Raw genomic sequence first — 142,487 nt, 5'->3', positions numbered from 1 at the left:
TTTAGGTATCTCCAGCCTCAGCTCTGGCTCTGACAGTCCTGAGTATCAGTGTGATACTTTTTCTCTCATTGGTATTTTGCTCATGCTTTTCCCTTTGTATGGAGTATGTTTGCCTCACAGTCTCTGGAGAACATCTGCTCAGTTCATGTGTAACTTCCTCCACGAAGCCCAATAAAATCAATCTCCTCCTTGTTCTGCTGTCTACTTGGGCAAGATACTGTGGGTAGAAGCATCTGTTATATTTCATCCCATGCATTTGTTGATATCTGTGCTTCCACAAAGTCCCCGAGGGCAGGGACCATGTCTGCTCGAATTTGTGCTCTTACTACCTGATGCACTTACTGTAGGTGCTCAGCATATGTTTGTTGACTGAATTTGCATTTTATGAAGATCAGGGTTTCATTTTCCCCATCAGTTCCCCTTCTGTTCTCTGAGACCTGCTCTCTTCCCTAAAACTGTGCAGCTGCTGGTGATTCCTGCCTCTTCTCCATTAGTTACCAACTTCTGCCCTGCTGGGTCTTCTTCCTTCAGGCTGCCCACTTACCTTTTTTCTCCTTGGGTCCCACTAAATTTTGAAGCAGCTCTCCCTCACGCATGAATCACTATCTGTAAATGGTGGCCTTCCCTTTTGTCCCACTGCAGTCCCTCCTTCCTACCATGCAATGATGATTTCACTGAAATCTATCAGGAAAAATCTTCCCGTGGTCCTTCATTGCTCACAAGACAAACAATAGCTCTACCTGCCAAGTTCTGCATAAATATTAGCTTACAATTATTTTTTTAAGGGAGTGTATTTTAGACTCTTTGTAAGGATAAGGAAACTAAGGCTTAGAAATATTAAGTAGTTTGCTCAAGGTCACTCAGCTACCAAGTAGATCTGGGAATCTAGGTCTTCCATGAGGAGTGTTCTATCTTGTTCCCAACTCCCTTCTCACTCCATCCTCAGGCATGGACAGAAACCCTGGGCCCCAACCTCATGCATCTGTCACTGTCTTCCAGAAAGGCCATGTCACTACTGCCCTGGATCTTTTGTCTTACTGTTTCCCACTCTGGTATGCTACCCTCCTAGCCTCCCATATCTGGCCACTTGCCAAATTTCAGTCCTTTAGTAAAGCCTTATGTAACTGTCACTCCTTCGAGGAAGCCTGTCTGGTTATACCAACAGGGATACAATGGCTCTTCTCTGATGCCTTGTAGAATTTAAAACTATTTAGGCATTTCTCCCTAAAGTTGCCCGTAGCTAACTCAGTGTAAGCCCCTCAAGGACAGCTCCTTTGCATTCTTTTGGCCAGTGCAGGGCCCCAAACACAGTAGATCCTTAAAAATACTTATTGTTGCTGAGGGCTTCACATTGACCTTATACCCAGCTCAGCCACTCGCTTGATCTTTGAGGAAGTCCCAACAAGTACCAAGCATTAGGGAGGTGACCCAGAGATGAGGACGAGGATAAAGGCAATGATCGTGATGATGATGGTGACAGCTATCTTGGTTCTGGGAGATGAAAGATCGTTCAGGGGCACCCAGAGATGAGACTGGGAGTGGAGAGGTTCAGACCAGATTTATTTTATTTTATTTTTATTTATTTATTTATTTATTTTGAGACAGAGTCACCCTGGGTAGAGTGCCATGGTGTCACAGCTCACAGCAACCTCAAACTCTCGGGCTTCAGTGATTCTCTTGCCTCAGCCTCCCGAGTAGCTGGGACTACTGGTGCCTGCCACAACGCCCAGCTATTTTTTGTTTGCAGTTGTCAATGCTGTTTAGCAGGCCTGGGCAGGGCTCAAACTCACCAGCCTTGGTGTATGTGGCTGGCGTCTACTCACTGAACTATTGGCACCAAGCCCAGGCTAGTTTTATTGAAAGGGATAGAGACCTACCTGGGCATCTGCACTGGGGGTAGTTGGAGACTCCTTTTATATGTGGCCATAGGGAGTAGAAAAATTCCACAGTTTGCTGGAGGATTTTGGTGGGCTAGGGTCCTTTTGCATGAATTTCTGGGACAGGGAGGCCCTTTGTGGTCTTTGTTCTGGGTGGGGGGAGAGTTCGTGTAGGGCTGCTTTATGTCCCCCAACAGAAACTGTAACAGAATACTACAGACTGGATGGCTTATAAAGAACAGAGACTTATTTCTCACAGTTCTGGAAGCTGGAAGTCAGGAATCAGGGTACCAGCATGGTTGGGTTCTGGTGAGGGCCCTCTTCTGGGTAGCAGACTGTCGATTTTTGTTGTATCATCACATGACAGAAAGCAAGTAAGAGAGCTCTCTGGGGTTCTTTTTACCAGGGCACTAATCCCATTCATTAGGGCTCCACCCTTAGGACCTAATTACCTCCAAAATGCTCTACCTCCACTACTACCACATTGAGGCAGGGATTAAGATTTCAAGATATAAATTGTAGGGGAACACAAAAATTTAATTTGTTGCAATAACACGCCACAATTGGGTATTCGTTCTATTTTAAACGCTTCATATGATTATAGAATTAAATCCTAACAATAATCCTATGAACGAAACACTATTGTTTGCCTCACTTTACAGAGGAAACTGAGGCACAAAAGGATAAGGAAATTTGCCAAGGTCGTGGCAGAGTAGAAGCCGGGCATCGTGGCTGAGTCCAAACCCAATTCAGCTCAGTAAGTTCTCTTACTTGTGTAGGCTTAACTCATTACAGAATAATAATAATTACCACTTGCTGAGTATTTAATATGTGCAAGTTTCTGTACTTGTTCTGGGTGGTGGGAGAGTTCGTGTAGGGCTGCTTTATGCAATCCTTATCCTATGTAACGATTTCCAAAAAATCCTTACAAAGCCTGTATTGTGATTTACACTTAACAGGTGAGGAAATAGAGACTCAGAGAAAGTTAACTTGCTCAAGATCATGCAGCAAGTAAGATGCTGAGCCCAGGTCGTCCCAGCCTAGGCCTGCCTCCAGTGTGCATTTTCATACCTGTGGCATTCTGCAACATCTGCCATCCATAGATCTCAGATTTGGAAGAGCCACGCTTAGAGTCACCAGGCTCCATCTCCTACTTGATGGGGAAAGCCATACTGAAACTCCCTGAAAGGATTCTCCCAGCCCAGCTTGAATGCTTCTGGAGAGCAAGGAGCTCATTCCCTCCTAAAGTACCACGTCTGTGGCTGGACAGCACTGATAGCTAGAAAAATATTTTTTTCTAAAGAGCCCAAGAAGCCAGCCTTCCCCGGTCCCTAGTGGGTCCACTCTAGAGCTGCTTATATTCCCCTCCTGAGGAACTGCAGCTTTGTCTGTGAAAAGATTGAGTCAAATCCCCTGGGGCAGAGAAGGGGCTGAACTGCCCAAGGCTGTGCACAGGGCAGGAGAAGGGGGGAGGCTGCAGGCATCCCAGGGAAGGGATGCACAGATGTTCTGGGTCTTTCATCCTAAGTGGTTTCTGATCTGTCTGGCTGAGTGATTCCCCAGAGCCACCCCTGTTTAACATTCATGTAGATTCCAGGCTGGGCTATTGCAGGAGTAAATCACCCTGCTTACCCTGGCCCCCTACCCATTCCCCAGTCCCCTAGGACAACTAGCTCCCTGGTCTCCATGGCAACAGGGCCATCTGTTTCACATGGCCTCCCAGGCCAGGGGATGTTCATTCTGTCCCAACTCTGCTAAGTAGTGAGTATTACTACTCACTAGTAAGTGAGGAACTAGGAAGAAGCCTGCAAAGGGGGAGGATAAGGAAAACGAGGGGGTGCCTTTGTGGTTCCTTCTGATCCCACTGCTATTTTGAATAGGGCAGCTGGTCTATGCAGGAAGAGGCCTCAGAGGTCTACTGACCCAACACCCTCATTTTATGTATGGGAAACCAGGTTCCAAAGGAAAGATTGATAGTCTCACAGCACCTTAGCCTCAGAGCTAGGTTTAGAGGACAACTAAAGAGCATTTGTCGAATGAATCATAGAATTGTAAAGTGTTGGAGGCAGTCAACACATTATGCCAAAATTCCCATCTAGTGTGGGAAAGTGTCCAGAACTTATACTCTACAACAGATGGTCACCCAAAGTACGCTTGGATGCTTCTGGTGACAGGGAGATCATTATCTTAATTGCTTCCATTGCTGGACACTTTGAACACAGAAAGCTTTGCTACATTCTACAATCATACATCGTGTGAGGACTGGGACACATTCTGAGAAATGCATTGTTAGGTGATTTCATTGTTGGGTGAACATCTTGGAGTGTACTTACCCAGACCTAGATGGTGTGGCCTACTGCACACCCAGGCTGTGGGGAGTAGCCTATTGCTCCTAGGCATGCCTGGACGGCATGTTACTGTGCTGGATACTGCAGGCAACTGGAACACAGAGCTAAGTATTTGTTCATCTAAATATATCCATACAAAGAAAAGGTACAGTCAAAATACAGTGTTATAATCTTATTGGACCACCGTTACTTATGCCCTCCAATGTGCATTGATATGTGTTACATGCCTGTGTATCTTTCACACATCATCTGCCTCCCTGTAACTTTACCCATCTGTCCTGCTTCTGCCCTGTGGAGCCACAAAGTTTCAAGCCCTTCACGTGTATTGTCTTGTTAGTCTTGGAGAAAATCTGAGACAAGATGGTACTCCATCTTACAGGGGTCCAGAGAGGTAAAGTATTTGGCCAAGGTTCAGAGCTAGGTTAGGAGCCCAGGTGCCAAGGTGTCCTGACCCTTTGCTGGGTGAGGTGGGGGAAAGGCGCTGTCTTATAGCTCCTGGGTGCTTACCAACTCCCCCCATCAGTCACGGCTCAGCCTTTTCTTGCTCTGAGCCATCTGTGGATTTAATTCCTGAGCTGCCCCTTTCTCCAACCCCTCCTCCCCACAGACCATGGCTCTGTCTCCATAAAGCTAGAAAGCAATTCCCCCACCCAACTTCAGGCTCAGGCTTTGTGGGTGGGTGGAGATGGTCCCTGGGTCATGGCTCTCCAGCCAGCCATTGCCTCTCAGCTCCTCCTCTACTGCTAGAACAGCCTGCATGTGGCTGGATGGTGTGACAGCTGGAGAAATGAGGAAGGGTCAAGGTCTCTCTGATGTCTCCACTGGGAGAAATTCTTTCATACAATTTGGAGAAGGCTACTAAGCGTCTTCCTAACACTTCCCTTCTCCCTCCTCAATATCTTGTAGGGAGTCTTATAGTTCCCTGCAAGAAGCCCCAAGCAGAGGAAGGTTTGTAGGGGTGAGCTGTGAGCACAGTACCTAAACTGTGGGCATCTTGGGGTACAGTGACAGAGGAATAGGAGTGGTCAGGGTAGGAGGCAGAATTAGGGCTGAGAAGGGAGCAGTAGAGGATGGCAGGTGGGAGACCGTTCTACCTTCTTCCTTTCCACTCATCTTAAACTCTGCTCCTCACTCATTTTTTTCCAATTAGGCTGAGAAATCCAGAATGGTTTGGGTATACTCAACCGACTAACCTACCTAGTCCGCTTAATGAGCTGACCGCCACTGAGTGGATGGACACCTGGCTTTCCTCCACCTTAACCGGGAACCTGCTTTCTACCTGGGCGTTAGGGGGCGGTGGGGAGGTGGCAGAGATTCAGCCAATCGGTGCAGGGATGCAAATGAGAGACCCCTGAGTAGGCTTTTCCCTGGCTATTCCTCAGCAGTTATATCCTGGCGCTCTGATTGGTCTGTCAGAAGACAGCTTGGGAGTTCAAGCTCAATTATCTTCTTTAATGGGCCAGCGGACAGGGGAAAGAACAAAAGAGTAGATAATTAGAGGAAAACAACAGCATACTTTAAGTTCACTTTGGAATGCATTATATCAAACTTCTGCATTACATTTGATTTCAAATAATGTAACAAGTAGTGGACTTTTGCTGAGTCAGATGGTGTGGGGGTGGGAGAGGTTGTAAAGACCAGGACAAATAAGGTAGTTACTCTACCTTGAAATTGACACTTCCCCAGGCCTTAGCTTGTGTCCTTTTTGATTGGTGTCAGATCCCTCTCGCTGCCCTCTCTCTCAGAGGTGCTCACAAGACCTCTCCAACGTTCAGCATCCAGGCCCCTGGCTGTGCCCAGAGCAGGGTTCTGTGTGCACAGACCAGTCATGAAGGTAGATTGTTCTCTGCAATAAATATCGACTGATTCATAAATCTGGTTGCCAGATTTCATGAAAGTCGCTGCCTGCATAATCCAGGAGCGGGAAGACGTTGGCTAATTCTGTACCAGGCCTGCTAATTCTCAGCGGAAGATGCTGTATAGCAGCTCCTCCTGCAATTTGGGGGGGATTGTGAGATCCCCCAGCTGGGGGCCCAGGTCTCTGAACAATGGCGAGGACCAGCCAAGGGACAGAAGGTTCCAGGGGGCAGGCCTGCTGCCACTTCTGCCTTACCATCCCCTGGTCTCCTGACCCCCAAGCCCACCTCCCAACCACCCAGTCTTCAGCTGCCTCTCCAGCAACCACACTTAGCCTGAACGAGATCATGCTGAACAACTGGATGAAAAGCAGAATCAGCCAGTGCATCATCCAGTTGCTTCTAAAAACCTAGAGCTTTGTACAGAGAAAAGTATAAAACATCCTGACAATAGGGTTTTCCACTTTTATCCAGTTGTTGGCTGTCAGTCTTGGGGCTGTTTATTTGCTCTTTCTTGGAACTCTGTTACTGACTTGGGTCCCTCCAGCCCCTGACAGAAGGGAGAAGGCAGTGGTTCTTGCTGTTGTCTTCTCTGTGGGTGTTTTGGGAGGTTTCATCCTACACTGTGGCCTGCAGTGTGGCTGGAGCAAGTAGGGTTTTGTTTAAGAAGGGAGATAGAGGGAGGCACCTGTGGCTCAAGTGGTAGGGTGCCGGTCCCATATGCCGGAGGTGGCAGGTTCAAACCCAGCCCCGGCCAAAAAAATAAAAAAAAGAAGGGAGATAGGAGGGGCTTCCCCTCACTCCTCCCCGTTTCACCTCCTTAGTTCCTCCCCCACCTGTATTCAACTCCCAACCCTCCTCCCCCTTCTCTCATTTATTTACTCATCATCCTCTCATTTTCCTAGGGAATACTTTCTGAACAGCCGCCTCCTGAAAGCCCTAACCACTTGGTGCTCTTCTAGGCATTTTTTCCAGGCAGGGTCCAGGGTTAACAATCCCAACTGTTCCCTTCTGCAAGAGTGACTCCAGGGAACTTAGACAGAGGCTGGTCTCTCTGTGCCTCCTGACAGAGGAGAGGCAGGGCTAGGAGGGGACAGGCTTGGGGAGGGCCTGCAAGGGGACGCAGCTATTGAGGATGTAGGCTTTGCTTCTGGGTGGTCTGTGGCTTTGGACAGTGTCATGAAACTAGTATCCCTGTCTGTACAATAGTATCTGCTTCAAAAGATTATCGTGGGATGATAGAGGTCAATGCATATAAGAGATTGTGGGTTTTTCCCCTTCATCCAACCAATTCTCTGATTCGCCAACACCGACAATTATATAGGCATGTTCTATATAATGGAATTCAAATCTGATACTGACTACCTGGAGTTAGTGGCAAATGGCACAGGCTAAGAGCTCAATCCCACAAGGCTGCCTGCACTTCAGGTGCCAATTGCAAGTGTTGGGTCTCCAGATTGCCCCTCACTTCTGTCTGACTGGCTACAAAGTTGGGGGCTTCTACAATTCCTCTTCCCAAGGTTTGAAAATTTGCCATGAGGACTCACAGAACTCAAGAAAATGCTGTCCTTACAATTACAATTTACTATAAAGGATACAAATGAACAGCCAGATGAAGAGATACACACGGTGAGATCCTGAAGGGTCCTGAGCACAGGAGTCTCTGTCCCCACGGAGATGGGGTGTACCATCCTCCTGCCATGTGGACGTGTTTACCAATTTGGTGGCTCTCTGGAAATCATTGCTTAGAGCAGCAGTTCTCAAACTGTGGGTTGTGACCCCTTTGTAACAATGAAAATACATTGTGGCATTAGGAAGGTTGAGAACCACTGGCTTAGAGGCTTTTGTGTACACAGAGGTTTCATTATATAGGAATGATTGTGACCTTTGGTGATTTACTCAGGTATCAGACCCTCAAACCTCCCAGGAGGTTGGGGATGGAGCTGAAAGTTCCTAATTTCTATTATCACATGGTTGGTTCCACTGGTTACCAAACTATCCTGAAGCTACCTAGGGGGCCCGGATAGTCACCACATTGGTATAAACTCAGATGTGATTGAAAGATACTCCTATCACTCAGGAAATTCCAAGGGTTTCAGGATCTCCATCTCAGGAATCAAGGACAGAGACCAAATATACCAAACATGTGGACAGTCCTGATTTACGATGGTAGACTCATGATTTTCGACTTTACAATGATGTAAAATTGATAGGCGTTTCATACCCTCCTCAATTCAAGATGGGGTTATGTCTGCTAAGACCATTGTAAGTAAAGGAACACCTGTATTGTGTTTTTAATTGTACACAAAGCTGGAACAGTGCCTGGAATAGCAATGTGCTTTGGTGCTGGTGATTTCTATCCTTGACGGGAGTCCTTGATGTCCCATTTCACTAAAGATATAGAGTACCTAGTGAGTACAGGTCATTGCTGGTGTGTGAAGGGCACAAGGACCAGTCAGAGATAATTCTGGACCCACCCCTCCATGATGTCCATGCAAATGCAGTCAAGGGCAGTGAGCACACCTGGGTCAAATGTTCCAATTGTTTGGAGAGTTATGGAAGGTTTAATGGAGAGAGAGAGAGAGAGGATGTTGCCTTTCCTTGGGTCACTGGAAGATGAACAGAGTTAATACTGGGGCTGGGAGGGCTTTCTGAGAGGGGCACCGGCTGTGCAAAGTCACTGAGATGGGAGAGCTGGGTCTGCAGAAGGGGATGTGAAACAGAGAATGGAGGGAAAGGGAGAGAGGAGGCTGGTGTCGTATAGCGGAGTGCCTTGAATGCCAGGTGAGAGACTGTACCTAAGCCACTAACGGACCTGCAGAAGAGGCAGTGTAATCAAAGCAGAGCTTCAGAGTGGTCTCTCTGGCAGTGATGTGACAATGAGATTGAGGAGGGGTGAGATAAGCAGGGAAGTCTTGGGCCACCCCTGGAGTCTGAGTGAAGCTATATGTAACGGACAATGACCCCATAGAAGGCCAAGGGTTGAGCCCAGAAAGCTGAGATGCACCACCAGGAAAAAGAAGGGGGCGACCTCTGCGGCAAGGCAATGAGGCTGGACACACTGTCTCTCTTTAGCGGCACCTCAGTTTCCTTCTAGGTAAGGAGAGTAGCTGCCTCCATTCAGGAAGTGGCTCACCGATTTGGGAACAAAACTCTCATAAAATCATAGAATATTAGAGTCAGAATCACTCTGAGAGATCGCTTGGTGTGACTGTTGATTTCATGGATGCCAAAGCAAGGTCTGAAAAGGGAGTGTGGCCATTGACACCTTGCCTGCTAAGGGGCAGAGCCTGTCGGGGCCCACCGTTGGCCCCCGTGGGAGCCCCCAGACACAGCGTCCCCTCTCCAGGCCAAGTCAAGGTCAAATCCATTTATCAGAGACCTACTGGGCACCTACTGCACACCAGGCACCGATTAGGCAGAGGAAGTCAGAGTGCATGTAGCGTCATCCCTGCCCTCAGGAGCAGCAGCAGGGGAGAGACCAGCACACCCTAACTACACACAGCGAGGCAGTGCAAGGAGAATTCCATAGCGCGTGTGTGATGCTGTACTTGGGCAACTCTGTGTGATATTCTAGGCAGCTCCGGCTCTTCCTCCCACCCCCTTCCCATTTTCTGTCTGTCTATAGCTGTTGGCTCTGAATATCTTTTTCTAATTTTTTCTTTTCATCACACACACACACACGTATTGGCCTCCACCCTCCTGATTGAATAAAAGCATATGCTGTAGTGGAGAGACGTGCGTGGCTATAATTGCTGCAATAATTAGGGCTACTCAGTGGAAATTTCCTCCCTGGCCTGGCCTGGCCTGGCATCCTGGTTCTCCCTAGGGGGGAGCTGGGGAGTTTTACAGGTGCCTGGATGTGACACCTTCTTGCCACTTTCAAACACCTACCCTGACTGTGGCCCAGGGGGTGCTGGCTCCTGCCTGCAGAGAACTAAAAACTTACCTCATTCAGTGACCGTGCACTTCTGTGCCGGGGTCAGGCACTGTTGGCAAGTCTGGGATAGAGTAGCCAACAAAATGGACAAGATCTTTGCCCTCATGGAGCTTAGGTGGAGAGACAAACAGACACATACGGACAAAAGAGATTGAGCTGGCCAGAGGTATGTATGAAGGACAAAAAAGCAAGGCAGTGGGGGTTAGGCATTGGTGGGGCTGATCGGCAAGTCTCAATTGTGTTGCTGGGTTGGTCTCTCTGGTCTCCAGGAAGAGATTTGAAAAGAGACTGGAAGAAAGTAAACCAGCGCCATGGCACAGGGGGAAGTGCCCTGGCACAGTCTGCTTCCATCTAGCGCTACTTTGATGCCACACGGGGACCAGGGCCACAACCCCTGCTCTGGGAGCTTATAGCTGTTTTGGCCTTCTTCTCATGGGCCAGCCTCGGGGGCAAGTGAGGACGGGCCTGATCCCAACCTAGTGTTTGATCTGGGGGTGCTGCCGACTACGGTCCACCCTGGCTGGCAATAAGGTTGGCTGTCTGACCTGGTGCTCATGATAGATTGCATTTTTTCCCAGAGTATGTAAAAATCTCTCAGTCCCGCTCACCTCCCCACCCGGCTCCTTCCCAACGTGCAGAATTAAAAGCAATCTAATCTGAGGGCAGCATCGGGAGAGGTTGGACTCTGAGGGCAGACAGCTTCTTACCCTAGACCTACTGCATACCTGTCGTGTGATCTGGACAAGTTGCTGAGTTCCTCTGAGCCTAGTGGTAATGGTGCCTAGCTCATGGAGGCTGTTGGGAAGGCTGGGTGTGACATGCAAGGGGCCTGGCATGTAACAAGCACTCAGTGAACATGGGCATCTAGTAACGGCAGCAACCAGCTGATCCCTGCCTCCCCCACAGTGTCAGGGAGGCAGAAGCCCCTACAATTATTTCTCCACACCCAAGGTCCTGCTGGAGGCCCTGGGGGCTCTGGAGATGGCTGTGGTTCTAGTGCTGCTCCTCAAGCCCAGCCCATATCTCTGAGGTAACACAGAGACTGTCCTCGTAATCATGCCAGCCTGTGCTGGAACCAGTTTGGCTTCAGTCTTCTCTAAGGTGCCATTTGTTGGTCCAGTCACTTCCTGTTTTTCTCTTTAAGTGCTGAGTTTCTGCAGATTATACAAAATGGCCATGTGCAGCACTGGGTGCAAACAAGGGGAGCCAGGAAATCGGGGTTCGCGCTCTGCTTATGCCGTGTGACCTTGGCCAGGTCACCTCTCCTTCCTTTGCCAGACAAGGCAGAGCCACCTGCTGCGGCAGTGAAGGACTGTAAGCAGGGAAAGGTGGTGTGCAGCAAGGAGTGAGAGAAGGAAGTGGGGCCAGGTAAAGCCCTGGGCACCCCACACAAGGCTTCTGGTTGGGTCCTCTTGTTAGAGTGAGTGGGTTTATATTCCTGGCACCTAAGGCCCCCAGGCTAAGCCCTCTGGTTTGCTATAGGATGGAGTGTGTGTGCTAGGGAGGTGTCAGGTGTTTGGAAATGAGCCTGAGGAGTTTGGGGCCAGATTGGGCCAGGCTTTGAATGCCAGGTTTCAAGATCGCATTCAAATTTGTAGGTAGCTGAGGTATGGGGACACATGGTAGTCATTGAAATTTTTAAGCAGGTCTGGAAGCTCCAATTCAGTGGAAAGGAAGGAGTCTAACCCTGAATTTTAAGCCCCAAATGTCCCTAGCTAGAGAGCCCCAAGGGCTGGGGGACAGCTCAGGAAAGCTTCAGAGAGCTCTATGCAAAGTGCAAGCCTAGATCCTCACAGACAGAGGAGTCACCTTCTGTCAGGTTCTCTGTGACACCCTCTCCCTCCAGTATTGTCACTTTTGAGTAACCTGCTCACAACCCTGTACCCCAATCACATACCTAATAATCACCATCCATCCCTGCACAGCCCATGAAAAAAGACAAGACCCTTCTCCAGCTCCCAGCCAGGTAGCACCAAAAGGGCCAAGATTCAGATTCTGACAAATGTGGGTTCACATTCCAACTCCCATTTACAGCTTCATGACTTTGAGCAAATCCTTCAACCTCTCCAAGCCCTACAGGGTCCTCATCTGTAAACCATGCACAGTGATGGTTCCTCCTGGAGTTGTCACGAGGATTAAATGGTGTCATGCAAACAAGAGACCTAGCGCGTGCCTAGTGCACTGTGCACACGCAGAGAGTTTACTCCTCACCCCCAGCCCCAGGGGTAGGTCTGGTCAAGTCTACACTCTCTAGGGGCCCAGAGAGCAGGACCCAAGCTTGTCATGGCTACTCTTCAATTTCCAGATGAGGGGTATGCCTGGTACTTTGCATGTGTTTGAGACATGCTCACCGAATGAATGAATGAATGAATTAGTGAATATATGAGTGATTCTGAGTGACCCGCTTCCTGGACTCTAGAAGGTGCTGCCTCTTAGCTAACTTCCCCTGGTTGTTCTCCACTGTGAATGTCTGATCCGTAAAGCCTGCCCTTCCACGTATGTCCTGGGAGCCCAGTTCCTTGTCAAGGTTTTCAGACCCAGCACACTGACCCCAGGCTTTTTCTAGGCTCCCTGGGGCAGGCACAGGTTCCATTAACTCCTCATCTCCCTGCCCTGTGGCCTCTTTCATTAACATCTGGGTATCCCTTCCCCTGTCCCCACTGCAGACCTCTGGCTAAAGCCATCTGCCTCCCTAGTGCTGGGTTCCTCTGAGCCCGTGAATGGCCCTAGGTTTCCCTTCTACCCCTCTGTCTTAATATTCAACTTGCTGACCCTAATTCCCCATCCTTTGCTCTTTCACCCCTCAATAGTCCCTCTCCAGGGATAACCACTGCTCCGAATATAACAGGTGTCCTTCCAGACCTTTTTCTACACATAGCTTAAAATCCTTCCATAACATCCCATTGTTCTTATAAAATCCAAATTGCGTTCCACAGCCGTTGGAGCCTTTTCTGATCTGGTGCCTGTTTTTCCTCTATGATCTTTTCCTCCCCACTCCTATCCCAGTCTTCTGTTTGGTCTTCAAACATAGCAAACTCATTCCTACCTCAGGGCCTTTGCACAGACCATTCTCTTTGCCTCTGCAGTTTTGCCCTGATTGTCACGTGGCTTCTCATCACTCAGGTTTCAACCAAGTGTCACTTCTTGGAGAGCCCTTCCTTGGCCATGCCATTTCATATTACCCCTGAATTTTCCACACTACAACTTGAATTGTCACTTGCTGATTTATTCATTTGTGACCCACATTCTGTGGAGTGCAGGCAAACAGGGCCTCTTCTTTTCCATCACTGTTATCCCCTGGTAACTAGATGAAAAATAGACACTCATAGTTCTCAGTAAATATTTATTGGAAAAAAATGAATCTTTTCATCAATGCACATAGATAGTATTCATTTACCTCAAATGGGGTCAGACTGTAGGGTGGTGTAGTTTCTTCACTGCCCATGTTGGCTTATCTGTCACTGCTTTCTGAGATTTCCTTGAGGGCAAGGCTTGGACATGAAAAAGGGAAGGGTCTGTGTTTTGCACCTGACAGATTTGACTTCCCGTCCTGCCACATGCTGGCTCTAGATGGCTGCAAGCAAGTTCCATGGGAGCCTCTGTTGTCTTGACTGGGATATTAATGGCTCCCATGTATGTCTGCTGAGAATGAATGATGGTGTGTGTTCAGTCCCCTGCCCAGCCAGCTCAGGGCACCAGTGCCACAGATGAGGTATCTAACTGGGCCTGCAGCAGCCAGACCCTAGCTATAAATATCACAGGTGTCCCTGCTCCTCAGCCCCCAAGCCCCTGGCCAGCGTCTTGGAGCTGGGATGGCCTCTGGGCCCCAACCTTTATCCCCTGTAGGGTGACAGGTAGGAAGGGGACTTGAGGGTACAGCTGGGAGACCAGACCAGACAGCATCGAGCAGCCAGCCTGGCCCACTCTCCAACACCCACCTCTTTTCTGGGAAAGAAAAGAACAAAAATAAACCTTGCTGTCATCAAGCAATTAAGTGGAAATCAAATAATCCCAAGGACAGAAAAGCCAATTAATAAAGGAGCAATGAAAACTAACAGAACTGCGGGGGCTGTGAGGAAATGCTAGGCAAACACAGACAGGGACAGGGCGCTGGAGGCTACTGGGAGAGGGGTGGGCTCAGGGCTGCGGCTTCTGAGCATGAGGAGGACGGCTCTGCAGGGCCAGGAGCCACCAGCATGAAAGGGGGACCCCCTAGTCTGATGGGGCAGACACAGCCCAACCCAAGGAGCTCCGGCCGGGCTGAGGAGGCCAGGCCTCCCGCCCTGGAGGATTAGGATGGGGGTGTATCAAGCCACTGTTAAATGTTAGGTCTTGTATTAGGTGTTTTTACACAATATTAACTCCCAAAATGTTTTTATTCTCAACTTGGCCATCTCATTCATGTAAAACCCAAAATCCCCCCCACTGCTCACCAGGCCCTACTTAAGGCCGCCCCCAGTGCCTTCGAAGTCTTTGCCTACAGTTTGCTTCCTCCCACCACCCCATCTCCCTTCTGAGTCTCAAACCCACCAGGCACACTCCTGCTCCAGGGCCCTTGCACTAACTGGTCACCCCTGCCTGAAACATCTTTCCCCTAAACAAACACAGGCTCTGATCCACTTGTTTCCATTTGCTCAATTGTCACCTCTTCAGAGAGGCCTTTCTTGATCACTTTTCCTGAAATAGCAACTTGCCCCTCAGTCTTCACATCGGTTCTCTGCTTATTTTCCTCCATGACGATTATCCCTACCACCTGACATATTATGTGTTGCTTGTTTTTTTTCCATCTCCCTGCACTTAGCATATAGCATATAGTAGGTTTTCCAGGCCTAGTTATCGAATGAATAAAATAACTGAGAACAGAGAGGTTAAGTCACTTGCTTAAGGTCACTCCAGCATTAAGTGACAGAACAAGATGTGGACGCAGGCCTTCTTACCCCCGGGGAAGAAGGCCTGCTTCCCTGGCTTCTGAGGCCTGTGGCATAATGTGCTAGGCAGAATAACAGCCTCCACAGATGTCCATGTCTGTTCCCTGAAACCTGTGATACGTTAGGTCACACAGCAATTGGGAATTGAGTTTGTTAATCTCCCTTTACGACAGGGAGCATGAATGGAGGGATCGGTGGTGACCCACAAAGGGATCAGCCCTGAGGAGCTGGGGAGATAAGAGTCCCCCATCTCCAACAACACCTGAGTGTCCTAGCCATGCTTTGGAGCACAGCCCCCCCACAGGATGAGTAGACGCTGGAAAGGATTGTGCATAAGCCAGATGGCAGAATCTATATCTAAGGGGATCCTGATAGATGGAACGAACTCTAGAATAGAAGATGAAAATTAACAGGAACAAAGGGCAAGTCCTGCCTTGAGGTCCCAAGAGTCACAGCTGGGGCAGCAGGAATGACAAAGAACTGAGGGCTTTAGCAAACAGTCAGATAGCAGACACCAAATAGCAGTTATCTTTTGGAGGGGTGGTGGGCATGGATACCCAAACAGTGAACATTCTCCTCGGCTCCATTAACGAAGAAGCCAAAATAAAGGGGAAGGTAGTTATCTGGGCAAGTCCAGATCTTAGTGTAAGATCTAGGAGGATGTTGACAAAATGGAATGTATCCACGGGCTGGCAGGAGGGTCCCTGAAGCCTACCATATCTAGAAGAAGGGCCTTGGGCCAACTCCTTACCTGTGCAGCTGTCTAGTCTGTTTATAAGCAGCTGAGATGTCAGATGTCTGGTGAGATGTCAGGTGTAAAGGCTGGAGGAAGTGGAAAAGCATGAGAGACTCAGGCTAGGCATGGAGAAGAACTTTCTAAACCCTTAGGAAGACCAGCTGTGGTTTCATTCTCCCTCAGGGGTATGTTAAGAATGAGATTCCCTTTCCCTGGGATTAGGGCAATGACCCAGATGCCCCCAGGGTGCCCCTCCAGGGTAGGAAGTAGGATGAAGGGCACAGGGCTGGCTGGTGCATGCTCTCTTTTCTAATTACCCCTCAGCCTAATTGGTCTTCCAGCCTCCTCTCCTGCGGTTAGGGAGAGGCCTTTGTTTGCTGCCTGCATGTTTACCAAGCAAATGGATTTTAAAAGCTTTCACAGACACAGAGAACCCATTTAGGAGCCTGGGTGGGTAAAGTTATTTATAGAGATTAATGGTTATCATCCCGTGCCTTCAGGACATCAGGAGCCACAAGCTGGTGGGGGCTGGGTGCTGTGCCCTCTGCTCCCTGCAGGCCCCCAGCTGCCTCCGCCCTCCCTGCCCCCTGCCCCCCCCCCTCTTTTTGGAATTCAGCTTTCTCTCTCTCTCCTCGCTCCTTCTCTTTTCCTCTGTTTGTTTCCCTATTTTCTCACCGCCTCTCTACCTCCAGGTCTATATTTGGATTTGTAGATTGTGTCTCCGTTGTTCTCTGGTTTGGGAACTCTCTCTGCTCTCTCTCTGTATCTTTTCCTCTGGTTCTGTCTTGGTAAATCTCCCGTGCTCTGTCTCTCTGCCATTACTCTCTCCCCCATCTCTCTGGCTCCCTCCTGTGTATCCTGTGAACTTTCTGAGGACAACTACCTTGGGCTCAGGCAGCAGTGGGCAGCTCCCGTCCTCCTGGGCCTGTCACACTTGTGTCCAGGCCAAGGGAGTGGCCAGGGAGTGGGTTCCTCAGTGTCCTTGGCCTGGCTGCCCCCATTGGGTGAGGACTCTCATGGCTTGACATGTGCAGGCCCTTGAGAGGGAACCCTCCTCTTCTCTGCAGAAACAAGGTTCACAATGGAAGAGCCTGCAGCCACAGTCGCCCAGCCTGGAGAAGGGGAGCCCGTGCACCCCGCAGGTTGCTCATCCCCCTCCAACTGAGAACCATAGACAGAAGGGAGGTCCCCCGGTGGAGGGGGGGAAGCAGGGATCCCAAGACTCAAGGATTCCAGGGGAAGCTCTTGGGAACAGGGGGTGGAATTTGGAGTTTCTCTGAGATCAGGTCTACCAACCCCACCACCCCCACCACCAGCAAGCCTACAGGGTGTCCCGGAACCCTCTCATCTCTCATGTAGACCTTCCAGGAAAGGAAACACCCTAACTGCCAGCCATTGAGCATTTGTGGACATCTGTGCCAAATAAAATATCCTCTCTACATTGTGCAGACTCCTAGATGGAGACTGCAGAATTTCTGGAAACAGAGAGCCGCTCATTCTGGGAGTGCCTGGTCTGATGGGGAACATGTAGCCTCCCAGGGCATCCTGGAGTATGGAGACAGATAGGCCAAGCTCCAGTCCTGATTAAGGTCATCCTGATTATGGTCCATGTGCCCTGGGCTAGTTATTATACTTCACCCCTTGGAGTCTTGGTTTCTTCCCCTGGAAAATAGGATTGGTGATAATGCACCTTCATTTCAGGGTTGATGGCGATATGTGATGATCGTGTTCTAATTCACACTGCCCTACTTCTAGCTGTGGCCTTCTGCCAATTACTTTCCCTGTAACATGGTGGTACAAATAGTTCCTTATACCATGGAGCTGTGAGAAGAGTTCACTGAGGTCTTGCATGCACAGCGCTTTGCTTGGACAAGTTACTTAACCTCTCTGTGCTTCAGTTTCCTCCTCTGTAAAATGAGATAAGAATAGGACTCTCCTCCGATAGTGGCTGTGAGGATCAAATGAAATGCATTTGGGCCAGTGCCTGGTAAGTGTCACTTGAAGGTCACTTATTAGCATAATGCCTGGCCCAGAATAGGATGTGCTGCGTCTGAGCCCCATGACCCGTGGACTCTGCTCCCCTCCTTTGGGGTCCTTCACCTTCCCTGATCCCTGCCTGGTCTGCCAGGCCTGAAAGGAGAGAGTCTCTCGGTTATAATCAGAAATACCTTCCTTCTCCTTCTCTCTTTCAGAACTACCTAGGGAAAGGTGAGGGCAGAGCCTGTATCACGTCCAGGCCTGGGGGCTGTGGTGTCCTGGGAAGGGTGGCATGGAGCCTCCAGTGGCTCTTCAGTGAGCCTCCGTGGAGTCTTTCCGATTACCTGCTGTTCCCTGCTGGTTAGTGCAGCCCAGAGAGGGTGGTGTGAGGGTGGCAGCCTGGCCCTGCTCCCCCAGGTGATCTGGAGCCTTTGCTGTCTCCCTGGCCCCTTAACTACTCCCAGGTGGGTGCAGCTCACTGGGCACGGAACTCTGGGATCTGGGGTGCCCCTCTCCTCTTTCTGCCCGCCCTGCTTGCTCAGCGCATGGTCCTGTACTTTTATCTTCCCTAGGAATTGGTGAGGGGAATTCAGATCAGTGGTAGCTGTGTGGTAGGGGGAGGTGTCCTCAGGTTCTCATTTTCTGGCCTTGCACTTGACCTTACATGTAGAGACATTTTAAATCTCCTTATCAATTTTCTGGCTTGTAGGTTGAAATTAACAACCCTGACCTTGCTTAGCCCTTTGGGGGGAGGAGATGACTGATTAATAACTACCATAATACCAGCCCACCTTCACTCAGAGCTTACTGTGTGCTGGGCACCGTGCTGAGACTTCCAACGTGCTCCTGGAGAACGCTCACAACCCCAGGAGAACGGCCTGTTATGGCCCCTGTCCTCCATATGGGACTTGGAGAGGTGAAGCCCCGGCACGAAGTCACATGGGTATTGGTGGAGGAGCTGGGGTACCAGCTTCACAGGTCACTGCCCTTCACTCACTGCCCTTTCCAGTAAGCCATGATGTGGGCTCTAGAGACTGGGGGGCTTCATTGTGGAAAAAGTGATGATTTTTCTCCCCGGGGAAGGAGGCCCCACTGTGAGGAGCCTCTGCAGAGCAGGAGTGGCAGGGGAGGCAGGGCGGCCATGGGAACCCTGCTTCCGTGGGACTTTAGGCCAGTTGCTGGGAGGGCAGGGTTGGTTCCTTAATAAGGTCCCCCAAAGTCAGGGTCAATCTGGGCCATGAGTGACAGCAGGGCAAAGGCCACGGGAAGGTGAGAGACCAAAAGGGGAAGCCCTCTTGGCTGACCTCTCGCCTTAGAGCATCCTGCACATAGTAGGAGCTCAGCTAGCGCCGCTCGAATGGGCAGAACTGAAGATCCCAACTCTCCATACTCTGTCCTCACAAAGCCCTCCTTTGTGAGATCCACAGGCTGGGCAGGGCTGGGAAGAGGATGGTGTCCTCTGCTCAGAGTGCAAAGTGGGGCCTCCCTCAGGAGGGCTGCTCAAGTCTTCCCATGCCTCTGTTCCAAAAACCAAAACAAAACAAAACAAAAACTTAGTGGGGCAAAGTGGAGGATGGCCAGGGACCAACTGACAGCAGCAGCAATGCCCGGCCAGCTAGACGCTGGGGTGCACAGCACTGCCACCGGGAGCATCCTGCCCCTGACCCCTGACCTTAGCTTTCAGATGAGACCTGGCTACCATCCTGGGGGTCTTAAAGGATAACTGACTTAAAAAAAACACAATCATGACTCTCAAGAGAAATAAAATGAACATGTGTCGAAGATCATATTTAACTCATTAATTAGTGAGGGACCCCGGGAGGTGTCACAACCAGGTCAGAGACGTCAAGGTACCTCCTCCCCTCTGCAGTCAGGGAGGGATGCGCAAATGAATTTAGAGAGGCAGATGCAAAGCCTGGCGATATAGATCTAGTTCACATCCACCAGACAATGATCAATCCTCTGAAGACAATTTGCTTTTCTGTAGACAGGAATTATTTGCATTATTATAAAGAGAGAACATGAATGGCAGCCGGGAAAGAGGGTGGGATGGGGAGGGAGACCAGAAGGGACCCTGCGTTTTCACTTTTGCTGTGGGCAGCGCCCACCCGGGCTGGGCTTGCCCACTCCCAGCACCTGTACACCGTCCAAAACAGGTCAAATTGCGCAGCCTCTCTGGGACCTGTACTTTACCTGTTGGTGAGCAGTCTGTGGCTTGAGCACTGTACACTGAGTAGTAAAATGGTTCCTGTGACCTCACCCCAGCCGAGGAAGGTGTCCTCTGCATTGTGGACAAAGCTCATGAGAGGTGGTGATGGGAAAATAGATGGTCAGATCTTGGAAAAGCAAGATGGAGAAGGGGGAGGTGGCGGCAGAGCGTTGGGCACCTCCCTGGGTGGTCTGGGAGAGGTTAGGGAGAGGACATAAGGAAGGGCAGGAGAGGGGAGAAGCAAAAAGACAGCCTGATAAGAGAGCAGAGGGCCCAGCCTGGGAACCGGGGGCTGGGATCTGAGGCCCCCCCAGCTCCGGCTGCCTGGTAGATGGAACCCTCCCAGGGCTTAGCCTTTCACTTGTAAAGAGGGGGTGAGACTAGAGGACATATATGGCCCCCTTCAGTTCTGACTTCTCTGTGGGTCTGCCCATGCTTGAGAGCCTGATGTTCCCCCAACCTGCCGTGTACACCCATGCCTCTGTGCCTTTGCCCATGCTGGTCCCTTTGCTGGAATGCCTCTCCTTCCTTGCCTGTCTGACGAAGTCCATTTGTCTCCTGAGGCCCATCCTTGCCTGAAAGTCACTGCCCTCTAGCATGCCCAGACCTTCCCAGGCACATGTTCATCAAGCAGCTGTGGTCGTGGTATAGTGTAGCAGGTGAAGAGCAAGGGACTTGATTCTGTCTCTGCCACCTGTTAGGCATACTGTCTCGAGTGAAGAGTAGCCTCTCTGAGCCTCAGTGTTCGTATCTCTGAAGTGATAATGGAGCCATTTTATTCTAGCAAAGTAGCCCAACTCATACTACGCTGTGATGGTTCTAGAAGATGATGCTCGTAAATACCTCCGCTGTGTCCCTGACTACTATTTTACACCTGTAAGATGGTGCACTGTCCGGGGCCCACTGGGGTCAGTGCTGACCATATGCCCACGAGGCAGGACTAATCTCATTCCCTTGTGTGTCCCTGTTCTAGTCCAGTGTCTGCCATAGCAGGCTCTCAGTGAATCCCTATTAAATGAAATAATTTTGCAAAAAAAATGACAGAGGCGGAGGGACAGGGAAGGAATGACGGGAGAAGCAGAGACCTGGCTGGGCAAGGTGTGAGATTCGAGCTGCCAAAGGGAGCTTGCCAGGGCCAGTGATGACTGGCGTGGGCGGGGGAGCCCAGCTGAGCCTGGCTGCTGGGGAGGAGAGCTGGCATCTGGTTGAGGACTTATCTTTCAGGACAGCAGCCCTCTGGACTTCCTCCAGGATACGAGAACGCTCCTTGGACATCCCTGAAAATGAATGGAGATGGGGGATGGGAACCAGGCTTTGGCTTTCTCTAAGGATTAAAAAGAAAACTAATGCTCATCCCAAGCAGCTTCTGCTAAGAGATGCTGTCTCCTTTCTCTCTGTGATGGGGAAAGTAGACACTGTATTTGCTTCTCTCTTAGTGCTGTCTCATGTGGACTGAGGCGCGTAGAAGGTCACACAGATAGTTGGCCTGTGTGCAGGCCTTTGAGTTGTCATTTTTGCAATCACAGAGTGGTAGGGAAAGAGGACAGAGCTTACTATTTCCATTGTATACATGAGAAAATAGATACTCAGAGAAGGGAAGCACCAGCCAAAAGCATGAGCCAGTAAGCAAGCAGTAAGTTCAGGATTAGGACTTCACCCTTCCCTGTTGGGGACAGAGAGGGGACTTCATTCCAGGACAACTTGTAATCAAATTTCAGGGCCCAGAGCTGGGTGTGGAAATGAATGAGGGGCTTTACTCTCAGGGTGCAGGCAGGGGCAGCTCATTTCTCTGCTGACAGCTTGGCAATGTGCCAGGCTGTTCTGGAAGGGCTTGGGGCCACCAGGCTTGCTGGCAGTGTGATGGCCACACTCTGAGCCTGGAGAGAAGATGAGACTCAGAGAGAGGCCTTGGGTGATGGTCCAGCGTCCTGGGCCTGCTTCTGGCAGTGCCCGTGCCTGGCAGAGCCCACCTGTATCCCAGCTGCTCTGGCCTCACTCTGCCACCACACTAGCAGCTGGCTTCAGGCCTGGATGCTGCTCGGAGTAGCCACCTCTTCCCACCCTTGGCATGTTACATATGGGAGCCAATTCACTCAGTTGCTCTGTCAGCTAGGGAACCCAGGGCCGTGGGCCTCCAGCTTATTACTTCCTCCCCTCTGACTGCCTATCTGCTCTGAAAGCCCTGACAGACGTGGATGCCAAGGCTGCAGTCTAGGTGAGGGTGGTCAACTCCTCTTTCAACAGGGTCCTGGGCCTTCCAAACAAAGAAGGGAGGGATGGGTGTGTGTAAGGACCAGCATTCACGCAGTCTGTGCATACCTGAAGACATCATGAGACCAGGAAGCTGAGACCCAGAGATGGTGATTCACCTGGGCAAGTTCATAGAGTGTTAGGTGGTAGAGCCAGGCCTGCAAGTATATCCCCTCTTTTTTCCCTGCCCCCTCTCACCAGAGACCCCTCGGTGACGTGAGGTGCGGACACAGAGGTGAAGGCACCCATACAACAGGATGCTTGGGATAACAGAAATGAGAGGATGGTGCCTCGGGGACTCAGATGGGAGACACCAGGGAAGGCTTCTCAGGGAGAAGGCATTTGGAGCCGAGCCTTGCTGAGGGAGTACGGACTTCTACAGGTGGAAGAAAGAGCAGGAAACACAGACAGCTGGACAAATAAAGGCTTGGACAGTAGCCAAGGCCATGTGGGCTAGATTTTATCCCTTGTGGATGTGACTATTTGATTAATATCTTTATCTTCTACTAATTTGTAAGCTCCTTGAGGCCAGAGGAGATGTCTTTTTGTTTATTTTTTTCCCTGTTATAATCCTTAATTTTAGCACACCATGAGCAGAAACTAGGTGCTCCATATGTGTTTAGCAATGGGGTTGGTAGTGCCCGCTTCAGCTGGGCACCTAGGGGGCCCTCCTTTGCCCCTTTCCTTAATATCTGACCCTCTTTGACTTTGCATCCTGGCTGCCCTCGGGAGGGACTTTGTCAGTTGAAAATGCTGGGCCGGGCTCCCAGGAAGGTGAGGCTGTTCTGCAGCCCACGGCTCTGTTCTCTCTCCCTCTCGGCTAGCCTAGGCCTACCTGCTGACCGTGGGGCCCAGGGCAAGGTGCAAAAGCGAGGCCCACATCCTCATGTCTGAATACTGCAAAGTCAGTAATTCCGAAGGCAGACAGGTAAGCAAAATATGTTTTCTGTTTCTCCCTTGGCAAGTATGTCTTCATACTGACAAAAATCACCAAGCGTATATAAAGCTATGGTGGCAAATATCAGAGATACCTGAACTGAACTTTTCCTGTTCATGCCCTGCTGTCCTATGGGTGGGCTGCTGATGTTTAGATGAGCAATAACGTAAAGGTATGTGAAAGAAGCCAAATCCAAAAGAGTAGATAATGCATGATTCTGCTTATATGATGTTCAAGGACAGACAAAATGAATCTATGGTGGTAGAAATCAGAAAAGTGGTGGCCTCTGGGAGGTGGATTCTGAGAAGGAGTTCCAAGGCCCTTTCTAGAGTGATGGAGTTGTCTTATACTTAGATTGGGGTGTTGGTAGAATGGGTGGTTATACCAATCCAGAGTCATCCACTTGTATACTTAAAATGGGGGCATTGTACTGTATGTAAATTATACTTCAAGTTCAAGCTAAACCTTAATGACATCAGAATCATGAGAAATATAAAACAAAACTGGGCTAAAACTCACACAAAAATAGATGCGCATAATGCTTCAATTATCACTTATTCCATAAAATTTATTTATTTTTGACATTATGTCAACAAAATCACCATTTTTCTTGTTAAAATTAGGATTCCCACATGATTTGCATTGTCCTGACAATAATCATCTGAAGTAGCCCTGTTCAATAGAAACACGAGGGTCGCAAATATGGCTAGTTGCCACATTATAAAAAGTAAAAAGAAACAGGTAAAATTAATTTTGGTAATATATTTTTCAATGTGCACAAAATATTATTTCAATAGGTAATTGATATAAAAAGTATAAATGAGATATTTTGTTTTTTTCCTTAATACTAGATCTCTGGACTTGAGCATGTATTTTGCACCCACAGCCCATCTCAATAAGGATGAGTCACATTTCAAGTGATTAATTGGCCCATGTAGATAGTGGCTATCATATTGGACAGCTCAGATAAAGGATTAGAAAATAAAATTCAGGTTGCTCCTGTAGCTCAGTACCACATACACCCAGGTTAGTGGGTTCAAACCCGGCCCAAGCCAGCTAAAACAATAATGACAACTGCAACAACAACAATAAAAATAGCCAGGCGTTGTGGCAGGTGCCTATAGTCCCAGCTACCTGGGAGGCTGAGGCAAAAGAATCATTTGAGCCTAGGAGTTTGAGGTTGCTGTGAGCTGTGATGCCACAGCACTCCACCGAGGGCGACATAGTGAGATTCTGTCTCAAAAAAAAAAAAAAAAAAAGAAGAAGAAAATAAAATGCAATTTTATTGTGTCCAAAATCTGAAGGTATAAGTTCAAATAATAGGAAAAAAATTGAAACATTCTTATCTCATGTATGTTTTCAAAAAAGTATTCAAAATGATCTATTAAAATGAAAAGGTGTAATTCACATTGTAACTGATGAATATCAAAATTTTAAATAAAAGCCCTTCAAATACAGCTGAAATTTTATTTAATTGTTTAAAAAGATATTTCCACGCTATTGAACGTTTTTTATAAAGATAAAACTGTTCATTACTCTAGAATTAAATGTCCAACCTTTTGTTAATGCAATGAATCAGCGTTGTACTTTTTATATCTAGATCTACATATATATGTAAATATATATATATACTGTATGATTAATATAACTTGGTAATGTCACAAAATGTCAACTGTAGCAAATGCTACAAATAATCATTTGATAACTTACGAGTATTTTCAGAACCATTAGTGGAACAGGAAGATAGCCAGAGAATGGACACTTGGTATTACTTGGAAACGCTACCTTTTCAAGAATCTATTGCATTCATGCTATCAAAGAGCAAGGATTTGAAAAGCTAATTAATCCATCTTCTTTCTTACCTTAGGGCTTCTGCTGCGCATACCCTCTCCATATTCTGAAGCGGAGCCTGATGTCACCAGCAGCAGATCCCAGAAACCTTCCTAGCATTCTGACTCTGTTATTTTGTATTTTAAGAACACAGAGCAAAAGATGTGGAAAAGCACTTCCCTGGGGCCTGGATGGTGCTGAGCGTGAGAGCAGATGTTTAGGAGTTTGGGCTATACCGTGACAGTGCTGAGCATAAAAGTCCTGAGTGAAAAGAGGCGAAGGGGTGTGTGGATGTGTGTGTGTGTGAGTTCCAGCAGATGGCTGCCTGTTTTTAGCAAGTTGTGTTGGACCACAGCCACGCCCATTTATTCAGACAGTGTCTATGGCTACTTTGGAGCTGTAAGGGCAAAGTTGCTTCAACACAGACTACATGGTCTGCAAACCTGAACTGTTTATTATCTAGTCCTTCAAAAAAGTTTGTCGGTCCCTGGGTAGGGCCCCCTTTTGCCTGGGTCTGAGCGGCTCTCTTCCTTGGGGCTTTTTGAACTGAGACCTCATGTACAATGGAGATTCTGTCCAGATTTCTGCTGTAGTTTCAAGTCCCCTAGGGAGGAGTTCCAGTGGGGTGGGAAGGTTTCCCAAAGCAGGCCCTCCAAATTCATTGAGGGCTTCAGCTATTTTCAGCAGTGAAACAACTGACTTCAAGGCATTTGGGGTAATATTCTCTCACGAAAGCAAGCAAGTAGTGAAGGGCAGACCAGTAGGATAGTTCACTTGGCCTTCCCCCTTTTTGCTGGGCCCTCCCATCTTTTTTTTTTTTACAGGGTCTCACTTTGTCACCCTTGGTAGAGTGCTGTGGCATCATAGCTCACAGCAACCTCAAACTCTTGGGCTTGGGCAATCCTTTTGCTCTTGACTAGTTGGGACTACAGGTGCCCACCCCACCCCGGCTATTTTTAGAGAGGGGGTCTCTCTCTGGCTCAGGCTGGTCTCAAACTCCTGAGTTCAAGCGATCCACCTGCCTCAGCCTGCCGGAGTGCTAGGATTACAGGTGTGAGCTGCTGTGCCTGGCCTTCCTCACCTTTTGTAAGGGCCAACAGGGAATTTCCCACAATCCTCTACTCTCTTTTTAAGGAGCGGAGCTAGCACTATGCTCTTTTCTTTTTTTTTGTAGAGACAGAGTCTCACTGTACCGCCCTCGGGTAGAGTGCCGTGGCGTCACATGGCTCACAGCAACCTCTAACTCTTGGGCTTACGCGATTCTCTTGCCTCAGCCTCCCGAGTAGCTGGGACTACAGGCGCCCGCCACAACGCCCGGCTATTTTTTGGTTGCAGTTTGGCCGGGGCTGGGTTTGAACCTGCCACCCTCGGCATATGGGGCCAGCGCCCTACTCACTGAGCCACAGGCGCCACCCTATGCTCTCTTTTCTGACCCCAATGTTTCCTGGATAGTGGGGAAATCTGGGAGAGCTCAGTCCCTTGTTTGCCTGGGGGAGCCTGACAGCTCCAGAGACTGGCCAGTGTGGCTGGAGATAGGGAGTAAATGGATATGGAGCCTAGTGTGGCATCCTGTTTGTTTCCACTCCTGTCTCCTGGGCCTGTCTCTTGATGCATTGTCCCTGGCCAGTGGACGGCACCTGGTGGGTCCCAGTCAGCCACTGAAGTCAGCTATTTTTGGTATGTGCTGTATGCCAGGCACAGGTAGGGCCTACAAAAATCAATTAGGAGAATCTGTGCTCTGGAGTCACTCACAGCCCGTGGGAAAGACAGAGCAGCTCACCGGGAGGACAGAAGCCTCCAGGAAGTGCTCACTCTGAGGCTACTTCAAGCAGGGGGCCACCGTTCAGCTTGGAGGGATCTGGAGGCTTCAGCCGAGAGGTGACAAACTGAGCTACTTGTTGAATGAGAGCATGAACAAATGAGTCTGATGCTGGGGCTGTGAACTTTAAAGATGTGGGAAGGGATTGCTTTTGAAGTTTTAAATTGAATTCATTTGAGATGTTCCTGGGCTGAAAGTGGGTCTGGAGGAGAGGGCTGCTGACAGCAGGGGGAGGAGGCAGAGAGCCAGGAGGTGGGATCTCTGGGTTCCTGCCCAGGCTCTCACCCAGCACTCCCTGCTGGGAGCAGGCGGGCAAAGTTGTCACTACTTGGGTGAGAGAGATGAGCTGTCCCTGCTGGAGGACAAATCTCTTTTAATTTTGTTCTCCAGAGGAGTGGGTGGGATTGGGCAGGCACTGTAGTAAGAGATTGGCTTGGTGAGTAATGGCCCTGCCGACTCCACTAACACCCCAAGTGAGGGATGAGGGGAGAAGCCCCCCTGCTCTGCCTGTTCTGGGGCTGGCCACCAGGGGACAGGACAGGACTGCTCTCCACTTGGCCTCTCCCGGGATGTGCACCCAGGACTTCCGGAAGTGGCCTCCATGGAACTTTAAGAGGAGTTCTTGCTCAGGGGGTTCTCCATGGGTCAACAACTCCCACGAAACAGCAAATGAAATTTTGTGTAAGTCAGAGTTTTTAAAGAAAAGTGTGAGTTGCAGGCGGGAGATTTGTGGTTTTCACCAGCTTATTTAAAGGGTTACTGTCCAAGCTAAGATCTCCTGGGTTCTTGCAGGTAGGGAAGGGAAGGGCTTGTCCAGTGTCACATAGGGTGGGAGTGGATCCAGGGGACTGTGCTGAGCTCTGAGTAGAGGAACTGTTGAAAGAGGGGAGTTTGAACCCAGGCATCCTGACAGTGAGCTGTGGAGCAGGAGGGTTGGGGATAAGGGGTGGGCAAGACCAGGGTTTCGGCAAAGTCTGGTGCATGTATCCATGAGGATGAGCCATTCTTCCCAGTTCCCCACAGAGTCCTGGCAGTGGGAAGGCTGTGGTGCTTCAGGGGGAAGACTGAGAGGGTCCTGGCCATGGGGTGGCACAAATCTCACCTCTGCACTCCCCCAAAGGACACCTGTGTGGGGTTGGGGAGGGGAGGAAGGCAGCCTCCCTGAGGGGTGACAGGGTCAGAGACAGACTAGAAAGATGATTCTATGGGAGGCCAAGGCAGGTGGATTGCTTGAGCTCAGGAGTTCAAGACCAGCCTGAACAAGAGCGAGGCCCTATCTCTAAATATAGCCAGGTGTGGTGGGCACCTGTAGTTCCAGCTACTCAGGAGGCTGAGGCTAGAGGATTGCTCAAGCCCAAGAGGTTGAGGTTACTATGAGCTATGACTCCACAGCACTGTACCCAGGGTCCCAAAGTGAGGCTCTGTCTAAAAGAAAGAAAGGAAGGAAGGGAGTGAGGGAGTGGGAAGGAAGGAAGAAAGGAAGGAAGGAAGAAAAGAAGGAAAGATTCTAAAACCAAAGGTGGGCAGGAAGGCTGGGGAGGAGGGTGTTCCGAGGGCACAGAGTGAAAGAGCACTGAAGTGGGCTGAAGGAGCCAGCAGGGGCCTCAGGCCACTACTAGGGACTTTAAAAATGTGCAAAGGGACTGCTTCTGAAGTTTTGTTTTGCCTTCTTTCCATTTTGGGAAAGACTCATCTCTGTATTGGCCTCAGTTTCCCCATCTGTTAGGTGGGGAATCACCATAGTAACCTTCCTTAGCCAATGAGGCCTGAAGACAAGAGGGTGGGCATGGGAGTACTTTGATGATGAGGACAAGAGAGCTTGTTGACAAGGACCCGAGAAAGGTAACCCAGGAGGAAATGAGGCTGGGAGAGGGGAGGAGTGGTGGGAGGGTCAGAAGAAGATGACTTGCACCCACTGGAGTGGAAGCACGATGTGTTTGACAGTGCCTTCTAGGAGGTGGCTTTGGATTGGGGAGAGAAATGGTAGACTTTTCAGTATGCTCCAGGCCAGTCCTTGATTGCACTGGAGTGCAGACCACTCACTACCAATGATGTAATGATGTGAAAGGAAGGAGGTTCAGAAATTATGTGGCTGTGGGGATGGAGGTGAGATAAAATCTATTCACCTACCTAAAGGAATTCCATGATGTAATAGCTACTGAGAGTGCTAAGAGAAAGCTGGGAGAATCTTAGAAGGCTTCTTAGAGGAAGCGACTTGTGTGCTGCTGTGGGTATGATTCCAAAGTGAGGAGAGAGGAACGGCCCCCGTGGAGGGGACAGCATGGGCAAAGGTGGGGTTTCAGGAGCCTCAGGGGAACCCAGCTGTTTTTCTCTTGGATCTATCTTAGAAGTAAGAACAGTTAGTATACTGTTCATCACAGTCCATTTGACTTTTTTTTCCTAGAGACAGTGTCTCACTCTGTTGCCCTTGGTAGAGAGCTGTGGCATCACAGCTCACAGCAACCTCCAGCTCTTGGGCTTAGGCGATTCTCTTGCCTCAGCCTCCTGAGTAGCTGGGACTATAGGAGCCTGCCACAACGCTCGGCTACTTTTTGTTGCAGTTTGGTTGGGGCCGGGTTCGAACCCGCCACCCTCGGTATAAGGGGCATGAATCACGCCCACTGAATCACAGGCACTGCCCCCATTTGACTTTCTAACTTTTGTTTCTTGAAGGTGCAAATGACTGTACTGAGGGTCCCAGCCGGTGGCTCTGCCCTGAGGAGTCCTGCCATCGTGGGCGCCCAAGGAAATGGATCCAGGTGCTTTCCCCCAGCCTCCAAGGCCTGTGGGAAGACTGGGAGTTGGGCTCAGCTCAAAGCTGCTCTCTGTGAGCCTCGCCTGTTTACCACTTGGCTGCAGAGCAGATGGATGACACGAAGTCCACATTTTTCTCCAATAGCAGCGGGAAAATGAATCTCGCCAAGTGTTGCCGACACCATCCTCCCAGGTTTCACATCCATCGTGGACTGGGATTGCTGACAAAGCACAGGCCCATCCCTCAACCCTGTGCTGGGGCACCCGGGAGAGACTGGTGACAAGAAGAACATTTAGCATCTCTCCCTTCCTCTCCTCAGCGCCTCCTCTTCCCTCCCCTGGTCCGCCTGCTCCACGAGGCAGCCCCATGCAGCTCTGCACGGCAACTCCGGCTTGGGCCTTGATGACATTGGGAAAGAGATGCTCCAAGACAGGGAGAAGATGGAGATGTGATCTGAAAGAGAATGCACTGGATACAGGCCTGATAACTTCACCGTCTCAATGCACGATGAAGGGTGGCCATTTCACTGAACTGCCTGAAGGCCAAGTCTACCTGGGAGTGAGGCCACTGGAAAGATGGAAGATGGAACAGCCGTCAGAAGACCTGGATTTGAATCTTGGCTCCTTATCAGTGAAACTCTAGGACTTTGAAAGGCCTCTGTACTGATATGAGTCTTCTATCTTTCAGAATTGGAATGGATTCCTTCCAGTGCTAGGGATTAGTGATTCATGCTAATAGCACGTGCTGGAAATTTAAAGACTTGATATGAATGCTCACCATTTATCGAGCACTTACTATGTACCTTAGACTGCGTGGAACAGATCATTGGCCTCCACAAAAGGCTCCAGAGAAAGCCGCTTTGGCCCCATTTTATGGATTACATAACTGAGATACTGATTTAGAGTAATGTGCAAGAAGTGAAATGCAGAACCAAGATTCAAACTTGTCAAACTTCAAAATCCTTTTTTCATGTTAGGTGATGTGACTATCCCAGGACACAGAAGTCTTGGAAGCCTGGGACTTAGAGAATCGTATAGACAAATGAAACAATAATTGAAACAAGAGATTGGGAACCCCAAGAACTGTTTGGAAAAGCATTTCCATTCCTGACTCACGTAGCATAGCTTTGTCCCTGAACCAGTTCCCATCTTTCCTCCTTTGCTTGCATCAAGCCACTCTCCCTTGAAACGTCTCTATTGGAGGCACACTGGGTCAGGATGAAATCCAAATTCTTAGTACCAGGCGCAGACCTGTCAGTCCCAGCTTGCTCACTAAGCTCAGTGGGAGAACTCTTGTGAGTTTCCAAAATCCTCCAGTCCCCACTATGCCTCTGGGTCCTTTCAGGGTCTGGATTATTCCCCCTTGCCAGCATGAACTCTCCTTATGGTGTCCAGAAGGAAGTTTTGAGCCTTACTAATGCATTTCCTATCTGGCCATTGGACTTTGTTCCTTCCCCCACCCCCATGCCACTCACCCCGAGATAGCTGTCTAGAGGAGAAGGTTGAGCCTCTTTTCATAGGTGACTGAGCTGCATGTTGGGGGAGCCTGAGAAATTAAGGGCAGGCTTCTCCTAGGTTGGGCTATGAGCTCAGCTCCTGCCATTCCCATGACTGCAGGCTGTGGGTGGGCTGGTAAGTGCAAGGGGTCAGCTACTGAGATTGTTGGACCTCCTCTAGCCTCTATGGACTCCCAGTGCAGGAGAAATAAAGCTGTTGCTCATTCATTCTCTTCTAGCAGAAGGACTGGGAGTATAGAGTATCCCAAATAGAATCATCATGTTCCAGTTCACATCCATTTTGTCTGGAAATGCATTACAGGCTAGTTGGGGTTAGAGATTTTATTTTATATTGTATTTTATTTTATTTTGATGTGACTTCCTCTCCCTGCTGACATGAGTGATTGTCCTTGTTTACTTTAAAAAGGGATCTTTTCAGGTGTGACTTGGGGAAGGGCTCTGGCTGGGCCCCCAGAGGCTGGAGGAGAGGCAAGGAGGGTCTAGATTGGGACTTAAGCTCTTTTCCATGCCTTACCTTAAATTCTCAATCTTCTTAGAGATTGAGAATTGAATCAATCCCTGGATTGAAGATTTGAATCAAGGCCACTTTGACAATTGAATCAAATTCAGAAAAACCAGGGTGCATATACCCGCATTCCCTTTATACACCATTTCAGGGAGCTGAGGACTCCTGAAAACCCTTCCACAAACCTCTAGTTAGCAGCCCTGCTGGGTACGGTGGTTCATGTCTGTAACCTTGGGTAGAGACACAGACCAGTGGAACATAACAGAAAAGCCAGAAATAAAACCATATAGCTATGACCAACTGATTTTCAACAAAGCAGACAAAAACATACACAGGGAAAAGACATCCTATTCAATAAATGGTGCTAGGAAAGTTGGATATCTACATGCAGAAAAGTGAAACAGGATTCCTATCTCTTGCCATATACAAAAATTAACTCCAGATGGACTAAAGCTTAAATGTAAGACCTGAAGCCATAAAAATTATAGAATAAAATATAGGAAAAACTCTTCTAGACTTCAGCCTATGCAAAGAAATTTATAACTAAGACCCAAATGGCCAATAGAGCAACAACAAAAATAAATAAATTGGACTTAATTAACTTAAAAAGTTTCTGCACAGCAAGGGAAATAATCGACAGAATAAATAGAGAATCTATAGAGTGAGAGAAAATATTCGCAAATGCTACATCCAGTGAAGGGCTAATATCCAGAATCTATAAGGAAATTACCAAATCAGCAAGAAAAAACAAATAACCCCATTAAAAAGTGGGCAAAGACATGAATAGAATTTTTCAGAAGAAGACAGACAGATGGCTAACAGATATATGAAAAAAATATTCAATATTACTCATCATCAGGGACATGCAAATTAAAACCTCAGTGAGATTCTACCTCACCCCTATTGCAATGGCCATTATTAACTAAAATGAAAAACATTGGCAAGTGACATTGTCCCATGGGGAAAAAAATTAAAAGAAATCTTATGGGGGCAAGACATGATTGCAAGAGGGACTTTACCTAACAATTGCAATCAGTGTAACTGGCTTATTGTACCCTCAATGAATCCCCAACAATAAAAAAAAAAAAAAGAAAAAAAAAAATTAAAAGAAATCAAAAGAAAATAGATTTCTGGAATGAATGGAGTGAAAAAGGAACACTTATATCTTGTTGGTGAGAACTGTAAATTAGTACAACCTTTATGGAAAACAGTGCGGAGATTTGTCAAAGAATTAAAAGTAGTCTTTGATCCAGCAATTCTACTACTAGGTATCCACCCAAAGGAAAAAAAGTCATTTTATCAAAAAGACACCTGCACGTGGATGTTTATCGCGGCACAGTTCACAGTTGCAAAGATACAGAATCAACCTAAATGCCCATCAACTGAGGAGTGGATAAAGAAAATGTGGTTTATATGTACCATGGAGTACTACTCAGCTATAAAAAAGGATGAAATAATGTCATGTGCAGCAACTTAGATGGAAGTGGAGAACATTATCCTAAGTGAAGTACCTTGGGAATGGAAAGAGGAATACTACATGCTCTCAGTAGTAAGTGGGAGCTGAACTTTGGGTGTACGTGGTCACACAGTGTTAGAAAGGACCCTGGAAATTACAAGGGGACTCGGGCACCATGTGCACTCTCTGATGAGGACACACTAAAAGCCTTGACTTCAGCATTATACAATTCATCCGTGTAACAAAAGCATTTGTACCCTCTTGATATTTGGAAACAAAAATAACAAAGAAGAAAAGGAAGTTCTGCTGTCAGGCTTGAATTCAGACCCCATACTAGTCCCCTTCTCCCGCCATGTCGTCCCTTCCTAGTCTCTGCCCAGGAGTCCCCCTCACCAGCCAGCCCCAGTGACTGTCCTTATGGGCAGTGAGTGTGGGACCCTCCTGGGAGTACCCTCAGCTGCCTCATAGACCCAGGGCTGCCCAGGGTGGATCTGTGTACTGGGTTGGAGGCTGTGGACCCCAGAAGCTTGCCATGCTGGGCTCCCTTTCCAGCTAGAGAGGAAGATGCTTTCTGACGTTGCACACTGGCTGAGCGCCCCCTCTCTGAGTGGGAGGATGCAGGGCCTCTGCCCCGCTCCCTGCTCCCTCACTGGCTGACTCAGTGTGAGTCTCGTTCGTGTAGCACATGTATGACGTCTCTCCTATATGCCCCCTGTAGGGGGGTACAGTGTTGAGTAAAACAAGGTCCCTGTCCTCACAAAGCTCCTTCATCCTAGCTGGGGAGGCACAGAGCATTAGCGACTGTGATGTCAGGCGGGAGCAGGTGCATGCAGGACACAGACTTGAGCTGGAGGGATGGACAGTGACCTCAGGCTGCTATTTTGGGTAGAGGGGTTGGAGAAGGCCCCTCTGAGGAGGGTAGGCTGAGCAGAGATGGGATCGCTGGGTTTCCCTCCTGGTCCTCAGGTCCTAGGTCAACTCTTTAGGATGTGAGTTTCCACAAAACTGACTTTGGGGCCAATGACATAGGTTGGGTCTGAGAGGGGACACACAGAAGACAGCGTCCAGGACCTGCTTGGGAACCTAGACCAAAGTCTGTACATCTCCTGGAACATATGAGTGGACACCCTTAAGACCAGGGCCTGCAGCCGACTCTCCTGCAGCTCATCCCAGGAGCAAGTGTTTGTGGATGAGGCACTTCGCTCTCAGTGCAATCCGGTGTCCTGCCCGCATTGGTGGTCCCTGATCATTCCTGCTTCTTACAATCTGGTCTCTTCTCTGGGCCTGGCCACCACACCTATAGATACTTCTCCTTGTAGAAGGGGCCCAGGCTGGTGTGTCTGCTACTGTGTCCCATGTGCAGCCCAGCAGAGGGACCAGAAGCAGGCATTGGAGGAGGAGAGGAACAGAGGATGGAGGGGTAGAGGTGGCAGCCAGCTGGCCTGCGAACACAGCCCAGAAAAAGGCCAGCCAGGATGAGCCCTCTGCCGCTACAGATGGTTGTCTCCTCTGGGCTGGTCGTGGAGGCCCAGGGTGGTGCCCGGGGCTCTGTGCCGGGCTGAGGAGCGGGAGTGGCTGTGTGGGGCCTTCTTAGTTAGGGGACTGGTTCTGTGAGCTGAATGTCCAGGGCCTGCCCTCTCCAAGCATTCCTATCCCCAACAGTGTCATCTGTACTAAGAAGATGAATGTGTTCCCTCACTCCACCCCCGTTATTCCAGGAAAGAACCTGTCTTGAAGAATGCTTTAAATGTAGCTGTCCCCGACCCCAGCGTGAATGTCAAACTGATCACCTGAACTCCTCCTTGCCCAAATTAGCAAACCATCAATATCTTTCTTTTGGGAGCTTCCAACATCTCCTCAAAAATTTTAAAGTGCCCCTGAGAGGTGACCCAGTCCTGTCTCTAAACAGCCAGCCTCAAAAATGAAAAATTAAAGAAAAAAATCAGAGGACAATCAGGTCTCACTGTCACATCACTTTAGAAAATTCATCTTTCTTTGGAAAATGATAAACTAAAAACTTGCATTTACTGAGGTGAGGTATGGGCACATACTTTCTGTTATTCACAAGTGATAACTTATTTATTCCTCACAAGAACCCCATGATGGAAGTGCTAATTTTATCCCCATTTCATAGACAGGGAACAGAAGCTCAGGGGGACACCAATCATGCAGTCTTCTGTGGCTGGGCCAGACAAAACCCTAGTCCCCCAAGGTGCCCTTCCCTCCTAGTCACCCACAGGAGGGGTTTTAAGAGTCTCCCCAGGCTCTCTGCCCAGAGAAATGGGGCACCCCTTGAATGAATGCTTCTGTCTCCAGGTTACACCTTACCAGGCACCAGCCCCAAATGAATCATTTCATTAGAGATAATAACACAGTCCCCTTTAAATGAAAAGTGTTTCCAAATAGAGGGCCCTCCTGTCTGCTTTAATGAACAGATAAGAATCTTTGTCATTAACTCAGTGCTGGCTTGCATGCAAATGACCATTCTTCTAGGCTTAGTGAGACTATTTATTTATTGTTTTAAGTACTGGGTAGATAGGCCCCCCGGCCACCCCTCCCTCCCACAAGCTCCTATGCAGGAGCTCCCCTCTGCAGAGACTCCTTGGCTACATTAGAGACTGGAGGGCTGCCTATCCTTACTTCAGCCACTCTCCATTGGGGCCCACCTTTGGCTCGGGGACCTCCCACAGTAAGTGGTGTGTGGAGGGGCTAAGCATTGGCTGTCTCTGCTTATTACGGCACAGAAGCTGTGTGGCTCCAACAGCCATCATACATGTGTGTAGGGGTGAGAGTGTGCACTTGGTGTGCATGTGTGTTTGAGGGGCATGCGCCCTCATGTGCACCCTGCCAGTGCGGCAGATGTGTGAGTAAGCAGGGTGCTCAGAGAGTGTTCGCGTATGATGTGTGCCTTGTGATCGTGCAGGGAGCGTGTATGTGTGAGCCTGTGCCTCCTGCGCCCAGCACCCACAGAGCCCGTTTCCTGTCTTCTGACAAAGCCTGCACTTTGATCACCACATGCGCTTGGTGCTTTGCTGTGTCTTCCTGAGACAGGATCCTCCTGTGGCTCTGGCATCCCTGAAGCTGCTGGAGTATTCTTTCCTCCTCCTGTTCACTTCTCTCCCTAATCCCTGGGGATGTGGTCCTGGCCCAGGGGACTGACCATCCTGCCAAGGATGCATCTGGAGCTGAGTCCAGAGGGGAGGAGACTTTGGAAGGAGGTGTGTGTGAGGAAGGTTGGGCACAGGGACCCTCCCCTGGTCCAGGCTCCCACCGTATTGATGAATTTGATCCCACCAAGGGAAGGGTGGGCTCGGCTCTCTCTGCCTCTTGGAGGAGTGGAGTATGGGGTAAGATGGAGGTGGTGGGTAAATAATAAGGAGGGGAGAGAATGGGCAGGAAAGGGGGTCCTTCTCTTGGTATATCTCACCATCTTCAACTTTCTAAGCTCTCTGCCTGTTTCTGTGGCTGGGTGGGGTCTGTCGGATGGAGTTGGCTCTCAGAGCAGGGATGGGGCAGCATAGCTCTCCTACAGATGAGGCATGGAAGGCGGCGCCTGGGACCACCTCAGTCTCCCTGTGCTCCCTGACAGCCCTCCTGGCTGGCTAGTCCCCTTGACTTTGTGGGAGAAGCTCTAGGACCAGCTCCAATGTCCCTGCCTCAGTAGAATTGCAAGAGGCCCGCTGGAAACATTTGTAATGGAAGAGAAAGAAAGTCATTTTGAAGTTGCAACAGCTCAGGAGGAAAAGGGCCCCTCCAGCGCCATGGTGGGACCTTGGGAGGGCTGGGGGCACTGCCTGAGGTCACCCAGGAAGGCAGTGGCTATCTGAGGCCCAGCCTTGAGGAGCCTCATGGCTGCCTGCCTCACCCTCCAGCTGGGAGCTGCAGGGGGGTGGGGGTGTCTGGAAGTACTGAGGCTCTTTTTGTGCCCGGCAAGGGGTGGTTAGGCACCTGCAACTCGAACCCCCTCTGCAGATGGGGCTATAGTCAGGCTCCTGACTGGGGCACTCAGGTTCAGTCCATGGAAGGCTCTCAGAGAACAACTAATAATCCAGACCCCTGTCTCACAGAAGAGGGCCAGGAAAGGTCACACTGTGAGTTCAGTCCCTGGGGATGGGAAGCCAAGGTCCCAGCCCAACCCAGGCCTCCTCCCTTGCACACCAGGCTACTCTTTCTCCCTGAAGATGAGAAGGGTAGGACCCTTTCCCAGACAGGCTGCTCCAGAGCTCTTGGTCCATTCTCTAACACCTGAGGGAGGGTCATCTCCTCCCCTCCCCACACCCACTCTTCCTCTCAGCCAGGCCACCTGGGCTCCATCCCTCTAGCCAGGCTAAATCCACGTCCCCTCCTAATCCTGTGTGTGTGCCTGATGCCCCAGCCATCTGGTGGGCCTTCCCAGTGCCTCCCCTCACCCCAGCTCCACCATCCTCCAGGCTGCCTCTCTGATGCACTGCCTGCCTTCTGCATGCATAGGTTACTTTTCACCTATATATTTCTCTGGTTGCATGATATCATTTCTTCAAAGGTGGTCAGTCTCCCCATCACACTGGGTATTGCTTATGGGCAGGTGCCTTGATTCTACATCCTCCTCCCTCCTGGGAGCCGCTGCTGTATAGGGCCTATTCCTCTTTGATAGAATGGGATCTGGGCCTCTTGCATCAGACTGGGCGCTTCCAGTGAACAACAGATAGATATCTTGAACTTACAAGCTCTGTCTCAGCCCCCAGATTCACTGCCTCTGGCACGCACAGTGAGGGATCAACCTTTCCAACCTCTGTGCTCCTTCACAAGCCCCCCCACCCAAAACAGCAAACCTCAAACCCATGGGAGCAGCTGCCAATGGCGGCATCAAATAGAGGACGGCACAGCTGGCAAAGCTTGGAGGACAGATGAGGGCCATTGAGGCCTGTTACCTTCCCCCAACCTCCTATCCCACAGCAGCTGTCCATCTAACAGGGTGAAAGGATAGTGGGTATGAACTGGCAGGGCTAAGTGTGTCCAGGGTTCGCACATTGAGTCCCAAGAACTATCAAGAGAGAATGGGCCCAGAGCTCTGAAGGCACTAGAAGGACATCTGTCCTGGGATTCCAGTTGAGAGTCTTGGCTTGCTCCAGATGTGGGCAGCCCCAGGCTCACAACCACACCACAAGCCAATGCCACAGTGAAAACTGTCCCTACCTGGACTCCCAGCCTGGTACTTTTGCCACTTCAAGAAATGATTTTCTGAACTTCCAGTTCCCACTAAGGTGTGAGGCAGCAGGAAGACCATGGGACTTGGAGTCTATGTAAACTGGGTTTGATTCCTGGCTGTGTGATTTATTTACTGGGTGGCATCAAGTAAGACATCTAACTTCACCAAGCCTCAGTTTTGTCATCTATAAAATGGGTATAATAATGGTATCTACCTTATTTGGTTATTATGAAGAGTGAATAAAACAGTGAATATAAGGTGCTTAGCTAGTAAGTGAATTCTCGATTATTTAATAATCCTGCTTCCCCTATTCTTGGCACTCTATGAGATCAATGGCAAGGATTTAATAAACATTCACTGAGCCAATGTAGCAGGAGGAAGGGCCATAGGGGATGGCCTCTGCTTCCCAGTTTCTCTTGCTCAGTTCCAGTAGCTGAAGGGACAGCCAGTATCCCAAGGGAAAGGGCTGGGCATCTCTGCTTATACCACCAGCTTTCCAGATAAGCCCAGCTCTGCATCCTGCTCAGGAAGGCCTGCTGCTTGTCTGCTTTGAGAGGTTGGATGTTTATCTGCTATGACAGTCTGCTGGGGGCAGAGTTCCCAGTGCAAGATGGAGTGTGGTTTGTTTAGCAGCGGCAGAGAGGCCAGCACCTATGGAATATTCATGGTCTTCCATCTGCCCCCAACACTAGCCACCATCTGTGCCTTAAGTGGAGGCCCCACAGCCTTGCCTCCACCACTAAGAACATCAAATCCTTAGAGATCCTTCTCTCCTCCCCTCTCACCTGCAAATCTCCTCAACCTCCTTCCCCTTTGCTTGCCAATGTCATCAGTTGTCTTAGGATGTAGCAAAAAGCAGGTAGAGTTGGAGCTGTCACCAGGTCCCTTCTAACCTGGAGACCGTGGGTGATTACTTGGTCTCTCTGTGTGCTTGTCTCCTCATCTACAAAAGAGCAATAACTCCTACCTTCTAGGACTCTTGCTAGAAATACAAGTGTTGAAGCAGCAAGGCCTCTTCAGGGATGTCAGTGGATACTGCCTAGACATGGTGATTACATGTTTTCACAAATCAGCAAATGAGGGCTCAGAACTAGTGACGGGCTGAAGGCCATCTAGCAAATGCACTGTCAGATGCCAGCAGTCCCTACCAACCTACCTTAGAAAGTTTTGTCCCTTCAAATTAGAGTGAGCTCCTTCCTTCCTTCCTCTTTTTTTTTAAGACTGAGTCTCACTCTGGAGCCCTGGGTAGAGTGCCATGGTGTCATAGCTCACAGCAACCTCAAAATCTTGGCCTCAAGTGATCCTTCTGCCTCAGCCTCCTGAGTAGCTGGGACTACAGGCACCCACCACCATGCCTGGCTAGTTTTTCTATTTTTTGGTAGAGATGGGAGTCTTGCTCTTGCTCAGGCTGGTCTTGAATTCTTGAGCCTCCCGCCTTGGCTTCCCAGAGTGCTAGGATTATAGGTGTGAGCCATGGTTCCTGGCCCTAGAGTTTTCTTTTCTTGCCCATTTATTGTATTTTCAATTTTATCAATTTGGCTCCAACCCTTCCTCTCCCACCTCCCCAAAGCCTTCTCTTAGGGGAGCACAGTGCCTGGGGCATGGTGGGTGCCCTGTCAATATTGGATGAAGGGTTGGCAGAGTGTTCAGGGCTGGTATGGAGAGGCGGTAGGCAGTGGGCAGGCTGGGGTGGGGCATTTGAGCACCTGGCAGTGACAGGCTCCGGGCAGTTCCTCCACATCTCTCACTCTGCCTTCTCTGGCCCTGGCTGTCTGAGCAATCTCATTTTGGTAGCGAACTGATTCATGGGCCTGGCTCCCTGGTGCTCCCTGAGCAGCTCTCTGTCAATAACTATTCTTTACAAGGTCCCTTGATTCGCTTTCGGGGTTGAAGACAAATTTTTAAAGAGGAGTGCAGTGCCAGGGCCATTCCAGAGGGGCTGTTAACTTAATGTCCCGCCTCATTCCCGCCAAGCCTGCTCCCGCTTGAACTCCGCAAGGGTCAGGAGTTGATGCTTCTAGCAATTGCTTTGGTGTTCTTGCATCCGGACAGGGGGTGAGGAATGCAGGGAAAGGGACACAAATTATAGGACAGGGTGGCAGGCATGGCTCTGGCTCTGTTGTGGGGTTTGCTGTGTGACTTTTAGTCAACTGTTCCTCCCCTCCAGGCCCTCACGTGAAAGCCTGGAGGCCTGCTGGCAAACACCATCACTGTAGTATCCACTTCCTCCTGGGGGCCACCTGGTCTCTGAGATTCATTTGGAAAGCGGTCGCTGCCATCAAGCGAGCAGCAACTTCTGTCTCCTTCCCATCATTCCCACTGGGATAAAGCAGTGGGCGTATCCCACAGCTTAATATTGTTTGCACCCAGCTGTCTGTTCCTGCTACTGCCTGGCTCGGAGTCTCATCCTTCCTGCTTGCAGCTTCCTCCTCACTGGTCCGCGAGCCCCTCCATCCTCCTTCCTTTACCCAGGGAGAAGGAAATAGCTGTGCCTCAAGCCTAAGCCTGATTCCCAAGTCTATGCTGAACCTATCACACCCTCACTGGCCTTCATGTCTTTGCATATATTTTTTTTTCCTGTCTCCTCTATCAAAAGGGACTCATATTTCAGGCATACAGAAAGCAAATGCAAAGTCATAGCCGCAAAATAAAGTGCAAAGTGTGGAGTATGTAGCCTCTGGGTCTTCACACCCACTTTCTGGAACAACCTTGGCCTTATCCTCAGCAAACTCAACTTGAAAATGTGTTCTCCCCTCTTTCCCGGTGGCCCTCCAACCCAGGCCCAAGCTCCATTATCAGCCCAGGTGAAAGCTGACTTGTCCATCTTCTGCATGGAGCTGCAGGGTCCTTGAGGGAAGCCCAAGCTTTGCCTCCCAGACTTATAAATAAATGGCAACATGTTCCAAGTTTAATACCAGCAACCCTACCACCACCCTGAACATATCCCCAAGCCAGGATATTCTCCTTTGACTCACATCTATGCCTTCCTCCATCTCTCTTACAAGAACCCCAAGGGGATGACTTGGGTAACATGATTTCCCATAGTGATAAGATGTAAGGTGAAATATACAAAAATCCCAAACATGGGATAATTTGAAAGCCATTTACGATTAAATTTGGTCTTTAATTTGCTAGGCAAACATTCATTGAGTGCTTGCCAATTCCAGGCATCATGTTAGGAAAAATGGGGTTAAGAAAAATGATTGAGACCCCCATACCCCTCTAGGAGCACACAGTGTGTTTTTTGAAGAGCAGTGTGGTGTTCTGGGAACTCAAGAGCCTTCCTGCCTGGCCCCCTACACGTCTTGGGTAGAGCTGTCAGTCTCTAGCTTCCTTTCAGACCCATGCCTTGCCTCAACATTCAAACCTGGTTATAGCGAAGCCTGTTCATTGAGATGTTCTATGTGCTCTCGGATGCCTGGAGCCAGGCAGGGCACTTTGCATACATGATCTCACTGAGTCCTTATACCACCACCAGAGCTCCTCAACCTCCTTCTGATCAGCTCAGCAGATATAGTGGAAGGGCAGGTTTCCTTCCTTGATAGGCAATGGCATATTCATGCAGCCCCAGCTCTACTGCTGGCTGTTTCCCTCTGAAGGCGATTGGTACCACCCCTTGTCCTCAGGCCTGGAGCTCCTGTACTCCCCTGGGTGGTTGACTGGCTGGGGAGTTGTCCAGAAAGTGCTGTGGGTCATCCCATATCCTCCTGGAGTAGAGGTGCACCCCAATATGCTTGTGCTCCCTTCTGCCTGGCTGTCTAACATGGTGACCCCCGAGGCTTTCCCTGGGGGGCATCCTTGAGACGTGGTAATGGGAAGGAACCTCATTTGAGAGCTGGGATGCAGGACTCTGGAGGAACTCAGGTGGGCACATCAGCCTTGCCACCTCTCTCCTTATTTTCTTGTGCCCTCCCCATCCCCCAAGTAATTTCTCCCTAAGTCCTGAGTGTTAGCCTTCCCTCCTCAGAGACAGTCATGGTAGAGACTTAGAGGAGGTACCTCTCTGTAGGGACACATTTCTGGGTCAGCAACTGTTCTATCCTTGGATGTGGGCTTCCCACAGCACCAGAGGGTCTGAAAAGACTTGAATGTAAGGGGAAGAAGGGCAGGACCACAGCCTGGTCAGTCCAGCCCTTTCTGTCTCATGTCACATGGTGTGCCTGTGGGGTGGGGGGAGTGTGTTTGTGCACTCACGGAAGCACTCAAGGAAGAGACAGAGCCAGCCACCAGGTACTGTCTGTGCACGGGAGCTGTTGCCCCCACCTCCAGTCTGATCGCTTCCCTTTATTTAAGAAAAATCCGACACAGTGGTGGGTAGAACCCCAGAGGAGAGTGGCTGTGGGCCAGGGCAGGGGAGACACTTTGTCCACCCTTAAGTCCCTCACAGCACTCCCTGGTGCCACCCCCCACCCCCAGATTATGTCCTGTGGGGCGTGGGTGGCTGCCTGCCCTGCTACACAGAAGGGAGGAGTGGTGGCAGAGCCAGGGGCGGCTAAGGCGTAGTAGTGTGGACCCCGCTGTGGGGGAAGGGGAGGCAGAGGCACCCAGGTCTTACGCCCTGGGGTGTGGCTGGCTACAGAAGGTGGAGGACTCCCCGCTGTAGGTCCCTGCCCTTGGGGCAGAAGAGGGAGTTCTGTGTTCTTGAGAACTCTGGAAAGTGCCTGACTTGGCACCAGACCTCTCTGTACAGTCAGCTCCCAGACCCTGGGAGGCACCCGGAAGCCAGCAGATGCTACAACGGTTCCCCTACCCCCAGATACTTTGTCCACAGCAAGATCCTTGGCAGGGCAGGCAGCCGCCTCCTCCCCACCCTGCAGGACAGAAATCCCTGAATATTGGTGTGAGAAAAGTCTTTGTGCAGCCTGTGACACAAGACCCCCTCCCAGAATAATCCCCCCCCAACACACAGGGGAACGGCAGGGGACATGGGAGGCGGGGCCGGAGCACAGTGTGGGCCCACCCGGTCCCCAGCTTGGCCTCCTCGTCTCACCCTTGGGCAAGGTTTGCCTAAGATTCGAGGAGGGTTGGAAAGGGTGGAAGGAAGGCTGGGATCTTTCCTCCTCCCTGCAAGCCACTGGAGGAAGAGCCCTCCACCTGCAGGGGGCAGAGGAGGGCGACGGTGTGAGGGGCTGGAGGAGCAGACACGGAGGTGCCTGCCCGCACTGAGTGGCACTGAGCTAAGCGGCAGGGGGCGGAGTGTAAAATCAGTTGGCCGCCCCAGTCAGTGAGAGCTGAGGGTCCAGGCTGCGTCCCACCCAGAGCAGACCTGTGGGGGCATCCCCGCCACCCCGGATGGCGCGTCTAGGCGATCTCTTTGATTCTGCGCATGTAATTGTGCAGGTCCGGGGGTGGAGTGGGCCGCGTGGCGCCCGCCACATCCGGGCAGCCCCAACCCAGGTCCTCTTCGTCCTCCTCGTCCTCTTCCCCGGCGGGCACCGAGTCATAGGCCAGATCCTCTGAGGGCAGCGTGGTGAAAGTGGTGAACTTGACCCGCTTGCGCTTGGAGGTGGGCGAGCTGGCGGGGTCCTCGGCCTGGTCCCGGGCCGAGCCGCCCGAGGAACCGTCACCCCGGCCGTGCACCTGGCTCTGGACGCTGGTCTGGGAGCTGCCGCTGCTCTGGTGGTCTCCGTGGCAGCAGGCGGGCACCGTCTCCAGCGGGTTGCCAGGGGGTGGAGAGAGCTCCCCTTGCACCCGCAGCGGCTGCCCGTTGCCCAGGAACACCCAGTGGTGGGAGTGGTCCATGCTGGTCTGGCCCTCGGGCGGGATGCGCTTATGCCGGTAGCGCAGTACAAAGACGATGCAGTTGATGAGGAAGACCAGAATGGCCAGGCAGAAGACGCCCAGCAGCGCGTACATGCCGATCTCCAGGTCGGTCAGCCCCCGTGGCATCTGAAGGAAGCCGGTGGGCAGCGGCAGGAAGTCTTCTGTGGGCGGCGCAGTGGGGCTGGCGGTGCCTGGGCCCGGGGCTTCCGGGGCCGGTGCTGCGGAGCCAGCTCCTCGGGCCTCGTCCTCGCTCCCACCAGGCCCTGGCTGGCTGGGACCCGGGTAGTCGTAAGTAGGGTCCTCCTCGTCCCGCCCAAAGTGCACCCGCAGGCCCACGGGGGTCGTGGCCAGCACACTCTTGCGCTTAGTTTTCTGGCAGCTGTCAGCAATGGTTAGCTCCGCCCGCAGCAGCTCCCCTGCTCCCTCCGCCTCCGCCACCACCAGTGGGAAGGCCCGATCTTGTGTCACAGTGGCCACTCGCTCATCCAGGCTGCTCACCAGCAGCCCGTAGTCCCGGGGGCTGTAGAGGGAAAGTGGAGCCGTGGTGCCATCACTATAGGAGAGCCAGAGGCTCAGGAGGGCTTCCTGGAAGAGGAGAAGGGGTCAGACATCAGCCAGTGGGATCAGCTGGCTTCCCTTTGTTCCTATGTGAACAAAACCTTCTAAGAATTGCTTTTCCTTCAGATGAGAAAGCAGGTCTGAGAGAGAAGCAATTGCCCTGGGGTCATGGAGCAAGTTAGGACAGAGGGCTGCTGTGTCCTGACTCCTGGCTCAGTGATCAATGCCCATTTCATCACTTCTCAGGGCCTCCCACCTGTCACGTATCTACTTTTGTCCTGTGGTCAGTGTCCATGGTGTGTTGTTGGGGATCCAGAGACGGATGGGGGTACTTCCTGGGGGTGGGGCCTTATGTGATTCCAGTAGGAACATCCTCAGTAGAGTGTCTCAGGTGGCAAGGACAGCAAGCATGACCTTGCCCAGATCCCCTGTGCACAGTGGGGCCCTGGAGAGGGACAGGTTTATGGGGCATAGAGGGTGGACATAGCCTCCATTACCTAAAGCCCTAATTTGGGACTTGTGTAATGCAAGGGCAAGGCAGAGCCCCCAAGTCCTCCTTCCACACCCTAGACTCCCTGGCTGGTGGGCTGGGCAGTCAGTTACCTGCTTGAGGAAGCTGAGTGTCTGCTGGGCGGCTGTGGTGGCCAGGATGGTGTGGCTGCTCCCAGGGCTGGGCCGCAGGGAGAGGGCCAGGCTGGCCACCACCTGGGCCTGCAGCTGTGTGATGCTGACCTTCTCCTCTGTCACCGTCAGCAGCGTCTCCCCAAGCACAGCCTCTGTCAGTGGGGACACAACCTGAGACAAAGTGGGGCAGAGGTGGGACAGAGGCAGGACAGTAGCACCCTGCATGCAAGATTCTCAGCCAGGGAGGAAGCCTAGCACTGCGGAAGAGGGGCCCAGATGGGTGGGAGGTGATGGGAGGCAAGACCTGGGTCCGCTTTTGGTCTGCAATCAGGAACCAGGGTCGAGAGGTCAAGAGAGGGCAAGGCAAGAAGACAGAGGAGGGAGGTGGGCTGATTGTAAGGAAATCAGCCTTGGATAATAGTGAATGATGTGCAACCCCCATTGTCACGGAGGGGACTGTGGCAAACAGGAGAACTCATGCTCCTGTGAAGGGGGCACCAGTATGGACTCCAATTGATTGTTGCCTGGTGGGATTGCAGGCTCAGTATTGCTAGGTTATTTTTTAAATTTTTATTTACTTATTTATTTTTGAGACGGAGTCTCACTCTGTTGCCATGGGTAAAATGCTGTGGTGTCATCACAGCTCACAGCAAACTCAAACTCTTGGGTTCAAGCAGTCCTCTTGCCTCAGCTTCCTGAGTAGCTGGAACTACAGGTGACTACAGGTGGAACTACGGCCACCTCACCTAGCTAGTTTTTCTATTTTTAGTAGAGATGGGGTCTTACTCTTGCTCAGGCTGGTTTTGAACTCCTGAGCTCAGGTGATTCACCTGCCTTGGCCTCCCAGAGGGCTGCACCTGGCTGCCAGATTTATTTTTTTATTTTTTAAATTTATTTATTTTTATTGTTAAGTCATAGCTGTGTACATTAATGCAATCAAGGGGTACAATGTGCAGGTTTCATATACAATCTGAAATCTTCTCATCAAACTGTTCAATGTAGCCTTCATGGCATTTTCTTAGTTACTGTATGTAGGCATTTGTATTCTGCATTTAGTAAGTTTCGCCTGTACCCATTCTAAGATGCACCATAGATGTGGCCCCACCCATTACCCTCCCTCCACCAAAACCTCCCCCCTCCCTTCCCCTTCCTTGGCCCTTTCCCACAGATTTATTTTTTGTAAAACCAGAAATCTAAATTTTTTTAAAAACGAGAAAGCCCCCAATGTTTAATCAATCATTTTATAAGCAAAATATGTCTGTAGGCAGATTCTAGTCTATGGGTCACTACTTAAAATTTCTTAGGTGGATGATTTCTACTCAGACATTGAATTGTCTGGGCAGAAATAAATCAGGGAAGGTTAAAGTTGAGTTTCTAGATTCCTGAACTTGCCTTCTTGGCCTGTAGCTTCATTAACTCCCACCTGTCCCCTTCCGTGGTCAAGGGGTGGTCTGCCTGAGTTACCCACACCAAAGGATGGTAAGGCTGGGAGTGACCTTTACCATGATGAAGCTAAAAGGGCTTGACTTTTGATGGTGGAATTTCAGAGAGGGAAAGGTGGGGAAGCATGTTGTGGGGGCCAGCTGTGTTGCTCCCCACGACTGAGGCTCTAAAGACACCTGAGTTCTCCATCCACAGGTAAACAAGGCCCTTAACCTTGCCCCTCTGGACACAGCCCATGCCTACCTTAAAGGGAGTGGTGCCTGGCTCCAGGCCTGCCAGTGTGCTGCTGTCCACCATGTGTGCCACTCGGGGGTCACCCACCCGCATGAAGTCACTGACTAGATCAGTGACCTCCACCAGCCAGTCGGGGCCCAGCATGGTGACCACCTGGTCGGTGCCCTCAGATGATGTCGTGTGGAACTGGGTGAAGACCTGCAGAGTGGCATGCTGGTACTGCAGGGTGCAGCCACGGGTTGTGCTCTGCCGCCGCTCCTCCTCCTCCTCCTCCTCATCCTCACTCTCCCGGGCTGACCTGGGGTGGGAATGTAGGGGTAGTCACACCTGGCCCCATGGAAGCCCCTCCCCCTTGTCCTGTGGCTCCTCCCTGCTCCCTGTGTCTGGGATCTGCAGCCAGCCAGCCTCTTCTCCAGCTCATGCTTCCTCCTCTAAGTTTAGAGCCAGCAGTCCCTGCCTTTCCTCTCTTCAAAAGTTACCTCCTTGAGCCTCCCTTGTCCCTCACTGCCTCTGTTTGGCTTAACCCCTGTCTAGGAATAGCTGGCGTCAAACGCTAACAACTGTCACCTCTTCTTCAACACTAAGCATGTACCTGGCACGGTTCTAAGCTCTAAACTGGAGCAAAGAACGCCAGGAAGTTTAGCTGAGTTAGGTCCTGCAGTTGTGTGGAAAGCATAACCTGTAGGTGATGAACTTGGCTATTTAGTTGAGGAGATACTCAAGCAATGTGTGGAAAGTGCAGCCTGGTTTCCTTTTGTTGCTTTCAGTAAAATGTGAGAGGAGAAACATAAATTAATAAACTGTCAAGCAAAAGGGAACCTGAACTTGATGCTTTGGGAAATTCTCAGGTTATGCAAATTGCAAAAGATGCTAAAATCAGGAGGAAATTCATTGCCAGGAAGGTATGCTCTGGAGAGAAAGTCCAAATTTCTCTGTGATTAGTGCTTTGTTAGTGTTTTGGAAAGATCAAACAACCAGAATGTTCACTCGCACCAAGGGCTCTGTAACTTGTATCATCTAACTGAATCCTCACAACAATCCTGTGAAGTGTGTTATTGGCCCATATCACAGATGAGGAAACTGAGGCACAGTAAGGTTGTATAAGTAGCACAAGTTCACACAGCTATTAAATAGCAGAGTCAGGATCCATCCCAGGCTGTCTGGCTTCAGAATTCATTTACATCCTGGCTACTCAAAGCAGGATCACTAGCCCCGGGAACTGGCCAGAAATGTAGCATCACAGGATTTACCCCAGGTCCCCTCAGTCAGAGTCTGCATTTTAACAGGATCCCTCGGTGACTCATGTGCACATGGCAGTTTAAGCGGCTCTGGCCTCCATTACCTTGCTCTTCCAAATCTCTGCTCAGTTGAACTCAGCCCAAGTCTCCCTTGGCCGCCTGTTTTTCTTACCACCTGCTTCTCTCCAACCCTACCCCTTCCTGCTCTTAGCTGCCTGCCGCTTTTCCTCTCTCTTCCCTGTGGGGCCTTTCTCTCCTGCAGCTCTCAGTGGGTGAGTGGAATGCAGTGAGTACACATGGATATGGCCTGCACCCCTGCAGGAAGCTTAGGGCTGAGTCTCTGTGTGCCTATGCTCAGCACTCACCAGTGTGCCCTTGGTGTGCCCAGGCCGGAACACAGGTGTACGCATGTGTGTGCTCCTGTGTTAGTGCGTCTGCTCCATTCTGTCTGCCTGACTGCTCTCTCACTCTGCCTCCTACATCAACTCCTTTCCGCTGTCCTTTAAAAAACTCAGCTCACACCTGTAATCCCAGCACTCTGGGAGGCTGAGGCGGGTGGATTGCCTGAACTCAGGAGTTTGAGATCAGCCTGAGCCAAGAGTGAGACTCTGTCTCTAAAACTAGCCGGGCATCATGGCAGGCACCTGTAGTCCCATCTACTTGGGAGGCTGAGACAAGAGAATCACTTGAGCCTGAGAGTTTGAGCTTACTGTGACCTAGAATGCCATGGCACTCTACCAAGGGTGGCAAAGTGAGACTCTACCTCAAAAAAAAAAAAAAAAAGACTTAGCTTGGAGTCACTTCTTCCAGGAAGCCTACCATGACTCCTGGAGGAAGAGGGGATTTTCTCCTCATGCCACTTGATTCTCTGCACACAGGGCTTCCCATGCACTGATACTCTGTGCCATGTACATGGCTGCCCCCAACTCCAACTGAACTGAGAGTTTGGCTGGGTCAGGTACTGGCCACCCTCACCCCACCTCTTACATACTTGGTAGTGCCTGGCACATCGTAGCTGCTCAATGAAAGTCTGTTGATTACGTAACTGACCTACAGACTGTATATCACTAGGGCCTTGTGCATATATACAGATCAGACTGTGTGCCACAACAGTGTCCACCCATGAGTATCCCAAATATTTCCCATGTGTTAGGGGCTGTACCTCCGGTCAGGGAGGATAGGTACCCTCCAGCCCTTCACTTGGCTGAGGCGGGCATCTGAAAGCTCAATGTGCAAGGGCAGCTTGGGGACCCAGACTGTCATTTCCAGGGGGGCATTGAGGACATCGTAGCGGAAGGTGACCCTGGCGTTCATGGACCCGCGAGACTCCTTTCCGCTCACAAACACGTAGTCGCAGCTGCTGGATACCTGAGGGAAGGGAGGAATAGTTGGCAGGTCTTGCCCCACGGGTCTTCCCATGGGGCAGTGCAGAGGAGTCCTGGGAGGCTGAAGGGAAGAGGCCAGGTGGGAGGAGGGGCCTGCCTGCCAGCTCCCATTCTGGCTTCTGCTCTCTCTGCAGAGATCACCCCTTGGTGCCCACTGGGGGAGGTTCTGTTACCTGGCAAGGAGCCAAAGGACAAATATTTTTATAAGTGCTGTTTCCACTGGCCAGAACCATACCTTGGAGGAGGACCCAGCATGAAGGGCCTCTCGGGGCTGGGTTTCCTCTCCCAGCATGACTGGAACCAGGTGTTTGGCAGGTGTGGAGTCCTCTCCTCCATGATACAGAAGAGGACATGAGGTGCTGGACTGGGCAGGGAGGAAGCCGCAGTGGAAGAGATGGGGTGAGGGCAGGCCTGGTCTACCACGGCCCCCTGGCATGGCTGCCCCAGGAGAATGGACAGCTGGTGAGGGGGCTGCTCTAGGGGAGGGAATGGGAGAGGAAACCTCAGGACCAGAGAACCCCAAGCACAAGTGAGTGGATGGCTGCCACCAATGGATGTGGCTTTTGTAAAAGCATGCCCACCTGGATACCAACTCGCATTCTTAGAGGTTCCCTGGATAGAAACCACATGGTTGCTAAGTACATCTTGGTGGGCAACTGTGGCCATTCACAGAGGTGTCACTGCAAGTACTTCAGGGCAAATGCAGATGGGTGTTTGTGTTACATGTGCCCACACACATCTGGCACAGATCCAATGTGCATATGCATCTAGCTGTACCTGCCGGTGCCTGGGAGCCTGGGGTGTCTGGGGGAGGCCTGCTGTGCAGAATTGGCTGATGATGCCCTGAAGGCTCTGTGGGTTAGAAGAGAGGCTGGGACCATGGCTTGTCCCTAGAGATGAGCCCTTGAACCATCCTAAACCCTGCCAGTTCCCTTCAGCACCTCAGAGTGGGTGGAGGGATGTGGGGACAGTAGCCCTGCCAGCAATGCTCAGTTCCCACTTCAGAAAGCAGAGAATTCCATCTGGAGGCCCACAAATTCCATTTACAATGTGGCAAACTCCATAAAGAACCTGAATGTATTTCACTGAGATTTGTAACCAATCCCATTTAGAATCTTTGCTAATTCCCCTTTGTATCTAAGCCATCATGATTATTTATTCTGGTCTGGTCCGGGGCTGGGGCACGAGAGCTTGGGTGGCAGAGAAGGTGCTGGCTGACACCCTTGAGAGCAGGCCTTTCTACCTGTCCTACCCTCTGGCAGTAGAAAGCCCCATGGACCTTGGTGAGGCTTCTCTGAAGGAGGTAATGGGATGTCCTGGGCCATCTGCTTTGGCTCCTCGAAGGGCCATCCTTCCTTAGATCAGGGATGGGTGAGGTGAGCCCCAGCACCTCCAGACCTGTAGGACCCACAGGCAGAACATGGAGAGAGAGAATAGCGCAGGGAGCCCAGGTGAGCGGGGGTATACCCGCATCCCCACTGCCAACTGAATAGTTGACAGGAACAGGAAATAAATCTGTTTGCCGAGTCATCTGATTTTGGCACCTGCTGGAGGCTGGCACAGCAGATGTCTGCCAAGCCCACAGGTACCAGGACATCTTCTCCTGTCACTGCCTACTCTACTTCTTTGTCTCTCGAGCTTGCCTCTGACTGCTGTCCAAAGCCAGGGGAGAGAAGAACTCTGGAGCCCCTCTGAGGAGGCGGCAATGTGGGCGCTGAGTCAGACAGATGTCCTGTGTGCCGGGTTGTGGGGGACTGGGACCAGAGCAGTTCCTGGCTGGGAGGGGCCTGCAGGAGCATGTGTGCTGGTAGTGGGGCCGCCAGTGTACAAGCTTCACTCTGGGCCTGACTCACATATTTCTGGGGTTCCCTCCCTGCCTCCACCTTTTTCCTGTGACCACCCACACTGGGGTCAGGGCAGATCTTTGAGGGGCTCACTTCCCCCACCTGGCCCCTGTTGCCTTGCCCCATGTCTGTCACACATCAGGGCTCAATAATGACCTGCTGGGTTGAGTTGAGGTTGTCAACATGGCCTTTTCCCCTCTGGCCTGGCAGACAGTCTCTTTCTTATTCCTATAGGAAGCCCTCTAGGATTGGCCGGAGCAGGACCAGAGGCTGAGAATGGTAGCACCGTAGAAGTCAAGAGAGACTTGGGAATGAGGATTTCAGAAAGGTGTGGTGAAGCTTAGGAGGAGGAAAGCCCATGTTGTGGGAGGAAAAGGGAGGGGCCTTCACTGCAGCAGGGTGATCCCCCGGGCACAGGGAGGTGTGAGTCCAGTCCAAAGATGGGTGAGAGTGAGCCGCCTGGACTCTGGTTGGAGGTTCTGCTCTTCTGAAGGCCCCCACCTCCAGGAAGCCTCACCTTAATGATGTCCTCATTGTCAGACTCGCATTCCACCAGGGCGGAGACATCTAGGACCAGACCAGTCACCTCGATGGCAATGACTTTGACTGGGATGGCCACTGTCCGGCCAGTCAGGATGGCTGTGTTGATGATCTCTGTGTCCTACAGGGAGGAGAGGGTGAGGGGGCTCTTCCTGTGGTCCCTTCTCTCCTGGGGCATACCAGCCAAGGCCCTGGCTCCTCAGATACCCATCCTTCCCCTGAGGATACTAGCACATGTGTTCAAGGATCGCACCCACCTGGCCTCATGCTCCTTCTGAGATGGTCTGCTCACTTGGCCTTCAGAACCTCAGAGCCCACCTCCCTCTGCTGCCAGGACACAGCCCTTCCCCGGGCCTCTGCCTTCTCCTCTCAAGCGGCTTTCATGCTCCTCAGGACTCACACAGTGATGTCCAGCACATTCATGTGGCCCAGGATTGGTCCCAATCACCCTAGCTGGTGCCGGATGATCATTCCAGTGTTGTTACCCCACTACACTCTTTCTAAACCCACTGCTTCTTTGAACAAACCACTCACATTCCTGCCACTGTACCTTTGCTCACATGACCCCAGACTAGGGTACTCCCCTCATCTCTGAGAGCCCTTATTCCCACGTGACCTTCAATTGCAAGGCCACCTCCCACTGCAAACTTCACAACTGGGTGTCCATGTAATTTTTCCCACCTCTGCCTCCCTCGGCATGTGCTGTCCTCCAGGCACCAGGTGCAAATCACCCCCTGCTTCCTGTGACTGCACGCATTCACACCTGGGCGCAGGAGGCAGTCGCGCCCACGTGCACAGACACACACACACAGACACACACACACTTCATCTGTACATACCCCCGGCTGTGCACATCCTGCCACATGCATGCGTAGACACAGGCATCCATGGCCCAGTGACCTGCCCACTCACCATGGCCAGGGGCAGGATGGCCTGCACATCCCGCTGGATGACTGTCAACTCAGTGACTGCCCGCTCCAGGTCAGGCAGGGCACCATGGCCACGGTAGTCGATGTGCCACATGATTCTCCGCTTGACTGACTGGCTGGTGAAGTTCTCCATCTCAAAGTCCAGCTGCAATATTTCCAAGGGCCCCTGACCCTCCCTGCCAGAGTTGAGAAAGGAAGGGGAACAGTTGAGGAAGGGTTGGCAGCAGCTCAGGAGCTCAGAATCCCTCAGTGAGGACATAAGTCCTCCTTGGTCTCTGCTCACTGGGGCCCTCTGAGCCTTCTCTAGCCCACCTGATGTGCTCCAGCCCCAGGATCGTGCTGAAGAGCCCAAACCCCAGAGTCCCCATCAACCAAGTCTCAGCCCTCGGCAAGCCTCTTCCATCAAGAATTTCCCCCACCCCACAGGTGGCTGCCCTGAAAAGAGGTGGGTGGATGCACCACCTCGGGCTCACCAAGAGGGCAGGGGGGTCCCCTGAGCCCAGGCTACGTCCACGGTGGCTGTTGAGTGCTTCGCCCCAGTCAGCAGCTCTGAGGTCACGTGCCACTGGCCACTCCGTGACTTGGTGCCTAGAAGAGTCACTCCCTTCTTGGCCTTCACCCTGGGACAAATTGGGAGGAAGAAGTGGAAGAGGATCAGGCTAGGAGCCAAAAGCTTCCCACCTGGCCACCCCCGCTAGGCTGGGCTTGTTATGGGGGAATGGATGAGCTAAGTTACCCTGAGTCCTACAGTCGATGTTTGAGACTGATTTGAGAAATCTGGTATTGTGGTCAGAACCTCTGACCCTCAGTGGAAGCTGCAATTCTTTCTATCATATCCCTGCCCAGTCTTTGCCTGATTTCTGCTTATGTACCTTAATGAGGAGACTCATTACTTCTGTATATATCACATTCCTTTTTCAGAAAGCCCATCTTCCCTGTATTTAGCGGAAATATAACAGCCATGGGTTCTGCTGGGGCAAGAGAGAACATTCCTCCTCCACCTTAATTGTAACGTTCTTCAGAGAACTGGAGGGGTGTGTAGGTGTTTTCTGAGCCTTCTTTTCTCTAGTTCCTCCGATTATTTTTTGCCATTGTTACAATCACTTGATAGCCTAATGCCCCTCCTCTGCAAAGCTATGAACACACAAAGTGTAATGTCCTACCCTAAATATAACACTTCAGCTGCACTCAATTATAATTAACACTAACTAAAACAGGATGATCATCACCTCTCTAATTCTACAAGCCCACCTCCTATGAATGCAGCCCAAGATCTCTGATGACTGACTTAGTTCATATCTACATTCAGGTATCAACCACTAACGCAGATATGATCCTGTCTCAGAACATTTGAACTTGTAGGTAGTATACTCAGGAGAGAAGGCAATACTTAAGAAGCTGGAGGCTAATGGCAGAGTTCCAGGTCCCATGCATAAAGCCTGGTAATGCATTTTGCTGGAGTCTTTCCTATATCTTACGGAATCACCCAAAATGCCTCAAACCGTTGATTTCTACTGTGAAGTATCATTATGTTTTGTGGGGATGTGATAGTGTTTAAGGCATTTTTGAATCTGTGAACTGTGTCCTTGTCAAGGTGTAGAAAGAGCTGGACTCCCTAAGAATTTTTCTCCCAACTCTAGGATTAGGGAAAATGTCCCAACCCCCTCCCCCCCACACACATTCCTCTTCATCTTTTCGGTCCCAGCCAAGCAGCTAATCTCTGATTTCTATTTGGCCTTGGTTTCCTCATCTGCAAAATGGGAGAGTTGCATCAGCTTGTGTCTAAAGGGCCTTCTAGCCCCGATTCTGTCATTCTAGACATCCAGGCATGTAAAAACTGACATTTCCTCTTTACTATGATGCCATTTCAATGAGATCTGGAAATGGGGCAGGAATGTTCGTTGCCATTAGGCAGGTAAGAACACCAAAGCTCAAATAACTGAGGTGTCTTCCCAGGGTGCTCCAGTGATAAACTGAAGAGCTGGGGTTAGATGCTGGATGGGGATCCAGGTGGGAGGACCGCTTCCCCCAAGAGTCAGGCATGTACTTGATCTGGGAAGATAAGCCAGACCCCTGACTGGGGATTACCTGAGTGTGAAATGTTCCAGGCTGGGGCTGGAGGGCGAGGAGGAGTTGGGGGCCAGGTACAGGAGGATGCTGAGCACCTCCCCGGGCTTGAGGGGTCTGTCAGGCAGGCGGATCATCAGGTTGCTGTCCAGCCTGTGCTCCTGCAGGGTCCTCCTGGGAGGCGGGCGGAACAGGCTGATGCTCCCGATGCGCAAGAGGGGGTGCTGCGTAGGGCTCTCTGCCCGGGCGCCTGCGCCGGGCCCGAACCCCCGACGGGAGCCCCCGCAGCCCCCAGACGCGTCCGGGGCGTGCAGCGTGTAGTAAAGCTCCGCCTGCTGGCTCTCCCCCGCAGCCTCCGGCTCCAGCCCGTCCGACTTGCGTCGGGCCGCGGGCGGTGCAGCTGGGGCCGGGGGCCCGAACCAGGCCAAGGGTAGCTCGGCCCGCACCAGACACGTGGCCAGGCCCCCGCTGAGGCGGCAGGAGCTCTTGACCTCCCGCGCATCCCTGAAGGCGTGCAGGCGGACACAGGGCAGCCGCTCGGAGACGCCGAAGTCATCCCAGTCCCGGCCGGCCACATAGAACAGCACCTGGGCCACGGGCTGCGAGGCGGGCACGCGGGTGCGGACGATGAAGGCCCGCACCTTCCAGTTGACCGTCAGGCGCTCGGGGATGTCCAGGGTGCTGGACGGCTGCAGGAGCTCCCGCGCCACCACCTGGCTGGTGGTGAAGGGCCCCAGGGAGACGTTGAGGACTGGCAGCTCCTTGGTCTGGAACACCACGAAGGGCTCGGAGCGCTGCAGGGAGCCGTTGGTGACTGCAGGTGAGGGAGGCCGTGCCTCCCGCAGGAAGAAGGCCAGCCTCGTGTGTGACAAGCGGTAGCTGACGGGCAGCACCGGGCTGGCTTGCAATCCGGGTGGGCTGGGGCTGGCGGGGTGGGAGCGGCTGGAGGCTGCAGACAGAGGAAAGAGGAGGCCAGAGTAGTGAGGAAGGCTGCACCAGGACCCCAGGTGCAGCCTTCCTCACCAGGGCACCCCAGCTCCCCACCTCCCACCCCCCCCCCCCCAAAGGGCCATCCACTCAGCAAGCTGCAAGGTCTCAGCCTGGCTCTCTGTCCTCTGGTGGGCCCCAAGCCTGGCGCCACCTCTGCTGGTGTGATTACCCTCCTGCCATAGCTTCATTTCGTTATCTGTGACATAGGGGTAAAGCTAATCCCATCACAAAGCCTCGTGAAGCTTCAGCTTGATCCTCCGGTGTCCTCACCTATAAAATGAGTATTAAAATGATTTCCGCCTCAAAGTGCCATTGTGAGGACTTTCAAAGCCGTGTGCACAAAGGGCTGAGAGTGGGCTCCGGTGCCGACAAGAGTTAGCTCTCACTCTGATCGTGGCACCCCTGCATGGTGCTCAGTGCTGGACAAGCGTTAGCTTATTTGATCCACGGATCAATCCTCTGAGATGGGTATTACTGTGATCTCCATTGACTCAACCAGTTTTCTATCAATAACTTCCTTTTTGAGTGCCTACTCTCACATCTTACAGATAAAGGAACTAAGATGCAGGACACTTAAGTAACTTACCCAAGTCACGTGGGCAAAGGGGGCCAGTGGCTGGATTCCAGCCTGGGGCTACCTGACTTGGAACCCATGCCCTTTATTACTACAGGGCCCATCTCTCCTCCTGCTCCCTCTCACTACATGCCACATAAACAGGAAATTTATCCTCAGTTTCTCATACCTAAATATGGGCCTTCTTCCTCCTTGGGCTCCCACACCCCACCCATCCAGGAAGCTTGGTTCTAGCAACTCCATCTCTGACTGTCCCCTGTCTACCATCCCTAGGCCCCTGCCCCAGTTCTGCCCTCACTCCTGTCACTATGACAACCTAACTCTGGCCAACTGGGTTTCCCCTCCCCCACATGACGCCAGAGTAGTCTTTCTCCTGGATAAAAATCAGACCTTGTTGCCCCCTGACCCTCAGCTTCAAACTTGTTGGGCACTGTCAAGGAACGGGAAGGACCCACGATGGAGGTTTAAGGTTTGAGGCTTAAGATCCTATCCTGGATCTTCCTATGAACCTCTCCCCGAGTTTAAAATCAGGACAATAGTTAAGAGTAATGGTGGTCTCAAAGGATGCTGTATTGCCCTTTGTTTTGTTTTTGAGAATCAAACAAGAAAGCATTCTATAAATTGTGCAATACAACATGTTCCCTAAAATCCAAATTCACTTTGCAACTGAGTGTGGCATTCTGGGCCCCTACATATGGCTCCGGGTTTTTTTCTCCTGGGACTCCCCCTACCAAGCCCCCATGGGCAGTGTAAATGGACAGTTCACTGCCATGGCACTCACCCCTGCTCTCCTCTGCTCACAGTGCACCCTCTGCATTGAAATCTCTCCTTTGCTCTCTCTGCACATTCAAGTCTGAATCTCCCTCCAATGTCCAGCTCCAACATCACCCCATCCATGAAGCCCTCCAAGGTGTGCCCTCAACTCCGGAGAATTTCCTCACAGCTTTGTCCTTTTCTAAGGAGAGCTCCTATCCTGCCTTTGTGTGGGAATTAGTTATCTACAGGGCCTTGCCCCAAGCAAGCCATCCACAAATCATAGCCAGACCACATTGGAGTGATTTTCATGGGCCTCTGTCTCAAAGCAGAGACTCCTAGTCAGTACTAGAATGATGCTTCCAACTTATGCATATTTATCATTTTACTACTGTTAATTAAACCTTGACAGTTTCACTAACATTCACACCAGGTTCCTCACAAAGGCAGCAAACCAAAATGTTCCTGCTCTCGGGCGGCGCCTGTGGCTCAGTCCGTAAGGCGCCGGCCCCATATACCCAGGGTGGCGGGTTCAAACCCAGCCCCGGCCAAACTGCAACCAAAAAATAGCCGGGCGTTGTGGCGGGCGCCTGTAGTCCCAGCTGCTCGGGAGGCTGAGGCAGGAGAATCGCTTAAGCCCAGGAGTTGGAGGTTGCTGTGAGCTGTGTGAGGCCACGGCACTCTACAGAGGGCCATAAAGTGAGACTCTGTCTCTACAAAAAAAAAAAAAAAAAAAATGTTCCTGCTCTTGAGGCTTTGTGTCTATATCCTATTTTTTAAAAGTCTGTAGTTTAATGAGAAAAGATTAGTCAATGGGTTTGAGGCACAACAGAGGTCCTTGGGTCAGCTGTTTTAAGAGGTGTGGTACCTGCGGAGCAGCCTATAGGAACAGCTATGGAAACTGCTGGCAAGAAGGCTGGAGCCTGATGATGGGGTGGAGGTGTGCAGGAGAGTCTGAGATGAGGACAGGAGGTTTGCAGTGACAAGGAGAGCCTTCCTGGCTTCTGCCCCATTAGTCCTCCTGGAGTATCTGAGAATGTGTCCCTGCAGCCTGGGGTATACTGGCCCCTTGGCTTGCATGTGGGAATCTAGGTTAATGGCCCGAGCTGGGTATAGCAGCCAACCAATTGCCTTAGAAGCAACATGAAGCAGGCAGAGACTTTGGGACTCACAGTCAAGGCTTCCCCCTGCCTCAGACTCAGCTGGGCAAGTTGCTTCCTACTTTGAGCCTGTTTCCACCTCTAAACTTGTGGTGATGACATCAGTCCCACCTATCATTGGGGATGTTGAAAGAGGGACATGCTCTGTGAACCACTGAATAGCCTGGGGCAGGTGTGGGGTGCTACTTCTCGTGGTGGTGACAGCCAGGGCCTGTGAGAGCCATGGCAGAGATGGAGAGAGGCCTCATGTTTGTCCTGTAAATGCTCGCTATCCAGGTTGGGGGTGGACAGAGTGGAGATGTGGAAGGTCGGTATACTGACCCAGCCCTTGTTATCCATCCCCAGGAGACCCCAGAGCTGCTAAGTGGCACTTAGTCCACTTTGCTCTCTCTCACTTTCCCAACTTTGCCGCTGACCATCTGGACCCCTTGGAGGCACACTGGGGGCAGAGGCCACCAGATGGGCACCAGACTCAGAGGACTGTAAAGGGGGGCTAGGGAGACATAATCACATGCCCCTGCCCTTGGGGGTAAGGAGCTGGTCTGGCAGAATCAAAACTGGGGATCCTTCAGACCATCCTTGGTGTTGTCTGAACAGGAGATTTCTGCCTCAGGGCCTTTACATTTGCTGTTCCTTCTGCCAGAAACTTCCTCCTCTTGAAATTCACATGTTTCTTGCCCCATTTTTCTGCTCACTCACGTTCTCCGCACCCCATTTTTTGTTCAGGAATATCCTCCCTGATCATTGCATTTAAAGCAGCTCTCACCCCCTATCCAATCTCTCTCTGTCCTTTTTCCTGTTTTATTTTCTTCATAGAACTTATCAACACCCAACTGTGTGTTATATGCACATATCTGCTGTCTCTGTCCACTAGAAATTAAGCTTCACTGGGGCACATACATCGCTTTGCCTCTGTTCTGCTGTAGTGCCTGGAACATGGCCTGTACACAGTAGGCCCTCAATGCATTTTTGTTGAAAGAATGAAAATCTCTGAATGCGCTGCCTGACACTGGGGTGCTGTGGGGTAATGAGTTCCTCCTCAATGAGGCATCCAAGAAGGGGCTGGGTGGCCTCTGCGGGTGGGAGAGTCTTGGCCCTGTATATAGGGGCTCTGGACCTTTTCAAGGTTTCCAGATAAGGAAACTTTGCAGGTAAGGAAACAGTTGACATTCAGAAAGGGGAGCCAGAAAACTAACCTTCGGGTACTACAATTTTTAGCTTAAGTCACTGTGACCCATAGCACTCCCAACTCTCACACCATGTGTCATTCTATTAGGGCCCCCCAAACCCCAGGACTAATCTCTGCTCTCCCACTCACTTACTCTGGAGTCGAAAGGATGTCTCCTGACTCTGTGGGCCTCAGCTTCCCTGGAACCTTCTCATGTGGCTGGGGAGTGGTAAGGCCAGATTGCTGGAGTCGGCAGATCCCTTGGTCAGTCGTCTTCAGACACTAATGTGTGCGCACACATGTGTGCATGAACATACACTCTGGCCTACATCTTGGCACAGAGGTCTGACCTCCAGACATACAAGCTGTATGGTATGGGCTTTCTGGAAGGTTCCTTGACCAGATATGGGATAAAGATGCTGGGAGGCGGGGCTGACTGACACAGAGCCTGAGGTGAGGCCAGGTCCAGAGGTGGAGGAGAGGAATTTCAGAGGTGAGGTGCCCACACCCTGCAGTGGACCTGTGTGTGTGTGTGTGCATGTACACATGTACACACACACACACAACACACACACAAAAGCGGTATGCGCCTGCCCCCTACCCGGCAGCGGACAGCCCACGACAGATCTGCAGACCTGGTTCTGAGGCCCCGCCCACTCGGCTCCCAAGCTGCAGGCCCCGCCCTCTGCACTTCCGTTGTGGCCCCAGCTCCCTTTGCAGAGCAGACTTACTACTTTACCCCTGCTGACCGCCTGGGCTCTGCCTCAGGAAGTCGGAGGTCTGGCCCTGAGACACCCCCTGGCTACCACTCCTGACAGAGGGGCTTCTCCAGGTCTTCTCTGGCTCAGGATGGGGTGTTACTGACTAAACTGGGACTGCCCCATTCTTACACTGATGTCTGAACCCCTAGTATCTCAGAATTTGCTGGTATTTGGAGACAGGATCATAAAAGTGATAATTATGTTAAAATAAAGCACCGAGGCTGAGTCCTAACACGACGTGACCAGTGTCCTTAGAAGGAGAAGAGATTAGGACGCAGACACACATACAGGGGCAAGATGATGTGAAAATGCAGGGAGAAGTTAGCCATCCACAAGCGAGGAGGACAGTCCCCATCAGAAGCCCACTGGCGACACTCTGGCCTCAGGTGAGAAAGTGGATTTCTGTTGGTTGAGCCTCCCAGCCTGTGGTACTTCCTCATGGCAGCCCTAGCAAACTAATGCTTGGGGATTGGCTGTTTCTGCCCCTCACAGCCTCAACTTCACCTGTATGAAGTGAAGACCCTATATGGGGGGAAAAGATGGGGCTTATCCAGCTTTTGTCTATGTGGATAATGATGGTGACTGATGTGTTCCCAGCAATGCCCATCATTCCTGGCTCTGCCACACTGTGCCTAGCAAGTGACCTTTCCCACATAAGCTGGGCCAGCTCCATCCTCCCCACAACCAAAAGAGGTAAAGGGATGAATAGAGGCTTCACCAGCCCCACAGAAAGGTGTTGGCCTACCAGGACCTGAGAGAAGATTTGCACATGGGGTGGGGTCTGAGTCCTTCTATGCCCTGCTCAGGCATCACCTCCTCCCTGAAGCCTGCCCTGGTGCCTCATGGGTACCACCTAGGCAGACAGCTCTTCTTTCTCTCTGCTACTGCTTTGCTCCAGCCAGCTCTGGCTGTGATGGATCAGGAGCCTGGCCCTGGTGCCAGTGAGATGCATGTGATTAAGAAACTGCCTCATCAGTCACATCTATGATTGTTCCCCTGGGTGCCCCTGCGAGGCCACCTCCACCACTAGAAGGGGCATACTTATTTTCTCATACCTTTGCCTTTCCAGCTGGACTGGGCTATGCCTGGACATTGCAGTGGGGCCGGCTTTGCATAGTACAAATGTGGCACACAGTGGATGCTTAAAAATGACAATTCTGCCCCCTTATGCGGCTGGGGGTGCCTGGTTACGACAATGGCTGGACAGAGTCCTCTCTCTTTTCATCTCAGGCTTGCCCTAGGTGTCTGGGAGGCGGCAGGGGCCCTCTGGCCACTCAAAGACAACCTTCACTACATATGCAGGGGCCAGTCCCTCACCCTATTAAATGAACGGACGAATTTTCCTTTGTGGAGGCTGGGGTCCAGGCAGGCTGTAAGGCAGACTGCACTTCTAATCAAGATCAGATGCCTCCTGCTTTTACCTCTTAATTGTCTCCGAATTAAAACTAATCACTTGCAAATCAGAAAAAAAAATTTATCATTAGCTTTGGTGAGTTTGGGGCTGAGGGGCACTGTGCCACGCTGGGAGAGGGCCTGCAGGGATCAAGGGCGCTATGCAGTGCTGGGAGAGGGCCTGGCCTGCTCACCTGTGTGTGATGTGTTTGGAGGTCCTTCAGCACTTGGTCCTGAACTTGCCTGAATATATGAATCAGCTGGAGCCAGCAAAACAATTGCAAACAAAGCCTAGCGACAGACCCAGGGTTGTACAATCAGAATTCCCAGGGGAGAGACCTGGTAATCTGTGTGTTTATCAAACATCCCAGGCTTTGTTATGACAGAAGTTTGGAAGACAGCGCTAAGTAGGAAGGAAGAATTGGTGAAGATGCTGAAGAGATTGTGCCAACGTGGTGTCATGTTGGCAATGCTGACAGTTAATGACGACGAGTATCCAGAGGCTAGAACTGTGCCTGGCCCATATAGATGCCAAATAAGTCTTGCTGTCAAATCTATGAATGGAGGAATGAATGAGAGGGAGTGAGAGCCATGACCAGTGCAGGTGGTGAGGATCCTAGGAGTCATATGGTTCGTGATCAAGAGGCTGAGGATGGGCTATGCCCAGTGATCCCTTCCCAGTCCAGACCTTGAGAACCATAGGGGTGGTGCGGTCTAAGAGGGTGGGAGGGATTGACCTTGGGGAAACACCCCTGAGCCAGGAGAGCCTCAGTGGAGGAAGCTGAGGTGGGTAGTGCCTAGAAGGTGGCTCTGGACTGGGAGAAGGGACACATGGGTTCTGGTCCTGTTCTTCCTTGGCTGGTGGGTGCATCTTACCTAACATGTCCCTTCTGCTCCCTGCGGCCCTTTTTCTCCACATGCAAGCAATTAATGAATGAGATCAAACATTTACTGAAGACCAGAGTGTGGTGGTGGTAAAAACTCAGGTCTTGGGAAAATTTTTTGATTTTTTTTAAAGTTGATGATACCTAGTTTAAAGAAATAGGCATTCTGCTGCTCCACTATAGGAGGGTCAACCAAGCAAGCTTTCCAGAAATCAATTGCAAAATATGTTCAAAGGCTATAAAATTGATCATGCTACTTGACCCAGGAAATCCCCCCTTGGGAATCTAATAAGCAGAAATCTGCTCAAAGATTTATATGGAAATATGTTTGCTGCAATGTCACATTTATTAGTAAAAAATTAGAAACAATCTTAAGGTCCAAAAGCAGAGCTGGCTTAAATAAATGAAAATGCATAAACCTGGATATATGCAGCTATTATAGACCAAGTTTTCAAAAAAAATTTACTCAGGAAAATGCTCACAAAATAGTGTGAACTGACAAAGCAGGGTGTCAAACTTAGGGCTATGTGGCATAATACCAATTTTATATAAAAAGATGTAGACATTAGGAAGAAACACATCAAAATGCTAATGGTGGTTATTTCTGGGGGGTGGGGAATTATAGGTGTTTGTTATTTTTTACTTTATGTTTTAATGTATTTTCCAGTTGTCTGCAGTGAACATTGCAGTATTGCTTGTAAAATCAGAAAGAAAATAATAAATGATATTAAAAATAAAGGAAAATGGCCAGTTGCAGTGGCTTATGTGTATCTGTATCATCCTAGCAGGTTGGGAGGCCCAGGTGGGAGGATCCCTTGTAGTGAGGAGTTCAAGACCAGCCTGGGCAAAAGCAAGATCTCGTTTCTACAAAAAGAGAAAAAGCCCAGCCAAATGTGGCAGTTCGTACCTTCAATTCCAGCTACCTGGGAGGCTGAGGCAGGAGGATCACTTGAGCTCAGGAGTTTGAGGTTGCAGTGAGCTATGTCAATGCCACTGCACTCTAGCCTGGTTAACAGAATGAGACTCTATCTCAAACAAAGAAACAAAATAAATAAAGTATCTGAAGCTGTTTCAAGAACTAAAAAAAAAAAAAGCAAGAAAGAATTTGTGTGGAATTTGGATTCACACAAATTCACCCTTAAATCCCAGTTGTTACCCCTTCTTAGCTGTGTGACCTTGGGCAAATTACTTAACCTCTCTGAGCCTTAACTTCCACATTCCTGCAAAACCAGGATCACAGAACCTGTTTCACACAGTTGCCATGATTAAATAAGCAAATTACTTGGTGCAGTTCCTGGTAGAATTGGTGTTCAGTGTCATTTGTTCGTTCATTCATTCAACACCAATAACCCACTGGTTATTTAGCTCTGAGAGGAGGAAAGTGCTGACCTGTTTTTCTCCAGTACTTGGTGCACTGTTTGGCTCCTGGCATACCCTCTGTCTATGTCTGTTAAGTTAAATAAGATAAGCACAGAGATGACAGGCACATGAAGCCATGTCCCAAAGGCCTCAAAAGAGGCACCGAGGTTGGGTGGAGGCCTAGCTGTTGAGGGGCCCCCCAATCTAACCCAGAGACCTCTGCAACTGGCCTGCTGTGTGCTTGGGCAGTTCCCCTCCTTCCTGTGGGCCTCAGCATCTTTATCTGGGAGAAAAGGATAGTTCCTGTGTTGCATGCCACCAGGGTGACCTAGAGGCGGTAGGGGCTATGTCTGCAGGGAGTTGTGGTGGGTTCAGGGGTGCAGGGGTCAGCTGGATAGAGGAGAGGAGCTAGCTGGACCCAGTGAGCCCTGAACCCTGCCCTCTGTACCCACTGTTGAACAGTTTATGTCTTGAGCTCATATTTTTTGCTCAGGGAGTAGGAAGGAGCTAAACCCAGCCCAGTTCTACTCCCAAGCCTGGTGTCTAGTGCGGGGCTGCTTCTGTGTTTTTCTAAGTTGCACAAAGATGCCATCTAGGAGGGTCACATAGGTAAGTCCCCACCAGAAGCTGGAGCTTCAGTAAGCTATACTGGGATGGCCAGCTCAAACCATGCCCACTGTGAAGTGAAGTTGCAGACTCCATCTCTAGGACCATCTGGGTGCTCTTCTAGAGCAGGTTATGTCTCCCCATCAACCTGGGGCCTCCCCTTTCCTCTGACCCTTATGACCCCAACACAGAAGGTCCCTGAGGGGTGCAGCCTGCGCTGGGCTGGGTGGGGGAGGGGACTAGAGCTCCAAGGTCAGGGCCTGTACCAGTGAGTATGTACTAGCTAACTGGTGCATATGGCTACTCCCACTGGGGGTGGGGGGAGGAAGAGCCCCTGATGCCTCCAGCAGCCCCCAGCCCCCAGACGGCTCTCGCTCACCTCCCTGGAAGGCTATAAATCTGGGCAGTAGCTTCTCAGGACTGTCATCAGCCCCACCCCCATGCTGGGCTGGAGTGGAGCCAAGCTGGTACCCAGTGTTGGATAAGTCAGCTGGGGGAGGGCCCAGCAGGAGGGGCACCCCTCCCCCACTCTGTCCTAAATCCCTCCCAGGAGACCTCCTGCCTGCTACTCCAGCAGCTCTGGTTTCCTACCATCTGCCTGGGAATTTCCCACCTCTTAGCTGAGGGAATGTCAGGGCACCTCCCTGACTTTTTTCAGATGAAGAGACAGGGTGAGGAAGGTTTAGGTCAGACTGGCTCTGACACCTGTTAGCTGTGTGATCCTGGGCAAGTGGTTTGCATCCCTCCACCTCAGTTTCCTAAACTGTGGGTTGAAAACAGTCTCTCTTTCACTGGGTTGCTTTGAGAAGTAAATGCCTAAGTCACAGGATTGCCTGTGGAGTAATTAAAGCAGGGCCAGGAACACAGGTGGCCTTCTGTAAACAGCAGTTCTTATTTGAGTGTTATTACCCCCACCATTTAAAGGCTCCCCACACAGCCTCCTGAGTCAGAGTCCAGAAACCCCCAAGATCAAGCGACTGACTCCCCTTTCTCCTACAAAGTCCAACACAAATCCTCTTATGCTTTGAGTGGGGCTCACCCGGCCTTCCCCTAAGGGCAGGTACCCAACCCTGTTTCCTTTATCCTTGGCACCTAGCACAGTCTTGTAGCTGGTCTGTGCTGAGTAGAGGGTTGCAGAATGAATGAATGAATGACTCAGGTGGCCCTAGAAGGCTGTGCCTGCTAAATACACACACGCACACAAGCACAGAGTCTGTACTAGTCTTCCTTGGCAGACACCCTGCCATACCCCTATCCTGGGATATCTATCCTAAACTGGCCATACCTTTCACTCCCTCAGCCTAAAATTTTCCATCAGACCAGAGGCAGCTGGTCAGCTGTGATGCTCTCATCTCTGAGACTAAGGAAGGAAAAAAATCAGAGACCTATGCAGAGGAATGGAGCAAGGGAGGACTCACTGTTGGCCAAATGAAAGAAGAAACCAAGCTCAGCTAACTCGGGGCCAGGATTGCTTCTCAAGAGCTCAAAGAAGGGCCGGGGTACCAGAAGGCCAGGCAGACACAGAACCCCAGGAAGCTGCTGCCAGGACCGTCTCTGCATGTTAGAGCTGGCTATCTAACCTAGTTCCCTGGGGAAACCAAGGCCCAAGAAGAGAAGATTTGCTTTAAGTTCAAAGCAAGGGTAGAAGCCAAGACCCACTGAACACCAGGGTTCTGTTTCCCAGCTCCCTGCCAGTCCCAAGATACCTTCCCACTGGCCCCAGAGCCTTGCCACCTGGTAGTAAGCAACCCCAAGGGGAGACTAAGCCTCCCTGATCCTGGGAGATCAGCTGGGCCAGGTCCTTCCCTTATCCTCCAGCCTCCATTCTCATGGGATCCTGTAAGCCCCACATGGTGTGGAGGGGTAGGTCCTTGAGACCCATGACAGAGAAGGAGGGTGAGAAGGGGTGGCCCAGGATGTGGACCTCTTGAGGGCTGGGCCCAAAGATGTACAACTCAGGCCGTGTTCCTGGGCTGGAGAGTTCTTGAGTTCGGAGGCTCAGTTGCTGGTGGGGAGAGGGGGAAGTCCAGACGGAGGAGGGATGTTAGATATGGGGACAGAAGCCCTGCCCCTTCCAAGTGCACAGTGACCGTGGGCCCTCCCCAGAGCTTGCTCTGTGAGCCTGCCCTGAGTGGTAAGCAGGTGTCTGTCAATCTGTCTGCACCTGTGATCCCAGGATCAGGACCAGAGGCTCCAACAGGCTTGTGAAAAGAGGAGCCTTCGCATTTCCAGTTGAGTGTCCCTCACCCCTAGGTCTTTTATTTCTGAAAATCTGGAAGGGGCCCCATCTTCACCCTTGTCCCCAGTAATAAGCTTCAGGTGAACCCTTGGCACTAGACCTCAGTCGGCCCAGCTGTCATGGGCTCTGGTGTGAGGTCTCTTTTGTGATAGAAAGGTCTTGGTGGTGGTGGTGCCTGTGGCTCAAAGGAGTAGGGCACCGGTCCCATATAGCAGAGGTGGTGGGTTCAAAAACCCAGCCCCGGCCAAAAACGGCAAAAAAAAAAAAAAAAAAAAAAGAAAGGTCTAAGTGGGGGCTCAGGGATGGAGGAATAGGGTAGGGAGGGCGGACTATTTGCAACCAGGTCTGGGGTTGGCTGGTAGATGTGAAGCTAGAGGCAGAAGAAAACTGTTGGAATAGCCTTTTGTTCCTAGAGCCAGGGCAACCGGACAGGTAGCCGCCACAGGTCCCTAAGAAGCTGCTTCAGGACAATCCCTGCACATCAGACCTGGCTATCGTAGGTCTCAGCTGCTACCTTGCTTTGTATTTAAAGGAAGTCTTCTCTCCTTGGGCCTTGGTTTCCAAGGACTGAAGGACAGTACTCACCACCCCACTGGCCCTGCCCAAGCCAGACCACATGAAGTGAGGGCTCTCTGCTCCAGCCAGCAATGTGGGAGCCCCCACCCTCACCCTGAACACCCTAGCCTCCTGGGGGCCCAGTGTGTTGTATCTTAGGGTCACCATGAATGGATTGGGGAACAGGCGATTAACCCACCCTGAAGTGCTTGTGGGATGGGCCTGTTGGAGACGCGGCCTGCTTCTGCTAAGCCTAGTCCTCAGCCAAGAAAAGGAGGGGAGGGGGCCAGGGAGCAGCAAGGAGGGCAGCCTCAGGGGAGCAGGCCTGAGGGACAGGGTCTGGGACCCTCACAGTCACATCACGACTGCCACCAGCCCCCAGGGCCTAGAGCCCAGGCCTGGCCTGCTCCGTGGACCTACCTAACCATGGAGGTCAGGGAGGAATGGGGAGGGAGAGAACCCTCAGAAATAAGGCTAGGATATGGAGGCTGGAGGGAGGGGCTGAAAGCAGGAGAGAGAGACAGCTGGGGGCCAGAGGAACCAGGAGGGGGAGGCAGAGGAAGAAAATGGAAGGTAAGGATAGACGGAGAGAACAGAAGCAGGAAAATCCCATCAGGGCCTAGGGACTGGGCTGGGGGATGGGCAGCCAAAAGGAATGGTGGTGAGGGGAAGAGAGCAGAGGGCAGCAGGCGGGTGTCAAGGGAGGGCCCTGCAAGGAGCCCAGGGAATCTGCAGACCTGCCCAGCCCTGGCCTGGGAACCGAGCCAGCTGAGCAGGAGAGGTGGGGGAGGGGCGTGCGGGGGAGGGGACTGCTCTCCGAGTTACACTAAATGACTAATGTGCATTATCCTAATTATAGCGGAGCAAGCTGAGCCTTCCCACTGGCTCAGCAGCCTGCATCTCCTAATAAACAATTAGCCGCAAACCACAGAAAAAGAAAGTGTGTGTGTGTGTGAGAGAGAGAGAGAGAGAGAGAGAACGCGTGTGTGCACGGGCAGAGCCCTGAAGGAAAGCACAGTGGAGAGTGGGGCGGGTTTGGAGCTGGTCTTGGGAGGGGAAGAGGCTCTGGGGGTAGCTGGGGAGTCATATCACTCCTCTAGCCAGGTCAGCCCAGGGCAGGGGCCTTAGTAGTGGAGGGCATGGAGGTTGGAGGTTGGGTCCAGCAGACACTTAAAGGGCATCTCTGGAGTGCCAGGCTCTGCTGAGTGTGTCACACCATCCTCACAATTACCCCAGGGAAATAACATTCTCGTTTTGCCAGTGAAGGAACAAAAGCTCAGGGAGGCCAAGAGGAGGAGCCTACTGGGGTCAGGTCTGGTGACCCTCCTGATTTCCCCAGCCCTGGGCTCACTTCACTGGAGCACTGGAGCCTGGAAGTCAGGGACCAGGATTGTAGATCTCCTGAACTGAAAAAGTATCTGCCAGACATCTGTCAACCAATCAACACAGTGCCTCTTCCTAGACCTGAGCTGGGCGGTGTCTGTGGCTCAAAGGGGTAGGGCACCAGCCCCATATGCCGGAGGTGGCAGGTTCAAACCCAGGCCTGGCCAAAAAAAACTACAAAAACAAACAAACAAAAAAAACAAACAAACAAAAAAGAAGGTAGAGCTTTGTCACTGGTCCATGGTGCACACGTGATTTATCTCTGATGTTTTGACAACATTTTAACTGAGACTACAGAGAAGAAGATGTTTGTTTAAGGTCCCAGCGGTTGGTGGCAGAGTGGGGTTTGGCACTCAGACTCCTCCCCTGGGTAGTGGCTCTTCCAGGGATCCAGGTCTGTGTTACATAAGCCAGGGCACTGCTCAGGGAATTTCCAGGGAGTCCACTAGCCAGCAGAGCGCATTGCATTCCAAGACAGGAGGAGGGGCCTACTTTCCTCAGGACCCCTAATTAGTGTCCTGAGCTTTGAGTCTTACCTTGCTTTTCATGACTCAGTCACAAGTGCTCTATTTTCCAAATGGCTTTAGTGGTCCCCAACTCGGGGCCAAACCCCAGGACGCCTTGAGAATTGAGTGTCTGGAAGGAGAACCCCCTTTTTGAGCGGGCACACAGGCTGGAGATGTGTGTGCTCTAGGAGTGGAACAGACTGGGGGACTAGGGCACTGTCACCTGCAAGGGCTGACTCAGGCCTCAGTTTGTCACCTGTAGAATGAACAGTGCGACCAGCTTGTCCTGGTTTGCCTGGACAGATTTGTACTCTTACAGATTAATGGTGAAAAGACCCTCAGTGCCAGGCAAACCAGGGTAGCTGGTCACTCTAAGAATGAGGCTAACCATCCCCTCCATTTCTGCCTCACAGGATGGTGACAGAGCCCACAAAGTGCGCGGGGTGACTGGGGCCTGGGCCAGTTTCCCATGGGGGTGGGTGGTGGAGAATGGGAGCCCCCGGAGGATGGGCCCTGTCTGCAGGGTAGGGAAGGACTCAGAAGATCTAGTCAAGACAATCTTTGAGCCTCACCATACCCATCTAAAAAGGCAGGTAACAGAACCTATCCATAGAAGGTTGTTGTAAAGAATGAATCTGGGAATACACATACAGAGCATGTGGAGGTCTGCACATGACGCCCCGCCCCCCAGCTGCCTCATCTCCCTGCCAGAGCCTTCCCTGACTGGCTCTCCCCTGCTCTAACATCCACTGCTCCACACTTAGGCCCTGCTGTGTTAATACCTGGCTTTTCTTGGCACCGTGTTCATTGGTTGACAGATGTCTGGCAGATACTTTTTTAGCATTTTTAACCCAGTGATGCAAAGGGGACTTCAAGACTCTCTGGTTCAAGTTACCCACTTTCCAGATCAGAAGACAAAGGCCCAAGGGAAGAAAAACCCTGCCCAAGTTCTCACAGCTTCCTCCTTTCCCACCCACCATTGCCCATTCTTCCTCCCTGAGGGATGTTGACCTTCCTCCTTCCCAAGACCAATGTCCCCACAAAGGCTTTCTTTGTCCCACAGCGCTCTACATTATCTGCCTCTGCTCTTTAGTTCTCCCTTCCCACTCCCCCACCTACTCCCCTGGGTCTGGGCATCCCCAGCCATATTCTTTCTGCCTCTGTGCCTTTGCAAATACTGTTCCCTTTGTCTGCTATGCTGTTCTGCATATATTCCCCTGGTGAGTATCACCTGTCCTTTGACTTGAGTGTCACGGCCTATGTGAAGCCTTCTTTCTCTGCACTGCAATTGTTGGTTTACCTGTTCTCCTTTCCCTTAGATGGAGGCTTTGCAGAGGACAGGGACTGGGTCTGTCACCATACAGCCTGACTGCCTAGTACAATATTAGGATTTGCAGCTGACACTCAATAAAGTTATTCAACAAATACATACTTATTCAGCCCATTCTCTGAACGAGACCCTGCTGGGGACTGCCAGGGAGACAGAGATAAAGATAGTTTCTGCCCTTAAGGAATTTGCTGGCTAACAGGGAGACCAGACAAGTACATAAATAACCATGCTGAAAGGTAGGAAGTGCCGCCAGGCCTCGGAGAAGTGCAGGCTCCCAGAGTATTCTAAGAACAGCCAGATGCCTGCACGGGGAATGCTTTCAGGGGGAGAGTCATTGGAGCAGTAGGAGCTTGAAGAATGAGTGGAAACCCAACTGCTCATTGGGTGTGGTGGGACCTGGGTAGGAGTAGAGGCCATTCCAGGTAGAGAGAATCGGGTGGCAAATGGGGCAGGGGCTAAAGGCAGGTTTGGACCCAGTGGCATGAGCAGAGAAAGCAGAGTTGAGGCTGGACCAGCAGGCTGGCACCCAAAGGGCAAAGGGCTTTGAATACCAGGCTAACGTGATTGTCCTCTCAAACTGTACTCCTTGGAGACTTGAGGCTCTGTAGAGGGGTTCTAGGTCCCCAGGGTCAGCTTTTGTTGTCAGGATTTTCACAAAGGTTGTCACATGGAATGACACCACGAGGTGGGGCTTGCCCTTGTCTCCACTGTCTCCGCTTCTCACACACACCCCCCACATATGCTCAGAGAGCAGGCCAAAGGCAGGTAGACAGACAAAAATGCCACTCCAAGGGGCTGCACGGGGTGAGAAGCCAGCGCTGTAATTAATTTCCTGAGCTCACTTGTCTCAACAATCTGTCAGGTCCTAGGGAAGAAAGAGCTCCCAGCATCCTGAGGTGAAGGGGCAGAGACCCCGGCAGGCCCTCCTCCTCACTGGTGCCTTCCTCTTTCCCCCTCCTTTTGCTCCACTTCCGTCTCTTTCATCTTCTTTGTCCTTCCACAGGCCTTCCCCTAGCTCCTCCTGTGGGTGAGGATGCTGGAGGCTTCTCCTCCAGGCCATGTGCAGAGCTGAAGGTAGGGGCCCCCCAACGCAGGCACCCTGAATTCCATATTTGGAACAGACTTTCCTCACAACTGCTTAATACCCTTCACCTACCATTTAAGAGGATGCTGAAATCCCACTTCTTCCAGGAAGCCTGACTGCTGGAGAGCCAGGCCAGTGAAGAAATTTTTCTCTCTTATGCCCAGGAGTCTGAGTTGAGAATGACATGGGATCTGAGTCCAACTTAAGGGGAAGAAGAGAGCCTCAAGTGCTTAATGACGCTTAGCCACTCCCAAGTGCTGGGAGTGCCAGATGGGAAGCAGGGGCATCTGTGTTCTGTCTTTACTGCCCTCCCCTGCTGACTCCAAGGATCAGGTGGGGTTCTCTGTGAGGCCATGCAAGGGCAGGTGATATCTTCTGCAATGCTAAGGGCACCTGCTTCTCTGTCTCTGCTAAAAAGATAACTCCTATGTAGTCGCAACAGCCCACTGTTGGGGCTTATGGCCCAGCGCCTACATCCTCTTTTCAGAGAAGAAAAGACAAGAAGGCAGATGACAGAGTCACCTTCCCACCAGTTCTTTGCAGACTGCAAAATGGGGGCAGTGTGCAGTCCCCCCTGGAAAGTCAAAGTTTTAACTTCACGAGCGTGGTGTGCTTACTGCTCATTCCGTCCTGGGATGCAAAATTAACAAAAATAATGACAAACGCATCCACTGGGCTCTTGTATGTGCCAAGTGCTTTATCTAGCTACTTCCATTCTCCAATGAGAGTGTGTGTTCATTATCCCATCTTTACACTGCAGCTTAGCCATACCCAAGATCACAGCTAATAGATGCTGGATCTGGAATTCAAACCCAGGTCTGACTAACACCAAGGGCTTGCAGGGTGCCCTGGGGAAGTGTGATGCTATCATACAGTAAGAAATATATATTCAGTCTTTATCCCTGTTCCTGACACAGAGCTCCTAAAACCCTTGGAATTTTTGAATGATAGGGAAGCAAGGAGCATCTTTTGTTATTCATAATAAGCCCCTTTCAACCATACCTGACTTTATGCTAATGAGGTGACTCCTGGGGATGCTGGCTGGTTGCCAGGGAACCAACTTGTGAATAGAGGATTGGAAACTTGAGCCCCACCCCCTGACCTCTCAGGAAGGGTCAGGGCTGGGAACTGAGTCAATCATCAGTAGCCAATGATTTAATCAATCATGCCCACATAAAGGGGCCTCCATGCAACCCCCAAACTACAGGATTTGGAGAGCTTCTAGGTTGTTGAAGAATGTATCCACATGCCAGGAGGGTGGTGAACCCCAACTTCACAGGGATAGAAGCCTCTGCCCTAAGGGCCCTTGTAGACCAATCCTATGTACCTCTTTTTTTTTTTTTTTTTTTTTTAGAGACAGAGTCTCACCTTATCACCCTCAGTAGAGGTGCCAGTGTTGTCACAGCTCACAGCAACCTCCAACTCCTGGGCTTAGGCAATTCTCTTGCCTCAGCTTCCTGAATAGCTAGGACTACAGGTGTCTGCCACAACACCAGCTACTTTTTTGTTGCAGTTTGGCTGGGGCCAGATTCAAACCCGCCACCCTCAGTATATGGGGCCAGCGCCCTCCCCACTGAGCCATAGGCACCACCCAACCCTATGTACCTCTTCATTCATTAGTGTCATCATAATAACCTTTATAATAAACCAGTAACAGTAAGCAAAATGTTTCCTTGAAGTCTTTGTACCATTACAACAAATTGTGGAGCCTGAGGAGGGTGCTGTGGGAAGCCTCGCTGTGTAGGCAAGTGGGACAGAAGGGTAGTTCCCTGGCACACAACACTTGCAATGGGCATCTGAAAAACCACCTATGCTCAGAGTTCTAGATTTTTTTCTACCACATAGAAAAGCTCTGCTTCTCCTTCACCTCAGGAACTTCTGGGAAGCCCAGTCCCTAGGAAAGGGGTGCCCAGGAGGCACCAGATCTGTCTCATGCTCACAACTTGGTTCCTGCTGGGCTACCAGGGACTGGGGCAGTGGTGGGGGCCAGTCTTGGGGGCCTGAGCTCTTAATCTGTAGGGTCTGTGGTAACTCTGGGCTGTTGGTATCAGAATTGTATTGAATTGCAGGACACTTATTTGGCGTCCACAGAGAACTGGAGAATTGCCTGGTGTGAGGGAAAAACCCACACAGTTGGTGCCCACAGTATTGTGAATAGAAAAACAGGGCTCTCCTTGGGAAGAAATGTGTCTGTTGCCCCAGGAAGGCTAGCAGTACTTCCTGAGACAATCACGGTTTGGTATCCTTCCCTGCCTTAGCACTTGTCACCTTGCCACTTTGCTGAGTGGCTGTGTCCTTGGCTGCCTCCCCTGTGGCTTCTGGGCCCTTTGAAGAAGTGCACAGTGACCCCCATCTCTGTATCCCAGTCTGGAGCTGGCAAATACTGGCTGAACTAAGATCAGTGAATGGAATTTGGGGGGGAGATAGAGTGAGAACTAAAAATGAATTAGCAATTTCTCGGGGTCAGAGCTGCCCAGCAATGGGAGGTGTTACCTTGTAGGCTAGAGGGCTCCTATTCCCCAGAAAGATCCCAGCCACCTGAGGCTGATGAGTTTCCATCTGGGATGCTGCGCAGGGTGCTCCATCTGGGCAGCTAGTTAGCCTGGATGACCTTCCGACAGGGAGATTCTGTGAGTCTGCCATTCATTGGAACTGTTGCCTGCTATGTAGAAGGTGGAGGAGGAAAAGAAGGAGGCCAGAAAAGGAGGAGAGAAGAAGTGGGGCAAGGAGGGAAGGAGGGTCTCTGCCCTGATTTGGGGGGCAGAAGAGGTACAGCCAGAGAGGGCAGATGGGATTGGAGCTGGGGAGACCCAACAGCTACTGGACTCATTAGTGGAGGTCCTGGATTCAGGGATGGCACACCACGACCCCTGCCCCAGTGGCCCAGCAGGAACCAAGGTGTTGAGTATGAGACAGATCTCTGGCCTCTTGGTCACCCCTTTCCTAAGGACTGGGCTTCCCAGAAGTCCCTGAGGGAGAAGGAGAGCCAGAGCTGTGTGGTAGAAAAAAATCTAGAACTCTGAGCATAGCTGGTTTTTCAGTTCAGCCTAGCCCTTGATGTGTGACTTGGGCAAGTCCCCTCCCCTCCCTGAGCCTTGATTTCCATGCCTGTGACCTCTCAGGCCCTTCCCAGTTCTGACCAGTGGACGAATCTCTTCCTGTGTCATCGGCTGAACCACTGGTCTAATTCCTCACTGCCCTAGACCAGTATGACACAGCCACTTCCCTACCATGGCCTCATGGTGGGTGGAATATACCTGCCTACCTCCTGATTTGGGACTTGCTTTAGCTAATGAGATTTTAGTGAATGGGACACACCTAAAGGATGGAAATGTGCTTGTGCAATTGGGCTTTTCCACCTTGAAAAAGAATACATCGGGGGAGGCGGAGACAAGATGGCTGATTGAAGCCAGCTTTCCACAGAGGCTCCCGTCCAGAAGGAGAGTTAAAGGACAGAAATTTAGCAAGTAACCTGGTGGATTAGAGCTGCACCAAGAGAGAAGATTGAAGTACGCACATCAACCCTGCTGAGGTGAGCTGTGACCCCAAGGATACAAACAAAAAGTACAAAATCCATCACCAAGAGGACGGGAGTCCCCTCCCCCATGAGAACAGCATGGAGTGCCCCACAAACAAATGAGCAGAGTTCAAAGTTCCTCCCACTACACTCTACAGGAGAGACCCTCTAAAAACTGGACCAACCTCCCCTACTAGGGTGCCATGGTGTTCTCCCCCAGGCATAAAAGTGTATTAAACTGTTTATATTCTCTACCTGCAACTCTGAGCTCCCAGCACTCCCCTCCACTCTCACTCAGAGTCTGGAGGCCTGTCCCCCAGGAGTTCAGACTCTTGGGTGATTTCTCGAGGGGTGTGGACAGGGCCTAAACTGCAGCTGGTCAGTGCTGACTCTGCGGCACAGGAGTGAGGAGAGGATGGTCAGCTGAGAGGGAACCACACTGGAGCGGTGGTGCTCGAGGCATAGAGCAGCAGCCGTCTTTTGGCAACAATAGGGCTCACTCCCGGATATTCTGAAACCACACCCACTGTCTCCCTGGGTAACCAGAGGAGGCCGGGCATCTACTCAGGTGGCAACCACCATGGAACAGATCTGGGACAGAAACGCAGGCCCCATGAGTAAAGGGTTTGCCTAAGGCAATACCGGCCTGGGTAGAGTGTGGGGACTAGAAATGCATGCACAGAGCCAGGAAATTCCCAGGGTGGGGCTGACCCAGAGGACCACTTTACTGAGCCTAAGATGCACCCAGCCCTCAGGGGATCGTCAGCCTATAGACAAAGGAAGACGGGAGGCTAGAACTGACAGGTAACTGAATACAAACCTGCAGGAGCAAAGACAGGGCCTGAAGTGCAGGCTCTGGGAACTCAAAACAGCTTCTCTTCTGCAGGGGAATTTAGCATGGATAGAAACAAATTCCTGCAAAGTTGTTCTGTTCTGTTCTGTCAGTAACCTCAATCAGGGGCAGGGCTGGAACTGAGTGAACACCCCCCAGCCTCCATCAAGCGCCCAAGGTTGTCAGGCCTCACCTCCCCCTACTAGATAGAGGAAGAGCGCAGCAGCCTGGCTGAGCAGAAATAGATTTTCTTGTGATTCAGGCAGGTGCAACCCCCTGGAGTATCTGTCCAATACAGGCAACTGGGTCAAAGCCCTGCAGGGCTATCAGTGACTGGGTGTGACAGAGGTACAAGGTGGGGAAGGAGGCATCAACCTTCCCAGACTGATCTATTTGCTGGGTGAGTCCTCCTGACTCCACAGAACACTGGAGCAAGCCATATCAGAGTAGTCACCAGACCCCTGCGATCCAGTTGCCAGAGACCTTTTACACTCTCCCACCTGAGACAGGTACTGACTGAGACAATTGATTTGGACCTTTTGAACTGAGCCAATTGCCCGAGGACTATTCAGGTGGTGCCCTGGGTGTGTGGTTGTAGGAAGGTTTGATTCTCCTTTTCCAATTGTCTGTGGCGGGTGGGATGACTTAATTGCTGGCATTTCTCCGCAGCTGAGACTTCAACCCAGAGTAACTGTTTCACTAGGGTTGAACAGAGACGAGCTGAAAACAAGACAGAACCACTTAGTCCCACCACACCAAACAGGTCCCCAGTATCTCAGGCCCTAGCACTGTATGGGACCTCGACAAAGCTCCAGGGGAAAAATCAAGTGGTGTAAAACAATCATGGGGTGGAATCAGTGGAAAAACTCTGGTAACATGAATAACCAGAATAGATCAACCCCCCCCCCCAAGGAAAGATATGGCAGATGTAATTGAAGATCCCATCACAAACAACTGGCCAAGACGTCAGAAATCGAATTCAGAATTTGGATCGCAAACAAGATTAATAAAATGGAGGAAAGTTTAGAATTAGAAATTCAAGGAGGAATTCAAAAGTCAGAATTAGAAATTCGAGGAGAAATTCAAAAGTTGTCTCAAGAATTTAACGAATTTAAAGACAAAACCACCAAAGATTTTGATGCACTGAAGCAAGAATTTGCAGCCCTCAAAGATCTGAAAAATACAGTAGAATCCCTCAGTAACAGAGTGGAGCAAGCAGAAGAAAGGATTTCTGACATTGAAGACAAAGCCTTTGAATGCTCCCAAACTCTCAAAGAGGAAGAGAAATGGAGAGCAAAAACGAATCACTCTCTCAGAGAGCTCTGGGATAATTCGAAGAAGGCTAACATCCGCCTCATTGGAATACCTGAAAGTGATGAAGTGGCCTCGCTAGGCACAGAGGTCCTTCTCCATGAAATTATGAAAGAGAATATTCCAGACATGCCAAGAGATTCTGAAATTCAGATGGCAGACAGTTTCAGAACCCCAGCACGACTCAATCCCAATAAGACATCCCCCAAGCATATCATAATTAACTTCACTAAAGTTAATATGAAGGAGAAAATTCTAAAAGCAGCCAGATGTAAGAAATCCATTACTTACAAAGGGAAGAATATTAGAATAACTGCAGATCTCTCTGCTGAAACTTTTCAAGCCAGAAGAGGGTGGTCATCGATTTTTAATCTCCTAAAGCAAAATAACTTTCAACCCCAGATCTTGTATCCAGCTAAACTGAGTTTCATTTATGATGGAGAAATTAAATACTTTAATGACATTCATTTGTTGAAGAAATTTGCCATAACCAAACCAGCTCTACAGAGTATTCTCAGACCTATCCTCCATAATGACCAGCCCAATCCTCTACCAAAAAAGTAAACTCACTCAGAAACTTTTGATCAAACTCCAACTTCCACACTGGCGAAAGGATTAAAAATGTCCACTGGACTTTTAAAAAACTCGATACCCAAAATTTTACCAGACTTATCAATATTCTCCATTAATGTGAACGGCTTAAACTGTCCTCTAAAGGGGCACAGGTCAGCTGACTGGATACAAAAACTCAGGCCAGATAATTGCTGCATACAAGAGTCACATCTTACCTTAAAAGACAAATATAGACTCAGGGTGAAAGGATGGTCATCCATATTTCAGACAAATGGTAATCAGAAAAAAGCAGGTGTTGCAATTCTATTTGCAGACACAATAGGCTTTAAACCAACAAAAGGAAGGAAGGATAAGAATGGTTACTTCATATTTCTTCAGGGTAATACTCAATATAATGAGATTTCAATTATTAATATCTATGCATCCAACCAGAATGCACCTCAATTTATAAGAGAAACTCTAACAGACATGACCAACTTGATTTCCTCCAGCACCATAATAGTTGGAGATTTCAACACTCTTTGGCAGTGTTGGATCGATGCTCCAATAAGAAGCCGAGCAAAGAAATTTTAGATTTAAACCTAACCATCCAACATTTGGATTTAGCAGACATTTACAGAACATTGCATCCTAACAAAACTGAATACACATACTTCTCATCAGCCCATGGAACATACTCCAAAATCGATCACATCTTAGGTCACAAGTCTAACCTAAGTAAATTTAAAGGAATAGAAATTATTCCTTGCATCTTCTCAGGCCACCATGAAATAAAAGTTGAACTCAGTAACAATAAGAATCTGCATACTCATACAAAAACAGGGAAGTTAAATAACCTTATGCTGAATGATAGCTGGGTCAGAGATGAGATTAAGAAGGAAATTGCCAAATTTTTGGAACAAAACGACAATGAAGACACGAATTATCAGAACCTCTGGGATACCGCAAAAGCAGTCCTAAGAGGGAAATTTATAGCACTGCAAGCCTTCCTCAAGAGAACGGAAAGAGAGGAAGTTAACAACTTAATGGGACATCTCAAGCACCTGGAAAAGGAAGAACATTCCAACCCCAACCCCAGTAGAAGAAAAGAAATAACCAAAATTACAGCAGAATTTAATGAAATTGAAAACAAAAGAATTATACAACAGATCAATAAATCAAAAAATTGGTTTTTTTAAAAAGGTCGATAAAATAGATAAACTTTTGGCTAACCTAACTAGGAAAAAAACAGTAAAATCTCTAATCTCATCAATCAGAAACAACAAAGACGAAATAACAACAGACTCCTCAGAAATTCAAAATTCCTTAATGAATATTACAAGAAACTTTATTCTCAGAAATATGAAAATCTGAAGGAAATTGACCAATACTTGGAAGCACGTCACCTTCCAAGACTTAGCCAGAATCAAGTGGAAATGTTGAACAGGCCAATATCAAGTTCTGAAAAAGCATCAACCATACAAAATCTCCCTAAAAAGAAAAGCCTGGGATCAGATGTTTTCACGTCAGATTTCTAACAAACCTTTAAAGAGGAATTAGTACTTATATTACTCAACCTGTTCCAAAATGTAGAAAAAGAAGGAAGACTACCCAACACATTCTGTGAAGCAAATGTCACCCTGATCCCTAAACCAGGAAAAGATCTGAGAAGAAAAGAAAATTATAGACCGATATCACTAATGAATATAGATGCAAAAATATTCAACAAGATCCTAACAAACAGAATCCAGCAACACATCAAACAAATTATACATCATGACCAAGTCGGTTTTACCCCAGGGTCTCAAGGCTGGTCCAATATACATAAATCTATAAGTATAATTCAGCACATAAACAAATTAAAAAACAAAGACCATATGATTCTCTCAGTTGATGCAGAAAAAACTTTTGATAATATCCAGCATCCCTTCATGATAAGAACACTTAAGAAAATTGTTAAGGAAGGGACATTTCTTAAACTGATAGAGGCCATCTACAGCAAACCCACAGCCAATAGCGTATTCAATGGAGTTAAACTGAAATAATTTCCACTCAGATCAGGAACCAGACAAGGCTGCCCATTGTCTCCACTGCTCTTTAACATTGTAATGGAAGTTTTAGCCACTGCAATTAGGGAAGAAAAGGCGATCAAGGGTATACATATAGGGTGAGAAGAGACCAAACTTTCCCTCTTCGCAGATGATATGATTGTATATCTGGAAAACACCAGGGATTCTACTACAAAACTCTTAGAAATGATCAAGGAATACAGCAGTGTCTCAGGTTACAAAATCAACCTTCATAAATCGATAGCCTTTATATATACCAACAATAGTCAAGCTGAAAAACAGTTAAGGACTCTATTCTATTCACAGTAGTGCCAAAGAAGATGAAATATTTGGGAGTTTATCTAACAAAGGACGTGAAAGATCTCTATAAAGAGAACTATGAAACTCTAAGAAAAGAAATAACTGAAAATGTTAACAAATGGAAAAACATACCATGCTCATGGTTGGGAAGAATCAACATTGTTAAAATGTCCATACTACCCAAAGCAATATACAATTTTAATGCAATCCCTATTAAATCTCCACTGTCATACTTTAAAGATCTTTAAAAATAGTACTTCGTTTTATATGAATCAGAAAAAACCTCGAATAGCCAAGACATTACTCAGAAATAAAAACAAAGCAGGAGGAATCACACTACCAGACCTCAGACTATACTATAAATCGATAGTGATCAAAACAGCATGGTACTGGCACAAAAAAAAACGGAGAAGTAGATGTCTGGAACAGAATAGAGAGCCAAGAAATGAATCTAGCTACTTACCGTTATTTGATCTTTGACAAGCCAATTAAAAACATTCAGTGGGGAAAAGTGTTATTCTTAACAAATGGTGCTGAGTGAACTGGCTGGCAACCTGTAGAAGACTGAAACAGGACCCACACATTTCGCCATTAACTAAGATAGACTCTCACTGGATGAAGATTTAAACTTAAGACGTGAAACTATAAAAATACTAGAAGAGAGTGCAGGGAAATCCTTGAAGAAATTGGTCTGGGCGAGTATTTTATAAGGAGGGCGCGCCCGGGCAATTGAAGCAGCTTCGAAAATACACTACTGGGACCTGATAAAACTAAAAAGCTTCTGCACAGCCGACAACACAGTAAGTAAAGGAAGGAAATAGCCATTAGAATGGGAGAAGATATTTGCAGGTTATGTCTCCGACAAAGGTTTAATAACCAGAATCCACAGAGAATTCAAACGTATAAGCAAGAAAAGAAGAAGTGATCTCATTGCAGGCTGGGCAAGGGATTTGAAGAGAAACTTCTCTGAAGAAGACAGGCGCACGGCCTACAGACATATGAAAAAATGGTCATCATCCTTAATCATCAGAGAAACGCAAATCAAAACTACTTTGCGATATCATCTAACTCCAGTAAGATTAGCCCATATCACAAAATCCCAAGATCAGAGACGCTGGCGTGGATATGGAGAAAAGGGAATACTTCTACACAGCTGTTGGGATTGCAAATTAATATATTCCTTTTGGAAAGATGTTTGGAGAACACTTAGAGATCTAAAAATAGATCTGCCATTCAATCCTATAATTCCTCTACTAGGCATATACCCAGAAGACCAAAAATCACATCATAACAAAGATATTTGTACCAGAATGTTTATTGCAGCCCAATTCATAATTGCTAAGTCATGGAAAAAGCCCAAGGGCCCACCGATCCCCGAATGGATTAATAAATTGTGGTATATGTACACCATGGAATATTATGCAGCCTTAAAGAAAGATGGAGACTTTACCTCTTTCATGTTTACATGGATGGAGCTGGAACATATTCTTCTTAGTAAAGTATCTCAAGAATGGAAGAAAAAGTATCCAATGTACTCAGCCCTACTATGAAACTAATTTATGGCTTTCACATGAAAGCTATAACCCAGTTATAACCTAAAAATAGGGGGAAAGGGGAAAGGAAGGGGAGGGAGGGGGAGGGGTGCGGAGGGAGGGTGATTGGTGGGATTACACCTGCAGTGCATTTTACTAGGTTATATGTGAAACTTAGTAAATGTAGATGTAAATGTCTTAACACAACAACTAAGAAAATGCCAGGAAGGCTATGTTAACCAGTGTGATGAAAATGTGTCAAATAGTCTATAAAACCAGTGTATGGTGCCCCATGATCGCATTAATGTACACAGCTATGATTTAATAATAAATAATTAAAAGAAAAGAAAAAGAATACATCTCCTCTTTTGGACTGGTCCAAAGAGGAGAGAAACAGAGGCAGACTAGGACCTGACTGGCAGCTGGGAGTCCAGGCAGCTGAACCTACAACAGCCAAAGCCCAGACGTCTGGCAGACTCATGAGAAATAGACACTCATTGTTTCAGGCCATGGAATGTTGGGGTGGTTTGTTAGGAGGCATTTTTGCAGCAGTAGCTGACTAATGAATCTTTTCTACACTCATGCAATGCTGGTGCTGACTAGGTGCTTTGGAAGGGTCATCTCAGCCTTTCCTCTGCCTGAGGGAAGGCCATAGCTTAAGAGAGCCAAAGGCCTCTGTCTGTCTGTCTGTAGCCCCAGCAGGGTGGTAGGACCAGTCAGGTTGCTGTGATGCTGGGGGCACTTGCAGAAACTGGATGGAGAGGGCAAGACTTCCATAGGAGCTGGCCAAACAGGGGCTGTCCCCTCTTGCCTGACGCCACTCACTGCACTGAGGGTGCTCAGTGCACCTGGCTCCCTATTCCAAAAAGGAAACATCTTTTCTGGCCCCAGCTTTGAAGCGCTTCATGCTTCTGAAACTGAGCTGAACCTCACTCATAACACAGTTCACGCTCTGAGGGCCACAATTGCCCGTGTGACAGGCAGGGACAAGGGACCTGAATCCACTCACTTAGAATGTCACAGCTGATTATGTCAGGAAATACAAGCAGCTGTGGTGGCAGGAGAGGATAAGCATGTCCCTTTGAGTGCTTGTGGCCTACAGGTCCGCTGGCCCCTCCAGGATCACCCAGCTGTCCCAGACAGCTATGGGTGGTTGGGTATAGGCAGCAGACATCTTCAGCTTACGTTCTGGGCTCTTACCTTCAAATACTAATACTGCCTCTTTCTAACTGTGTGACCTTGAGCAAGTAGCTTAACCTTGCTGAGCCTCAGCCACCTGTCCTTTAAAACGCTGACAACAGTAACATCCAGCTCATGGGGTTGCCATGAGGATGAAATGCAAGTGCTTCACAGGGTGCCTGGCTCAGAACAAGTGCTCGGTAACAAATGTTAGCTGTTGCTACTAATAATAAATCCTTCTCATTAGCTTTGGACTTCATCTTCCTCAAAATGCATTCTTTCCTTTATTCGGTCCTTCAAGGGCTTACTGTGTGCCAGGTGGGGCTTAGAAAGGTCACAAGTAGTCTCTAAGGGGCACAGATCCATAGGCAGCTCAGGGAAATGTGTCAGGAGCAGGCCAGGGAGCTCAGCAGACCCTTCAGCTGGGATAATGAGTAAGAGTTTCCCAGAAAGAGCAAGGGGTGCACAGGGGACCCAAGGGGCTTGGTGAGTTCAGGCATGGATGGTCATCTGAGTAGGGGAACTACAAGGGTGCATGGGTGGAGAGGGGGTTGGTGACACAGGAGAAACGGGAAGGCCGGATCACGGGGACTGTGGATGCAGCCTGGGGAACTGGGAGGACCTCATCCTACATACAGGTGATGGGAGATGGAAGCTGCTGAAGATGGCGGGCTGGTGGTGACATGGCTGGGTTTTCAATTTTGGAAAGAGCTCTCTTGGAGGGTGGCCTGCGGGGGAGGGACTGGGAACAGCAGGAGTACTCAGGATGCAGTTGTCACAGTCCAGGGAGAGACATGGGGGTCTGAGCAAGAAAGTGACACTGAAAAAGAAAAAGACCCTTCCTGAGAAGCCATTCTGAAGAGGACAGGCCGAGGGCTCATCCTGCCTGAGTTTGCTCCAGCTGTGTGGCTGAGCCTGTAAAGTGAAGATAGCGCCAGGACTGCTGTTGTGAGGATTAAACAAGTTAACAAGGGCAGAGTCCTTAGAACAGTGCCTAGCACGAGTGAGCACTCAGTAAGTGGCAGCTACAGCCGGCAGGACTCCAGGCCAGGTGTGGAGCAGAGCAGGTGGCAGAGTGGAGGGTGCGGTACGACTGGCAGGTTTCCTATTCAGATGCCAACTGGAAGAGGGCAGTTCCATGGAGTGAGGCAGGGGACAAAAGGAGGGACAGGGCCTGGCAGGTATGGGGCCTGAGAATGGTGGCCACAGTGAAGAGACCATGGAATGTCTCCACACCAGGGAGATGGGGATGAGTGGCCAGCTGGGGCTCAGGCCTCTGAGTATGGCTGAGATGGGCATGTCCCTGAGGGTGGTGGGTACTGAAGAGGAGCCACAGTGAAGCTGAGGAGACAGGGTTGGGGGCATAGGACACCCGGGGAACAGTGCTAGCCAGAGGACCATCCTGCCGAGCAAGCCAGGGAAGGAACGGCCCCTGAGGGTCCCCTCCAGGGTCCAGATTAAGATGCACTCAGCTTCACTACTTGATGACATCCCTGTGTTCCTGTCTACTAGATCCCATGCAGGAGAGGGAACAGCACATGTCCCCTCTTCCCAGGGAACCTGGCTGGGAGTGGAGGCCTATTAAATATGACCAGCACGGCACTGCTCAGCTGAGCCTGAGAGTCAGATGCTGGCCTCCATGGAGTGTATCTGCAATGTGCTGGCTGGGGGAAGCCATCTGAGCCTGTTTTCCCATCAATAATAATAGGAGAGGGCTTAGCCAGCCCCTTCCTCAGGTACCTTCCATCCTTGACAACCTCCACCCCAGGGGTCCGGGTGGTCTGTGAGTCTGTCACCCTCGACTCTTCCATCCTAGGGCCCAGACCTCCTACTCAGGGAATCTGAGGTCACACACATCTGAGATGAAACATGGGCATGTCCTCTGGAAGAAGATGACTGGGAAGGCAGGGTCTCCTCTGTTCATCACAATCCCACCTCACATTCTAGCAGCCTAGATGCAGCCACAAAGATGACTCCATGCCCGAGATTTAACACCGGCGATGCCCCGGTCCTGTGTAAGGCAAGCCCAGGCTGGGAGGACACAGCTTCCTGTCAGGTCTTGCCTAGAGGCAATGACCTTCTCAGCCCAGCCCCTCACGGCTGGCTTTAGGGTTTAACACCAGCACTTTCAGGAAGATCTCTGCAGAGGTGACTCAGGTCTCTCTTTGTAGTGACAGTCCACTTCCATCTCACTTGGACATGCTTCCCTAGCTTCTGCTCCTTCCCTTTACCCTGCCCTGGGAGAAGCCCTCCCTCCAATGAGCTGAAGCTTTGCAGCCTCCTGTCCTTGCCAGTCTCCCTATGTGATAACACCATATATCCCATCTGCTCTTACCTGGCTAGAGACAGAAGGGGACACTCAATTTCCTAGGCTGGGAGGAGAAAAAGCCTCCTCCAGGTCGACTCTGCAAATGTGAGAGTGTCAGGAGCCTGGCTCAACTGCCTCTTCGGCCCCTGCAGTGCTAGAGATGGGTAAACTGAGGTCCAGAGATGTGCAGGGCCACTGAGCAGACAGAGTTGTGTGTTAGCCTGGTCTCTGACTGGTGTCCAATGTGCTGCCGCCTCAATCTCTATGGGACTGGCAGTCTCGACAGTCCCACAGCCTAAGGCCCAGGGCTGTCTTTAAAGGTCAAGCAGAGGCAGCAGGCTTCTCCCTGGAGACATCAGTTTTTGTCTCTCTCTCTCTCTCCTCTCGTGTGTATGTGTGGAAGGAGGAGCCTGATGGGCTGGGGAAGAGGTTTTCTAACTGTGTTCTGGAACTCCTTGGGGTCCTAGAAGCAGGGGTCCCTCCCATCGGGCCAGACCATGAACCGAGTGCCTTGAGAGACTGGAGAGGTACCAGGAAAGGAGGAGCACTGGACGGTGAGTCCAAATGCTGGGCTCAGATTCTCTCTCTCCCCTGACTTGGAGGAGCCCTAATTGCTCATCTGTGGAATAAGATTAACCCTGGGGCAGCTAAGGGTTTGACAGCTGTGAAGGCCTGGGGGCATGCAATGGGAGAGGTCACAAGGTCGAGGAAGGTCCCTGAGCCTGGGCTTTAGGGCGGGGGTGGGATAGGCTGCCACTCCCACTTTGCTTCCCTCCTGGCCCCAGAGGGACTGGTACCAGTTGAGAAACGGGACTTCAAGTCAACAAAGACAAATTGGTTTAATTGACCCAAATTAGCAGCAGGAAGGGCCCTGATGACCCAGCTGCTGGTGCATTTAATCACTGTCACCCTGTGTGGTCAGGGGTGACCCCCTCCCCCAAGGCCATCAGGGCCATCTCCCCTGTGAATGGCTGGCCTCCCTATAAGTCCTCTATCAGCAGGAAGTAGGGCTGAGACTTCAGGGACAAAGACAGCTAGCCTCCAGCCGGGGGCTGTAGCTCCCTAAAAAGCTGACAGCCTGGCCAAGACAGGGCAGTCAGGGACTCTGTGGGGGAAAACTGATCACAGCACCTCCCCAAGATGCCACCCAGCTCCTGGGCTTTCCAGGGGCTCACAGAAGAGCAGGCTCGGCCCCAGCCCCCTGACCCACCCTGCTTCTCTCTCATTCTTTTCACCGCTTTTCTCACCAGCAGTGGGATGAGAGTTGAATCTGGACCTTCTTGAAACTTTAGAGGGCTGCAAGCGAGAACCCTGGCAGCACTCTTCCCCCAGGATTCCTGTCGGCTGTCACTGCCAAAATCCTCACGGAGCCCCCATGCCCTCCTGGTTTCTGTCTGCTCCCTGGAGGGACCTGCCCTCCTGCTCTCCCATAGCAAACACCAAGAGAGTGCCTGCCGTGACCTCCTGGTCCCCATGGCCTCACGTTCCCCTCTCCTGCTGCATCCATCATGTTCTTGCTGGGAGTCTCTGATCTGCCAGGGCAGCTCTTCCTCATCTGGGCAAAGCCATGGGCTCTGTGTGCTCTGCAGCTCCTCCTTGGGCCCCCAACTATGTGGAGACCACACTCCAATTCCTGGTGCTGTTGACCCAGGGCTCTGCTTGCCCTAGACCTGTCAGGCTTCTCTGGTTTCTCCCAGGTGCTTCTGTGTTCAGTGGCCACTCAGGCCCTCCTCCCTCTGACCACGTTCTACTTTGCCATTTCCATAAAGGCTTCACTGGGGTCAATCCAGGCATTCCCAGTGGGATACTGCAGGGTGGACCCCAAGGGCGGAGACCCTGCTAGGTTCACTGAGAGCAGAACATCTCTCTCTCTCTCTCTCTCTCACACACACACACACGTAATCTACATATACATTTCAACTTATAAATGGACGGCTTATCAAAAGTTTATTGGAAATTGGCTATTTGAGCTTGGGAACGCATGTTAACACTTTTCCCTGTAGAAACAATATTATTGGTAGTCATCAGGAGTAATTCAGTAGTAGCAGTAGTTACCATTGGTTATGTTTCCAGTTTAACCCACCAAACAGATTTTACCCACAACTCCTTTGGTAAGTATTTATTGAGCACCTACTTTGTGTATGAGCCTGAGAGTGGTTCTAAGAATGTTACCTTGCGTTGCGTCCTGGAACAGGGGACCAAGTGAAAGACAGAAAGAGAAGGGGAAAGGAAATGGAAAAAAGTCCCCCTCCGAATCATTTAAATTAGGACAGGCCCATCCTCCACACCTTTTCTATATTCCTCCTCCTTCCTAGGGCTTTAAGCTATGACCCCCAGGGCCTCTAATCCCCCTCCCCAGTAAGGCTCCCAGCATGGGAGGACCCACTCTAGGCCTGTCCCTTTGCAGAGGTTTGGTGCGGTACCTCAGAAAGGGATTCTTCTTCCCACCATCACCACCTCTACCACATTGGAAGCCTCACTCTGCCAGTGAGTCTCAGTCTTGGTTTCCCATTAAAATCACCTGGGAGCCCAGGCTGCACCTCAGATTAGTGAATTCAGAATCTCTAGGGCTAGAACCCTGGTACTGTCACTTTTAAAACGTTCCTCAGTGTGTAGCCAAGATTGAGAACCACTGCCTGCCTTGTTCGTGCTCATAAAGGTGTTCCCTTTCCCTACATCTGAATCCAGATTACCAAAATTCATACCTGCCCGGTGGAAGCAGCAACATCAGCCATTCATTTTGAAAGTGTCGTCAATTGGGTTTTTGTACCCCAAAGGCCCCAGTGCAAAGGCATCAGACCAGCCTGCTCCAAAGGGTGGATGGGATGTATCGTGATGACGCAGCTCACCATGAACCACTGGATGTCGTCAGGTGGTCCGTGGTGAGTGTTCCTTATGTAGGTTTCTAGGATGCTCCCTGGTATGTGTAATTCATCTTCTGTGCTCTGATTCCCCAGATACCCTCTTGCTGGGAAGAAACCCCCATCTCTGATCCTTCAGAAGAGACCCGCTCTGGAACATCACTCCCATTCCATTTTTAAAGTTTTGCCTAAGGCTTGCAATGTTCCCACTGGGTCGCTGCCTCTCTGTTTGTCCTTGGGACCCATGTCCGTGCCTCGGCCATGCCACTTGTTTTCACCTGCCTGGTCTCAGATTGGCTGCTGTGAGCAGGTGTCTGCGAGCTCAGGAAAGGTGAGCCCAGGTCTGGTCTGTAAAGGTTGGCTGAACCTGAATATCTGAGGCTGTGCTCCTGTAGCACCTTGGGTTTGCAGCAGGTGCTGGGCCAGGTCACCTGGGCTCTCTTCTAGGGGCAGAACCAAGAATTCTGCGGGTCAACATCTCCCCAGCCCAGGGGAAACCCCACACTGCTGGGCCAGGGCTACTTTCCAGCCTGAGTCTCACAGGCTCATGCTCAGTGCGGGCTCAAATCCCCAAATCGGTGGAAGGTAATTTCACATTTGTAACAATTATTCACTTAATTGGGTTCCAATTAAATCGGAGAGGAAGCAGAGGGCCGTGTCTGTGTTTGTTCCCTCCCTCCACCTTCTGCACTTCAAAGGGAGTGCAGGGAGGATGACAATCCAGGTATCTCACCTGGAACAATCCAGCCTTGTGTCAGGGGGCCAGCCTGGCACCAGCCTGGGCTGGCCCCACCTGCCACCTTCAAGGCTTCTCTCACACCTGCTTTTCCAAATCAGAGGCTGGATTTATTTCTTGTCCTAGGCGGTGCTAGATGCCCAGGCAAGGGCCAGTTCTTCTCCTGGGTTCCAGCCCATTGGAAAACAGAGGGGTCCCAGGGAATCAGAAGCAGTGCCCCTCAACAGCACCACCCAGACACCCCCCGCCCCCAGTGGCACATGGAAGCAGCCTTAAGGAGGGGTGAAGTGGACTAATGACCCAGCATGGTTCCTTGGAGTCACAGGGGAAGGTGGGACAGAAGGAACCTCAGAGAGCACCTCCACTCTCCTTTCAACCAGCAATTCTGCTTTTATCTGTATCACATCTGCATCATATATTATCTGCATTAATAATATATTGTAATGCATTACATATGGTATATATTGTATATTTTACTGGGTAAAAATGTTTTAGAAAATCACTGATTGAGTTCAATCCTATCATATCCCAGACAGGAAACTGAAGCTCAGACAGGGGAGGTGACTTGTTCAAGGCCACCCCATTGATTTAGGGGCTGGGCTGCTGGGATCGAGGTCTGCGGGCAGGATGTCAGCCCCTGTGGCCAGGAGATGGCAGAGCTCCATGGGCAGGGAGAGGGGTATGGGTGCAGACTGCAGATGAAGGTGGGCCAGGCCAGGGCTGCCTAGAAGGCAACCTCCCTAGAGCTGGTGGGGTCCATCCCTGGCTCACATGGCAAAGGGACTGTAGCCACGAAGGTCATGATGGTGGCTAGGGGCTGAGGCTGGGTTCACATCTGTGGAGGATGCTGCCTCAGTGCCAACTCTCTGGCTAGATGCCCTGTCCCTAGGAGAACTGCATCCATGCTTGGGAGCCTTGGCCCCTCTCAAAGGGGCCAAATCTGCAGAAGGACACATAACAGGCCATGTCTGATACACAGGGGTTATTCAGGAAGGCTCTGCAGGATGAATGAATGAAGGAGCGCTTGACTGAATCAATGAAAAAGTCTAGAAATCTGGACCTAGATTTCTAATCTGGAGTGAAAGAAATGAGACTCTGTAAGGGAACTGGGTCAGACAAGGACATTTAGAATTAGAGAGCCTCCCGAGTACTTCTGGAACCCTGTCTGATAGGGAGGTACAACCTCTCTTGGGGAAGACCCTAGTCAGATGAAGGAGGCACAATCTTCTCCTGAGGAGTCCCTAGACTGACAGGGAGACATAGCTTTCCCCTGGGAGAGTCCCAGTGTGGTGGGTGCTGGGGGAAAGGAAGGCGAAGATACTGCTGCTCATAAGGAACTCTCAATCGGTCAGGTCATTCTGTTATGAGGGAGGAGGCAGGCTCAGGCTCAGAGGGGCTGTGCCTGGTGGGAAGGAGCTGGGAGGTACAGTGCGGCCAGGCAGAAAGAGCCATCGACATTCCGGTCAGGCAGCCAGACTGAGTTATATATTATTTCTTTCTTTCTTTCTTTTTTTTTTTGAGCTACTTAGAGCAATTTACAGAAATCATTTAGGAGCCGTTTAGGGAGAAGAGAAAAGATGAAGACTTTTCAAGTCAGGGCCCAGGGATGGTTTTATGCAGATCAGTTTTGGAGGGACATGGAAGAGAATCTGGATTGCTGGAGTGGGGACATGGGGGAGGAGGAGCTGCAGGGTTCTGTGTCAGGGCGGGGAGACCCCAGGGGGAAGCCAGGAACCTAGGAAAAGTGACAGTGGGAAGAAGATGCTGGACAGGGGCCCAGATACAGGAGGAAGCTGGCTCTGGGGGTCAGTTTCTGCTTTTGTAACTGGGGTGCCTGTGTGGGTGAAGGTGATGGCACTGGGACCAAGCTGAATAGGTGTGACACACCCTCTATGACAATGGGGGGCCAGAGGAAGGACCTTGAGACCTGGACCCCAGAATCAGGTGCTTAGGGCCCCAGGGGAGTGGAAGACACAGTGTCCTACGCTGGAGTCTGCTCTGTGACTTGGCCACTCACGTCTCTTCTCTTAAGTCTCAGCCTCCTCATCTGCATAAGGGGGTCATCGATGCCCATTCCACAGTGACGCTGACACATGATAGGGCATGTGCAGCTGTTTGTAAACCACCAAGGGCTCCACATATCTCAGTCATGGCAGAGAACGGTAGTGAACTCCCAAGGGTGAGAACCTGACCTTCAAATATGTAATCCCACTCCCACACCCCAGACAGGACAGATCACTCTTCTAAGGCTGAACAAGGACACAACTGACTTTAACCAGGCTGGGGTCAGAGGCCTGAACCAGGTGCCTGGGGAACACAGGTCCAGTGTGTGTGCGTGCGTGTGTACACATGTGTGCGATGTGGCAGGGTGGGGGACTTAGGGAGAGGAATGGAGGGAAAAATAAGAAAACTGGTTGCACATTTAGCAAAGCCTCATGCTGTGAGTGATGTGATTATTGGAGATGGAATCTGGTTACCCTGTGTCTACACCATGCCTGCTGAGGCAGGTCCCCCAGATTCGGCCCTGAGGAAGCTGGGGAGTGGAGACCTGCACCCGAGAATCCGGTAGCCATCGGTGGCAGTGATGCCACCCACCAACACTGTCATGAGAAACCAGAGAAAGCCTAGATTTGTGCTCCTGACTGCTGTGTGAGCTGGGTTGGAGACTCCCCTCTCCAGACCTCCGTCATCCCACCTTTAAAACAGGGTGAGATGTGAGAGGAGCCTGACACTCCCTTCTATCTCTCCTGTCCCATGTTGCTTTGACTTTAAGGATCTCAACTCACTGAGCACCCCTCTGTGTCTCTGTCCAGAAAGGAGTTCAGGGTTCAAACAGGCTTTCAGTGCAGTAGCTCACGCACTGAGGCAGTGCCCGCTGCATGCAGGGCACCCTGTTAGGAGGTCTTCCCCTTAGCTTGTACTAATTACTAATGAGGAAGGTAATACTGGTATCTCCTGTTTCATGAGCATCTAGGCATGCGAGCTGGTTGTTTACACACACTACATACAGCAGCTGGTTGAATCCTGTGATCTAAGACATGGGAGCTGCCCCTTATTAGCCCACCTTACAGGTAGAAGGCTGAAACTTGGGGTGACTCCCCCAGGCTGGAGGTTCCCTAATTTCCACAGTATCCGGGAGGACAAAGCTCTGGACAAAATGATCTCCTCATGGTGTTGCCAGAGCTCAACTTGCCAGTTCACATAGATTTTGGCAGCGCTTGCTGTAAAATGACAGGACACCATATGTGTCCCTCGCCTAAGTCTAGATGAGGCCAGGTCCTCCTATCCTGACACCTCTGCCACCCTGGCATTGATTACACTGCACTGAAATTTGCTGCACCCTTGTCCCGTATCAGCCAGTAACTGTGTCTTCATTACCGAATGCCTGGCATGTGCCACGGTGCTTGGTATACAATAGATATTCAAACACCAGCACTGCATGAAACAACAGCTACTATCTATTGACTCCTTCCCGCAAGCCAGGCACTGCTCTCAGCACTTTACTTGCATTAACTCATTTATTCACAACAGCAACGCTGTGAGAAAGGCACTCACAGTATCCCATTTTATAAATGAGGACACTCAGCCACAGAGAAGTTGAGTGATTTTCCCAAGACCACACAGCTGGATTATGGCACATGAACACGGTAATGAGTGAATGAAGGGATACACCTTCCCGCTCTGGTTCCTCTCACTCATTCACTACCCGGCCTGTCTTCCTCTCGGCTTCCTGGGAAGAAAGGGTGAGAGGTGGGGAGGGAGCAGGTTCACCAGTTTATTCATCCATCCCATGCATGCGCATTGAGCACCTCCTCTGTGCCAGTCAGGTGCTGGGGAGGCAGCAGTGAGGTAAACAGATGTGGCCTCTGCTTTGGGGGGCAGGGTTCCATTGCAATGGGACACATAACCAGGTAATGTGTCAGGTGGAGAAATGGGAACATGGGGAGAGGACAGACTGGCATGGCTGTGGTCGGAGGTGTTTGGGGGAGAGACATGAGGGAGGTAGGAGGGATGAGTCCTGCTTATTGAGGGGGAGAAAGGACAGGCAGAGGACGGCAAGGGCCAAATCCCTGAGGCTCCACATCTGGCACGTTGGGGATAGCAAAGAAGCCAGTGTGACAGGAGCTGAGCAGGTGGGAGGGAAGATTGGGTCAGAGGGGCAGTGTCGGCCTTGGGAGCTTCTGGGAGGGCTATGGCTTTCACTCCCAGTGAGATGAACCTTCTGAGCAGGAGGATGACTTGATCCTGGCCAAGGGAGAGGGAAAATGGCCTCTGGGAGGCAGCTGTCCCCACCCTCAGAGAGCTGCTGCCTCTGAATGGATAGGATGCACCATTGCCAGCAAAGATCATGCCAGGGCCGGGGAAGGGCTGAGCAGGCTCTGAGTCAGGAAGGGAATTTCTAAGAAGCTGCAGAAAGGAGCATGGGCTCAGCTTGCCTGTCCCCAGGGTGCTGACTCAAGGGCCCTGAAAATGCCTCCCAGGGGAGAGGTGTGTAGAGCCCCGTGGCAGCAACCAGTCCCCAGCTGTCAGGTTCAGTGGCCTCTCACGGCATGTGACCATGGAGCAACCGAATGCGGGCAGGTGTAACCCACACGAGAGATGCTGAAGATTTAATACAAAGGAAAGGAATGCAAAATACAGCAGAACTCTGCAAGGTGACCACCCAAGGGACTGAAACAAACTGGTCAACATATGGAGGTGGTCAACGTAAGGAACTTCAGTGAGTACATGTGGTGCACGTCCCGTCTATGAAAATGAGGTCAACTTAAGGAGGTAGTCTACGTAGTGAGGTGGCCAACTATGGCAGTTTTCCTGTATCTCTCTCATTTATAATCTTTTATATCGATTACATGTTACAATGACAATCTTTTAGGTATACTGGTTAACGTAGACTATTAAAATTAATTTCTTTCTTTCTTTCTTTTGATACAGAGTTTTGCTTTCTCACCCAGTGGCTTCATCATAGCTGACACCAACCTCAACCTCCTGGACTCAAGCAATCTTCCTGCCTTAGCCTCCTGAGTAGCCGGGACTACAGGCGCCTGCCACAATGCCCGACTAATTTTCCTATTTTAGTAGAGACAGGGTCTTACGCTTGCTCAGGCTGGTCTTGAACTCCTGAGCTCAAGCCATCTTCCTTCTTTGGCCTCCAGAATGCTAGGATTACAGGCATGAGCCACCTTGCTCAGCCTATGAAAATTAATTTCACCTGTTTCTTTTTGCTTTTTATCATGTGCAAGCTAGACAAATTTAGACGTGTGGCTCATTTTATATTTCTATTGGACAGGGCTGACTGAGCTCAGCAATTCCTATTTCAAAGACAGGAAAACCAAACTCCCCTGGGAGAAGAGATATATCCCAGGGTATACAGTTGGTTGAGAGAATAAGTGGTGGAGAAGACAATACCAGCGGTGGAGGAGAAATATATTAGGAGGGTGGAGAGGTGGCGGGCCCTGTAGGTTGATCAGGCTTGTCCAGGCAACTCTTAAGGGTTCCCTGATACCAATGATACTATTAAGAATCAGGGATCACAGCAACCATTACTGAGCACTGACCATGCCAGGTGGGGTGCATAACCTATTACCCCACCCTCAACAACCTTGCAAGATGGATAGCTTCATCTTCTTGTTTCCATATGCAGAAACTGAGACTGAAGAGTGACATGCTCACAGTCACCCAGCTATCCAACTAGGAGGGGAGGAGGAGGCTGTGCGTCCAGGATCCTCAGGGTCTGAGTCTGTACCTGTCCCCACGCACTTTCAGGCTGCAGATTAGGGAGACCTGGGCTCTGTGTCAGAAACTCCCTAGAACCTAAAAGTCTAGACTTGCTATCTGGTAAGCGAGTGGCTGCCTGCTCTGTGCACATGCCTTAGGGGCTGTCAGGGAGAGGATGCAAATTTCAGGAAGCTGTGGCTTCAGCAGTTGGGTACACCTTTGGCTTAGTGGTGGGGCCCAGCTGCTTGACCAGGAATGCCTCCTCCACCCCCATGGGCTCCAGTGAGCTAGAGGCACTGGGAATGTGATGCCTGAGGAGGGAGGAAGGGAAGGAAGGAAAGAGAGGGACTAGCAGCTGGTCACTACTGTTTTTAAAACAAGCAGCGGGTTGCTAGGAGGCATCAAGGGTAAAAAAAAAAAAAAAAAAACCCAAACAAAACAAAACACAAAAACTCAACCACTGGAAAACAGCTCTCCGGGAAATCTTTGGCACTGTCTTAAATGTGCTTCCCAGCAGTGAGGACTGGCTCTGGGAAGAAGGGAAGGCAGTGAACTCAGTTCACTAGCACCCAGTTTACTAGCGGTTCCAACAGGTACATGGCGGTTGGTCTGGGAACTTCCACACATGCTGTGGGATCTCATTCATGGGGAGGCCTGAGAGGGGATGCTGTTGCTCCCTCTCTGCTGAGGGGGAAGCTGAGGCTCAGGGAGACAAGTTGGGCAAGTGCTCCTGGGTCGCCCCGCTACCCCTGCAGCAGGGCAGGCAGCCATATCATTGGAACCTATGGTTGTTGTTACTCTAAGACCTACCACTATCCCCTGACATGATGAGGTCTTAGGCCGTCCTGGGCCCCAAATGGTGACAGTGACCCCTGTACGGATCTGACCCCTCAGCCTTTGGCTGTTTGGTGAGGACTGTGGAGGAAGGCTGGGCCTCCATTAAAATAGTGAGTGATGCCCCCTCTCTTGGCCATGTTCTCCAGGACTCCTGAATAGACCATAAGAACACTCCTGTACCCCAAGAGGTTAGAACTGGCTGTGAGCCTCAGACAAGTCCCTTCAGCTCCCCAGGCCTCAGGTGCTACAATAATAAAGACGCTCCCAACAATGAGCCTTCACACCGTGGGTTCTGTACCTCCCATTTGGCATCCAATCTTAGAGCTGGAAACCAAGGAGCAGAAAAGCTAGGCCACATTGCTGGTCAGTGTGCAGTGAGCACGCACACTCAGTCCACCTTTCTGGCTCTACTGGCGGGCTGTCTACCACGTGGTGGTACCTTGGATGGATACTAGTAATCATTTCCCATCCTAAGACCCCTATTCTCCCACCAGGTGCTGAAACAGTTTCCATTTAACATTGCTCCAATCTGTCAACTGTCCCGGACCAAGTAATTGTTGAGAACCTTGCTTTGATGGTGTTACTCTCTCACTCCATAACTCTCAATTGCTCCCTAGTGCTCGAAGGTTAAAGTTCTGAGGTATCCTTAAAGATGAGCCAGGTAAAGAATTATCACCACAGACCCTGAATTTGGCACTGTCTCTTGCTCCTCCTTTACAGGCAGCCTTGCTCTCCCCAACCGAGACTGTTGGAGCTAGTCAGCCAGTGACTGCTTTTGTCCCATATTTCTGTCTTTCCCACAGTACCAGACACACACAGTAGATGCTGTCCCCTTAGTCTTCAGAAGCAGAATTTTTTTTTTTTTTTTTGAGACAGAGTCTCACTTTGTCACACCATGGGTAGAGTGCTGTGGCCTCATAACTCACAGCAACCTCAAACTCTTGGGCTCCTTTTGCCTCAGCCTCCCAAGTAGCTGGGACTATAGATGCCTGCCACAATGGCTGACTGTTTTCAGAGATGGAGTCTCACTCTGGTTCAGGCTGGTCTCAAACTCCTGAGCTCCAGCAATCCAACCACCTCCGCCTCCCAGAGTGCTGGGATAACAGGCGTGAGCCAGAGCAGAATTCTTGAGCCTGGACAAGGGCTCACTGTGGTGGCCTCTCTTCATGAAGCCTCCCCGACCCCTGTAACAGTTGTGAGATTCCCCCTTCCCTCCACAACACTCTGTCTCCCTTTCAGCATACCTATGACTCTATTTTAGCACAATCTATGTGGCATGCAAGTGAGGAAGCCAGGCAGCTTGGTTGCAGAGCTGAAAGCAGGGAACGGTGAGTGGAGGACGAAAGCTCTGAGTGCCAGGACCAAGTTGACAGAACAAAGGCTGATTCCTGATGCCCAGCACAGGCTGTGGCACATGGCAGTGCTCAGTTAGTAAGTGATCCCTGAGATAACTAGATAGTTCAACAGATGCTCAGACACAGGCCCTGTGGTCAGTGGGGTCTGGGAGGTGGGGAGAACTTACCAGGTGGGGGGTGCTTCCCAGGGCCCCAGTGGAGACCCCAGCCCTCCACACCACACCAGTCCCCCTGCCTCTCCCCTTCGCCCCTCCCCAGCATTTCAGACCTCTCATGCATGGGGCTGGCTGTTGGGCAGTTTTCCTGCCGAGAACAGCCACAGAAAATTGAGATCATTTCTCTGCTATGTTGGCAGCTGAGAAAATGGCCATTTTTCCTATTTCCAATTCAAGAGTTTCTTCCTATTGGACAAATGCTTCGTAAGGCAGTTTCTCCCCAGGAGGGGTAGAGCAGGGGAGAATGTAGGTTGCCCCAGGTCAGGTCACCTCCTTAGCTAAGAGGCATGAGCTGCAGTGGTCACACTAAGGGAGAGACCAACTAAGGCTCCACAGACACAGAACAGGGAAAACAGAGAGATCAAAGCAACAGGTAACCCAGAGTTGCCATGTCACTGCGGGTCACTCAGGGACTTGGGGAGATTAGGATTTGCCATTCCTCAGCACAAGGGCCTCCAGACCTGCTGCTGTCACACTCCCCAAGTCACAGTGGTGTAGAATCAGACAGACCAAACAAATGCATATAATCCCAGTCACCTCCGAGAGCTGAATTTTTGTAAACAGGTAATTAGTAAAAAGTCAGAACCTGTGAAAAAAGCAGAAGGTGGTTTAGCTTCCCAAATGCCCCAGGAGATGAGGACAGCTGGTGTTCGGCTCCATCATTTCCCTCAGTGACTGTTCTCACCCCATCTCCCCATCCTCCCCACCCCTGCCCCTGCCTGGCCTCTCACCTCCCTGCTATTCCTTGAATGACAAACCTACTCCCCCTAGGGCTGCTATCCTGCCTGGCCCCTGCCCAGAGGACTTCTGGATTTTCACTTAGTCGGATCCCTCACTTCTCTGAGTCTTTGCTGAAATACATTTTATCAAATGGTCATTCATATGAAGAGCATGCATCCCTTCCTGACTCTCACACACCTCTTATAATTCCCAGTTTCCCCGCTTTTTAATAGCCCTTGTGGCCTTCTAACATACACATATATCACTCAATTATTTAATGTATGTATTATTTCCTGTCTGCATTTCCCTTCTCCTCCCCCCAAGAAGAATGTCTGCTCCCTGAGGGCCAGATGTTAATGTTGTCTTCACTGACTAGAACCGGGCCTGGACTGGGGTAAGCACTGACTGAATGCTTCCTGGGTGACAGGGAGGGGGGCTGTGTGTACAGGTATGTGCACGGTGGTTCATTCATAGATTCGTGTGCCAACTCATCAAACGCCTCCTTTATTCCAGACAGACTCTGGGAATCCAGCGACAGGGAAGAGATCATACACGGTCCCTTTCAGCCAACAGGGGAGCCAGGTCATGCACAATTAGACTCACAGCAAACCTGCAATGAGTTGCAGGAGGTAGTGGGCCCCTATTCATCTGATAATCAGGGAGGGCTTCCGGGTGGTGGACAGGCTCTGGACTGAAGGCTGGGCAGGCGGTGGGTGGAAGAACAATCTGGTAAGAGGGAACAGCTCATAAAAAGACTGTGATATGGAAAGGAGCACGACTTATCCAAGGGACTGGCAGAAGGCTGAGGGCAGAGGAGGGCTCACGGTGAGACTGCAGGGGTCACTGGGCCTCAATGCCAGGGCCTCACCCAGGGATTTACTATTCCTCAACTCAAGAACCTCAAATCTGCTGTTGTCACATTCCCCAAATCACAGTGGTGATTTGGCCCATGTCTGTTGCAGCAGAGAGGTGTGGCAAGAAGACCTCCTCAAGCAGGTTCAAAAAACTTGAGTTCAAGAGCCAGTGTGGCTGGGGCTCCGTTGAGCCTCAGCTGTGCCCTCTGTAAAAAGGGGTGTCATGATGCTGCCTTCATACAGCAGCCGCCTGGGAATCCGATGAGATCACGGATTTGAGAACTGACAGAATTCTCAAGGGTAGCTGAGTGTGACCATGACTGAGTGGGTGAGCACATGAGCGGGTGCCTGTGCTCCCAGCCCCGGCTGACACCATTCTCCTACTGACAAGTCCGCTGCATCGTTGGTACCAAGCTACCAAAAATACACAAACTCTGGACCAGAGCCAGGCTCCCCAACAACCCTGGGTGCTGGAAGGGTCAGGAGAGAGTGGGGTCCTACAACCTCTGCGCAAAGGCGGTCACCTCTCTCATGTCAGCCCCCTCTGAGGACTGGAGCTCTGTCTTGGTCATCAGACTCTGAAGATGGGGCTGTGTCCCCCTTGTCATACTAGGCAGGAACCATTCCCCCTCCTCCCTTTTTCTACTTCAGAAAAACTGACAGGTTGTCACTTAGTGTGACTGTGACTGATTTCAGGGCTGTGTCAGGGTGCTGTTAAGGGTAACAGCAAGCGGTGACTGCCTGCTGTCTTGGGGCCAGGGGACTACCCTCTGGAGTCTGATGTTCATTCCTGGAATTCTTGGTTGGCGATATCTTTGAGAACTGGGATGATTCTGAGAGTCATCTCGTCTAACCAATTGCTGATCTTCATAGACCAAAAAGGTGTGGGTGAGAATATGGCAGGAAGGAGTCAAGTTTGATAAAAAGCAGAACTTTCCAAGAGTGGCTAATTTTCTAGATAATTTAGACAAAAAGGGATTTTCTTCAATTATCTTTTTCTACCCCTTTTTTTTGCACTGAATTATTCATTCTTGCATTCATTCATTTGGCAAGAAGCATTGAATTATCTAGGTAATTGCCTCCATTTTCCACTTCATCCTGCTGGGTTTTCTGCTAGTCATTAGGGCCTGGGGTGGAGGTGTGTGGTGGGGGCAGGGTAGAGGCTTGTTGGGAGGGAGGAGCTGAAAGGGGCAAACAAGACAGGTGGATGGACAAGCTTTCATTCTTGCTCTGCTCACGTTTTTTGGCTATAAGTCACAGGGGCAAGTGACTTCAGGACTCTTAGCCCGTGGATGCTCAGACCACTCTAACTGGGGGCTTGTCCCCTCTCTGTTACCACAGGCCTCACTTGTCTCGGTGCCCCCTTCCCCTGGGCAGTCCAATTGGCCTCTAGACACCGGAGCCCGAGCTTGCCGAATATTGGTGCTCCATGGTACACGGGCCCATCCCTGAAGACTGCCGGAGTATGGCACAGCCAGCTGAGTTGGTGATAAGGAGGCCCACTTTTCTTTTCATTTAAAAAGGCAGAGAAGGGAAATTTTAAAAGGAATTTATGTTCGTACAAAAACACACACACACACAACTGGTTCATTAATCTCTTATTAAAATTCTGTGTTGAGCACAGGCAAGGAAGAAGTAAGGAAAACCCTGGGGAGGAAGCATTGCGTTCACTCATTAGCATCTGTTGCAGGCATCCATGGAGGGGTGTGGGGATGGGCCGAGGAGGACCAGGGAGGTACGAAGGGACTTCTCCACCACAGAACAAAAGAGTTGAGAGAGTGGAACATCATCCACTCTCAACTGGGAGACCAAGAAAACAAGACTCAGAAAGGAAGGTGAGAGTCCTGTGGCTACACAGTGAACTGATGACCCAAAGGCAGAGCCTGAACGCAGAAACCCTATATCCCGAGGATGCTGCAATTCCAAACTGCTTTGAATTGTGAGAATCTAGACCAGCGGTTCTCAACCTGCGGGTCGTAGCACTAGGAAGGTTGAGAACCACTGATCTAGACATTTGTTTCATAGCCCCACCTGGACTTCAAGATCCTGGGAGCTGGGGATCAGATCACCAACCCTTCCTTGCTTCTTTTGTAGTACTTGGTAAGGTTTATAAATTAAGCTCTGCTACTGGTGACAGATTACCCCGACTGCTTGTGACCAGAGGATAGCTTGCGGCTAGAAGTGCATCTCTGGAAGAAGCTGCAGAGATCGTGTATAGCAATGTGGTGGGATCTGCTGAGGGCTCTGGCGCAGACTGCTAAGCCAAGAACCACCTTCGGGTTCTGGTGCTAGTCCTAACTCAAGAACTAACTTGAGAGTGACCTTGGCCAGTCCCCTCTCCTGTGTGTCCATTTCCTCACCCACAGAAGGGCTGGCTTTCTCCTCCAGGGTTGTGGGTATTATTATGGGTACAGCAACTAGGTGACACCCTGCCCCCAACACACACTCCCCTGGCCCAGGTAGGTGGGCCAGACCTGGGTGGTGGCCGCTGCTGCCTCGCAGGGTTTCAGCTCCTGCAGCATCATTAGCACTCACTTCCGATCTCAGGCCCAGGATCTATCCACTCCAGACAGGCCCTGGCGAGGGCCTGAGAAATGCCCAGGTCCAGCCCTGGGATTCCACAGAGGCCTCATCCCCTATAGCGCAGCACCTAGCTATCCTCAGAATGGATTCCAATAAGGTTCATTTTCTGCCACCAAGTTTATAGCACAACCCCACCTACTGGTCTTAAACATTAACAAGGCTGTGTTGTGACCAGAAGAAAGACTGGGTGTGGGAAAGGGGAGGTAAGCATTGAGGGGCCTTCCAAGGCCCGGTGCTCACCCTGCCCCTCTGCTGTGATCTTCCTGCTTCTCCAAAGGGGCTCAGGTGAATGGGGGGACAGGCTTGGGGTAGTGGACACAACTTGCAGGAGAAACTCAAGGGCAGAGAACAGCACCAGGAAGGCCTGGCAAATAGGGCTAGGGACCATGAAGGGGGACATATGTATTTGAGGTCAGATATTCACAGTGACAAGGGATACCGTATTCACATCCTGTGGGACCATGTCATGACATGTCACCTGAGACAGGTAGAGCTTGTAAGTGCCATTCAAGGGGCACAGCAGAGGCCTGCTCTCACCTCCTGGTCTCTCTCGCTCTGTGCCTGTCTTTCCCGTACCCTTTTTCTGCCCCACACCCTAGAGCTCCACTTCCAATTGATGTTGGAAGAGTCCCTCAATGTGGAGGTATCCTCTCACCCATCTATTTCTTCTGAGCACGTACTATGTGTCAAGCACTGAAGAGTCAGGCAAAAACGTAGAAGACCTGGCTTCTGCCCCCTATGCAAGAGCGTGGGGGTCAGGAGGCTTGCACAGCTAACCATGCCTCTTCACACACATACACTGCAGCCTCTGAGGAGTGCTAGGAAAGTAGTGTAAAGTGCCAAGGCAACCCCAGAAAGTGCTCAGTATATCTCTTGGGGCATAGAGGCTGCTGGTGAAAACTAAGGGGCTAATCTAGGAAGGCTCCCTAGAGGAGGTGATATTCGAACTGAGCTTTGAAGGCTAGGTAAAGATTTCTGAAGGCAGCACATTCCAGATGGAAGGGCTGGTGGGTACAAAAGCAGAAAGATGGGAGAGTGGGAAGAGTGAGCTCTCATGAGGTCTATAGAGCATGGCGAGAGGGCAGTACCATGGAAGTGAAGATGTGGATCCAGACAAGATCATAAAGGGTCTTGTATGTTGGGGCAAAGGGTGTACCCTTGATCCTATAGACAGCAGGGAGCCCTTGAGTGTCACCGACTGACACACTCAGCTCTCTAACAGAATTATCACCACTTTGCCCCCCTTATCTCCTATTTAAACTACAAATGCAACCAAAAGTCACCACGAGATACAAAAAAAATGGCTTTCACAGATGTTTTCTGGAAGAACTGGGAATGGTGTAGGGGGGCCCAGACAGACTGCTCTGCCACCCTACAGGCTGAGCTGGGCCCTGAGAGCTAGAGGGGCTCCATTCCCACATAGTCTGCACAACAGGCCTGGCAGAAAGCGAGACAGGGAGATGGGCCAGAGGCCACACTGCCTGTGGAAGATGAGGCCTATGAGGGAGACAGCCCAAGGTCACCCTGCCCCATGGCGCCAGAGAGAAACACAACTCAGGCTACTTGGCTCCCAGTCTGGCTGTGTGGTCAGAACCCTGCAGCTTTGGCTTGCCAGGCACAGAAAACTGCAACTGTCTCTCCATTCCCCACAATCTTGGAAGAGCCCAGAAACCTCAACCAAGAGTTGTACACTCTTCCTAATAGAGGGAAGGGGGGGGGGCTAGATGGGCTGCCTGGAGAAGGAAGGCCCAGGGAAGATGGGTTCTTTTTTGGCAGGGGTTTCTGTTATGCCGGCCTTATCCATCTGCATAATCCCTAAGCTCTAAGTATCTATGGAAGAAGAGGAAACTGAGGCATGGACCGTGAGAAGAGACTTTAGAACTCAGGAAGGGAACCTGGCAAAGCAATCTGACAGGCAAGGGAATGCCTGCTCAGTGGGGGACCCAGGCCCCTTCCCGAAATATGTTTCTGATCACACAGCCAAGCCCTGGGCCCTTGTGTGTGGCAATGTGCTAAGCACAAGAGACAGGAGAATAAGCCCATGGCTCTGCCTTCACCTCTCCATGACTCCAGGGCACAGAGAGGGCACTGGAGCTTAAGGAAAACGGAGGCCAAGGGCTGACACTCTCCGGAAGCACAGCCAGGGCACTGAGGCCTGCCTGTATGTAACTGGTCTTAGGAACAGGCAGGATTCTGGCAGGCCAGGAAAGGGAAAGGATCTTTAACAGCAGACCCAGGGATGAAGAAGGTGGACAGGCAGGACCTAATGACAGCATTGGAGCTACCCAGAGGAAGGGCCATACTGGGCCTGAGAAAGGGAACTCTCACAGCAAGACCCAAAAGGAGAACCACGCGTAGAGCCAGGCCTGGGCTTCCTGGCTTCCTCCCACTGGCATGGAAACTCCCTGTTTGCCAGGGCTAGGTCAAGTGCAGCCCACGCAGCCCCAGTGCAGACAGGCAGCCCAGCTCCTCACCCCTCCCCATTCTCAGTCTTGCACAGGGAGCTGAGATTTCTGGTTCCTGGTTGCACTCCCACTTCCCTCACCTTATCTCCGCCTTCCTCCTGGCAAGTTGCCCTGCAGATTTTTCTCCCATAAAGAACCAGGTTAGCTGTCTGTGGTGAACTGAACTCAAAACAAGCCCCCCTGGAGTCACCTGCAGCCGGCCAGAACCAATCTACCCATACACCAATCTCCTTCACCCTCCTAGCCCCAGGACTCCCTGAGCCCATTCCTTTTCTTACTCTTTCAACCTTGAGAATGTGCCTTGGTGAGAGAGGCCGATGGTTAGAGACCTTGGCCACGCTGACGGTGTGCGGGCTTAGACAGGCTCTCAGAGACTGGGAAGATCTGGGCAAAAGCTAAGCATGGCACACTGAGGGCCCTCCACAAACGCGCAGAGCGGAGAGCGCACTGCTCCTTCCATCTAAGCCTCTCTCCATCCTGAGGCTCACTCCTCAGCGTGGAGCATCGAAGCACCCCACCCCACCCTCCTACTTGCTGGTTAGAGAAATGTGTCCCCAGGCCTTGCTGGCTTCATGTTGGGAGGGGGCAGGGGACAGCGCTTCTCAATTTTTCTCCCAGAGCTAGCTCTCTCCCCACTCGGTCAGTGCCCTTCGCCTCCTGGAATGTCTCCAGCTTGCGGAAGGCCGGCTGCAGCCTCCTCCCTCTGGTCTGAGTTCCCACACCGGAGGTCTGTTCAGAGACCCGCTGTCCCCCACCTGTATCCCCGCTGTCCCATCGTCAAAGCGCGGGAACCCCGGGCCCCTCCCTCTCCCACCCCCTTTGCCGCGGAGCCCCGGGCGAGCCTAGGGAGCGAACGCAACAGATTGCAGAATGCGAGAGCGCTGAGCCCGCTCCCTCCGCGCGCGGCCCGCGGTCCCGGCCGGTGCTGGTGCCCAGACCCCCGCCCTCCGGGCTCCACTAAGCCGGCCATTTAGATGCAGCTCACAAGACCGCCGGCGGACGAGCACAGCGGCTCCCCCGGCCCCAGTCAGTCCACTTCCCTTCTGAGGACCGCGGCAGGAAGCTTGGCAGCAGGCGGCGCGGCCCCGCACCGGCCTGCGCGCCAGGGGCGGGGAAAGACGCGATCCCCGCGGATGCCAGGAGCCCCCAGTTCCGCTGGCTGCAGGGGAGAGACCGGGGGTGGAGGGCGGTACGAGATCTAGCAGATCCCTTGGATCCCTATGGATTTCCGTGGGCGGGCACGCCCCCAGACTCTTTTCCTGGGCCGGGCTGGGTTCCCTCGGCGGGCTCCCACAGCAACGGCTCCCGTTGGAGAGCTTAGGGACTGTAGATAACTCGAGCTGCAACCCGAGACGCCAGGCTGGGAGCGGCGGCTGCAAGTCGGTGGAGGAGGGGTGGGCGTGAGGGTGCTCCTTTCCCGGTCCTCACCCTGCCCCCTCCAGTGGCGCCCGCCGCATCTTCACCCGAGTCCGCGCGGCGACACTTACCTTGGGCGAGCAGCGCCGAGAGGCAGAGCAGGGCGGCGCCGCCGCGGCCCGACATCCCTGGGGCCATGGCCGAGGCTCGGACGGGAGGGGTCCGAGAGGGCAGCTGTCCACGACGACTTGGCCCCAGTCTGGGCTTGGTCACATCCAACTCAGGGCGGCCGTGGCGCCTGGCTGTCTCTGCTGAGGCTTCGGGGGCCTGGGAGTGCAATTCGGGGACACTTTGCGGGGAGGGGGCGTCCCAGGCGCCACCGGCTACACCCTTGGAGCCGGTGGGGGCGCAGCTCAGGGCGGGAGGAACCTCCCCCTCCCTCGGCTGGTGCCCCCTGCAGGATCTGCGAGGCGAGGGGGGAGCCGCACGTGCAGTCCGGGCTGGGTGGCCACGGCGTCCCGGGGGCTGCCTAGAGTCGAGTGCCGAATCCCTCGGCCCCACGGCCCAGCTCGAATCCGAACTCGCTCAGGGCTGCAGATTTCCAACGCAAGCCCCAATTTCCTCGGTTTTGGTAGTATCCCCACATGGATAGGCGGCCGCTGTCTTCCTCCAAGCGCCCTGCAGCAGCCCAGCATAAAAATCCCCAGGTTAGGTGCAAATGAATGATTTCTTTCGCAAAGAAAGAGAAAATCCAAGCAACTTTAATCCATCTGGAAAAGGAAAAGTTTCCGCGCAGTGCTGAGACCGGTGACACGGGTCGCCACCACCCTAGGCGACGCCCAGACGGAATGCCCAAGGCGGGCGGCCAGATATCTGTCCCCTCACAGGGCTGGTTCCTTGGCTTCAGCCCGCTTTCTCTGGTCTCGCCCAGGAGGGCCCCGGCTCAACACAGGCCGGCTCAGCGCCGCCTGCCCTGGCAGAAGCTCGGAGGCTGGGGCGAGGCAGGCGGGGCCAGAACGGGCTGCCCCATGGAGATGGGGCTCGGAGAGGCGAGGGAGCGGGAAAGCCAGCTAATGCACCCTGATCCGAGCCCTTCCAGTCCCGGGCTTCGACTCCAGCCTCCCAAGCATAAACGTTGTAGGATGGAGAGGGGCTCCTCCAGCCCGCTGCGGCTCCGCGCCCCCACCCCCAAGACCCCTCAGGTCTCGCTGTCTCAGCAGAGGGGCAAGCTGCCCCGCCTCACTCTTCGCATTCCCTGGGGGGACCTGCACAAACCTTGAACTTTTCCCGGGTTCACAGTCTCCGACGCCTCCTTCTCCCTGCCGCCCCCGCCCTGCCCCCGGACGCCCGCTCGCCCGCTGTCTCGGTGCAGCGGGGCATCTGCTCTCGCTCTTTCCGAGTCAGTTTGGGCGAGAGAATCGCCGCGCCGGTCTGGGCTGCGGGCGGCGAGACGCGGGCACGGCGCCAGGGGCCAGGGCAAACAGCACCCGCGCAGCCCTTGGCCAGGGAGGCGGCAGCTGGTGCCTACGGGGCCGAGAGAAGAGGAGGTGCCGGCAGGAGGGCCAGCTCCCCATGGACGTGTGTGGGGGGAGAAGAATCAAGGAGCAAAAAGGAAGAGGAGGTGGGGGGAGCCACAGTTGCACGAAGCAGCCGCGCCGCCGCCGCCGCCGCCTTCTCGGCGCTCGCGCCGGCTGCTCCGCGGTAAATGATTCGAGAGAGACACACACACTCGCGTTCGCCCGCCCTCCTCCCCCGTCCGGGATTCAGCGCCCACCGGGGCAGTAGCGGGCGCAGAGCTCCGCGCGCTCGCTCCCTTGCTCTCCTCCTCCCCTCCCCTCCCCTCCCAGGTTCCTCGTGGTCACGTGGCCCCGGAGCGCGCGGCCCACGGCTCGCGCGCCACGGAGACTCCCCCCACCCCAGCTCCCCCTCCTCGGTCCACGTGTCCATTCCGCATTCCCAGCCTGGGGGCGCGCGCGGCTCCTTAAGGAGACTAGAGCAAGGGCCGACCTCGCGATTCAGCTTGCCCTGTTTTATGTTTTATTCCCTCCAACTCCCCTACAACGCAGGCTACAGCGGGGACCCAAATGGGGCCGGCCGGCTGCGCTGGCTGTGTTTCTCCAGGGTAGACACCACCGCAGTCACCGATGTCCCTTTTCAAAGGGCGCACGCTTCCCAGCGAGCGCTGCGCCGGAGGTGTTTCGCAGCCGCTCTGCCAGAGGTGCGGGTAGGGGGCATCCTACCCCTACCCACAGAAAGAGTGTGCGTGGGGCTCTTGGGGGCGTCGGGGTGAGCATCATTCTAACTGACTCGCCCAGCTCCTCTCGGGCCAGTATGGGTACTCTTGGACTCAGCTTGGTGCAGGATGGGTTCAGAGCCTAGCTGGGGGAGACCCACTCCGCTACAGGCGAAGGGAGGCAGAGAGGAGGGTTACATGCCTTCCTACAGGTTGTTTTGCAAGCCTTTAAAGAGGCGGGGTGGAGGTGGGGAATGCCCCTTGCATACTCACCCACGCACCAGCTGCGAGGGGGAGTGGTGGCAAGAGTGGCGTTCCTTCCCACTGTCAGGTCCCTTCCATTAGAGTGCAACCTAGATCAGACTGGACAAGTCAACTCTCAACCATCAACCAGGCCTTGAATCAATGGCAATTATTTTATAGCATCTCTGGGTATCATGCTTCAACCTCCAGAGGCGGGATCTCAACCCCATCTTACTCTGGAGGCACAGGGCCTTCAATCTTAGGCACACAGCCATGTGGCAGAGGGAGTGGATCTTGAGGGTCTCCCCTCCATCCCTTGCATCCAACCAGAGTGGGGTGAGATAGGTCAGAGCAAGGCCATTGGGGTGCTCAAGCCCTGCTGCCATCCCTCTGACTAGATTCTAGCCCTCTTGACTCTGGGAGTTTCCTTTTCATCCAGGAAAGTGACATTTTGCTTTTTGGAAAATGGGCTTGAACTGTTCCTGGAAGCCTTCCTCCTCCCTGCTGGCTGTGGCTGCTTGATACTGAGGCCCTTCCCTCACCCCATGTCTGTCTGGAGCTGGGAGGTGCAGCATGGCCAGAGCTAGCCCTCTTAAGAGGCCCTGAGGCTCCAAGGTGCTTGAGTCATCAAAGAAGATAATTCTCATTGGGTCCCTAATGCCTAATGGCAATTAAAGTCACCCAAGGGCTTATTAACCATCCCTTCCAGAGGCAAGCTACCAATCAGGCTCTGTTTAGGGGATAAAGGAAGAACACCTCCCCAGGGCACCAGGGAGGGGAGGAAGCAGGGAGGGCCTTCCACCCCTGCCCTGATCCCATTAGAAGGGACACAGTCTTGAGGATGGCCAGAGGGAAGAGATAAGATACTTTGCTGCCTAGGACACATCTTCCCCCAGGATGTGGACCACACTTCTCCACAATGTTCCCAGTTGACAATGGAGGGTCAGCAATTTTGGTCCTCTCTCTCAGTTGTGGGAAGGCAGGAACTCAGACACTAGTTCTCCTCTCTGCCCCTCATACCTCTTAGGTGATAAGAAAATGGGACTCCCTTTGCTGGCTCAGTTTCTTCTCCCTTCTGTCTCTGTCCCTCCCTTTCACAGTAGTACAATTATCTCCAACATCACAGGCACTGTAGGACCTAACTGAACAAAACAGAACGCCAGCCCTTGTCCTCGTGGAACTTGGATTCTAGAAGGGAAGGCAGATACTAAGCTTACAATAGATAGGGTTGCAATGTTACATGTCATCACATGTTTTTTGCTGATCTTATTGAAAAGACTGAGGCCCATGATCTGGAAGGGTGGGGGCAGCCTGCTGTCTTCAGAGAATACAGTATTCTTCCTGTACCTCCTGGGTGAACTGGGAGCCTATTGCCAGGTCAGCATGTCTGATTGTCCTCTGATCCCCACATGCCAGACCCCCTCCTCCTTGCCCAAGGGTGCCCGCCTAGAGAATAAAATCTCCACATAACTCCATCGCCAGTGCTCCATAGGCCTGTTAATCTTGGCAGTGCGAATTCTAGGGCTCAAGGAAAAAACAGTGACATGAGGTTGACATAGCCAGTTGCTCCAGCTATTCCAATCCTGTATGTTGTTTACCTGGAAAGGGGTTCATACTTTCCCTCTGCCTTTCCTTACCACACCAACAGACTGCCCTTGGCCTCACCTGTGAGTCCCGGTCATAGATTTTCAGCTGACAATATCACTGGAACCTGGGTCAGGGAGGTCAGAGGAGCAACCAGGTGGAGTCCAGGCTGGAGAGGGGATCTGGCATGCTTTCTGTCTCAAATGAGCATCTTACCAACTTAGGATGGTAGTGTCACCTTTTTGCTTTTCCTCATCTGTTTACAGCGAGTGTCTTTCTGGACAGAAGATTGTCACTGGCAGGGAGTCATCTCAGTCACCAGCTCCTGGGTGATGCCTGGGACAGCCCCAACCTCCTGCCAAGAAGCTAGGCAGCAAGCAGGGCTCTGTCTCAGGCCCCAGTGCCCTGCACAAATGCCTGTCAAGGACCCAGACAGAAATTGGCACCCACTTCCTCCTCTGCTTGATCAGCCACCAAGGTGGACCAGGGGACAATTGTCCTTCAGCATACCCATTTTCCAGGATGCCTGCCAACAAGAGGAGATAGGACAGGCCAATGTGGGATACTACAAAGAGGAGATATTTTGGGGAGCAGGATCCTAGTCTGCCTCCACTGGAGCAGGGCTCAGAAATTTCCTAAGCTAGCCATCTCATTTTATAGCTGTAAAAACAGACTTGTTAATTCAGTCATTTTATTAAAATACTTTGAATTTTTTATTGAGGTCTAATTATGTGTGAAGCATTGTGCTCAGTACTAGAATGCAGAGGTTGAACAAGACAGATAACACCCAAATGGCAGAAGTTCAAGAGCTTCCACAAACCCATACTGAGAACCTAGTTAATACCATTAGTAATGGCTGACATAATGACTGGGTGCTTTTCAGGTGCTAGTCACTGTGCTGGACATTTTGCCTGCATTATCAGAGCCGTCACTACAATGCTTTTATGAAGATACTGTTATTACTGCTCTTTTCAAGGTGAGAAAACCGAGGCTCAGAGAAGGTAAGTTTCTTGCCTGGGGTCACATACTTAGAAAGCAGCAGAACCCCAACTCAAAGCCAGGGTTGTATGCTTCCGAAGCTTAGGCATGTAACCCACTTAACCACTTTTACTGTGGTATATAAAGGCCCAGGACTACACAGATGACAGAGCCGCCACCTCTGGCTGGACATGCTTATGAACAGTGAAGGTCTGGACATAAGAGGCCATTCAACACAGGGAGGCAGTGCTGTGAAGAAGCCCAGGACAGGGTCTCTGGGAGCACGGACCTCTCTGAGCAGAGGATAGTGCTCTTTCTGCTGTGTAGCGTTGAGTGTCTCAGCCTTCCTCTCCCCTTCCCCAGCATCCATACCCCCACCTATGTGCTGGTAGGTGTATACCTTATTCAATACACTGTTATGCACAATCCTGGCTGTTATAACCATCACCTGGCCTCTACCCTGCAATTGGACCACTTTGCCTCCCCCTGCAGGCTGAGCTCCCAGTTCTGATTCTAGGGCCAATAGTGACACACAACTCAGAGGAATATCAGCAGCTAAGTAAGGGCAGTGTGACACAGCCAGCATATGGTTTTCTAAAGCAGAAACCGTGGTCTCAGTCCCATAAGGCAAAGCAACTGTACTAGTTTGCTTGGGCTGCAGTGACAAAATACTGCAGACTAGGAAGCTTAAACAACAGAAATTTATTTCTCATAGTTCTGGAGGCTGAAAGCCCAAGATCAAGGTGCTGGCAGAGTGGTTTCCCCTGAGACCTCTTTTCTTGGCTGCAGATGCCCCTTGCTGTGTTTTCCGATGCTCATTTCTCTGTGCTCACGAATCTCTGCTGTCTCTCTTCTTATAAGGATATCCTTATATTTGGATCAGGGCTTCATGATAATGGGTACATTTCAATTTAGTCACTTCTTTTAAGACCTTGTCTCCAAGTAAGGTTGCATTTAGAGTGACTTGGGGTTGAGGCTTCAATCTATGAATGGTCAAGGGACACAATTTAGGTCATGACAGGGATCATACAATTTGTCATCCAAACTGGGATATTTTTGAGAGTAAAGAAGGGTGCTATTAGTAACTACCTTGGAACTGCAGCCTCAAGTGGACTGACCATTCAGGACAAACTGGAGTGTATGGGCACCCTAACATCCTGGCCCCAGCACTCATTCTGCAGCCTTGTTTAAAACCACCTCAACTTTCTGAGCCTCAGTTTCTCCATCTGTTAAATGGAAATAGACCAACTCCCTCAGGTACTTTAAAAATAATAGCAAATGTGTGCTGATGGCCCAATAGTACTGAACTCAACTGCAGACTCTGTGCGTGTTGATTGTTAACTGTTATTGAAACCAAACTGTTCACTATGGTCTACAGGTATATGTAATTTGACCCATAGCTGCTTTTCCAAACTCATTTATTACATGGGCGCCCCAAAGGCCTCTCTGCAGTAATGTGTCAAGCGCATTTCTGCCTCAGGGCCTTTGTGCTTGCTGCTTCCTCCACCTGGAATGCCTCTCCCCTAAGCCCTATGATGTCTTGCTCTTTTACTTCATTCAGGTTTGTGCTCAACTGCCACCTTCTCAGAGATGCCCTCCCTGGGGAGCTGGGATAAAATAGCACAACTATCATTCTATCTCCATTGCTCCATTCTTTAATGCTATTTCAATTTGATTCATAGCAGTGGCATTTGATTTTATAATGTGTCTATTTGTCTCTCTCCCCTGGTAGATTGTAAGTGCCCCAAGGGCCAAGATTCTATATGAACCATTCGCCAATGTATTTCCAGTGCCTAGAACAGAGCCTGGTGTATGTGCTCAACAGAATTGACTGATGGGATTATTAATTCTCATTCATTTGTTTCAGTAGCTGGTCCTTTGTTTTTACCTGGTCTTGATAATTGGGGCTTGGATATGTTTTCGCATAAAGACCTGCCTGGTACTTCACTGCCCTGACCTTCCAGAACCTGGGAGTCCACTGCCCTGACCACCTGGGGCTTTTCTTGGTTGTCCCAGGTCTTACTGTGTCCCCTTCTCTGCTGAAGCCAGAGTTCCTGCATCTGCCATACCCACCTCACCTTGACTGCTGGGGCTTGGGCTGCAGCCCAAAAACTCTGTAGGAGGATTCCTCCCCGTACCTGCCTCTGCTGGGTCCTGCAGGAGAGAGACATCTCCATCTCCCACTGCTCCCTGATGTGACTCCTCTGCTCCAGCCAGGCCAGAACTGTCACCCTGCCACTACCATCCCCTCTTCATGCCAGGCTCATTTCTCTCCCCACAACTTTGTTACTGCCCATCTTCGTGTCTTAGCTCAGGGGTCTTCTTTGTGAAGTCTTCCCAGATACCTTGTGAAATGGTTACATGGCCTTATAGAAAAAGGGGACAAACAGAGGCTTTGGCATCAATCAGAGTTCAAGTCCTGACCACATTGTCCCCTGCTTAATTTCTCTCTGCATTTCTAACACCCAGTCATCTCTACACAGTAAATGCCCCCTGGAATGGGGTCGGGTTCTCAATTTATAAATCAGACTCCTCCTCCTTCCAGTTTTTATAGATAAGAAGCCCAAGGCCCAGAGAGAGATAGTGATGAGGCCGAGGTCACCACACTAGTTACTGACACAGATAGGAATATAGCTCTCTATGAGGGTGAGCCTGGCTACCTGCTCTGTGTTCACCCATCTCCAAATTGCGTCACCTGGCTCAGCCCTAACTTGGGAACAAATTTTCTCTTTCTCTATGTTATTACTTCAGGGCTTCATCCCTGATTCGGTGATGTTGGTTCAGCTCAGACCTTGGACTCCAGTTCTAATAGTTACATTTATGTACTCAATTCATTTATTCAGCCTCATCTTGGGCATTTCTTCCTCTCTGAAGCCCTCCCTGACAAGTCTGTGCACCCGAAAGGCCCTGTGTCTCCCACATCCAAGCATCTATCAGACTGTGTTGATCTGCCTGTCTCCTTCTGTAGAAGGGAGGCCCAGGAAGCAGGTGCTCTCCGTGTTGACCCATTGGGCACTCAATTACATGATCATTGAATAAGTGAATTATTAATCACCTACTATGTACCTGAAGCCATGCTGATGAATAAGATGGTCTTTGCCCTCAAGAAGCTTGTCATCATGTGGGCGTATGGAATTATAGCACACAGTGGCAGTTGAGGGGAGCACAGAGGCCTGGGGCTGGAGTGTGGGACATCTAGTTTAGCCTAGGTCATGGGTTCCTAGGTTTCCTGGAGGAGGTGGCTTTTGAGCTACACTCTCAAAAGGACAAGCTGGTGTGGGTCCGGGGACATGGGGAGAAGAGGGAGAGGAGAGGAGGCCGTTGTGAGGAGAGGGATCAGCTTTTGTAAACCGGGGGGATAGGGTGTGATCAGGAAATGGTGAGTATTTTAGGACAGCTCAGGCATTTGAGAGGTGGAGTGGAACTGGGAAGGGGGTCTGTGCACAAAGCTCTAGGCCCCTGACAGGCACTCTCAGTTGTGTGTTCACTTCCACAACTTCGCCTGTTCAGAGCCAAAGGCACCAGGATGCTTATAAGGCATCTGTTGGCATATATATGTACACAGACCCCCAATGTCTTCCCTCTCTACAAAATGAGTTGTCCCCTGAACTGTCTGCTTGCAGGGTATTTTACTCTCATTTCTCTGAAATCTCATTTTTGTTCACCGCTTCTCTGCTGAGGCCATCACTACCGTGGTTATGAGGCAGCAGGAGAAGACACAGCCCCTGGACACCATCGAGTTGGCAGAGGGGGAGGAAGCGGGGTGCAGGAGCCCAAGGAAGACTTCCAGCAGTTTCTGCTACCTGTCATCAATAAGATGCGTGAGGACATCTCATCTTTCACCCATGAGCACCTGTGAGTGCACGTAGCGAACAGGAGCACGTTGTGGGAGATGGGCGATACGCTCATCCAAATAAACACCCAGGTGGAGGCCTCGGAGGAGAGCGCTGCGAATCATCTTCAGGACCCGAATGATGGCTTTGAGGGCAGGGGGACCAAGGTGTGTGAGAAGGCTGAGAAGAAGGCGAAGGAGATGGCGAAGATGGCAGAGATGTTTGGGGAGCTGGTCTGGCGAATAAAGAAGAGTGGGTTGTTATGAGCAGCACAGGTGGTATACAGCCGATGGATTCTGGTCAACTGGCGGAGATTGGCGGACACCCTGGAGAAGCCGAAACCAGAGGACCTTTTGTTTTCTCTTTTTTCCTCTGTCTTACTCTGTCCTTCACTTATAGTATGTTTCTGCTATGGTCTGTGGTTGATGACCTCAATATGAGTTTGTGATTGTTAAATCCTGAAATCTCCACCTTTAGTTCATCTGCAGGTAGCCCACTCCCTCCAACCCCCACCCCATAGCCAGCCCTGACTCTAGCTGTTAACTCTCCCTTCTTCCCTCTGGCCCACGTGGACAGTAAGCTAGGACCATCCCTGGGCACCCAGCCAAGGGAGGATTTGAACTTGGGCCATGCAGGTGGGGCTCTGCTCTCCCCCTCTTTTCCTCCCTGTCCTCCCATACAGCTTCGCTTTATACCGGGGCAAAGCATTGGCCACATATGAGCCAGAGAAAGAGTGCAAAAGCCGGGGAGAGAAATACAGAGAGAGGGAGCAGGCACACTAGCTTTGCCATAGCCCAGTGGCTAAATGGCAGTAAGCTCTTGATGTGACAACTTCCTCAACCTCTCTTTTGCTAGCCAACTTGGCTGCCAGGTGCAGGTGGAAGTGGAAGAGCCAGGGGCCTGATTTCTCCCCAGAGCCTCCTGAGTGGCTGCCTGTGACCCCATAAAATTGTGCAGCCAGCTCTGCCTGGCTCCCAGGGTTGGCAGCGCCCAAGATCCCTGCACTGGGTGGGAGGGAAGGCCAATCTAGGCCTCTGCAAGGTGGGAGGGGAGGCACACTGAAGCCTGCGAGGGAAGCCTAGTCCGCTATGAAGAGGGGAAGACTTGTATGGCCAGATGGGTCAGGAGAGGCCATCTGGGTAACCCAGAAGTGTTCCAGGGGGAACACGAGGGCCAGAGCAGTGGGCATCTCACCTGATTTCACACAGGGTGCTCATTTGAGAGCTGGGGTCAAAATACCAGTTCTCTTTTTCTCTCCCTTAAGATGGGATGCCTGCTTCTGGTTCCCACCCGAACTCCCAAATCTGACTCTCAGCTTCCTTGTGTCTTCCCCTCCTTGTGAAACCGTGCATGGCTCCCCATAGCCTACTGGGTTAACCCCCAAGTCCCTGTATTTGCCTGTAGGGCTTATTGCATATTTTCCAGCCCATCCCTCCTCCGTGGCCAGTCTCCCCCTGTGAACCATGTCATGGTACCCTTTGCCATGCTGTTCTCCACCTGAACACTGCTCCTCCTCTCCATTCTCTTCACGGAGAAGAAAACCCTGATTCAGCCACCCCAGACAGAATCAATCACGTCTGCCCCACAGTTAGACTTCACCTGATCTCTGTTTTAGCCTTCCCTATGCACCTATAAAATCTTTAAGGACAAAGGTTACATTTTGCTCATCTTTAAACGTCTCACAACCTTGAGCACAGTTCTATACATGGAACAATTGTTCCTTAATGTTTACTGAGCAAATGCCTACATGCATGCATGAATGAATGAATAACAAAAGAAGCAATAGTTTGGATGCCAGGTCCTGTGCTGCCTCAGGTGCTTCCTATCCCTTACTTCTTTGAATCTTTGCTATAACTTGAGTGGTATGTAAATAGAAAGCGGAGGCTCAGAGTCACCTGCTTCAGGCTACAGAGCTAGAAAGTGGCAGAGCTGGGATTCCACACAGAGTCTGTTTTTCATTCACAGGCTGAGAGCACATTTGATTATAAATGCCCTCTGAGGCTGATCTTCCTGGGACTTCTCATGTCCACCTCCAAATCCATCAGCAAGGCACACGGAAAGGGAGTCAGGGGCATGGGCAGAGTGCTTTCCTCACCTGGAGATCCCTCTTGCCTCCCCAGGCGAAGTAAAGCAATATTCTTGCTTGCAGAACAGAACAGAGATTAACCCTGGTATCACAGGGGTCCTGTCTTTGTTTTTACCTCATCATCAGGCTCTCAGATCCTCCCCTATGGTTATCAGGGGCTGTCTAGAGGGTGGTTCTGAACCTAACTCTGAAAGCCAGATTGTCAGAGTTCAAATCCTGGCTCTATTATTTACTAGCTGTGTGGTCTTAGACAACTTACCTGCCCTCTCTGTGCTTAGTTCCTCATCTGTAAGAGGAAGTATCTATAAGTATTTGAAGTATCTACTTTGTAGTGTTGCAGCGCACTCTGGAGCAGTGACTGGCTGATGGCAAGTGCTGTGTGCATGTTTGCCGTCATTATCACCCACATCATGTTCCTCCTCGGAGATGCGAGCCTCAGAGGGTTTGTCTTCTCTTCCTGAAAGGAGTCATCTCCATTTCCTTCTGTATGTTCTAGGTTGTTCCCCTAAATGCTCTGGGCCTCTCATGTAAGACAAGGAAGCAAAATTGGGCAGGGAGAACAGCTAGCTCCAAGGAATGCCAAATCAAAGTGACTTTTGTGGTGACAAATGCTTAATAATAACTTTACAAATCCACTTGAATTACTATGAATAACAACCCTCTTTTTTTATGTGTGTGTGTATGGATACCATTCCCGTCTCCCAGAGAGCACACAGCTACAACCCTGAAATCTACCCAAAAGAATCATTACTGGGAAAACAAACTAAAAATAAGCCCAAAGGAAACTGTGCCAGCTCAGAAGCAGTTCTTAGGAGGTGGAGGCGTTCAAGGAGCCTCTTCTGTTGCTTCTGGGATAATAGTTTCTAATTTTTTAATCTGGAGTTGCTTTGAGGGTGAGTCCTGCTCCCTCTGCCCTCTGTCTAGGCCGCTGGGTCATCTTCAGTAATGCTGCCTGGGCACCTGGCCTCTGTGTCATCGTCTGGTGGCCCAAGGAGGAGTGTGGCAGGTTGGAGTCCCTTTCTGATCCCTGAAGCTGGCTTGTTACTACCCTGTTTCCCTGAAAATAAGACAGTGTCTTATTTTAAGGTGTGCTCCCAAAGATGCGCTAGGTCTTATTTTCAGGGGACGTCTTCTCGTTCCTGTAAGTAGGTCTTACTTTCGGAGGATGTCTTATTTTTTGGGAAACAGGGTATCCTGCGGGGCCCAGGCTGCTTCCTTTTCCTGTCCTGAGTGGGTTGGACTCCCTCAGAGTCCACTGCCCTCTGCAAAGGGTCTCTGTGTCCCAGACCATCTCTTAGTGCTTCACAAACAAGTCCTCAATTCCTTCCCAAGGTGAGTTCCATTTACCAGGTAAAGAAAAGGGGCTCAGAGAGGCTGAGTTACTGGTTCAAAGACACACAGGAAGGAAAGCATAGACCTGGAACTAGAACTCAGGTCAGGTCTGCCTATGCCAAACATCATAAATGTTCCTCTAGGAAGCCTTGTATGGAGGGGCTTGGCTTCCCTTGGCCCTATGTGGAAGGGTGCAGGGGACATGTCACAAAGTTGCCCGTCGGATGGAGAATCCCAAGGCAGGGACTGTCTTCCCTTGTGTCTCTCAGGCTGGGCTTTCTACAAGTCCGGGAAGGCTGAGTCTCCCCATCAGAAAGAAGAGGTCCCAAGGGCAGGAATTCTGCTTAGCTCAAGACTTCCCCACACCAGGCTGTCTCCATCTGGAAGAAACTCTAGGGCAGGGGCCCTGTCTCCCCTTTCAGAGTGGGGGCTGCCTCAGGAAGGGCCGGCTGTCCCCCATCAGCTGTGGGGATCCCTGCTGGGGGCTGTCTCCCACATCTAACCAGGAGCCATCTGCCCTGTCCTCTGGTCCCCCTTTTCCCGCTCCCAGCTGACTGTGGACAGCCAACTGATGCGAAGGGCATCAGGATAAACATGGGGCTCCCCCTGGCTGTTTTTCTCCTCCCACAGAGATGAATGCTTGTCCCTGGGAAGGCTGATGGCTTTCCTTCCCAAGAGTGCCGCTGCTGCAGCTCCTCTTGATTGAAATGTGTCCCTGTGGTGACAAGGCCAGCTCTGGGGACTGGTGGCTGCCCATTCCCCCTGCCTGGCCTACAGACTCCGTCTATCCAGAGAAGACAGATGACGTTATTCCAAGCCTACATGATGCGACCAAGGTCAGAGTGAAGTATTTAATTGGAATGTCAGGGGCTGGGGCTTGGTTCTGTGGGGAGTGATTGATTCTCAGCGGTGCTTGTCAAGGTGCAGCCACGGCAGGGAGTGGAGACCCAGGGGACCCTGTCAGAGACCCTGGGGAGGCCAGGGCCGTGGGAAGCTGACAATTCACTCCCCTCCTGCAGTGAGGACACCCAATAGCTTCTTCATCTTTCTGAGGTTATGCCTCATACAAAGGAGAAATTGAGGCACAGTGGATGGGATACAATATTGGGTTGAGGATACTGGAGCTCTGAACTCCAGGCTTCAGTTCTACCCGACAGCTGTTTCCCTCCTGCTCCTAATCCCTTCTCATCTTCTGACTGGTCCTGATCCCCTCCTTGTGCTAAGAAGTTGGCTGCAGGGAAGGGGAGTGGTTGTCCCAGTACACAGAGAGGATATTGCCCATCCTACAGCTGCTTTCCTCTGGCTCCAGCCTGCTGAGGACTAGCAGGATGGGCATAGAGTTTAGGAAACACCCCCCCCCCCAATCTATGCCTGGCAGGAGGCAGGCTCTTCTCATAGTCTCTAGAGACTAAGAGGTCACTCTCATGGGGGGTGGGGGCCTGAGACTGAAAGCTGGGCTTGGTGCCACCCTGTGAGCTTACATCCTAGAGTTGTCCTGTCGCAGGAGAGGAGGAAGAGTTGTGTGTTGGCAGCAGGCAGGGCTCTGTCCATCCTGCCTCTTGTCTGAGGAAGCTGACTGCTCGGCACTGCTGAGAGAAGGAGGCCGGGCAGGGAAATAGGAGGTGTCCCAGGTGTAAAGAGCTGTGGCAAGTGTGTGTGCTCTCTTCGTCCAGGTGTAGAAGTGAATGGAGGGAAGAATAGGCTGGGGAGGGGCCAGGAGGGGAGACTAGGCTGCAGAGAGGTGACACACATGAGCTCAGCCTAGAGTGACACCTGCAGGGAAGGCTGAGGGGTCTGCAGCTTGGATCTGAGGTTTGGGCTGACTTGAGGAGAAGGTGGGATCAGAGGCCTGGGCTGATACAAGAAGAGGACAAGTTCCTGGGTAGGAGGAAGCCCTAGAGGGCGCTGCTATCTCTGAAGTACATTCACTGTTTTACATGTCGGTCACAGAGGCCTGGGTGTAGGGCAATGCGTTCTGTTATTGTGAACATGGTCACCATCATTACTGCTGTCACCCTTATCTCAACTCTCACCACCATCACCGCCATAATCTCCAACATCAGCATCATCACCACCATCACAATGGTCACCATCATCACACCTCTTATCACCACCATCACCATCATCACTATGACCCCATCCCATCATAACCACCATCATCACAGGTCTCATCACTACCCTTATTGCTCTTGTCATCATCAACATCATCAATCTCATTACTACCATCATCATTAGTGTCCTTACTACCACTGTCACCATCGTAACCATTATTACCATCATTGTCATCACTATTGTCACCAAGCCCATCATTATTGTAAGTCATCAGTCGTCATCCTTGTCCTGCCCTTCATACTTGTTGGATGTTTTACAATTTATTCCAGTGTTTGGCAGGGGCTGGGCTTGAACCCGCCACCTCCGGCATATGGCGCCGGTGCTCTACTCCTTTGAGCCACAGGTGCCGCCCTTACAATTTATTCCAAAGCACTTCCTTCTTCTAATAGAAAATTAATCAGAAGCTTGTAAAGCATCCAGCATTTCTCTAGTTAGCTCCATTTCACAGAAGAGGCAACTGAGGCTCAGAGAGAGCAAGTGACATGCCTGAAGTTAAATAGCATGTTTATGGGCAAACTGTTCCTAGAACTAAGGTCTCATCTTCTGGTCCAAAGTTTTCCCTGCTACCCCTAGCTGCTGTAGAATCACATTATCCTCCTTATCCTGCTCTTCTTTTTTCTACTTGGCATTAGAACAAACTCATGAGTCTTTCTTGACAAGGAAGACTTTAGCTTTGATAAAACAAGAACAATGTTGACTATGGTAGGACAAGACTAGATGTATGCTCATGGGCAAGTCTCTTCTCCTTGTGGGACTCCTATGTCCTCATTTCCACAAGTACAGTTTGGGGCTTGTTGAAGTCTAAGGACCCTTTCTACCCTGCCAGTCTGTGATGGTGCCTTAGAAAAAGAGTCATAGAAACAGAGAAAAAGATAGAAAAAGACCAAGAGACAAAGACATAGGCACACCTAGACCAAGGTAGAAACCCAGAGGGACCTTCGAAGACCTAGATGAAAGGCTCATTAAGATCCAGAAAGTGCTCAGGACCCCCACTGGAGTTTCAGAGGGATGACTGGCTAAAACGTGGGCAGCCAGTGCATCCTTGAGGTATTTCTGAAGGGCTTTGGCTGAGTGTGGGCAGCAGGCAGCTCGTGTGTGTGTGTGTGTGTGTGTGTGCATGTGTGAATATATGCAGGTCTGCACGTGTGAATTGTGGGCTGCAGAATGTTCATGTTCAGATATCAAAAACGATGTTAGGGACTCCTCCTATGGATTTCTGCCTCCCTACTTCCTGGCCATGGTGATGGCAAGGTTGCTGATCTGGCTGCTTTGGTCTTGACACAGAAAGTCCAGAGAATTGGAATATGGAGAAAGTGGGGCTATAGGTTTAGGCTGTTCTCATAAGGAGGCAGTGGAGGCGAGGGAGTCTCCACTCCTTGGAGAAAGTTGGAAACAACTTCTTCCCTTCAGTAAGGATTCCTTATCTGCTTGAAGCCACAGCAGCTCTGCAACACTGGGCTGGAGATTGGGCTTGAGCTCAGCCCAGGTGATCACGCAATGACCTTGAACAAGACTTCTACTCTTTATCTACATGAAGAGGTATGAATGTTGAGTCTGGGAAATGACTTTCTTTAGTGACTAGCCCTCATTAGTACATTCTGTTCCCCCAGAGCCTCTGATTTATGAGAAGAAGGGCTAGGACTGCCTCCGTTAGAATATTCTGGCCAATACTGCCAAGTACTTAGGGCAACTTTCCATCATCTGTGCAATTCACAAATATAACTTTATAATTTCCTTCTTTAGAACCCATCTATGGTTTCCCATTGCCCTCAGTCCAAGTGCTTCCTCTAAGGCACTGAGGATCTGCTGTAACGCTAGACCTAGAGGTCTAGGCCACTCGCTGCCCCCATCAATCTCATCTCTGTAAACCCCCAGGCCTCCCTGGATTTCAGCTGGCTGGACCTGGGTTGTACTAAACTCGAGAGCAGCCAATCCCACGGCTCCAGAGGGAATAGAGTTCATGGAAGAGTCCAGGAAAATGAGAAAGAGTCAGGGCCTTAAGGGGTTGTAGTCAGCACCAGTTTACGGGAGGTATAAGCCATAAGGTCCAAGAAGGGCCCTTATTTCTGGGAGGCTTTGTTGAACTTGAACTCTGCTGAAGGATTCCCCAGAGGTCCCTCATTCCCTGGTGAGAAAACCTGGCTCACTCTCGTCTTGCCGATGCACTCCCATTAATAGAGGGAGTCCACTCTTAGGACCAAGCAAAGCGATACTGAAACCCTTTTCTCCTGCTTGTTTGGCACCTAGTTTCTCACACTCACTTCTTTCCTCTGGTTTTGCACTGATGCTGTAGCCACAGAGGACTGTGCTCTCTGAATGCTCCATGCTGTTGAGCTGCTCTGTGGTTGCGGTTCCCTTTGTCTGGAATGCTGTCTTCCACCCGTTCTGAGGACACTCATTCTTCAGGTTGCCTCCTCTGGGATGTTTTCCTGACAACACCCTGCCTTACCTACAGGGTAGATCACTCCCTCTTAGGCCCCCGATGCCCCTGCAATTAACTCACTTGGTTCTCATCTGTCTTTCCCCATAGACTGAGACCTTGCTGAGGGCTGAGACCACATCTTTCATCTCAGTATCCACAGCTCCCTGCTCCCAGTAGCAGGCATTAAAGTTGTGCTGAACATTCAATGCTGAATGTCTTTGATCACTGATATAAAAACATAGGGAATGTGGGAGGAAGACCAGGTTGGGGTGGGCTGGGAGAGAAGATGAGTCGGGTTTGGACAGGTTGAATTTGGGGTGCCTGTGGACAGGGACATGGAGGTGCCCAGGAGGCAAGGGGCATATGAACCTGGATCTTGGGAGAGAGGTTTGGGCCAAAGAAAGATATGACAGCTGTCTACTTAGGGGTGATAGCTGGAGGTATGAGGGTGTATATATGTGCTTGGGAGAAATAATAGGGAGAGGAGATAAAGAGGCTGAGGAAGGATGGGCTTGAGGAGGAGAGACTCCCTCTTCCCTGGCTTTTCTCCACCCACCTGAGCTGGGGGCAGGCCTCTGGTTATTCTTCCATCCTTGCACAGTAGCCACGCTAATCTTCTCTGTATCATTTCAATGTTATGTATGTGCTGCTGAAGTGAGCACCTGCCAGTCATTCTAGAGGCAGATGGCCATAAGTTTTGGCAGAGGAAGGTGCTCAGGATGAGACTCTATGCTCCTTGGACCATCTCTTACTCTCTAGTCTCTAGGTTTCCATGGGTGACTATTTTCCTCATTAACAAACATGCAGATAAGCCACTGAGTTTCTTTGGATCACCCATGTGCCGTAGCATTCCCTTCACTCCTCCCATGGGGGTGGAAACCCCCAGGAAGCGAGGGCCCAGCTTCACTGCAAGGCACCACAGGACTGCAGAAACGCGATGACAGTAGGGGCAGACCAGGGTGGGAAGGGCTAAGGCCAGGCTCAGAGGCTGGGGTAAAGGGTGGGCCCAGGGTGAGTCTCTTCAAAGCCTGAGCCCTTGGAGAATAATGGCCACCATTTATGGGCTACCCTGTAGGTGCCAGGCGTGGGGGCAAGCATGACATAGCATTATCTCTTAACATTCTTTTTGGTTGGGAGTTTACCCTGTTTTGCAAATGAGGAATCTAGGTTAAAAGAGGAAATACCTGTCCCATAGTTATGCAGCATTGTTGAAAAGCCACCTTCCACATTCAGACCTCTAGGACTCCATAGTCCACGTAATCCCCAAAATGTTGCCTTGGGAGGGAATGTTTCACAGGAATGGGCACACTTGATCCATCCCAGCAGTTCTGGCTGCAGGGAACAGCGCTTGCCTGGTGTGAGTTATAGCTGCTGCCTTTTTCTTCCTTGTGGTCGTCATTAGTGCTGGTATCCAATTATTTCCAGCTGTTCCCATATGGTAGGATTGCTCTACCTGGTCCCTTTGAGTGGGGTTTTGTGTTAGCTTTGACTCATTACTTTGTGAACAGAATTTGCAAGTGTCACTTTCAGACCATGCACTTAATTGACAAAGTGAGACCCTCTAGACTGGCAACATGCGTGATGTTCGCTGTTCCATCACTCTGGAGTCCAGGGATGAGCTTGAACAGAGCCCCCTGCTGACAGGTGATGGGAATTTAATGTGAACAAGAAATAATGTGTTTTTCAGCCACTGTGATTTGGGAGATTATTTGTTGCTGCAGGGTAACAGACCCTATACTAACTGAGATATAACTTTTCCTTGTTGCTAGAAAAAGTCATGTAGGCTAGTTTGCTTCTAAGACTCTGCTCTGGCTGGCCCCAAGACCATCTCTCCCTGAGTACTTTGTGCAGAAGGACCCCAGGGTTTGTGGAAACAAAGCCAAACAGAAATCCAGGTGCTACTCTGAACGCAGAGACCCAGAGCCGAGGTTTCTGAGAGCTTCCCAGCTCCCTGATACTGCTGTCAATACCTGTAGGTATTTTCACAGTTTATAAAGGCCATTCGTGCTCATGAAGATGCCCAGTCTTAGAAATGACTCCTTTGAGGGAGACACAGTCATTCCCATTTCACAGATGGGCAGAGTGGAAGCCAAAGAAGTTAAGGGCCTTGGCCGTGGCCATGTGGTTCTTTGAACAGGGCTAGGAATGGAATCCAAGGTTCTTGGTTCTAGTTATTTTGGGTTTCCCATACCTAACAGTAAGGGATTCCTAGAAAATAATGCAAACCAGAGAAGAAGTCTTAACAGAATCAGGGAGAAAGGCCCCTATGGACACATAGAGTAAGAGTCACAGGGAAAAGCCCAATATCATTCAAGGGTTCAAGTGGGGGAAATTAGAGGAAAGGGAGACCAAGATATCAAGGCAGTGCCTGTGCAATCTGCAAGGACCCTGGAGGCCATCTCTGTGCTTCACCCTTACCCACTATGGAACTTGGGGCAAGTGACATAACATTTATGTGCCTCCATTTCTCTAACTTGGACTTTTCCTAACAAATGAAAACAATGTAATGTAATTGTATGTGCCCTTATATTAATCCAAAATAAAATAAAAACAGATATTAAATTAAAAAAATAAAATGAAGTGGAGATAATTATAGTGCCTATCTCATACAGTTGTTATGGGGATTAAATGAGACAATATGTATGAAACCACTTAGAACAACGCTAGGCTCTTCTAAGCGCTACATAAGTGTCTGACATTATATATCATTACCATCCCCATCCTGATCACCATGGCGATCTTCATCGTCCTCCTCATCACCATCTTCCACAGCATCATCACTTTCATCATCATCGCCACCATCATTTTCTTCATTATCATCACCACCACCATCAACAATCCTCACCTCCACCACCATCACCACCATCCCCTTCATCAGTACCATCACCACTACCATCATAGCCCTCATGGTCATTATCTCTACCACCACCGTTTTTATCATCATTCTTATGACATTGGACAAGTCACTTTCACTCTCTGGACATCAATTTCCTTGCCTGTGAAATGGGAACAGTAAACATCTGAAACTGTGTGATAATTATAGATAGAGATTATTGAGTACCTACCCTGGGGTTGGTACCATTCTAAGTTCATTATAAATCTTATGAGCCTCTTCAAGATCAGCCGGTAAATAGCAGAACTGGAATTCTAACTCAGGCCAACTGACTTCAGAGTGAGTCTCTCAACCATTACCCTATAAAATTTATAGGGAGTCTGAAGCTTCCCAGGTGGTGATGAGTTGCATGTGCAAGATCGTGTGCAATGCTGCAAGATGCACGCAGGGCCTTAGATGAATAAACTGTGTTTGTGATAATGTGCAAGCTATGTGGGTCCATGAATACTCAATGTCTGTGTGTGCACATGTAGGTCTGTCTGTAAGTGACATGCTATTTAAAGAATATGCAGTCATGTGCTGCTTAATGAACAATGGGGATACGTTCTGTGAAATGCATCGTTAGGCACTTGTCACAACGCCCAGCTATTTTTTAGAGATGGGTTTTGTTTTGTTTTGTTTTGTTTTTTAGAGACAGAGTCTTACTTTGTTGCCCTCGGTAGAGTGCTGGGGTGTCACAGCTCACAGCAACTTCCAGCTCTTAGGCTTAGGCGAATCTCTTGCCTCAGCCTCCCAACTAGCAGGGACTACAGGCGCCTGCCACAACACCCGGCTATTTTTTTGTTGCAATTTGGCTGGGGTTGGGTTTGAACCCACCACCCTTGATATATGGGGCTGGCACCCTATTCACTGAGCCACAGGCGCCGCCCTAGAGGTGGGGGTCTCACTCTTGCTCAGGCTGGTCTCGAACTCTTGAGCTCAAGCGATCCACCCACCTCGGCCTCCCAGAGTGCTGGGATTACAAGTGTGAGCCACTGTGCCCGGTCAGCAAGTAGTGCTCTTGATGCAGTCGGAAATGTTATATACACCCAGAATTGCGTTCACATCTTCCCCGTGTCTTCCTCAGTTGCAGCAATCACTTGGGCACAGGGCCTTCTCAGGTCATTGACTTTAAAAATTGCTATCAATCCTTGATCCACTGGTTGGATCCAGAGGTGGTGTTCGAAGGAAGAAACACCACTTTGGTATTAAGAGGAAGATCACTAATAAAAGGCAGATGTGTGGGGGAATTATCAATAATAAGCAAAATCTTGAAAGGCATGTTATTCTCTGCACAGTGCTTCACCATTTGGCTAGCATAGCCATTCAGGAGGGCGTTTCAGAAGAGGAGCCGTGTCATCCAAGACCACTTTCTGCTCCTGGAGGGCACGGCAGTGTGTGCCATGGATATGCTTGAAGGCCCTGGGGCTCTCGCCGTGTTAGATCTCAAAGGGTTTCAATTTGTAGCCTGCAACATTGCCCGTAAGCAAGACGGTTATCCTGTCCTTTAAAGCCTTGACACATGGCACTAACTTGATCTCTTTATGGAGGAAAGTTCTTTCGGGCTTCTATTTCTAGAAGATTTGCTTTGGCAAGAAATGGCCCTCCACATTCAGCTTATCTAGAGTTTCCAAAAAGTCTTCAGCTGTTTTCACATCTGTACTCTAAGACTCACCTCTTACTTTCACATTATGTCATAAACAACAACTCTTACACAGTTCAAACCACCCAGCCTTAGCAGTAGATTCAACATTGTCATTGGGTCCAGCATTTTCTTTCAACATGGCAAACAAACTCTTTGACTTGGCCTTGATCATCACGGTGCTGAAAGGGGTACGCTTCTGGGTCTGGTCTCCCATTTTGGTCATTGGAAGTTTCTCCGCATCTGATACACAGTCTTTTCAAATTTTTGTTCATCTCATGGCCTTCGATGAAGCAGATCCTTTAATACTTTCATCACCTTGCTTTTTGTTCTTCCGTCATAGCTCTGGTGGAATGGGACCTGCCTGCCTGAGCACTAACCACCCCTGATTTTCTACTTTCCGAGTCCTTAATCACTTTTAATTTCATATACAGGCCAATCACTCGCCATGGCCTCTTCCTGGCAATATTAGCTGTGGATTTTGTACACTCAGTGGCCACGATCAACAAAACAACATGAGATTAAATCAAGCACAAGAGGAAGTGATGCAATCAAGAGATGTGATAAGCACGAGATGGATGAGGCTACGGCAGCAGGCGTAACGCTGCATGTTGTCTGATGGGAAAGGTTTCTTTTTGTAAATTGGCAGGAGAAGACACTAAAAAGCATAGTCCAGTAAATACATAAACCAGTAACACTGTCATTTATTACCCTCATCAAGTATTGTGGTACATCATTGCATGGGCTGTGCTTTTATATGCTTGGCAGCATGGGAGATTTATTTACACCAGCATCATCACAAACACTCAAGTATCACCACAAACACCTTGCACCATGACATTAGGACATCTACGATGTCCTAGGCAACAGAACCTTTTCAGCTCTATTGTAATGCTACAGGCCCGCCTTCATACGTGTGTTCCATCTTTGACCGAAACATCATTGTGCAGCCCCGGTCTGTACTGGGTCTCTGTGTGAGATCTTGCCTGCTTCCTGTGTAAGTGCTGGCTCACCCAGGACAGTGCCTCATCTGTGTTGGCTGGTCTCCTCACGTTTAAGTATGATGTACATTTGCAAGGCCAGGTGAACTGAGTGCGCGAGTTATCATGGGCCATACAGGGGTCCCTGTGGTTGTGTTATATTTGTAATGATACCTGAGCTGTGTGGTATACGGCTTGATGAGGTTGGTGTGTGTCTGTGTGTCTGTGTATGGATGCAAGCTGGCAGGTGAGTGCTCTCTGCATGTGTCTGGATGCGAGTCTGTTGTGTGTGTTTGGGGGCTGTGGCTGTGTGTATTCATAGGTGTATCCCTGTGGAAACCAATGAGCTGTGCGTGTGCATGGGTGTGTCTAGTTATGTCCCCGTATGCAGGGTGCTGGTGTGTGTGAGCATGTGTGCCAGTGGGCAGAGTGCCCTGTGTGTCTCCGAGAGCCAGAAGGCCAGTGCAGTGTGGGTTGGGGAACCATGAGTGAGAAGGTTTAAACAGGCTTTCCGGCTGGCCCGGGTCCAGCTCTCCCCTCCCAGCCTCTGCAAATACTGCCTAACAGATGCACTAAGTTTTTATACACGTGGAAACAGCCCTTTAAATATTTACCCGCCAGCCTGGTGGAATGGCCTGCTTCCTTTCCCTGCCTCCCCTCTGCAGGCAGAACTCAAGTAGGGGCACTCAGCTCTCCTACAGCTCCCAGTGCTCAGTCTGGCAGCTTCCCCCACCCTGGGACCTGCTCTGCCACCCAGGAGCCAGTGAGGAGGGAAACTCTTGGCAGCCTGGAGCCAACCCAGCTGTTTTCTGGGTTGCCCCCCTTTGCACATCCCTCACACTGGCCTTCACACACACTCCGCTCCCCAGGTACTCAAGCACTGACATTTCGCTCCCTTTTTACACTCAGGTACCCCAGAGCTCAGCCTCAGCCCTTCACTCTCTCCTGCCTCCTTCCATGGGTCCTGCAAAGCCTTCCCCCTTCGCAGACCTTTTACCCTCACTCTGCTCTCCTCCCTGCCCTTTCACACCCGTCCAGGCTTCTCCTCTTGCCCCTCCCCATGCTCTTTCTCTCAACCGCCACCTCCCTCTCCCAGGCCTGGTGGAGCAGCCCCAGCCCCTGAACTCTGTCCATGGTCCTGAACTGCCGCACCTAGCAGGCAATTTCCCCTTAACCTTGGCACATGGGTGGTAACTCTTACCCAAAAGTTTTTAGGAATTCTGGCCTGGGTGAAAAGAGACAGCAGTAGGAGAAATAAGATCATGTGCACACGCACACACAGGCTGCCTCTTAGAGATGACAGAGAGACAGGAAGAGAAAGAGACACAGAGACACAGAGAGAGACAGAAAAGGACCCAAAGACACAGAGATAAAGAAAGACAACGAGGAGAGAGGCAGGGACAGAGACAGAGAAACAGGAAGGCAGGCAGATAGAGGAAGCCGCTGCAATGTCAGAAATGCTGGGAGATTTCAATACCTTTGTTTTGACACCACTTCTTAATAATTCTATTACTAAGAAGGCATATTATTTTCCTCTGGGAAGTTGGGGGAGTACATGCTCCCTGATTCTACATGCTGGAACAACAGCTAATTAAGGGCAACCCTCAGACATTGTAGCTTCCTGCCAGGGCTGAGATTCATTAAGAGAGGCCAAGTGCAATCTGGTGTCCGGATTTAGGGTCTATGATGAGGCCCCAGTGTCCGCCCTATTCCAGGGATGCCATTGTCTTCCTGCACCACCCAGGCCTGCTAATTCCCCCTCCAACCACCTGAACAGAATTTTTATGGTCAGAGATCATCTGGAGGAAAGTGTTGGAAATGGGCAGACTCTCTGCTTGCAGCCTGACCATGCTCCACATCAAGATTCAGGGAGTCAGGAAGGTGGGTCCACTTGGCTCACATTCCTTCCCTCTTTCCACCACAATGGCTTCTGCTGCCCACACAGGTGGCTCTGTGGATCACTTTCCTCTTGGGCTATTTCCCAGGCATCTTTTATGTGCTGGACACTCTGCTAGGCACAGAAGTCCCACAGGGAGGTAGTTGTTGGTCACACTTTATAGATAAGGCAGCTGGATCACAGAGAAGTCAAGTAACTCGCCTAAGGTCCCACAGCTGGTAAGTTGCCAACCGAATTTATGCAGAGACAGTCTGGCATCCTCTCTGAATAGCCCTCCAGGGTCGGGTGTGTAACATCATCCACTGGCAACTCTCAAGGGTGGCTCCATGTGGCTGTGGAGACGGCACAGGTGTCAAAGTCATGGGTCCTAGAGGTGGTGGCCCTCAGGGATTCCACGTATTCTGGAAGGATCCAGCTGTGGCTCTTGCATCCTCTTCTGTGTCCCAGACAGGTGTACTCAAGGATGTCAGGGAAAGAAGGTGGCAGCCTGGGCAACCAACTGTGGGTTCAACCAACCGTGAAATGCTGCGGCCCCTGGATGCCGGTGCCTCTGCCCATAGCGACGGAGCCTGCCTGGCAGGGCGGAAGCCCAGCTAATGGCCATGTTTATAGCTTGAAGCATTATTAGCTCTTAGGAGTGCTCAGCCCGTGCTTCTTGTTGACAGCTGAGCTTATTGATTGAGTGACTTGATGTTTTTGCTTATTAAGTACCCAGAGTGTCAGCAGATTGGGGCCAGGCTTGGCTGGGTTGGGGAGGGAGTGCGGGAGTCGGGAGGCCGTCTGCCACAGACACAGTCCCTCTTTGCTTGTCTGTTGAGGCACGTGTGTCGGGGTGATGAGTATATGTGTGTGCTTCTTCATGTTCATGTTTGTCAATGCAATTTTGGGAGAATAAAGCTTGGTGTCTGTACCTAGCAGCCACAGAGCGGCTTTGGGAGGAACTGGGATTTGGCTTTGGGAGGCCTGGCTTTGAATCTTGGCCTTATCTTTTCAAGCTGTGAGCCTAGGCAAATCCCTTACCGTCTCTGAAACTTGGCTTCCTTATCTGGAAAATGGGGATTAAAATGATACCAGCTCTGCCTACCTTTGAGACTGAGAGCTAACGAGGCACAGAAGTTTGTAAACTGTAAGGTGGTGCACACATGTCAGGGAGTATAACTGTTATGAGCTGAGCTGTGATGCCACAGTTAGGTTTATGTTTAGGAGATGGGTGGGTGGAACAGAAAACAGACAGGAAGACAGACCCTGGGAAACGCTTGGAAATGCTGGCTCTGAGGTGCCTGGCACCATAATGCTACTGGTACTCATATTTGAGGAGGGCCCCGAGACTGGCCATAAGGGAACCTGGATTCCAGACCAAGCCTTAGGAAAGTTGATTTTCCTCTCTGGTCTTTTCCATTTATCCAAAGACATGCCTAGATGCAATAGTCTCCAAGGCTTTTGTCAGCTTTTTTGTACACACAGGAGTCACTGAGAGTTTTCTATCTTTGTGTGAAGACATTGGTGGGATTCACATTTAAACATCTTGAACTTGAATCTCTGTGTTCAAAATATCCTGTGCTAGGCTCAGAAGGAGGGGAGGCTGAGAAGTGAATCCCTCATGCCATGCAGAGAGGCAAGGAAGCCAAGAACAGACTATCAGGTCCTGCACAGGGAAGTCAGGTAAAGCCTTATAGGAAAGGTGGCATCTAGGCAGCATCTGGAAGCATCTGTGACTTTTCCAGTCAGTGAAGCAATACAGAGGGTTCTATGCAGGCCTTGCACACAGGAGGTGCTCAATTTATGTTTAGGGGGAAATTAAATATTTATAAAGTGTCTATTATGGGCCAGTCAATTGCAGGTGCTGGAATGGTAGCCTCAGTTTCCTCACCTGTGAAATGGGGATAATAATATTACTCACCTCAAGGGGGAGAAGATGGGCGGCTCCTGTGGCTCAGTTGGTAGGGCGCCGGCCCCATATACCGAGGGTGGCGGGTTCAAACCCGGCCCCGGCCAAGCTGCAACCAAAAAATGGCTGGGCGTTGTGGCGGGCGCCTGTAGTCCCGGCTGCTCGGGAGGCTGAGGCAAGAGAATCGCTTAAGCCCGGGAGTTGGAGGTTGTTGTGAGCTGTGTGAGGCCACGGCACTCTACTGAGGGCCATGAAGTGAGACTCTGTCTCTACAAAAAAAAAAAAAAAAAAAAAAAAGGGGGAGAAGATGATGTACTTGACACAGCACTTGGTATTGGCAAGACAGAGCTGGGGCCTCTAGGTTCTGCTTCCTGTCCTTCCCAGAACAGGAGGGAAATCAGTCTACCTGAGGCAGGAAGACCATCCTGAGGAAGTAGAAGATCAGGCTTTGTGACCATTCACCGGGCTTCCTAGGGGATGCTAGGGAAGTTCCATGCCCCATGGGCAGCATGATCTGATAGCAAATAACCTGAATAATTAAGAGAAAAGAGGGAAAAACTCCATTTTCAGTTTTGATGTTTAGCGTTAGAGTTTATCCCCTCCTACTAAATCAATAAGGATGCTTTCTGTATGGCCTGATACAGGGTCGATGTGAAAGCAGAGGGTGAGGGTCTCACATCCCTGCATGGTCTCTAGCTGCCTCCAGGAAAAGCCCATGTCCCTCAGAGGAGCATTTAAGGGGCTTTCTAAATGGCCTCTTGTGTCCTCTTCAGTCACTATTCCCAACATCTTTCATGCTGGCGTTCCAGACCGTGACGCAGCAGCTACTGTTTCAGCCACTGTGCCTTTGCACGTGCTGTTTCCCCTGCCTGGAATGCACTTTCTCCCGTCTCATTGCAGAGAATGCTCACTCATCCCTTAAAGCTCTGTGAAATATTCTCTGCCTGGGGAAGTTTCCACCAACTCTCCTTGGGGAGGATGAATCTCTGCCCTCTCTGAGTTCTTGTGCATTTCCTCAATTGTAAGATGCCATCGATTGCGAGAGGCACCATCGATTTAATAATGGCTTTGGGGGGGAATAGAAACTCTGCTTGAAATGTATGTATCTACATTTCAGAGATGGGCAAACATCTCTGAAAGGTGCGTTTTAGAGTCAGGGAGATGCAGTTAGTGTTTCTCTCATGGGACAAAGGCCACCGGGACTGACTTCATGTGTTCATTCATTCATTCAATCAATCAATCTTTATTGACCTCTGTTGTAGTTACTGAGTGGAAGCAAGGAACAAAACCGAATCTCTGACCTCATGCAGCTTATACTGCATTGAAAGAAACAGGAAACCAATAAAAATGTAATCTAATCTAAATAATCTAAAAAGGAGGTCATAGTAAGTGCTTTGAAGAAATACACAGCAGGGTAGGAGGGTGGAGAGAGACTGGGGTTGTTCTTTTGGTGGGGCTGACCAGGGAAGCCTCCGAGGAGGGGACATTTGTGCAGGTTTGAATGAAGTAAGGGGGTGAACTGTCTGAGTATCTGGGGAGGAACATTCTAGGCAAGGCAAAGGCCTTGTGGTGGGACCAATCTTGGCAAATTCAAAGAACAAGTCTCTAGAGTGGCATGAGTGAGGCACAGTGCTGAGACTTGAGGTCAGTGTGGTGGACAGGACCTTGAGACCAAGGTAGGTGTTCAATGGGAGGGTTTAGAGCAGAGGTGTGCCATGAGCTATTTACAGATATGTAAGTTCCTGTATGTAAGTTCCCAGAAGACAGGGACCCCAACACTTATCATGGTGCCTGCAATATACTAAAGGTTTATTGAATAACTACTGGGTAGCCTGAGAACAGTCCCCTCCGTGGGATGATAGGCCCAGATGGGAACTCTGGGCGAAGGAGACAGTGTGAGTGAGACAAGAGGCAGTGGGTGGGGGACCTGACAGGAAGGACCATGTAACCCATGTCCTGGTTTACCCAGTGCCCAGAGCCAGTGGACAGAGGGTCAGTCCCACCAGTAGCCACTGTCTTAGTCATCTCTCCACTCCCCATGCTGGTGTTCTGAGGCATGTCTGGAATGGAGCAAGCACAGGCCAAACATTTGTTAAAGGAGTAATAGCAAAAATAAGAAAGCATCATTCTCTCCAGGGGCTTCACAGTTCACAGAGCCTTTCACATGTTTGTTCGTATTTAATCTATACTTGGAGCCCATTTGATTGCCTTGTTCCGGATGAGGAAACCGAGGCTCAGAGAGGGTCAGGAAGTTGCCCAGCATGTGTAGGCAGAAGGGGCAGGGCTCAAACCAGACCTCCTGATGGCCCATTCTCTTTCCTTTCTCCCCCGGTTAGAAATATAAAGGACAATGTAGACTTTGAGCTCTGCACTTCTGTATTTGCTGGCCTACGGTGGGGACACAGGTTCAACAAGCCCAAGAATGGTAAAGAGAACAGGCACGAAGCACGTCTGGGCTTGGTGCTGCCCCAGGAAATTTGGAACATCAATCACTGTGACGTCTCTGCTCCTGGTCAGGATACCCGAGCTCTGTTACTAGCTCTGCCACTAACTTAGTGGGTGACATTGGGTTTGCCTCCACCCTTCTTGGCCCTCAGTTTCCAAGACTGTCAATAAAGGGGTTGATTTAGATGTTCCTCTAAGGTCCACTTTGGCTCTGGCCCTGCGGGATTCACAGCTGAGCCTTGCAGAGGAGGTGCAGGGGCATGCCTGTGGGAGGCTGTGTGGAAGGCAGACCCGTGGGAGTGTGTCCTCCCATGGAAGTGGCCAGCACTGGGACAACTGCCACCTGAGAGGCTTTGCCAAGGACCCAGTGTCTCCACTGCTATTCTTGGTGGCACAGCCATCAGCCATAGCCCACTTTCCGGAAATTATGGGAATCACCAGCACCCCCCTGCCTCACTCCCATACTCGGTCACCAGGGCCCTCTGGCCCCTGCTGGCCTTCTGTGGTGATGTCTCCACCTCCCCTTCTGGTCCGGGCCCTGGCTTTCCTTCGGTGGATCAGGCGGCAGCCTCCTGGCAGCTCTGCCTGGCCCCAGGCGCCCTCACCTCCAATCCATTCTCCACACCGCAGCCCGAGTGATCTTTCTGAACTGCAATTCTGGTCATGTCTTCCTTCTACTTAAAACCTTTCCATAAGTTCCTTTTGCCCTCGGGATAAAGTCCAAACTCTTTAGCTCCCACAGCCCTCCCTCCACGATCTGGGCGTCTCCCTCCCTCATTCCCTCTCTTCTCATCTTCCAGCCCTAATTCTGCTCCCTGCCTCACCAAACCCTTCTCAGTTCTTAGACCTGCCATGCCCTCACTCACTCCCTGCTGTGCACACACTGTTGCTCCGTCTGGAACTCTCTGGTCAGTATCACCTCCTGCGCCCCAGGTCCAGGCTCCTGCCGTCTGATTAGTACTTACTCACCCTTCTGGAATGAGTTTTAAGAAAACTGCGCCTGGAACCCTTTATTCATTGGCTCCAGACCTACTGGATTCACAGCTGAGCCTTGCAGACGAGGCTGCCCTTCACCCCCGGCCTGGCCATGCCCCTTTGGGCGGCACATACCCAGGGGCTGGAGACATCTACCTCTTTGTCTGTGTGTCCTTGGTGGTGAGTTCTCAGACAGCAGGAATCGGGTTCACCCCCAAATACTGTGGGTGCTCAAAATACCTTTGAAAGGAGAAAAATAACACAACCCCGGTGAATGAATGCATGGACGTGGAAGCATTCATTCATATTCATACGTTCCCTCACTGTTCATTCAATAGCCATTTGGAGACTACCTGCTAGATGCCAGGGCCAGGGGACACACAACCAAATATGACAAGGTGGGCCTGCCCTGTGGAGCTTGCACGCCATGGGCAGGGGGATAAATATTGTCCTTTCACAGCTCTGAGGTTTTGGAACTTAGACATTTTTCTCTGAGAAATCCCCCCTGGTTAAGAAAGTAAGACCCCTGCTAGGGCTGGGCATGGAGCTGGGGCCAGGCCAGGACCTGCTCATTTCCTTGAGGCCACCTCTCCACCCCTCCTGAGGGCATCCTAGCCTGGAAGGGGATTGTTCATTCCCTTTTCCCCTGCCCTACCCTTCTTCTTCATCCTCCCACCTTTCCCCCTCAGCTGTTCTATTTCCAACCAGGCAGCTTAACTTAGGCCTCCCGGTTGGGCTTTTAATTCGAATTTATTGCCGGCCATGATTGTATGTTAAACTCCAGGCGATTATTAAAAACATGATTATCAGAGTTTATTGTCTTGCTTGGTCCTCAGTGGGGAGGGGGGGGTTCTGGTCCTGAGAGCTGGCCAAGGCTCTCTGATACCCTCAGAGAGGGTGCCCCCTCCTTCCCAGACTTGTCACTCCTCCCACTTCTGAAGCAGGGCAAAGGCCCCAGGGACATGCCCTGATGTGCTGAAAGATACTAAGCTGGAACCTGGAAGTCTGACTCACAGCTTTTGGGCTTTAATTTCCCCATCTGCAAATGAGAGAGTTGGACCATCCAACCCAGGGCTCTGAGGGCTGAAACCCAAGTATATGTTTGGGGCTCAAACTTTGTTTCACAGGAAGACTCCAGCCGGGGGCACCTACAAGGCATATGTGAGCTAGAACACTCCATCATGGATGTCCCATGAAGATCCACTCACCCACTTAACCTGATTACGCTGACTTGGAGAATGCCCTGCGTGGTCAGGCCTGCCGACTTCTGGTTCAGGAGATGAGGCATCAGCAAGGTGAAGCTGATGGGAGATGTGCAGCTGCTGGCCTGACAGCTGGAAGCCCTGGGCTTCAGCCCTAGCTTGGCCACTGACAGGCTGGATGGCCCTGGGCAAGTCACTTCTCTGGGCAGTCACTTCTTTTCTATAAAATGAAGGGGTGAACTGTTCAATGATTTGCAAACTTTTAAAAATTAACAGTGCTGCTTTTCCTAACTAGAATCTTCTGTAGTGCAAAAAGCACACAGAAGGAGGGAGCTGCACCGGGGGACAGCGGTCTCGCCCCCCCCCGCCCCGTCCCTGCATCTGCCCAAGCTGGGGCTACTGGACTCTCCCCCAGGTCCTGAATGCCTTCCTGTGAAGTCATATGTAATGCCACCCAGACCCCATCCATGGTTTTAGACGCTCACTTTAGAGAGTATGGGTACCACCCAGTCCCCACCGATCCTCCCAATGTCCCTGTGAGGGAGGACAGGCAGACTCTGACTCTATCTGGGGAAGGTAAGGCCCAGACTGCTGAGGGGAGGCCTCCAGGGGTGTGCTTATGCTTCCTTGGGCAGGGCACCCTGGCCCCTGGCCCTTTCCACTGGGAGGTGCAGGGGTGGGCAGATGGGCCTGGGGGGAACCCCAGGGCAGCTCCAGAGGCCTCACAGCTTGTGGGCCTCCTGGCTCCCTCCCTTGTTCCACCCCACTCCACTACTCAGGCAAACTTGGGCCAATCCCCAGGCTGATGAATCTTTGATGAATTCTGAGTAAAGGCACTTTTAAAAATTCAGAAAGGTAGGAAGGTGCTGGAAAGGAAGGAGGTGCTTATTCTGTTCCCTTCCCACCGTCCTTCTCCCCAGGAGGCCTGACCCCTAGAACATGGGAGAGGGGAGAAGGTGGGTCACATCTGAGCCACCCAGACCTAGCTAGCCTGCAAAACAAGGCTCTGCACCAGCCCATCTGACGAAGCAGAGACAAATTCCAGAACCGAAGGATATTTGAGACAGAAACAGCTTAGAAATTTCATCTAATTCAACCTTCATGTAGTACATGGAGGTAAGAAACTGAGTTACTGAGAGGGGAGGTGACATACCCAAAGTCAGGTTCCTTTTCCTTCTCGTCATGCTGATTTTATGGGCTACCTGTGCACCCGAGTGCCTGAGACAGCTTTGCATTTCATTCCCCAACCCTGACCTCATAGTGCCCCAGCAGAGCCATCTCCAGGATGTTTAGCACCCAGGGGACAGCCTGGCCATCCCTCCGTGAGACCTGGAAGAACAGAGACTCACGGAAGAGGGCAGCTGCTAGTTTTCACCATTGCGAATTGGCAGTCACCCTTGACACGTGTCCTCTCTGTCCTTATGGCTTAGAGCAGTGGTTCTCAACCTTTCTAATGCCGCAGCCCTTTAATACAGTTCCTGTGGGTCATGATCCACAGGTTGAGAACCGCTGACTTAGAGGAATTGGGTCCTTACCTTCCTCTGTCCCCAAACCCTTCAAGTTGCTTTCTGAGGCTTAATTTCCTTTTCCCATCTGCCCTCCACATCTCTTTCAGCCTGGTTTGGCCTGGGTGGATCCGTGTACAGATTGGCTCAGAGTCCTCTCAGCTCATGCCTTGATGGGGAGGGACTGGTGTGTGGTCACTGCTCTGAGTTTCAGTTGGGGTGTTACCTAAACTGGCTGTGTGACTGTGGCCAAGTTACTGAACCTCTCTGAGCTTCTTATCAAAATGGGAGATGATGAGGGTTAAATGAGACCAAACAGGTGAAAGCCTTGCATGGCGTAGGCATAAAGAAGATGCTTCATCCATGATGGCTGTGTTCCTTTCACTTTTTATAATCTCGTCTCCAAGTTGTAAGAAACTTGGGACATTTCCCACATCTCTCTTCCTCATCATTCTTGATTCCCTACCATGTCTAGTCTTAGAAATCCTTCTGACATGGGGGCAGAGAGGTGCACTGCGTAACCTATGGGGTGCTGTTTGTATTATTGGACAGAACATGTGAACGGTGACCCCTGGAATTGGGGGGCTCTACACGGTTCCCCTGGCAGGGAGGGGACATGGAAACTCCGGATCTTTATCATCTGAGTGCTCCACTGGGTTTGTTTTTCTCCTGCTCATGTTCCATTTCCTTCTTTTGGCAATGATACCTGTTATCTTGTCTGGTTCTCTGTGTTTTTGAACTTGACTCTGAGAACTGAGATTTCGACTTGATTCTCATAATTTAGACTTCAGCTTTTGGAACAACTTCTGCCTTCACCAGTACATCCTGCTTTGCTTTCTGAGCACGTAAGATTCTAGAGGCACATTTTTTGGTCTGTTTCAATTGCACATTCATAGGCCTTGTAAATAGAAAAGAAGCCCATAAACTGAGAGGTGCTGGGTAATGGCTTCAAAAACAATACATTTTATATCAGCACCTGAAGAGTAGTCCCTAAATCGGGCATTTGGGTTTGTACTCTCCAAATCTTCAAGCTTAAGGTGAGATTCTTGGCTTGTGCTTCAATAGGTATCTGGAGAATCATAACGTGTGGAACACAGAACCCAGTTTTCTACTCATATGTGTATGTATATTTTGAACCCTGGCGTTTTCAATGTCCTGGCTGTGTGATCTCAGATGCATCACACAACCTCCCTGAGGAGTAACCTTCTCTTTAGCAAAATGAGGCTAATGATTACCCACCACCTCCCATGGCTGGAGGACAGTCACCTAAGATGACATTTGTAAAGTGACCATCATCCTATACACTCCAAGACATATTTGTTCTTGCCCTCTCCTTGGAGAGGTCAAATTGTACCTGCCAAAGATCGCCAAGACATCTGGGATTCATGCCCAGACCGGCCCAATTCTGAAGTTCATGGTTCATTTCCTAGCTCTTTATTGAAAGCATTTCAAAAATTGTAGTAAAATATACACAACGTAATTTACCATCTTAACCATTTTTAAGTGTGCAGCCCAGTGGCCTTAAGTATATTCACATTGTTGTGCAACCAGCACCACCAGCCGTCTCCAGAACTTTTTCACCTTCTCAAACTAAAACTCTGTCCCCATTAAGTAAAAATGACCCATTCCTCCCTCCCTTAGCCCTGGTCACCACCATCCAATTTCTATTGCTATGAATCTGACTGTTCTAGGCACCTCGTATTAGGAGCCTCATATGGTGCTTGCCGTTTTATGATTGCCTTGTTCACTTAGCACCATCTCTTCAAGGTTCATCCATGTTGAAGCACATGTCAGAATTTCCTGCATTTTTAAGGCTGAAAAATATTCTATCAAATGCTAAGACTACATTTTATGTATGTAAGGAGATACACAGAGGGTGCCAAAAAATGTATACACATTATAAGAGATGTTATCTATGCATTACTTTTGAAGTTGAATTGCAGGTACTCTTAACTGGTCCAGTGTGCCTAGGTATGTTACACACATCCATTTTACCTGCAATTCCTACACTTTTGGGGATTTATCAGTTTTGCTTCCAATGAGATACATACATATGTATTTTTTTTTCTTTTTTTTTGAGGCAGGGTCTCACTACGTTGGGTAGGTTGAACAAACACCTAAGCTCAAGTGATCTTCCCTCTTCACCCTCCCAAGTACCTGGGACCACAGGTGTGTGCCACTGCACCCAGCTATGTAAGGATGTGTTTTAATGCATGTAGTGAACCTGGTACCCAGTAGGTCCAAGTCAGAGGATGTTATCATTATTGGTATATATTATCATTCAATGACTTGACTGTTATGAACACTGCCTATAAAATTGAATTCTTCAACTATATTAATAATAGAATGACAATAATAGACACCCACCAAATAGAGATGTCCACTCTTTTGTCCCATCTCAGAATTTCCATGGTCCACTGGACTCAAACTCTGGCATGTATCAGAGCCTCTGGGGAGCTCACTAACCACACAAATGCCCTAACCCACCCTGGTGTTCACGTTGTCAACAAGCTCCCTGAGTTCTGATATGCACAAAGGTCTGAGCATCACTCTCCTGGTCTTTGAATCTTTCCATGACCCGCTGTCCCTGACAGTATCTGGAAAGATGCCACAAGCCCAAGGTTAGGAGGATGTGAGGGCAGGGGAGCGGAAGCACAGCAGTGCTCCTGCGTAGCTTCTCCGAGACCACAGGCTCTGGCTTTGTGACTGGCCCTGTTCTGACCTCTCTTATGTTAGACAAGCCTTCCAACCCTTGCTGGGGAAATGCCCAGTACAAGAAATGACCTATTCTGACCTGTGATTGGAACTCAGCTGTGGACCTCTGACCTCCATCCTCCTGGGGGGTTAGGATGGGCAATGGGGTTTTTGGCTCAAGGCTGGCATGAGTAGATGGGGCTCCTTATCACTCACCTTGAAAAGGCTTCCACTATCCTCTTCCACACAGAGAGCTGGGAGTGTGTGTGTCTAGGAACCCCTGTGTGCACCTTTCTCAATGAAACTCCACTGTTAGCCCCATCTTAGATGCCCCCCCCCAATTCTTCCACTAGAAGTTTAAGCAGGAAGTTAGGCCTGCTGTGGCAGGGAAACCACCCCTATCTTTAGCACCCCTGGGTCAAACCCAGTGGGAAGCCAGCTCTAGGGAGTAGATCTAAGCAGCAAATGGAAGCTATCTCTGCCTTCCTAACTGCCTGGAAGTCCATCCTCTCCCCAGTTTCTCTCTTACTGGTTTGGTAACCTACTTTTACCTTCACTCAGCCCAAAGTCACCTCCTCTGGGAAGGTTTCCTTGATCCCTGCAGCTTGCCCCTGGGAAACTTACTGTTATATCATCTGCACAGTTGTGGTAGAGACCATCACTCTTCATTTCATTATCCCAGGGCATTTTTTTTTTTTTGTGGGAGGAGGGTGACTGGGAATGGCAATCTCAGCTAGATGTATTCATATTACAAAGATATAGCTAAACAGTACATCATAACAATTTAAAAATATATTATATTTTTGTACTCAGAATCATGTTCTGGTTAAGAATCCTGTCATTTATCGTGAGTCTCAATCCCAGATTTAGGCTGTGGTTGCTTTATCAGTCTGGAGATCAGCCAGGGATTTTTGAATCTGACTAAAGTAAGGCAGTCTGTATGTGGTAAAATTCAGAATTCAGCAGAGCGTCTTTCCAGTGCTTGCCATTTTTTTTCCCTGTTGTCTTGTTTTCCCTGTGGGATTAAGGTCAGATGTCCTGGATAATGTTCTGGTGATGAACATCTATGTTCCTACTGAAAAGAAAATTATGGTGTCACTTTAAAGTTAATAGTTTTGAAAAAGAAAAAAAAGAGAGCCTGAAGTCTAATTGCTTATTCGAAATGGTTTGCCCAAACTTTGCCATGGTTCTTCAAATCATACTCTAAATTCTGTTCTGTGACTTTGTCATTGCCCAAGGACATAACATTTACAGAAGTGAGCAGACTTTGACAAAAATGTCAAATTACTGGTGCCTATCAAGGTAGCTTAAAATACCTCTCAACACCTGCGATTATCTGGGGGGTACTCCCTCAGCTCAGGGCTCATATACTTTATATATTATAGACAGTACTTTCTGGGTGATCCCAAATGCCCATTTTGAGCACCCAGGAATTCTAACAGCGGGCGTTTATTGTTCAGAGCACCCACTGTGTGCAGGTGCCATGTCTGTGTGAATGGCGCCCCCTGGAGTCAGACATGTGCACAGCAACAATCTGTGTCTGCGCCGCTTGCAGGTGGAGGGGATACTTGGAACCACAGCTGGGCTCTACCTGTGGAATTTTTCTTTTTCAAATAACCATTTGATTCTTGGAGTAATTTCAGATTTACAGGGAAGTTTCAAATATAGTACAGAGAGTTTCTATATACTCCTCCCCTCGTTTTCGGGGCTTTTCTTTAGAACTCCCTGGAAGGAAATTTCTCTCATTGGTCCCAGCTTCCTGGTTGCTTGTGGCTCTCCAGGATTATGGCTGTGCTTTCTTTATAGAAATGCCATGAATTTTACACCTCCAAGGGTTTCTCCTTTTGCATCACATGCCAGGAAGCTCAGAGGCACATTTATGGCTCAATTCTGGCAAAAGTATAGCAGCTCTTGGCAGATATTTTGGTTAACTTTGTCCTTGGTTTCACCTTGTTCTCTTTCGACCATTTCCCTTTTCCTCATTTACTTACTTTTTCACTCAGTTTTCTGTACTGAGTTTTACCAGCCTCCTGAAATGATTGTTGGAAGAAGGTGGGGGCTCATATAACTGGATAAACGGATAGATTATTTCCTCTGTGCTCTCAAGGTATCTGATGCGTGGTTTTATTCTGGCATTTATCACATTATCTTGTACTTGTTTGTTGATGTGTTTGACTCCCCCACTGAGCTGGGATTGCCACCTGGTTTCCCTGCAGCTGGACTCTTCCATGTGACTGAACACCCAAGGGTGGGCACTGCCTGAATGGTGTTTCTCAGACTCTGAGTCTTTCACATGCCATCCCTGCCCTTTGCAGACACACCTACACGCAGGCACTTAGGCTCAGGTGCAGACTTAGCACCACTCCTGCCCTAGTCGATACCCTATATGTGCCAGATTGAGGCATGACCAAACAGGACCAGTCCATACCCAGAAGGGGAGAGGATCAAGAACCAGTGTGCACCCCGGTCAGATGAGGGTGGCCTGAGAAGGTGAATGGGGAAAGAGGGGCGTGCTGTTTCCTCCTCCTGCTCAGCTAGGAGGCTTTGCTCTTGATTTATGCCAGGTCTCTACTCTCTCCCCCTTCCTCTTAATCAGCCTGGAATCCCAGGGCCACAAAGTTGTCAGCTAGTTCGTTCATCTCTCACCTGAGAACTCATCTTGGACTCTTCTCTTCTCCAAGCTTTCCCCCACTAACGCCCTCATTGAATAGAAGGAGTATCTGTAGCTCAGAGAGAGATTCTTGAAAGTCACACAGTAAATTCGAAGCAGG

The 142,487-nt window shown here is 50.6% G+C and overlaps 1 protein-coding gene, 1 non-coding gene and 1 pseudogene across 3 annotated transcripts; 1 reads left to right on the top strand and 2 right to left on the bottom strand.

Annotated features, from left to right (window-relative positions):
- Window positions 1-43,297: 43,297 nt before the first annotated feature.
- Window positions 43,298-106,486, bottom strand: TMEM132E (transmembrane protein 132E). Of its 2 annotated transcripts, XM_053570203.1 has the most exons (11): window positions 106,069-106,107; window positions 104,925-105,471; window positions 54,774-55,701; window positions 53,159-53,305; window positions 52,669-52,861; window positions 51,734-51,877; window positions 49,608-49,736; window positions 49,150-49,355; window positions 46,759-47,047; window positions 45,052-45,243; window positions 43,298-44,475 (listed from the first exon to the last, which is right to left on the bottom strand). In XM_053570203.1, the coding sequence occupies exons 2-11, from the start codon at window positions 104,989-104,991 to the stop codon at window positions 43,429-43,431; spliced, it is 3,342 nt and encodes a 1,113-aa protein (XP_053426178.1). In that variant the 5' UTR covers window positions 104,992-105,471; window positions 106,069-106,107; the 3' UTR covers window positions 43,298-43,428. The 2 variants fall into 2 exon arrangements, with proteins under 2 accessions (XP_053426178.1, XP_053426179.1); XM_053570204.1 differs by lacking the exon at window positions 49,608-49,736 and having other exon boundaries at window positions 104,925-106,486.
- A 7,043-nt stretch (window positions 106,487-113,529) lies between these two features.
- On the top strand, window positions 113,530-113,930 carry LOC128571076 (MORF4 family-associated protein 1-like; annotated as a pseudogene).
- An 8,242-nt stretch (window positions 113,931-122,172) lies between these two features.
- LOC128571394 (U6 spliceosomal RNA) lies at window positions 122,173-122,278 on the bottom strand. Its single transcript, XR_008375816.1, has one exon. It is a non-coding gene; the product is annotated as a U6 spliceosomal RNA (small nuclear RNA).
- Between the last annotated feature and the right edge of the window lie 20,209 nt (window positions 122,279-142,487).

This window comes from Nycticebus coucang, chromosome 18 (assembly GCF_027406575.1).
Source record: "Nycticebus coucang isolate mNycCou1 chromosome 18, mNycCou1.pri, whole genome shotgun sequence".
Classification (NCBI taxonomy): domain Eukaryota; kingdom Metazoa; phylum Chordata; class Mammalia; order Primates; family Lorisidae; genus Nycticebus; species Nycticebus coucang.
The sequence above is the reverse complement of the archived record's forward strand: the minus strand, read 5'-3'. Positions and strand labels throughout refer to the sequence as shown.

Coding starts and splice junctions, on each gene's coding strand:
- TMEM132E (XM_053570203.1), bottom strand. CDS start 104,991: ATGGCCCCAGGGATGTCGGGCCGCGGCGGCGCCGCCCTGCTCTGCCTC. Junction 53,306..54,773: donor CTGGAACATTTCACACTCAG/GTAATCCCCAGT, acceptor AATTTGTCCCAG/GGTGAAGGCCAAGAAGGGAG. Junction 49,737..51,733: donor ACAATGAGGACATCATTAAG/GTGAGGCTTCCT, acceptor CTCCCTGCCCAG/TCCAGCACCTCATGTCCTCT.